The sequence below is a fragment of the Archocentrus centrarchus genome, unplaced genomic scaffold, assembly GCF_007364275.1.
Source record: "Archocentrus centrarchus isolate MPI-CPG fArcCen1 unplaced genomic scaffold, fArcCen1 scaffold_68_ctg1, whole genome shotgun sequence".
Classification (NCBI taxonomy): Eukaryota; Metazoa; Chordata; class Actinopteri; order Cichliformes; family Cichlidae; genus Archocentrus; species Archocentrus centrarchus.
Window position 1 is genome coordinate 205,348 of NW_022060284.1, and position 125,459 is coordinate 330,806.

The 125,459-nt window shown below is 41.3% G+C and overlaps 6 protein-coding genes across 7 annotated transcripts; 4 read left to right on the top strand and 2 right to left on the bottom strand.

The window, feature by feature from the left end:
* The first annotated feature begins 10,885 nt into the window (after nt 1–10,885).
* mymk (myomaker, myoblast fusion factor) lies at nt 10,886–16,162 on the top strand. The gene is made up of 6 exons (XM_030725710.1): nt 10,886–11,193; nt 12,412–12,526; nt 13,576–13,724; nt 14,019–14,135; nt 14,344–14,484; nt 15,251–16,162. Exons 1-6 carry the CDS (start codon nt 11,059–11,061, stop codon nt 15,449–15,451), a joined length of 858 nt encoding a protein of 285 aa, XP_030581570.1. The 5' UTR covers nt 10,886–11,058; the 3' UTR covers nt 15,452–16,162.
* A 26,763-nt stretch (nt 16,163–42,925) lies between these two features.
* LOC115777727 (tetratricopeptide repeat protein 16) lies at nt 42,926–52,629 on the bottom strand. The gene is given in 8 exon segments (XM_030725690.1): nt 42,926–42,969; nt 45,518–45,601; nt 45,604–45,744; nt 45,747–45,799; nt 45,912–45,953; nt 45,955–46,125; nt 51,951–52,123; nt 52,450–52,629. Coding segments are annotated over 8 exon segments (741 nt in total). The 5' UTR covers nt 52,483–52,629.
* A 454-nt stretch (nt 52,630–53,083) lies between these two features.
* On the top strand, nt 53,084–64,145 carry slc2a8 (solute carrier family 2 member 8). The gene is made up of 10 exons (XM_030725684.1): nt 53,084–53,450; nt 55,036–55,198; nt 56,609–56,815; nt 57,117–57,216; nt 58,665–58,876; nt 58,988–59,137; nt 59,947–60,055; nt 60,139–60,261; nt 60,714–60,859; nt 62,823–64,145. Exons 1-10 carry the CDS (start codon nt 53,362–53,364, stop codon nt 62,967–62,969), a joined length of 1,446 nt encoding a protein of 481 aa, XP_030581544.1. The 5' UTR covers nt 53,084–53,361; the 3' UTR covers nt 62,970–64,145.
* Nucleotides 64,146–66,452: 2,307 nt separating this feature from the next.
* On the top strand, nt 66,453–84,725 carry hira (histone cell cycle regulator a). Its single transcript, XM_030725683.1, has 25 exons — nt 66,453–66,748; nt 69,403–69,465; nt 70,781–70,891; nt 72,024–72,114; nt 73,676–73,770; nt 74,228–74,323; nt 74,513–74,673; nt 74,770–74,937; nt 75,033–75,146; nt 75,362–75,432; nt 75,621–75,726; nt 76,917–77,138; nt 77,492–77,577; nt 77,975–78,175; nt 78,345–78,488; nt 78,568–78,787; nt 78,915–79,022; nt 80,075–80,223; nt 80,643–80,804; nt 81,028–81,086; nt 81,849–81,954; nt 82,054–82,176; nt 82,270–82,433; nt 82,732–82,820; nt 83,398–84,725. The coding sequence occupies exons 1-25, from the start codon at nt 66,712–66,714 to the stop codon at nt 83,512–83,514; spliced, it is 3,063 nt and encodes a 1,020-aa protein (XP_030581543.1). The 5' UTR covers nt 66,453–66,711; the 3' UTR covers nt 83,515–84,725.
* Nucleotides 84,726–85,485: 760 nt separating this feature from the next.
* On the top strand, nt 85,486–106,698 carry LOC115777739 (interleukin-6 receptor subunit beta). Its single transcript, XM_030725707.1, has 16 exons — nt 85,486–85,561; nt 85,820–85,988; nt 86,881–86,985; nt 88,491–88,608; nt 88,710–88,837; nt 88,957–89,087; nt 90,222–90,381; nt 90,476–90,555; nt 90,765–90,981; nt 92,138–92,338; nt 94,824–94,922; nt 95,150–95,290; nt 95,470–95,595; nt 104,218–104,302; nt 105,060–105,141; nt 105,398–106,698. Exons 2-16 carry the CDS (start codon nt 85,907–85,909, stop codon nt 105,929–105,931), a joined length of 2,289 nt encoding a protein of 762 aa, XP_030581567.1. The 5' UTR covers nt 85,486–85,561; nt 85,820–85,906; the 3' UTR covers nt 105,932–106,698.
* A 4,251-nt stretch (nt 106,699–110,949) lies between these two features.
* nudt12 (nudix (nucleoside diphosphate linked moiety X)-type motif 12) lies at nt 110,950–117,571 on the bottom strand. Of its 2 annotated transcripts, none has more exons than XM_030725704.1 (8): nt 117,465–117,571; nt 114,097–114,311; nt 113,051–113,354; nt 112,703–112,970; nt 112,455–112,622; nt 111,789–111,902; nt 111,447–111,646; nt 110,950–111,237 (listed from the first exon to the last, which is right to left on the bottom strand). In XM_030725704.1, the coding sequence occupies exons 2-8, from the start codon at nt 114,300–114,302 to the stop codon at nt 111,127–111,129; spliced, it is 1,371 nt and encodes a 456-aa protein (XP_030581564.1). In that variant the 5' UTR covers nt 114,303–114,311; nt 117,465–117,571; the 3' UTR covers nt 110,950–111,126. The 2 variants fall into 2 exon arrangements, with proteins under 2 accessions (XP_030581564.1, XP_030581565.1); XM_030725705.1 differs by having other exon boundaries at nt 117,428–117,498.
* Nucleotides 117,572–125,459: the final 7,888 nt, after the last annotated feature.

The window sequence follows — 125,459 nt, forward strand, 5'->3', positions numbered from 1 at the left end:
TTCAAAGGCCACGTCTTCTTCAAAATTGCCCATTTGGACTTTGCAAAGGTGCACCAAACAAGGGACATTGAAAGGTGGAAGAAAGTTGTCTTCTCTGATGAGAAAATTTTTAACCTTGATGGTCCTGATGGCTTCCAACGTTACTGGCATGACAAGGAGATCCCACCTGAGATGTTTTCTACACGGCACAGTGGGGTGGGGGGTGGGGGGGTATCATGATTTGGGGTGCGTTTTCCTTCAATGGAACAATGGAGCTTCAGGTTGTGCAGGGGCATCAAACAGCAGGTGGCTATGTGGAGATGTTGCAGCGGGCATCCCTCATGACTGAGGGCCCTCGCCTGTGTGGTAATGACTGGGTTTTTCAACAGGACAATGCTGCAGTTCACAATGCCCGCCTGACAAAGGACTTCTTCCAGGAGAATAACATCACTTTTTTGGACCATCCTGCATGTCCCGATGATCTAAATCCGATTGAGAACATTTGGGGATGGATGGCAAGGGAAGTTTACAAAAATGGACATCAGTTCCAGACAGTGGATGCCCTTCATGAAGCCATCTTCAACACTTTGAAGATGGTGTGTGATAGTGTCAACAGCAAGTTTGCTGACGACACCACCGTCATTGGGCCGATTACTGGGGGGGAGGAAGCAGCTTACAGGGAAGAGGTGGCCCAGCTGGTGTCCTGGTGCCAGGAAAATAATCTCTCCTTAAATACAGAGAAGACTAAGGAAATGATTATTGACCCGAGGAAGAGAAGAGACCAGCATGATCCATTATCCATCAATGGGACACAGGTGGAGACAGTGAACACCTTCAAATTCCTCGGCACCCGCATCAGTCAAGATCTCACCTGGACCTACAACACAACACAAACTGTCAAGAAAGCTCAACAGAGACTCTTCTTCTTAAGGAAGCTGAGGAAATTTGGATTATCCCCCAAGCTCCTCAGCAACTTTTACAGATGCACTGTGGAGAGCATCCTGACAAACTCCATCACGGTGTGGTGTGGAAACTGCACCACTCAGGACAGGAAGGCTCTCCAGCGTGTCATCAAAGTGGCACAGTTCATCTGAGGAGCTGCCTTCCCATCACTACAGGACACTTATAATACCCGGTTAATAAAGACAGCACACAACATCATCAAGGACCACACCCACCCACAGCACACACTGTTCACACTCCTGCCATCTGGCAGATGTTACAGGAGACTAAAAAACAGTTTCTATCCATCAGGCTACTGAACCACTGACTGATTATCAAACTGTGATTACCTGCCTTTTTTTTCCCCATCTGTATATATTATATATCTGTACATCTGTATATATTGCACTTGCTTTATTATTTATTTATTTTTACTTTTTAAATTTTTCTATATACTTGTTCTTTCATTTTATTTTAACTTATTTATTTCAATTGTGTGTAAGGCAGTCGCAAGTAAGAATTTCATTACTCGGCATAACCAGTGTTTTGCGGTGTACATAAACGTCTTGAATCTTGGAGCAACATTCCACTAGCCTCCTGGAAACACTGGCATCAAGCACGCCAAACAATTGTTTGAAGTGATCAACAAGAATGGTGGAGCTACTCATTACTGTGTCCTTTTTTTGACACTTTGATTTCTGTTTTTAGGCGGGTTTTGGTTTTTTTTGAGTTATGTCTTAAATTTTTGATCAGCTGAAAAATATGATGTTTCAGTGTAAATGCAGTTTTCAGTAAATTCCCTGCTCAAAAGTTTTTGTCTCTTGTGCCAATTTCTTCTTTTAGCAGTGTGAAGCTCTACTTAGAAAGTTCTTAAGATCCAATAGTGCAAAATGCAAATTCAAATGCAATTTTTTAACTGGTCTTAAGATTTTGATCAGGAGTGTATGTATATATATATATATATATATATATATATATATATATATATATATATATATATATATATATATATATATATATATATATATATATATTTATATATATATATATATATATATGGAGCACTTTAGTATAGTAACCACTGACCAAAGTGCTGTACATAAAACAAATAAGAACAAGAGAAGATAAGATACAATTTAAAAGGTAATTTAAAAAAAATGACATAGATAAGATAAAAATAAATTACAATAAAATACACAGTCTATCCTAAAAAATAAATAAATAAAATCAAAACAAAACAGCAGTTCATACTAGTCAAAGGCCAATTGAAAAAGATAGGTCTTAAGAGGAGATTTAAAATTAGCCAATGAGGAGGCCTGTTTAATGCCTCCTGCTCCAAAGACCGTAATGTTAACCACTATATATATATATATATATATATATATATATATATATATATATATATATATATATATATATATATATATATATATATATAAATAATTTCAACAATATCACCTTTTCACATGTTTGTGATGTCAGCTCTTGACTTCCTTTGACCTCCTGACCTTGAAGGTGAGAGAGAGCTAAGGTCATCAGACTCATTCAGACATGCTTTGCTGCCTCAATCTCAGCCACAAAACTTGCAGAAACGTTTCAAAAACAGTGTGGCGTTCCCGGCAGAGGGCGTGGCGTGGCAGCTCAGGTTACTAAAACACTGCGAGAATCTGAGGCGTGTGGTGAAAGGCCTCGGCAATACTGCACCCTTTGTGTAGCTGCCTCAAGCCCTTCAGCAGGTGTAACAGCTGAGAGGAGAGCACCAACTGCTGCCTTGTCACTATCGTGGTATCATTCAGACAGAAATTCTTTCTGGGAACAACAGTGCAGAGAGAAGTCAAATATGGCTTTGCTTTGAGGAGGCAAGCAGAAATCTGCCTTATTTGGTGCACAAGTTTATACACACACAGTTTTAACTCAGCTGAAACTACATTAATCTGCTTATATTGTGTGCTATAAAAAGGATATGATTGATTGTTGTGATCATTCTGGGGGTCTAATTGTTCCCAGTCAAATTGCAACGTCCTTAGGTCACTTTCAAATGAAATTTCCTGTATTTTGTTTAGGAAGACGAGCATTCAGGCAGGTTTTCTACTGTTTATTTTAAGTCTTAGTGTATAAAACCATCAGGTTTTGTTTTTTATTGTTATGTCTTTGATACTTTACATTATGTTCAGTGTTGTGGTTGGTACTCAAAAAAGTAAGGTATTACACATTACATATTACTAATTACTCATTACTTTTCTTAAAAGTAATGCAGTACAGTACTTAATTACTCATTGGACAAAGTAACTTGTTGCACTATTTGTTACATTACTTTCATATGACCTAAAATTATTATTATGTAATTACCACTTAACAATATAAATCAGAGGCTACAGTCCCACACACTGACACAAATCCCTGTGAGGACACATATGATCTTTCTGTTAGTGTTACGTATGAACACAAAGTTCAAAACCAGTCCAAAGTGACCTAGAAGCAATTGGCACAGTGACTCCACTTTAGAAACATGCACAGGTAGAAATGGAGGCTACAATGCTACAAGCCTGACTGCTCATCACTGCCTTTGTTACCCACTGAAGCTCAGGCTCTGGCTGCTGGGCTGGGGTCGGCATACACTCAGCATATCACCACTCTGGGTTCTTTGCTGGGTTTGTGTTAGCATGCTGTCTATGCAGATGCTTGCAAAGACCCAATGTTTTTTTCTGTCCTGCAGTTTGCACTCTTGTCCTTTAATGCAATGAAAATAACTATAATGTTCATATCTCCACTTCTCAAAAGTTGTAGACTGCTCTGCTATTTTCTTCATCAGCACAAGAACTTCAATCAGTTGATTTTAGTGCAAGTGTGCAGGAAGAAAATGGTGTTTGGTTTTTGTTGGTTCTATCCACCCAGCGTGCAGATACTGAAGAACCTTTGCAACGCAAGTAACTGACCTGTAACTGTAATGTGATTATTGAATTTAGTACAATAACATACTACATTACTGCATTACTGAAAAATGTAATGTGAATACAGTAACAGGTTACCTTGAAACACATTACACTCAGCAGTGATTATGATATACAGACATGCTAACGTCCATTGAGGCTGGCTCATTTTTAAATGCCCCAAGTAGTGATTTGGTCTCTTATTTTGAGCCATTATGAAACTTAATTTTAATTTCAAAGGCTAGTAGGATATAAAAGCTGCATGCATAGGTTTTGTTTAAAAACTGAAAAAAAATTACAAATGTTTTCAGATTTTTGTCCCAAAAAGATTTTAAAGGCTTTTATTTTTCCCCCTCCTGGAAGTTATATGTTACTTTTCAGTACATCTTTCATACACAGTCTGTGGACTAACTCCAATAGGTTTCTCAGAGGCATGTGACACCCACAGTCCACACACATGCTTCATAGGCTGATTGGTAATCCTAAATTGGCTGAAGGTTTGAATCTGAGTGTTGGCTCTCTGTTGGTCCTGTGGTGGACTGGCAACCAGTTCAGGGTGTACTCTGTCTTTCACCCAGTGATAGCTGGGATAGGCTCAACCATCCTATTCAGCCCCTCATGACCCTGAACTGGGTAAGTGGTAAAGATAATGGATGGATGGGTAGAAATTCTTTGCCCTCCTGCTCTCTGACGGGGACGGTCGCATTCTATCTCTCTCCCTGCCCTCCCCATCTCTCCTGCTTGCTGCTTGCTGTAAGAGCGTCTCTTACACACTGTCCGAATAAGAATAAGATTAAGAGCATCATGGATCTGGCAAACTGGGCCCTGAACACCACTGATAGAATTTTCTCCACTATGAGATCGGGGAAAGGGGAGCCTGCATGTCCAAGTGGAACAGACCCCGTTGGATACGTCATCGATTCTTGGAGCCCGTGGAGACCTGTGCTTCTCAGCTTTGGAGGTCGAGGACGTGGAAGACGTCTACATATTCAGCTATTTGGTAGTGGTATCTCTTCTGTTTGGGCTCGGAGGATACCTGATTTACCATTCAATTCAATTCAATTTTATTTATATAGCGCCAAATCACAACAAACTGTCGCCTCAAGGCGCTTTGTATTGTGGGTAAAGACCCTACAATAATACAGAGAAAACCCAACAGTCAAAAACGACCCCGTATGAGCAGCACTTGGTGACAGTGGAAAGGAAAAACTCCCTTTAACAGGAAGAAACCTCCAGCAGAACCAGGCTCAGGGAGGGGGGGGTCATCTGCCACGACCGGATGGGCAGAGGGGAGAGAAAAGACATGCTGTAGAAGAGAGCCAGAGATTAATAACGATTAATGATTAAATGCAGAGTGGAGTATAAACAAAGTAAATAAGGTGAATAAAAAGAAACAGTCTATTGTGGGAACCCCCCCAGCAGCCTAGGCCTATAGCAGCATAACTAAGGGATGGCTCAGGGTCACCTGATCCAGCCCTAACTATAAGCTTGATCAAACAGGAAAGTTTTAAGCCTAATCTTAAAAATAGAGAGGGTGTCTGTCTCCTGAATCCAAGCTGGAAGCTGGTTCCACAGAAGAGGCGCCTGAAAGCTGAAGGCTCTGCCTCCCATTCTACTCTTAAGTATCCTAGGAACCACAAGTAAGCCAGCAGTCTGAGAGCGAAGTGCTCTGTTGGGGTGATATGGGACTATGAGGTCTTTGAGATAAGATGGTGCCTGATTATTCAAGATCTTGTATGTGAGGAGAAGAATTTTAAATTCTATTCTAGATTTAACAGGGAGCCAATGAAGAGAAGCCAACATGGGAGAAATCTGCTCTCTCTTTCTAGTCCCTGTCAGTACTCTAGCTGCAGCATTTTGGATCAGCTGAAGGCTTTTCAAGGAGCTTTTAGGACAGCCTGATAATAATGAATTACAATAGTCCACCCTAGAAGTAATAAATGCATGGATTAACTTTTCAGCATCACTCTGAGAAAGGATGTTTCTAATTTTAGAAATATTGCGCAAATGCAAAAAAGCGGTCCTACATATTTGTTTAATATGTGCATTGAAGGACATATCCTGGTCAAAAATGACTCCAAGATTTCTCACAGTGTTACTGGAGGCCAAAGTAAGGCCATCCAGAGTAAGTAAAAAAACAAAAAACACCAGACCAGGTGGGAGAGGAAGGAAAGGGACTTTCAGAGGAAGGAGACTTTCATACCAAAGCTGAGTCATTTCAGTATCCAGCTTTGCTCTCAAGAAGCACCTTCTCAGAAATGCTCTGAGGTCAGTCTGGTACTTTATATCAGCTGGATGATAGGAAAAAATGTACAGTTACTGAGTCCAGGTCTGTTCAAACAGTGTGTTTGCAGACAGTTTATAGTTTTTATTTGTGCCTTCCTGCAAGGGAGTAGATTTTATGGTCATGTCTTCTCTGTGGTTGCAATTCTTGTGAATCAGTCTCTTCAGATGGCTATATTTCTTCAGTGAAATATTGCATCTGATGGCAATAGTTGGCATATAACCTCATTAACACATAAAAAACTAAATATATATATATATATATATATATATATATATATATATATATATATATATATATATATGTATCTGTGTGTGTGTGTGTGTGTGTGTGTGTGTGTGTGTGTTGCTCAGTTAAGTTCAAACAAACCAACCATTTTTTCTGAATTAGATTTGAACCAAGACTGGAGTCCCACTCTAAGCCAACACATGAAAACTGGTAGAGAAATACCTGTTGTATTTTTTCAACGTGTTGTGGCTGTTTGATGTGGCATTGAGCCGACCCTGCCGAGTTTCTCCCAAAAAGTAAAGACATTCACCCGGCACTGGGTATGGTGGTAAATACTTCTGCTGCTCTGGCCCTGTGAGAGCTGGAGAAATGTCTGCTTTTTTGGAGAATTGTCATTATCTCACCATGACTTAAATACCAAAAGATAAACTTCAGTTTTAGTTTTTCTTTCAACTGACTGTGCTGCTCTCCTGCCAACAGATCTTTTTGTGTGTGGACTAATAAAATAATATAAAATGCCACTTTTAATCATTCATAATATAAAACAAGTAGTTCTAGCTCAAACCTCTGCCTTTCATTCAAATGTTTCACAGCCTGCAGTAGCAGTAAAGTCAGCAGGGGTAGTCTACATCATTAGAAAACCAAGCAAATACAAAAAATCTGCTCCATTTAGAATAGAATAGAATAGAACTTTATTGTCATTATACATACAACAACATTAATCATTATACAACAAATTATATAACGACATTCCATCATAATATAACGAAATTGCGTTCGGAACAACCATCCAGAGAAGAACAGACAAGACTAACATAGGGAAGATGGGTGTCCACAGCCGCTGCCGTTTTTCACTGGTGCCGCCGCTACACTCAGTCCCCAGAAAAAGGAAACAAACACACATCATGGGGTAGTTAGGTTAAAAAAAGTCATCTGGGTCCAAAAAAACCACCTTAGCAAAGTATATTTGCATATTTAAAGCCAGGATAGCAATATGGTGGGTAAGGGCGGGGGCAGGAGGGGATGCAGACAGAGACGAGAGGGTCAGGGCATTGTGGAGCCAGATGCCAGCTCCTAGCCAAAACATTTCGCTGATAGTGATGGATGTTCATCAGTGGCCGTGGTACACCAGATCCAGCTTCACAAATCACAGAGGGGGCTGAGGGGGAGAGCGACCGTCACACATTGTTCTGGAGAGATATGATTACCAGCCCAAGGCTGGCTAGGGGCTAGGGAGCCGAATTCCTGATAATGCAGATGTTGTTTTGGAACAGGCTGCTTGTTTTTTTTTCCAACAGCCTTCAGTTTCACTGGGGAACCCATTCAGTAAATCCAATATTCCAAATTCATTTGTTACCGTCCTCACCGTGCAGAACCGAACCTTATCTCCAGATCTAACCCCTCTCGCCTGCGAGCACGTTCTTACAGCTCAGGTCCACCAGGCTTTGAGTCTGAGTCTGTACGGCTCTGCACAGCCCATCCATCTGGGCCTGCAGCCTCGGCAGATGTTGAACTGCTGCCCAGGTTTTCTTAATTTCCTGGTAAAAAGCCATCATTGACCCAGCTGTCTTAGCTAATTATAGGCCAATCTCCAACCTTCCTTTTCTCTCAAAGATTCTTGAAAGAGTAGTTGTAAAACAGCTAACTGATCATCTGCAGAGGAACGGTTTATTTGAAGAGTTTCAGTCAGGTTTCAGAATTAAAGGTACTGCACTGCAGTGGTTTGAATCATATTTATCTAATAGACTCCAATTTGTTCATGTAAATGGGGAGTCTTCTTCACACACTAAGGTTAATTATGGAGTTCCACAGGGTTCTGTGCTAGGACCAATTCCATTTACATTATACATGCTTCCCTTAGGCAGTATTATTAGAAAGCATTGCATCAATTTTCATTGTTATGCAGATGATACTCAGCTTTACCTATCAATGAAGCCAGATGACACACATCAATTAATTAAACTGCAGGAATGTCTTAAAGACATTAAGGCCTGGATGACCTCTAATTTCCTGCTTCTAAATTCAGATCAAACTGAAATTCTTGTACTCGGCCCCACAAATCTTAGAAACATGGTGTCTAACCAGATACTTACTCTGGATGGCATTACTTTGGCCTCCAGTAACACTGTGAGAAATCTTGGAGTCATTTTTGACCAGGATATGTCCTTCAATGCACATATTAAACAAATATGTAGGACCGCTTTTTTGCATTTGCGCAATATTTCTAAAATTAGAAACATCCTTTCTCAGAGTGATGCTGAAAAGCTAATTCATGCATTTATTACTTCTAGGGTGGACTATTGTAATTCATTATTATCAGGCTGTCCTCAAAGCTCCTTGAAAAGCCTTCAGCTGATCCAAAACGCTGCAGCTAGAGTACTGACAGGGACTAGAAAGAGAGAGCAGATTTCTCCCATATTGGCTTCTCTTCATTGGCTCCCTGTTAAATCTAGAATAGAATTTAAAATCCTTCTCCTCACATACAAGGTCTTCAATAATCAGGCACCATCTTATCTCAAAGACCTCATAGTCCCATATCACCCCAACAGAGCACTTCGCTCTCAGACTGCTGGCTTACTTGTGGTTCCTAGGATACTTAAGAGTAGAATGGGAGGCAGAGCCTTCAGCTTTCAGGCGCCTCTTCTGTGGAACCAGCTCCCAGCTTGGATTCGGGAGACAGACACCCTCTCTATTTTTAAGATTAGGCTTAAAACTTTCCTTTATGATAAAGCTTATAGTTAGGGCTGGATCAGGTGACCCTGAACCATCCCTTAGTTATGCTGCTATAGGCCTAGGCTGCTGGGGGGTTCACATAATGCACTGTTTCTCATTCACCTTATTTACTTTGTTTATACTCCACTCTGCATTTAATCATTAATTGATATTAATCTCTGGCTCTCTTCCACAGCATGTCTTTTCTCTCCCCTCAGCCCAACCGGCTGATGACCCCCCCTCCCTGAGCCTGGTTCTGCTGGAGGTTTCTTCCTGTTAAAGGGAGTTTTTCCTTCCCACTGTCACCAAGTGCTGCTCATAGTGGGTCGTTTTGACTGTTGGGTTTTCTCTGTATTATTGTAGGGTCTTTACCCACAATACAAAGCGCCTTGACGTGACTGTTTGTTGTGATTTGGCGCTATATAAATAAAATTGAATTGAATTGAATTGAATTGAATTGAATCATCGCTGATATGGTTATCCACGCCTCCACCGCTCTCTACCATGTTTGTGTGTTCAGCTTCCAGTTTAACCGCAGTTTAGTAGCGAGTGCTGCCATTAGCACTAGCGATCGTTCGGTACCCAAAGGACCCCGTCCCCCATCATACTTAAATCCCTCATCAGTGACTAAATATAGACCTGCAGTAGAAACGTGTTTAGGATAATGCTTGTGAATATAAAGCATTACAACATTGCGCTCTTGCAGCCCCCAGTTTTTCAGCATAAACACTGGGGGCTTCAGCATTAACACACTGTTAATACGAAAAAAGTATTTCTCATCCGATTATTCGAGTAATTGATGGTATAATCAATAGAATACTCGATTACTAAAATAATTGATAGCTGCAGCCCTAATATATATATATAAAAGCATAATTATTATGAAAAATGGTTATCATACTATCACAGAACTTATTTTTCTAACAGGGGTGTAGCCATAACATCATTTCAGCCATCCATGCAGAAGTTTGATTCTGTTTGAGCATCACAAGTAATGAACAAAATTTCACACATTCTTTATTTTAAGCTTGCAAAGTAAAGGAGTCAGGGATGGCAGGCAGCAGACCAAACCACTGTGAGGATTATGGGGGAAGTCAGTTTTCTGAAATTTGTGTTATTCTGCAACTACGATATACAATGTGTCAAGGTGACTGGACTTTTTAAACCCTAGTGAGGGTTACCCATAGGGTTTAAATACCTTGGACTCTACACCTTTTTGGGACTGTGAGTGGTACCTTTTTTCAAGCTCTTGAGACTATCATGACCTGGATGACTGACACAATGTACAATGTTAAGAAATGAAAAATGAGATTTGGACCCTGCTGTCCTCCTGTAATATCCGGCCAATCTTGTGTGAATATGACTGTCAAGGGACACCGGGAAAGGTCAGTTACCTTTTGGGGGATGGTTGTGTTATCTTATCTATCCTTATCACACATTAAAAATTAGTATTGAGCCCTCTTACGCCATAGGCTACACAACAGGAAAGGCACAAACAGGCATCAGACCCTGAGCCTTTGAGTCTGAACAATAAAACCACAATAAAAATTTTGGCACTGATCTTTCAGCTGGGCGTCTGCTCATTCCAGCTAAAACTCCAAGTTGACTCACAACCAGTTAGTGTCCAATATTGGATGTAATTTGTCCTTAGATAGGCCACATTATAACATTCTAGTCCTTGCCCTGCCCAGAGCCCCTCCCATGTTGCACTGCTGTGCAAACAGCTGAGTGGCGATGACACTGCACATACAGGCTTCCATCCTCAGGGACATTTAAACTTTAAAGGGCCAAAGTGGACAGCTGGGTGTGTTCATGCTGCGTGGGAGTGTGAGTGCTGTATAAGCATCCTCATTCACTCTAAACTATAAGACACTCGTGGACTGTACCAGTTGATATTCCACTTTAATGAACCAGAGGAACCTTTGAAGCCTAAAGGATAAATTGTCATCTACAAGTTTTGAGTCAACCATCTCTTCAGCAGCCATGGGTGCATTTGTTGCCAAGATGCTGCTTCCTACAGTTAGCAGCCTGGTGTTCCTCCCTACAGCCAGTGTGGCTGCCAAGAGGGGCTTCCACATGGAGGCCATGGTCTACTTCTTCACCATGTTCTTTACTGCGGTGAGAGTGCTCTGAAACTTCCACATGCCTGTTCTTTAATCTCAATGACTTGACAATTAGCTGACAACACTGTTTGCCTTTTTGATATGCCAGGATGGGACTTGATACCTAGTTTCTGCATCTAGATGCCTCCCCTAGAATATAATAGAAACTGGTGGCACTTGTCTTGTGGTCTTCAAAGAACTCATTTGTACTTTACCAAACTCAGTGTATTAGTAAATTAGTAAATTGATATTGACACTTCCTTACTATATTATTGCTTCCTTGCTATGTAGCACTTTCTTGATTGCAGTAATCCCAGATCAACCTGGCAAAATAGCCACTTGATGTTTACCTTGTAAAAATTTCCTTGTACGATATCAGTCAAACAAAAAAAAAAATACAAGAACATCTAATAATGTATTAAATTCTTAAATATGTAAACAGAAAAGCTCAAATATCTCCTGCATGAAAAGGATGTGGGAAAAGCTAAATTATACCAATAAAAACTTTTTAGCAAATTCATTTTTGAGCTGATGGAAACTTTATTGATTTATAGGTGCAAGCAGTTTTAGATAATCAGAAAAATGGTAGTGGGCGTACCAACCATAAACTACAGCCAGCAACTCTTTTTTCTAGAGATCTGCCCCAAGTGGCAACCTCAGGGGAGTTCCTCTAATGGCCACTGAGGCTGGCTCCAAAAGTGAGTCAATCCCATCGACTCCAATGTTAAAATACAAAGATTTACAGCAATAAAAAGCATGTTTACAGCCTGGTATATATAAAAAAAAAAAAAAAAATGGCACTGCATCCTCTCATCTAAATATGGATTCTGGCATTAAAAACTAATTTTCCAGCTCCAAAATGTGGACCCCAGAACTAATGAGTGACATCACTGTAGCTACATTCACCTTTTATATTCTATACCGTCTATGATCTAACTATAACAAGAGGCTTGTGTTTGTGACAAGCTGTGGACACAGATGACGCCCCGTTGATTGGTGAGTGTAATCAGGTACAAAATAATTCCACATAAAAAAGTAAGAAGTAACAAGGTAGCATTTTCTTGCTACCCTGTTACAATAATAAGAAATTTCATGTTGTAGAGTTAAAAAACACATTTTGCCACATAACCTGCCTGTAGGTAAAATAGAATTCAGCTTCATTAACAGTGATGAACTGTATGGTGTATGATGTAGGATGGTGTGGGAGTGTTAAATGGATGCTGTTTTCCTGCAGATCTACCATGCATGTGATGGACCAGGTCTCTCTATCTTGTGTTTCATGAGATATGACATCCTGGAGTACTTTAGTGTTTACGGCACAGCACTCTCAATGTGGGTCACACTTATAGGTGAGTCCTAGTACGCAGAATGTGTTGTGACTTAGTGGCTGCAGTACTTTGTTTTGTTTTTTTAAATGATCTTTTGCTACTGTCTTTTTTGGTACCAGAGATGAGCACGAGATGAAAAACAGCCAGCTTAGTCTGCAGCAGTTGTTAATAACATATGTTCAGGCATACTCACACTCAGACATTAATACATTTGCTGCTACTCCCATTTAATCCCAGAGAGGTTTTGCAACAAAAACTTTAAATCACATGCAGCAAAGTGCCAAATGCTCTGACAGCTGATTACACTGTTGGGATCCTCCTGTGTTTGTGGGAAGGTTACTAGTAAAATATCAAGTAATTCTTGTTTGTAACCTTCATTTAAACAATAAGTGAAATTCTTAAAATTTAGATCCTCTTTTTCAAGATTGTCCTGAGTTATGATAAGAATCTGGCCTGTAGCTTTCCTTAGTCACTTTTGTACTTAATGGCATATGCTGATGATTTCATCAGCTAATTTCAGACATTTTTAAGGAGTCAGCTCTCATAACACCTTTTTCTTTCTTAGGTCGAGTAAGTTTGGTTTTTTGTTAAATTCAAATCCAGTCTTTAAAAAGTCACCAAGCTTCTAGAACTTGTACAGATTCAATGATTTCAAATGGCCTGTTATTACCATAGAATGTATATAAGAGATGGATCCTGGGTCCAGGTTTGAAAAGTGAAGCCAACATGGAAATGCCATAAACCTGAATTCTTTCTAGTCACCAGTAGGGGGCGACTCCTCCTTAACCTTCTTTCTTTATACATTTCAAAATTAAAGATTTCTGTGACATTAATATTTATACCTCACACCAGTCCTGCTTACAGTGGATTTATGTGGTCCTTAGCTATGTATTAATAAAATTTGGTCCTGACTTGATCCAATTCAGTCGAACAAGAGAACAAAGCTTATCTGTAATCTTTACTTGGCAAACAGTGCACCACCTCTGCAGAGTAGTGGTTTTTTTTTTGTGTTTTTTTTCCCCAATATCCATGGGTGAAAGAATTAGAAACCCTTCATCTCCTTGTCCCAGCTCTGGGTGACTTTGATGAACCTCAGCGCTCCACTATGACTATGTTTGGAGTGTTGACCATCGCTGTGAGGATCTACCAGGATCGCTGGGGCTATGGGATCTACTCCGGACCAATCGGATCAGCTGTCTTCATCATTACTGTCAAATGGGTTAGTGGCAGATGGCAAAGTGTATTTCAAATATTTTTCTCTGTTTCAGTCTGTCTTCTACTCTCATCTCTTCCTTAGTCTCCTCCACCTCTTTCTTCATGATCTCCACTTTAAATAACTTTACTCTTGTATTATTCTAATGTACTCTAATGTATTTCTTTTTAACTCTTGCATTCATTCTTTGTACTCTTTTTGTACCCTTTATTCCTCTCCCATCGCACTTTATCTTATTTTCTTTTGTGTGAGTCTGAGCTGTGGATGTCACTGTGACTCACTGAACTCCTACTGTTGCAGCTGCAGAAGATGAAGCAGCTGAGGGCAGTTTATCCAGAGAAGACAGTGTACACACAGCAGGTCGGTCCAGGCTGCTGCTTCGGTGCTCTCGCTCTAATGCTGCGCTTCTACTTTGAGGTGACCACCATCAAATCACAAACAGATATTTAAGTAAGATATACAGAATGTTATAACATTCTGTATATGTTATATTCAGAATGTTATAACTCACACATATATTCTGTATATGTGTGAGTTAATGAGGCTGAGGTTTGAACTTCTGTCATTTTGGGGTTTTTCATCAATATGTGGTTGAATATTGAAAGAGTGTGTTTTCTCACCGCAGGAGTGGGACTACGCCTATGTCCACAGCTTCTACCATCTGTCTCTGGCTGTTTCCTTTGTGCTGCTGCTGCCAAAGAAGAATCGCTATGCAGGGACAGGACAAAATGCTGCTAAGCTCAGCTGCTTCACTCTCTGTTGCTGTGTATGTTCCATTTATTTAGCAATGTCCAAAACACAGAAATTAAAGCTTTTGCACTTCCAGTTATCTTGTCTTATGTAAAATGGGCTTGTTCCAATGCATTCTCAAACTGGGGTGTAATGTAAAGACATTTTGTGAGATACCTCCTCTGTGACTCTATTATAGAAACTGAGTCCTTTGGCACTGGTGGCTGACCAGTGTTTGCAATAAAGGCCACTGAAGGTTATCTGGTTGTCTTTGACAGACTTTATTGATTAATGTTATAAACAGTCCCTCACAGCACAGATGCCATTCAGTGTAAATGGGCAGCTGAGAACAGGCTGATTCTTTCAGTGGCTTTTTGAAATAACATCTGTGGTTAACAGGACATTTTCACAGGTTGTTCTACAGTATAGAAATGCAGCAGTAAATATCCCACTGCTCAATCCTGAAGCTTTTACATGTCCCTAAGAAGGTGTTTGTTGAGTGCCTAAATGAAGTCAGTTTATGGCCTAACCTTTGTGTTTTACCTCTTGGGACGTGTTTACACTTTTAAAAAATCAAATAAAAGAAACTGGTGACAAAATGGGGAGAAAAACCTGAAGTATCATTTTTATTTTCCACAGAGCTTATTTTCTGGGATAATCCAAAAACCCATAGAAAATGTTAACTTAAATGTTAACTTAGCTGGACGTGTTTGGCAGATTTACAGGTGGTGAATTCAGCATTTTTCAAGGTTGTGCCCTTAAATTTGACCTAATCCTCTTTCCTAATTACTTTTTCTCTCCAGACCATGTCCCCTGGTACTTCTAAAGACAAGAAAGACAAGCCAAAAAAGAAGTCACGTCGGACAGTGTGGACCATCCCCACGGAAAAGCCATGGGCACAAGGCTGCAGCACCCCCACGCTGCCACTTTACAGCCCTCCACCATCCACACCTGTCAAAGGGACCAGTATCAGTAAGCTCAAAGAGATGAACGGCTGGAAGTGAACCCAAAAACACACCCACATATCAGTGTGAGTAACAAAGGAGGACTTCATCTAGAAGGACAGGTGCAGATAAAGGTCTGAAACTGAAAAAATCACCAAATAACTGTCAGCCAAATGCTGATAACCTTGTATATGGCTGGTAAGTTCATCTACTTCAGCAGGAAAGCAACAATCATGTGAATGTTCCTTTCTGCTCCAAGAAATCATTTTTGACTGGTAGATTATTTAAGATCAGCACTGACTTTAGGAATCCACCAGCAGATAAAGAAATAAAAGCACAGAATTAGGGCTGTGGTGCCCTAAAACACCGATTTAAAAAAAAAAAAAAAAAGGCCGTCTGAAGCTGAGGACAGGCATCACACTACTAAAGAACACACGCAGCACGAACAGGGAGACGGTGGCTGAGACAAGCCAGTAAAACTGACTAGAAAATTTATGAGAAGAACAAACAGGCAGATGGTTTATCTCTCCAAAATATATAAATTGTCTTTAGAAATGTTCCTCATGGGAGACCCTTCGTCTGCTCGCCTCTGTCTGCCCTATTCCCCTCCTCTTTTCTCTTTCCAGTCTCTCTCAAGGAAAGGAACCACGTGGCCTGTGAGAATTATAAGATTGTAAAGCAACTTTTGCATTTTATGCATCATTGAGGTGCCAAATATGTCATGTGGAGCATCAGTGATGGAAAGTAGTGGCCCAGACATCAGTCTGACTGAAATGTAATGTGTTTCTGGAGGAACAGGTGGACTCTGACTGGACAGCTTTGGCTCTATTTGAGCATGTGTAATATACTGTTATTTATTACAATATGAAAGATTCAATACCCTGTATTGTGTGTTTTTGTTTTTTAAGTTTTGTAATGTTTCAAAATTAAAATAAAAAGTCATGATCTTGTGTTTAACTTGTTTATAAAGGCTGGATGGAACTTAAAGACCCTCACCTCTCTAGACCATTCCCATAACACAGTAAGAAGTATTTTGCAAAAACCCTGACTGCCACATACTTCAAGGACCTCTCCAGTCTAGCAGCACTAATCCAATTCCAAACCCACATATCCCATTCTGCTTGTACTTCAGGAGTACACGGAGTCATGCGTCCACGCACGTCACCTGCCCCGAACACTACCCAAAGACTACAAACGTGCTCTGCATATCTTAGACAAAACAGAGAATGTACCTCCCCTCCACCAGGAAATGTTTTGAGCTGGGGCCAAGCCGCCAGCTCCTGTGCCCAGAGAAAGGTGTTTTTGTCTGGACTCAAAAACCTGGTTGGCTGGGCCACAAGCACCTCCTAGCTGGCTGCACGTCCCGGCCCTGACAGGAGAGTAACTTGAGCCTTTTATTGCACAAGCGTGAAGCACTTCTCGGCTCCTTTACAACCACTGTCTGTGCCACAGTACTCTGCAGAGAGCCCACACACATTCAGGACAGTACAACTACCCAAATGTATGCATTAAGTTCCCACCTGAATCCTAATCAAGTCTTAACCAGTAAATTTAATTTTTTTACTGACCCTCGGGGTGATGCGGTCCTCACAAAAAGAGGATCACAGAATCACACACACACCATCTGAGGGTCTGAACCTCGGCCTGCCAGCTGAAGCTTATCCTAGGCTTCTGCACTGCTCAGTGGGCATCCACAGTGTCAGCACAATAAGCTTTGATTGAAATAAGCACGAGCATGGTCATCTGCACCCTACATTCCACAGCAGCGTGGAATTTCAGTGGCCACCAAAAGATAGTGAAGAAAAACATCTGAACAAATAAAAACTTTTCCCCAGAATTAAAAATGCTAAAGATGAACAGTATTCGTTTTCATTAGAGCCATTTAAGAGTACATGGTGTGAAGAGACTGCGACAGACTCTAGTATATGACATGTTTGTGATTTTATCTATGTGGTGTTGGTGAGACAGCAGCCTTTGTGCCACAGCTCCTTTCTCTGTGTGTCAGCTGTTGCCACAGCTGCTGTTCATGCTGCAAGCTCAGCTGCCTCACAGAGACAGCCACAGAACTGCAGCCACAACACATCTTCAGTGCTGAAACCTGTGATACCATCTGATTCAATCCATCTGTGGAAGAATGTCAGGCTCAAAATTACCATCAAGGTGTGATACATGGAACTGTAAATTAAAACGTGTCCTGAGACATGTAAATGTGTGTCTATGTGGAGTTTTTATCAGGTAATTTTTTAGCCAGTGCATCCAAAAGCGTGTCAGCTACTTACTGTTGACTGAGCTGCTTTCTTGATCTTTGGGACAGGAGTTTGCTGTAATAAAAAAGTTACATTCATCTTCTTTACTCTTAGCTTTCAACTTAATCTCTGTGTTTACCATTTCCAAAATACAAAGACCTTAAGTTCAGATTATTTTATCAAAGCCAAGCACCAACTTCCCCGAATGAAAAAGGAAGCCCATGTTAAGTGCCAAAAACTGACGTTTGTCTAACAGCAACTTGATGCTCCAAAAGTGAGCCAGTCCTCTAGAATCCAACTTTACAGAAACATGTTTACAATAACAGTTTTCAGTCCTTATGGACAGCATCCCTTATTGTAACAGCTGTATGCAGGGTTTTATAACTGGTAAGGCTTAAAGATCGTGGCAAAGCTGTTTTAAAACTGTAGATGTGCCAAAAGGCAGCTGCTAATTCAAGTCAGTGAACTGGACTGGTTTGTGGTGTTGGTGCCTTCTGATGCACTTTAATGGAATTACCTGACAAATAATATAACTTAGTGTGCCGTTAATTGTACTAACAGCCTGTCCAAGAAGTCTGTCTGTGAAGTCTGTGAATTCTACATCCTCCTAAAAACCAGGGGAAAAAAATGGCACATTTCAGTGGAACTTTTTTTATGCTCCTTCCAACTAATTTGCAGGTATCTCTAAATTAGTTTCATTAGTTTCATATGTACAATATGCAAGGCTTTTTGGACAGTTTATACTTGAAAAGTACGTAGTTCCCACGACTCAACATTCAGCATTTGCTGGCAGGCCTTCTCTCCTAGGCCATCACGATTCATGTGCAAAACCGCATGTCACATAAGACAAACAATTATCACTGTCATCCCCATTCTGACAATTTATGGTGTCTAAGACAGAGGGCTTTTTGCTCTGCTTTTTAGAATAGCTTTTTGAAACACTTATGACTGCAGACATGCTTGGACAAGCCAGCACAGACCAGTCCAGATCCTCAGACAGGTGTCAGTCGACACAGTTCATTTATAGGATTTTTGTGAGGAAATAATATTAGACTGATGCTGACACAGGTTTGGTCTTTGGATTAGAAAGGATCAACTTTCAGACAGCTTGACTTCAAAGAGGTGCTTTGACTGTAAATGGGCAATAAATCAATTTATTAACATTCAATCAGAAACATTAAGACTAAAAAAGGAGAAACAAGTGGAAGTGAAACTGGTTTACTATTCATGTTACGTCATGTTAAGATCCTGTAGTTTAGCAGTGACGTGAATATAAAGTCCTGACTGTGAACAGTGACACATAGTTTTTTTAACCTTTAACCCTGTTCAGGGTGGGTTCACTCTTCACCAGAGGAGAAGTCATCAGTCATCTAAGATGATGGTGAATTAAGCCAATAATTAAATAAATTACATTTGTAGATGCAGAACTGCTGCCGAAGTGACAGCAACTGCATCTATTTAAATCGTGGGTAATGCCAAATATAAAACGCCAAACTAGGAAAATTTTGCCTCTGCTGCCCCCTACTGTACCCACCTACCACAGTACAGTCCCTGACAGAAGTTCTGTCGCTTATCCATGTTGTGGAAACAAAAGCTCATACCCTGACTTTAAATTCATCCATTGGTTTTAGAAATGACTCATATGAAAGCTGAAACCCTCCCAAATGCGGTTTCATTTACGAAAATAAATTTGCTTCACTGCAGAAATATTGATCATTTAATGAACACAGAAAGGTCAGATTTTGGCAAGACAAAAGTTTTGTCGCCCACAGAAAGTAATGTGAAAATCAAACAAATAATTTACTTCAAATACAAAGATATGTTTCATAACATTGGTGAATGAAGTTGTGGTGCTATTAGAGCGATATTTAATATGTTGTGTGACTTCCATGAGCTTGAAGGACTACATCCATGCGGTTCGACAATGATTCATACAATTTATTGATGAAGTCATCAGGAATAGCAAAGAATGCAGTCTTACATGCCTCCCAGAGTTCATCAAGATTCTTTGGTTTTGTCTTCCAACCTTCCTCTTTCATCCTACCCCAAACATGCTCAGTGATGTTCATGTCTGGTGACTGGGCTGGCCAGTCCTGGAGCACCTTGATCTTCTTCCCCTTGAGGAACTTTGATGTAGAGATGGATGTATGAGATGGAGCGCCATCCTGCTGCAAAATTTTACTCCTTTTATGATTGGGAATGTAAGAGGTAGCTAATACTTCTTGATATTTTAGATTATTGATATTGCCTTCCACCCTGCAAATGTTTCGCACACCCCCATACTGAATGTAACCCCAGACCATGATCTTTCCACCACCAATCTTAACTGTTTTCTGGGTGAATCTTGGATCCATACGGGCTCCAGTAGGTCTCCTGCAGTATTTGAGGCGGCTGTGGTGTAATTCAACTGAAGATTCATCTGAGAAATCCACCTTCTGCCACTTTTCCAGCGTCCATCCGTTTAGCAGGCTGCGGGCCTTGGCAAATGCCACACGGTTTTTTAATTGCCTTTTGTTTAGTGCTGGCTTCTGGGCACTGATTCAACCACGGAGGCCATTTCGAGACAGAATCCTACAAACTGTTCTAGTTGACACAGGGACTTAAGGTGACCAGGCCTGGTGAAGCTCTGCTGCAGTGGAAAAGGGGCTGGCTTTGGATTTTCTAACCAACAAACGTTCCTCCTGAGCAGTTGTCTTGCGGGGTCTGCCAGACCTTGGCTTGTCAAAAACATCTCCAGTCGCTTCAAATCTTTTTTTAATTCTTTGTACTTGACGCTGAGACACATTAAAGGTGCCAGCCACCTCTGCAGTGGATCTGGTCTTCAGCCTCTTGATAATCAAGGCTTTGGTCGCAGGGTGCATTTTTGGCATATTGTCAGAAGTCAAGTTGCAGTTCAAGTGAAGGTCTGGGGTGCTGGGGTTCTTTTTATACACACCCACTAATTAACCGATCAATTAGTGAGCACAGGTGAGGCTGTAAACTAGGATTGGGTGCATTATGTGACAAGGCGACAAAACTTTTGTCTTGCCAAAATCTGACCTTTCTGTGTTCATTAAATGATCAATATTTCTGCAGTGAAGCAAATTTATTTTCGTAAATGAAACCTCATTTGGGAGGGTTTTAGCTTTCATATGAGTCATTTCTAAAACCAATGGATGAATTTAAAGTCAGGTTATGAGCTTTTGTTTCCACAACATGGATAAGCGACAGAACTTCTGTCAGGGACTGTACGTCATCCTCATTATAGGACAATGCCACAGCGCTTTGGAAAAGTGCTGTTACTGTTGATTTTGAGTCTAACTGCTGTTTTTCTATTTAAGAGTCATTTATCTTTGTAATTGTTATTTTGATATACTTACTCATACACAATAAGTTCTCTTGTTGTCCATCTTGTGAACATAATATCCAAGAAACACCTTAAATTAATTTCTTCACTTTGACATAAACGTCCTCCTGGACTTCCCTGATTTGATTTTAGTAGTCAAAAATGAAAGGTCAAAGGCCACTGTGACCTTCAAAACACAGTTCACTCAGGAGCACTAAAAAAATTATGATTTTTCTCTGCAGTAATTTATTTTTGGTCATTAAACACAGACTCTGGAACCACATTAGTGACAACAGACATGACAATTATTAACTCTCTGGGGTCCACGGACGCACTGGTGCGTCAAAATGACATCGAGAGGATGTAGCATCGGGACTCTGCTGCACTGAGTCTCCATTTCAACATGAATCAAAAATGCAGACTTCAAACTACGTAGCAGTTTTTAAATTGTGTTGATAGGTCAAGTAAAACTAGAGTTATGCCTAATAATTTACAACATACTTTTCCCTGTATATTGTCCTCCCGTTCAATGCGTGTTTTCTGCAGGAAGAAATGGCAAAAACGGGAGTTTCATTAACAGGAAGTGCTTCCTAATAAAACAAAACAAACTAAATCCCGACAACCCTTTCCTAATGGTGGAAAAATGCACCATATCAATCAATCAGAAAATTATATGGTAACATGATGCATTAGGTTGCATTTGGCTGCTCAGGAACACGTGAAAAAGTAGTAAAAGAGACAATTTTAATGGCAAGTTTTGTCTGTGATGGGCCCCTCAGTCTTGTGGATGACAGAAACTGTTTTCTGAGGTGGCATAAATAATTTGTGTTGCATCTTAATGCGAGTCCTGATTGCTCTGCAAATAGTTGTACTGAAAAACGTCTTTCCTGCATTTTAATGTGAATAGTTGTATAACACTTTATTATTTACTATATTTTTACATAAGTTTCGAAATTTTAAAACTTATATTTGCATTTTAAGTTGTAAAAATAATTCGTTAAGCATGTTTGTGGTTTTTACAGTAAGAAAAAAATCTTTTTTCTACTCTGATTTTACGTTTTTATGTGATTTTAAGCCTAACGTGTTAATGCAGTATGTTAAAATGAAATACACAGTCACATACATGAGTTGGTACTGAAAAAAATTATACCAACCAAGGCAAGGTAAACAGTTTCTAAGGTCAACTATAACGGTAAAAACAAAAGTAATCAAAAAAGGCCAAATATACCCAGGACCCCACAGGGTTAAGTGAAAAACGGCTCACTCGGCTGCGGTGGAGTTGGGTTTGTGTAGCAACTGCAGGCAGGCTAAAGCAGTTCAAACAGGACACCCTCTATCTGACTGTGTGAGATTTAGACCTGCAGAAGAGTATAAGCAGAGCAATCAGCTGATGTAGGCTCAAATTCAGTTCAGCTGATCTTGCAGTTTGGACTGTTTTGACTGAACTAACCCTATACTCAATTTTTGGCCATAGCTCAAGAATCTGTACACGAACTATGAGAAAATTTTATACAACTGTCTAAACTTGTGCCATTTAATCAACAAATGGTCAAAGACTAGTTTCACTGCAACATCATGTTTTGCAAAATTACTTTTGCCATTTCCAGGGTGGCTGTGGTTCAGGAGATAGAACAGATCATCTACTAATCATTTTAGGAAGATCCTCAGCTTTTCCAGTACATATGTCTATGTACTGAATCCTAATCAGCCAAATGGATGTATCCATGGGAGTGTGAATGGGTGCTTGATAGTTAGAAAGTGCTTAAAGGCAGAGAATAAGGTGCTGTATGTATGAGTGTGAATAGGTGAGTGTGACTTGTTGAAAAACTGCTTTGAATGTACAGTTAGTGTTAAAAACACAAAAAAAAAGGTCTTAAAAGTACTAGGCCACTAATTAATGCCATAAATCTGTCACCATTTACATATCTGGTCATATACTGAGCTTGTCACATTAATCTTTGGAGCCCACCTCCAAAAAGTAATTGCTGTATAGATCATCTGTGTGGAAACTGTGTGACTGTGAAGCAGTTTTAAAGTTCTATTCAGGTTCTTCAAAGTTTTGTCCTGATGCAACCTGGAAATGGATGGATGCAGCGTTTTCAGTAGGAGAAACACTGACTCCTGCTGGCCAGGAAAACAAATGTCATTTCTGAGATTGGGTAACGAAAGTAACAAATGAGTAACGAAAACACTGCATCCAGATGATTTAAAGGAACACAATCATACACGATTGTTTTTCAGGGATGCACAGAATTCATCACAGTACAGAAACAGCATTAGTGAAGGTTACCAATGATCTTCTTACAGCCTCTGACAGTGGACTCATCTCTGTTCTTGTCCTGTTGGACCTCAGTGCAGCTTTTGATACTGTTGACCATAACATTTTATTACAGAGATTAGAGCATACTATAGGTATTAAAGGTACTGCACTGCAGTGGTTTGAATCATATTTATCTCATAGACTCCAATTTGTTCATGTAAATGGGGAGTCTTCTTCACACACTAAGGTTAATTATGGAGTTCCACAGGGTTCTGTGCTAGGACCAATTTTATTTACATTATACATGCTTCCCTTAGGCAGTATTATTAGAAAGCACTGCATCAATTTTCATTGTTATGCAGATGATACTCAGCTTTACCTATCAATGAAGACAGATGACACACATCAATGAGTTAAACTGCAGGAATGTCTTAAAGACATTAAGGCCTGGATGACCTCTAATTTCCTGATTCTAAATTCAGATAAAACTGAAATTCTTGTTCTCGGCCCCACAATTTAATTTACTGTTGTGCACTGTATTTTAGTAATCATTTTTATCACTCATATTTTTATTATTTTATTATTTATTGTCTGAGGCACCTAGAAAGGAATGCATTTTAAATTTCGTTGTGCAACTTCTGTGTACAATGACAATAAAGATTCTGATTCTGATTCAAATCTTAGAGACATGGTGTCTAACCAGATACTTACTCTGGATGGCATTACTTTGGCCTCCAGTAACACTGTGAGAAATCTTGGAGTCATTTTTGACCAGGATATGTCCTTCAATGCACATATTAAACAAATATGTAGGACCGCTTTTTTGCATTTGCGCAATATTTCTAAAATTAGAAACATCCTTTCTCAGAGTGATGCTGAAAAGCTAATTCATGCATTTACTACTTCTAGGGTGGACTATTGTAATTCATTATTATCAGGCTGTCCTAAAAGCTCCCTGAAAAGCCTTCAGCTGATCCAAAATGCTGCAGCTAGAGTACTGACAGGGACTAGAAAGAGAGAGCAGATTTCTCCCATGTTGGCTTCTCTTCATTGGCTCCCTGTTAAATCTAGAATAGAATTTAAAATCCTTCTCCTCACATACAAGGTCTTGAATAATCAGGCACCATCTTATCTCAAAGACCTCATAGTCCCATATCACCCCAACAGAGCACTTCGCTCTCAGACTGCTGGCTTACTTGTGGTTCCTAGGATACTTAAGAGTAGAATGGGAGGCAGAGCCTTCAGCTTTCAGGCGCCTCTTCTGTGGAACCAGCTTCCAGCTTGGATTCGGGAGACAGACACCCTCTCTATTTTTAAGATTAGGCTTAAAACTTTCCTGTTTGATCAAGCTTATAGTTAGGGCTGGATCAGGTGACCCTGAACCATCCCTTAGTTATGCTGCTATAGGCCTAGGCTGCTGGGGGGTTCACATAATGCACTGTTTCTTTTCATTCACCTTATTTACTTTGTTTATACTCCACTCTGCATTTAATCATTAATTGATATTAATCTCTGGCTCTCTTCCACAGCATGTCTTTTCTCTCCCCTCAGCCCAACCGGTCGCGGCAGATGACCCCCCCTCCCTGAGCCTGGTTCTGATGGAGGTTTCTTCCTGTTTAAAGGGAGTTTTTCCTTTCCACTGTCACCAAGTGCTGCTCATAGGGGGTCGTTTTGACTGTTGGGTTTTCTCTGTATTATTGTAGGGTCTTTACCCACAATACAAAGCGCCTTGAGGCGACTGTTTGTTGTGATTTGGCGCTATATAAATAAAATTGAATTGAATTGAATTGAATTTATTGTTGTCTGATACTGGTGTAGAAAAAATAAAGCAAACAAACACGTGAAATCATCACCATGTAGACCTTTTTCTTTTTCAAGTGGCAGATCTGGATTAATGGTGGAAAAAGTCAAAATTTTGTTAAAGAAAAAATAAAGGCATACAAAACTCACAACACGTGCAATTTTCATATCTGCAGCCATGCATTCAGTTCTTTTTGGTTGATCTTTGTTTAACAGACCGATGTACTAGCTTTTGCTACAGGCAAGGACATAAAATGCAGCAGAAGGCGTGGTCTGTGATAAACAAAACAAAATATGAACTGCTGGAGCTTCTACACATTGATTCTGCCATGAATAAGTGAACCAGTGTTAATTTCGTTGACGAAATATTTTTGTCATAGTTTTTGTCAACAACCCTTTTTTTCATGACGAAAACGAGACGATATCTTTTTTTTTCTTTTTTTTTTTCACAAATATTTTTATTGGAATTTTCTTCTATTATAATGACAAACAAAACAAAACAAGGATTAAAAACAAAATTAAAAACAAAAGGAGCTCACATCGTTAACAAAATTATATAATTAAGATTGCATGTCACTTTGTTTAACAAAATTTAGAAAGGGCAACCAGATATCTTTGAAGTCTTCAAGTGTCCCTTTGGCTATGTAAGTCAGTTTTTCCAGTGCCAGGTTATTACACATTAGTTTAATCCATTGATTTAACTTAGGTCTTTCTGAGTCCTTCCAGTTTAGAGCAATCACATGTTTAGCCTGTAAAAGGCAAAAACTAACAATGTGTAATAAAAAATAAAATAAAAATGTGTAATAAACAAAGTTTACAGTCCATTGGCACAACCTGTTCAAACAAGAAATAAACATAGTGACTTCCTTCCAAAAGGTTTGAAGAACTGTGCATTGCCACATACAATGAAAAAGAGTGCTTGTAGATATGAGAGGCTATTGTCTTTTAAGGCTAACAGTAAGATATTGTAAAATTTGGAAAGTAGGCCTCTACTGTGGTGATGGTGAACAGCTAAGTACTCTATGGCAGAAAGTGGAGGTTCAGCTGTAGATTTCAGTGAGGTAGTGATAAAGCTTCTGATCTGTAAAAAAATGATTTTTAGGCAGATTGTATTTGCTAACCAGTTGTTCAAAGGACATTAAAACTCCTTCACTATAAAGGTATCCTATTGTATTCAAGCCTTTATTCAGCCACATTTTGAACCCCCTGTCTGCTCTTCCTGGTTTACAACTGTTATTTCCCCAAATGGGTGACAGACAGGAGATCTTGGATACTTCGCTTAAGACTGTATGTGAATGGTGCCAAACTGATATTGTGTTTTTGAGCAGAGGATTTTTTTGTGCTTTTTAATAGCTGTTTAAGTTCAGCTGAGAAAAGCTGAGTAAGATGACAGCAGTAACATTAATGAATTACTCTCAATCTGCATCCAAAATGGTGTGATACTGGTGGAGAGATAGCATGTAGCAGCACACAGTTGAGCCGCCCAGTAGTACAACTTGACGTTCGGAACTCTGAGCCCTCCTCGATCGTAAGGCAGATAAAGAAAAGAAAGGCGTAACCTGGGGCGTTTGTTGTTCCATATAAATTTGGTGAAAGCTTTATCAAAGGAAGAGAATAAGAAAGCTGGAATGTACAGAGGAAGGGACTGGAAAAAGTATAGCAGCTTTGGGAGAATGGACATTTTAATAATATTAATACGGCCTATCATGGAAATTGGCATCTCATCCCATTTGTCTAAGGATTCTAATATCTTTTGCATTAGCGGATTGTAATTGGTAGAAACTATTTTATTTATATCTGGAATGATCCTAATTCCTAGGTAAGTAAAGCCCTCACAGGTACATGTGAACTGTGTTTGCATTGGAGGGTTATTTCTGTTCAGTAATAATAAGGAACTTTTTTTTTGATTAACTTTATATCCTGAGAATTCTCCAAATATTTCCAGGATTTTATCAACAGCCTCCACAGACTTCCCTAGATTAGTTAAAAACAAAACAATATCATCTGCAAAAAGAGACAATCGGTGCTCTGTATTTCCTATTTGGATACCAGTGATTTCAGGGGATTTGCGTATTGCCATAGCAAGCGGCTCGATGACAAACAAGAAAAGAAGAGGGGAAAATGGACAACCCCGTCGTGTTGATCTACAGAGGTTTATAGGTCTTGATAGCTGATTATTTGTTATAACTTTAGCTACTGGCTCAGTATATAATAATTGTATCCATTTTTAAATATTTTTCTCCCAGGCCAAATCTCTTAAGGACATCAAAAAGGTAACTCCATTCGATGATGTCAAAAGCTTTTTCCGCCTCTAATGACAAAAAAGCATGGTCCATAGCAAATTGCTTTTCATATAATAAAAACTACCTAAAAGGATAAAAACAATGACAAAATTAATTGACACTTTCGTCAACGAATGAAAACGAGACGAAAATGCTTGGCGGGGACGACATCCAATCAGAATTTATTTAATTTTGTGAAATGCAGGGACAAGTTGGGAAAACATCCAATCAAATGCACAGTTGCACAAATTTGCTCTAAAACCAGGAAGACCAAACTAGCCTGTGATTTGTCTTTACTTTTGATAGAACTATACCACAGATTTCCTTTCCGATTCAGTAAAATTCAAGCTGGTATCGGCGATACCGATCCAATACCGATACTTTGTGCAAAAATCTTAAATGAAATAAAATCACAGGGCAAAACAAATGATAGGGCTATTCAACACTGATTGCTTAGCCTTATTTAGATAGAACTATATGCAGTCTCTCCAAATACCCTACAATACCAGAATACAAACACTTGATGTTATAACACTGGGTGACTCAAATTAAAATTGTCAGTAAAACATTTTAATTAATAAATGCCACAATAATTGCATATTTGTTGATATACGTATATTTTAAAATGATGATTTAACAAATAACACAAAGCAGACTGATAATAAATGAGCTATATTTTATTGGTAAAATGTTATTTTTTAAAAATATATTTTTTATATTTCACCATAGCCGTTTTTATCACAATTGCTCTGTATTATTTAATGACACCTATTAAACCATTTTCAGTTATCTTACATTTTAGGAAAGCTTACTTGAATAAATCTCAGCTTTTTTTTTTTTTTTTTAACCTATGTGAGCTGAAATCGTGGAGCTATGTGTTGAAGCATGTGTTTATTTCATTACTTATACCATCTTAATTAATCTGTCCAACTCAAACAGCGACTGTGCTTTTTGCCCCTTATAGCTCCACATTTCCTTTCTCTGTACCTGGATAGCACCTGGCTGCAACACCAAAGGACTCCACCAGAGACGTCCGTCTTGCCCTAACAGCAGCACCTGACATTTGGCTTTCCTCTTCGATCATCATGTATGCCTCGTATTCAGTACTGTGGTGTATTCTGAGGTGTTTAATGAGGTTTGTTGTGTTACCACAACTTCTCACTGTTTTCCCACAAACTGTTTGCATCTTGGCTATTTGTGGAACTGAAATAGCTCCACACGTGACCATTTGCCATTGTGTCTATGTTTGAGTGAGCCCTTGGGCATTACGTCCTTATGCATTACACACTTATCAGGCGGAAAAAAAGTAGTTCCCATCAACCCTGTCTCATTTAGGCAAGATCTCAATAATTTAGTTACTTTCTAATGTGTTTTTGATAAGATGCATTATCTCAAATACTTGGATTTGAGAATCCATTTTAAAGCGTAAAGTTCTGGTATCGGAAGTATCGATATTTCCGTATCGATCCGCACATCACTAGAACTAAGCAGGAAGAAAGAGAAGAGCTGATGTATGGACACATTTGTACTTTGACGTTGTGACAAACAAAACGATGTGTAAACCATGTGGGGCGACTATCTCGGGTAAAAACACGACAAATCTTAAACGACATCTGCAAACCAGTCACCCAGATCTCCATGCAATGGTCAGCATTTTAATGTCATGCAGGGTAAAGTGTTTTTTTCCCAGTTTAGCGTTTGTGTTTAGAGAAAATCTCCACACCGCGGTGGATTAGCCTTTATAATCTTAGTCCTGAGCACTGCCCTGTACCTTTCAGAGCGTCCTGCTGTAAAACGCTCATATTATCTCAGTAAGGTGGTGTTAATGATCAGGTGTGTGGGAAGCAGGTGAAACACTAATGTTAATATTATTAATAATATTCCATAACTTTTAATAAATGTTTAATTTGTGTAAGTGTGTATAATGACTAATTCAAGGGAACTGAAGAAAAAGCATTTACATTTTACACCCTTTATATTTTAGTCGACTGAATCGACTGTAGATTTAGTCGACTATATTCTTATGATAATTTGTCAACTAAAACTATACTAAAACTAAAACTATTCAGATAAATAAATTATAACTAGGGGTGGGACTCGATTAAAAAAATTAATTGAATTAATTACAAGCTTTGTAATTAATTAATCGAAATTAATCGCATTTTAATCACATTTCAATATTTGACATGAGAAATATTAATTTAAGTTTAGTTGATGAATAAATCAATATACATAAGCTTAAACTTCAAAATTTTGTTTATTTTCCCACCAGTCTACTACACAGACCAATGAAGGGTGGAAGTGCTCCTGTGATAAGCAAACTCCTGAAATTAAAGTTAAGCATCATAACTGGATAGTTTTATTCAACATTAATGTCTCACTTGTTATAGTTGGAAATTAATCATTCTCTCAGCTGTATTCCTTGATGTTGAAATGTGTTATGCTTGTTTTAACAGCTTATTTTGAATTAAAGACTTAAAATTAAACCACAAAAAGGAGAAAAAGTTCGTTCTCCGTTTAACAGCTGTTTTTACACAGCTGTGCTTCGCACTCACGGTTGCTAGGCGACATGACCTACGCAGAGGTGACGGCAGCTGATATGAAGGCTAGCCGCTCACTTCCGGCCTTTGTGGTGTTCGTGGGCTGCGAAAGACGTGGGCCGGGTCCTTCGCAGGATGCGGCCCCTAATTTGGACATTGTGCGTCGATATAATCTGTACGCCGGGAACTCGCGCACTGAGAAACGTTCCACGGTGCAAAGTGCGATTAAAATGCGTTAAAATTTTTAACGCGTTAATTTCCCCGTAATTAATTAATCGAAATTAACGCGTTAAAGTCCCAGCCCTAATTATAACTAAAACTGAATCAAAATTTGCTGTCAAAATTAACACCGAAGTGAACAATGAGGGAAAAGGGTGTGGATGTGGGTGAACAATTAAGATGCAGTCACAGACATTTACGTGTTCTACCATACCATACCACTTTATTTATAAAGCACTTTTAAAAACAACAGGGCTGACCAAAGTGCTGTACAATAACATCACACATAAAAAACCAAAACAGGTCAAAAGGCAATGAGATACAGAAATAAAACAAAGGTGTAAGAGATTAAATAAATAAATAAATGAAGAACTGTAAGTGTCTCAAGATTTAAGTCAGAGTCTCACACTGGGTCAAAGGCCAAGCAATAAAAATGTGTTTTTAAATGAGATTTAAAAACAGCAAGTGAAGCAGCCTGTCTGACATACAGCGGTAAACCATTCCATAATTCTGGAGCCGCAACTGCAAAAGCTCGATCACCCCTGAGTTTTCGTTGCGCCTTTGGTACAAGTAAAAGCATCTTCTTTGCTGACCTAAGGGAATGAGATGGAACATATGGGTGCAGCAGTTCAGATAGATAAAATGGGGCACAACCATTAAGAGACTTAAAAACAAATAAAAGAATTTTAAAATGGATTCGTAAACTATCCGGAAGCCAGTGAAGAGAAGCTAAAATTGGGGTGATGTGCAGCAGCATTTTGCACCAGCTGTAGACGAGCTATGGATGCCTGGCTAATTCCAGTCAGAAGTGCATTACAGTAATCAAGATGAGATTTTATAAAAGCATGTATTTCTGTTTCTAGATTACATTTTGAAAGAAGAGGCTTGATTTTTGACAGTCTTCCCCGCTGAAAGAAGCAGGATTTCACCACTGCATTCACCTGAGCATCAAGCCTTAAAGTTGGGTCCATTTTCACACCTAAATTAGCGATGATGACTTTCTCATATGGGGCCAGAGAGGAAAGGTCAACACAGAGGGTACTGCTGGTGCCACTGGGTCTAAACAACATGATTTCTGTCTTTTTCTCATTCAAACTCAGAAAATTTAGTGACATCCATGCCCTGATGTCCCTAAGGCATTCAAGGAGAGGCTGGACAGAGCATGAACCAGTGTGTTTCAGTGGAAAATTCACTTGACAGTCGCCTGCGTAACAGTGAAAAGAAATATCGTGCTTCCAAAAAATAGTTCCAAGTGGCAGCAGGTATAAGGAGAACAGGAGAGGTCCCAGAATGGAGCCCTGAGGAACCCCCCAAGGGAGGGCAGCAGAGGCAGACTCAAAATCATCAATGCTGACACAGAAACTTCTGAGAGGTACAACTTAAACCACTGAAGCGCTGCACCTGTGATGCCCACACACCGCTCCAGCCTGAAAATGAGGATCTCATGGTCCACAGTGTCAAACGCACACTAGAGGTCAAACTACTATTAATAATAGTAAGAATGAATGGACCAATGGTAGGAAAAACTTGTTTAACAAGCCGAGAGGGAACAACATCAAATAGGGAACCTGATGGCTTCAAACTGGAAACCAGCTGTTCTAAAAAGGACAGCGAGACTGGCTCAAAGTGGTCAAACTCAGCTGAACAGGGTATTAGAGTAGATGGATCATGAGAAGGTGGTAAAATTAGGGCCCTAGTGTTTATCACCTTCTCTAAAAAGAAGTGAAGGAATATATCACAAATTTCACTGAAAGCTTCCAGATGGACGGGTTCATGGACATTTAGGACAGAGTTCAGTGTGGTAAAAAGCACACGAGGGTTGTGAGAGTTAGAGACAATGATATCTGACAATGATAGCGCAGAGCAGAGCAGGAGAATGGCCCAACTCAAAAAGACTCAGTTCAAAGCTGGAGTACGAGACTGAAGGAGACCACTGCTTACATTCAAAGTTCGATTTGAAAACAATCGCTAAACCTCCACCACAACCCGAGGACTGTGGAGAATTGAAGTACAAGCAGTCAGGCGGAAATAGTTCAGAAAAGGCGCTGGACTCACCAGGAGACATCCAGGTTTCAGTCACACATAGGAACTCCAGTCCATGGGAAGTAAAGAAATTTTTTATAATGAAAGTTTTGTTCGTTACAGACCCATCCTGATGGGAGTCGGATCCAGAACAGCAGTAGTGGGGGGAGCATGCGCCAGAGGTCGTAAGTTCTGGAGGTTCACTCCTCGCTGGTGCAGGTGTAGTGGGTAGGAGCGTGAGGGTGGGATAACCTGATCCGGGCCAACAACAGATACCAGCCAGGAGTTGACATGATCCAAAGAGTGCCACGAAGCAAAAAAATTAGGAGCAGGTTCATTTTGGGCTAGGAAAGCTCTGGAAGAGTGGGCCAAATATACCTTTAGGTTCATCAGCCGCCCGCTGCCTGTGACGCTTCCTCCAGTGAGGTGGGCCTGTTGGTCGGTAGAGAAAAGCCGGTATTCCTGACAAGAACGGGGGCAAAGAATCTTGTCCTTCGTCGTGCTACTGACCGAGTTTTCCAGCAAACCGACGAAGCTCCAATAGTGTTTGATGATCATACACCAGTAGCGACTTGACATTTTGTATGACACAGAGGAATAACAAAAACACAAAGTAAAGAGTGATAGACGGCGTGCCGTACACACTGGCGCCATCTTGGATTCACCATTCCATGCTAACATGCTAAGTGAGGCCTGTGAAGTAAAGCCAGTGTGTGTTCTGTCACAAAGAAGAGGGAAACAAAAATCTGCACTAACCATCGGCCAAACAGTCATTTGAAACACGATATCTATCCAGAAATCTACAATCGATGTATGATAGGAAAACAGAGCAGTTATAGCTAATGATGGTCCTGATGGTCGTGTAAACCAGAGGTCCCCAACCCCCGGGCTGCGGACCGGTACCGGGCCATGGGTCATTTGGTACCAGGCCGGACTTAAAGAATAAATAACTTATATAATTTATGTTTTACTTATTATCTGAGTGAGAACAATATTTTATTTTTGAAAAATGGGTGGATTATCTCCGTTACTTCCCTCTATGACTTCCTCTTAACGCCTTCAGATGTTTCTGGTCATGTGATACCATTAAAATTAAACCCAGAAGCTTTGTGCCTGTCTAACGAAATCGCTTGGTTGACCTAAATTACGCTCGTTTAAATATTTGAGTGCTCAACAAGAGTAGAAAAGCACCATATAAGAACTAGTCCATTTACCATTTTTATTTAGCAACACTGGGGATAGCAGTGAGGCGGACCCAGCCATCAAGCTGACACTTTCCGACGCTCGACAAAGCTGCTCTGTAGCCACTCTCCAATGTGAAATCAAAGCTTGTATTGGTGTGTGCCGGCCGAACACAGATAACCCGCAAGCTAGCTGTTGTGTTATGTAGCGTCATGCCACTCCACGCCACTAGGTGGCGCTGCTGATAAAATGAAAATGGTAGGCAGAGTGAGAATGAGAATGTTTACATATACCTTACGGGACTGTGCTCCTTCGTTTTAGTTTTGTGCCTGATGTGCTACGTTGAATAAATGCACTGAGATATACAAGAACGTGCTTTACTTGTCACACTACTACAAATTGGCGACGAGGGATCCTGCGTGTTTTTTTCTGCCGATGTTTTTTTTCTTCCTGCTGAATTAGCATGGCTGCTAACGTTCATCCACCACCGTTGTTTTTACCTTGCCCAGGAGAACCTGCTTTACCATTCAACATGTGGATGCGTATGTTCAGCAATTACTTGCTGGTAATTAATGCAACAGGGAATGCTTGGCCTGATGCCCGGAAGAGAGCGACATTATTACACTGCTTAGGAGCCGAAGGTCAACGAACTTTCTACTGCCTAACAAACACAGGTGACACTTTTTCTTCCGCTGTTGCTGCTTTGGAAAAACACTTCTCGCCTAAAGTCAACATTGTTGTAGAACGGCATGCTTTCAGAAAGCGAACACAAGCACCACATGAGACAGTTGAGCAGTATGTGACTGCCTTACGTGACCTTGGTTCTAAATGTGACTTTGATGATAAGACAGAGGAAATGATCCGTGATCAGTTAGTCGAACACATTTCCAACTCCAGCATAAGAGAGAGACTTCTGCTCGAACCTGACCTGACATTAGATAAAGCTGTTACTCTCGCAGCACAAATGGAATCCGCAGCTTACCAAGCTAAAGCACTAACAGTTAACAGCAACAGACATGTCCAAGCCATACAATCTCGTTCATACTCAGCTACACAGCGTAATAAATCTGGTGTTCGACCTGTTAAGTCACCTTCTGCTACATCAACGCCTGCTAAAAGTTGCTTTAGGTGTGGTTCAAACAAACACCTTGCTAATGCTCGCCAGTGTCCAGCTGCTAAAGCTACATGTAACCTCTGCCAAAAAGTTGGTCACTTTGCTCGTGTCTGCTGCTCATCTAAGACAAGACAAGTTCGTGAAGTTCAGCTACCAGATCTAACTGTGCTATATTTGGGAGACACTTTGCATGCATCAAAAACCCTACAGTGTGACATTGAATTAAGCACGCCTGTGCGTGTGTGTGTGAGTATATCAACCCCTTTTATTTTTTTTTATTTTTTTTTTTTTTTTTTTTCTATCTCCTTTCTTCCTTTTCTCCCCCCCACCTCTTGTTCTTGCCCCTTCCTTGTTGCCTGTCAGACTTGGCATGAATAACTAAATAAAAAGATAAATAAATAAAAATAAAATTGCAAACATTAACAAGAAGAGCCTATAGGAAACATATAGAGCTGTTCTTGTCAAAGCAAATATGTTTGGTACATCAGTGCATTCGGATCATCATTCCGATTGTGAAAGATGCCAGACATGACAGGCTAAAAAAAAAATAAATAAATAAAATAAAATAAAAAAAAAAAAAAAAAAAAAAAAAAAGAATTAAGCACGCCTACTTCACCTACCAAGACCCTTCGTCTCACTGTCGATACAGGCTCTGCAGTTTCCATACTGCCTCATCAAACCTACAAAGAACACTTCAGTGGAACACCACTGTGCCCCCCTGACCTCCGCCTAGTTACTTATACAAAGAAAACAATCCCTGTACTAGGCTGCTTACAAGTTGAAGCAAGTAGAGGAATTACTACTACGCCAGCTACATTTTTTGTTGTAAAACAGGGAACTCCTCTTCTTGGCCGTGACTTGATGGAGACACTGCACATCTGCATCGCTGGAGGTGCTGTTCTTCCTCCATGCACTGCCCCTGCTGCTCCCGTGATTACAACAGATGGATCACCTACATCGCCCATCCCTGCTGCTCCTGATATAGGCTGTGTGAAATCCTTTGTTCATAAAGTAAAACTAGATCCTTCAGTTAAACCTGTACGGCAGAAGCTTAGACGCCTTCCTTTCGCAGTGAGAGCTCCAGTTGCAGCCGAACTGGACCGCCTCCTGAAAGCTGGAGTCATTGAACAAATCGATGCATCACCATGGGTTTCACCAATTGTGGTAACAGGACGTAAAACAGGAGGAATACGACTGTGTGCAGACCTCCGTGAACCAAACAAAGCTGTGATCACAGACTGCTATCCTCTGCCACATGTGGATGAGTTGTTTGCCACACTATTTTCTACGATTGACCTGGCCAATGCGTACTACCAGCTGCCTCTGCATGAAGATAGCAAAGATTTAACTGCATTCATTACACATGAAGGTCTCTTCAGATTCCGCAGAGTTCCTTATGGACTTGCCTCCGCCCCCTCAGCTTTTCAAAAAATGATGTCTGAGATTCTCCAAGGTCTTCCTGGTGTCCAGAATTACCTGGATGACCTCATCATCTACGGTAAAACTCCTGCTGAGCATGACAGCAACCTGAATGCAGTGCTTCACAAGCTCAAAACTGCTGGCCTGGTGCTAAATGAAAACAAATGCCACTACAGAAAGACATCTTTACGCTTTTTGGGTCATGTCATAACAGCAGATGGCATTCTCCCAGACAAAGAACACATTGATGCTGTTTTGAATGCTCCTCCACCCACTGATGCTGCTGCATTGAGGTCCTTCCTTGGGTTGGTGTCTTGGTATTCCAAGTTCTTGCCCAACTTTGCAACTATTGTGGCTCCAATGCGTTCTTGTGGAAGTGGAACAAGCAACTATGTATGGACCACTGAAGCACAGAAAAGCTTTGAAGAAATTAAGCAGCTTCTGGTGAACAGCCCTGCTCTTGCACTGTTTAATCCTAACCTACGCATTGTGATATCCACTGATGCCAGTGATTATGGACTGGGTGCTGTTTTTGCCCAAGTTCAGCCTGATGGAACAGAGAAGCCTGTGGCCTTTGCTTCCCGCACACTTTCTGCACCTGAACAAAAGTACTCTACTGTCGAGAAGGAAGCACTAGCATGCGTGTGGGCTACAGAGAAATGGAGAACATACTTATGGGGTCGACGCTTCACCCTTCGAACGGACCATCAAGCTCTGACCACACTTCTGAGCACAAAAGGAATGAACAGAGCTGGAATGCGCATTGCACGATGGTCTGCCCGCCTGTTGTGTTTTGACTATGATGTCGTTTACCGACCGGGTTCTCAGAACTACACAGCAGATTGCCTATCACGCCTGCCTCTGCCGGTGATTTCGGATCTGGTACCAGACGCTGATCCAGAAATGGTAGCTCAGATTTCTGCTACTCTGTCTGCTCTTTCTGTTACTGACTTTGATTCAGCTTGCTCCTCATGTCCTGAACTGACAGGTCTGCGTGTGCAAATGGAAAAAGGCTGGCCCGCCTCCATTAAATCAGTCAGTGATTCACTTGCTCCTTACTACAAGATCAGAGATGAACTCTCCACCTACAATGACTACATTCTCAGAGGTACAAGACTCATCGCACCACTTTCTGTCAGACATGCACTGATTACACTTGCACATGAAAGTCACCAAAGAATTGTGCGCACAAAACAGCGCTTGAGAGACCTCTACTGGTGGCCAAAAATGGACTCACAGGTTCAGGCTGCCATAACATCATGTGTCATGTGCCAGTCCAATGACAAAACTGCTCAGACACGCCCTGCCCCCCTTCAGCCTGTACAGCTGCCAGACGGGCCATGGAAAAAACTTGGACTTGACATTGTAGGACCGTTTGACACGGCTATTCCTTCCTGCAGATTTGCCATTACACTGACTGATTATTATTCTAAATGGCCTGAGCTTGCTTTCTCACACACTGTAACTACGAATGACGTTGTTTAATTCTTATCATCGGTTTTCAGTCGTCATGGCAACCCTGAGAACATTGTGACAGACAATGGCACTCAATTTACATCTGAAGCCTTTGCATCATTCCTCCAGAATAGAGGAATATCTCATACCAGAACATCTGTCTACTATCCAGCTGCCAACGGGGCCGTCGAAAGGTTTCATCGCGCCCTCCGCACCTGCATTCAAACTGCAATCCAACAATCTACACCGTGGAAAGCCACTGTGTTAGAATGGCTACAAGTATATCGTGCAACGCCTCATGCCACCACCGCCACCTCTCCATATGAACTTCTCTTTGGTAGGAAAATGCGTACTAAACTGAACATACTCCCCTTGTCTCCTGCCACATCTCCACTACATGACAGGGCACAACGTGAAGTCCTGAAACATCAAACCAAAATGAAACGCTACACTGATGCCAAACGCAGTGCAAAGGTGCCTTCATTCCAGATAGGTGAGAGGGTGAGGATACGGAATCCACTGCACGTTCCAAAAGGTCACCCTAGGTTTACCCCTCCTGCAACTGTCAAAAAGATTAAAGGTAAACACACCTATATGCTGAGTGATGGAAGGAATTGGAATGCATCCCACCTTGCACGCTGTGCTCCAGTTGCTGAACAGGATCCTACTGCTACAGGACTGGAAAATGCCCAGCACGATTCACATCCTCTTCGGAAGCTTCCACGTGCAAAATATAAACCTAGTTGGCACAGAGATTTTGTCATGTCATAAACATTGTGTAGAAACATGTTGATAATTGTTACCTAAGATTATAGAATGGTTGAGAAAATGCTATTACCGCCGTTGGTTACAAAAGTCTTCGTTAAGTATTGACATGGGTTAATTTGTTCACTACAGGAGTAAAGTTGAGAGGACATTTCATTAAAATTACAGGATTACTTTTTGTTACTAGTACCTTTGATGTACAATGCTGTTGCTACAATGTGCAGATAATTTTCAAATGTATTTTCTTAATGGGTTAGCCTCTTTAGTAAATTCTGTTAAAGTATTCCTTGGGAGGAAATTCAAACCTTAAGAAGGGAGGAAATGTTGTGTTATGTAGCGTCATGCCACTCCACGCCACTAGGTGGCGCTGCTGATAAAATGAAAATGGTAGGCAGAGTGAGAATGAGAATGTTTACATATACCTTACGGGACTGTGCTCCTTCGTTTTAGTTTTGTGCCTGATGTGCTACGTTGAATAAATGCACTGAGATATACAAGAACGTGCTTTACTTGTCACACTACTACACTAGCCAAAAATGAGAAGCAGAGAAACAAGCTCAGGGCTCACACTGATTCAGCATTATGGTGATATGTCTGTGTAGATTCTCAGTCATCCAGGTCATAGTAGTCTCTGGAGCTTGAAAAAGGCGACTGGACTTCTTTTTGTTTCTTGAAGACGTTTCACCTCTCATCCGAAAGGCTTCTTCAGTTCTCAACCAAATGGTGGAGAGACCCAGGTATTTAAACCCCTGTGGGCGTAGTCCCCTGGAGGTGGTTATGACCCTCTATTGATCATGTGTGTGAACACATGTGCCCAGGTGTGGAGGGGGCGTGGGTCATATTTAATCAGTGGTTTCAGTTGAAACCGCTTACAGTGCTGTCCTGAGCTCCCTTCCCAGACGTCTCAACCCCCATTCACACCTTTGTTCCAGTGACCTCAATAGGCCACAGGAAACAATGGAGCGGAGTCCTAAATTGGTTTCAACTGAAACCACTGATTAAATATGACCCACGCCCCCTTCACACCTGGGCACATGTGTTCACGCACATGATCAATAGAGGGTCATAACCACCTCCAGGGGACTACGCCCACAGGGGTTTAAATACCTGGGTCTCTCCACCATTTGGTTGAGAACTGAAGAAGCCTTTCGGATGAGAGGTGAAACGTCTTCAAGAAACAAAAAGAAGTCCAGTCGCCTTTTTCAAGCTCCAGAGACAGCATTATGGTGAGTACTCACCATAACGCCGAAATACAACATTGTATTTTTCATGCATTTTATGCAGTAAAAGTCACCTAAGTCGAAGTCGCACAAATTGGATTTTTGCTCTAGTCGGATGGCTTCTGCAGGTCCTGATTTTTCCTAACATTAATTCCAATTTAATCATCTCCTAAATCAGTGGGATATTTACCTACCTCGGATGAAAAATCTGGTCCCATTGTAATAAATTTCCAATTAAATGTGATCGCATAAGCCAAATGAGTTTAGCACTAAAGCCCTCCTCATCTCCTGTCTGCATCGTTTATGCCCAACTACACATACTAACAACGCGTGGAGACGCTTTAGTGTCGCTTTAGTTCATTTCACCTGAGACAATCATGGCAAGCGCAGGAGGCAAGAGTAAGCTACAAACTCGCACTTACGGGCAAAATATGAGATTATAAAATTTGCAGAAGCAAATGCAGCGAAATTCGTTATTAAACTAGGCCATTTGAATCAGACTGAGGCAATTTCTACAGTATTTGTTTTTTGCGGTGTATCTTATTTTGAAAGTATGTTTAAATATTACCGTGGCGACCAGAGAGCGCTGTGGGCAGAGAGGGTTATTCATGTTGTGGTGCGATGTTACGAGGATGCTGCTGATAGAGTTGCATATGAATACACAGTGGATTCATGTTTATTATTATACTTAGAAAATATCACACTTTTAATTACGGTCATAACATTTATTTTGACGTATTTATCTGGCACACCTTAAAGGCCGGTCCATGGAAAGATTTTCTAACACTAAACCGCTCCGCGGCACAGAAAAGGTTGAGGACCACTGCTGTAAACAAAAATGTAACTGGATCCTATCATCCCACTCTGTTCAGGATTTATTGTCATTATTTCAAATATCCATTAACTCATTTAAATTTTGAGACTAGCTGCTTTAAAGATGGAAATACACGTGACAAATTACAGGAGGTGACCCTAACATCATGAATACCACTCCTCCTAAAGATAGTCCTACATTTGGTGTTTTGATGATGTTGGTGGAGCTCTGTCTAACGTGCCACAGTAGCCACAGTAAATGAATCACTTTCAAACCATTCAGTCTCCTATGGATGGAGGTATCCTTACCCTGGAAGAGTCTACTCCCACTAAAAAATAAAGGTTTCATCACAGGATGAAAGAGAACTGTTTCTGTGCTGTTTTTCAGTGAGGATTCCCTCTTAGGGAACATGTGTGCTGAAAGCATACTAACAAAATGCTCCACTGCAGTATCTGGCTGTTCTAAGTTGGTTTCATTTTCCAGTGCTGTTGACCTCAACCTCATTCTTGTTCCCTTCTGAGACACCCCATTTAAAAAAAAATCCTGTATATGCCCCTGGATATAACAACGACAGGGGCAGAGGAAGACAGGGCAGAGCAATGACGTGCAGCAAAGGGCTTGGGACCAAAGCCAGGAATCTACAGTAAGGACTCATGCTTAATTTATACTGCTGCGATTGTGGGTCAGAACAGGGACTGGGCTAACAACAGAGTTCACCAGGAACAGGAGAAGTGAGAAAAAACATCAAAGATCATTCAATACATTATGAAATGCACTGACATGCAGTGGATACTTTCACTGTTTTTAACAGTTTCACTTCACTGTTCTCTGTGGCTGGCTGATAGACTAACAACAGCACAAACAACATTAGCCCACAGACCGGCTGAACCGCATATTTTTCACACTACCCCCATTTGACAGCAGACGCTCTGCAGGTAGATGAAAGCTGCCCACAGACTGCCACAGCCACAGTGTCACAGCCTAACCTCCTTGGTTCAGGTACAGGCCTGAAACATAATTTCCCCATTATCCTGGTATTACATGGTAACGTGTGAGCTACTGGGGCTATCCAAATACATGGCTATTAAATGTATAGTTTTACATAAAGTTTAAATATAAAGTTTTATTCTCTAGAGTGGTGAAACTCTATAAACAGTGCATGCTGTGTGATAGGATCAGCTCTCCAGTCAGGTGCTCAAAAATCGAGTTTATCAAGTTTCACCTGTTGCACAGTTTTAGTGCTGCATAACTTCCTCCCTGTTTTTAACATGAGGAGGTTACATGTTTCAGCTCAAACACTTCCGAGAACACATAATGTATGATGAGATCCTTTGTGAGTAAATACCCTAATTTACAGTTCTGATGATCCATGACAGTCATTCAAGAAGTATTAGAAGAAGAAGAAGAAGAAACAGCCTTTATTGCCCCACAAAGGGGAAATTAAGGTGTAACAGCAGCCACAGATATAAAATTTCACATTGTTAAAAGCAATATATATAAAAACAAGATTAACAGTAAGAATAAGAATATACTGTACAAGAATATAACAGAAAATACAGTGCAGTGAAAAATAGGCATAAATATTAGGATATTATAATATCAGGAGTACTTTTGGCTTTAGTGTCATATTATGGCTGTAAGAAATCATTATTCAAACTTCCAATGCACTCGAAAAGAAAAGGCATTTTTACATATGAATTCTGGAAAATGTTGAATCAGGTTTGGAGCCCATGAGAAGTTGTATTTTTACAGAGCTGTAAACTCAGCATAACACATCTTTCAAACTGAACTTCCTGACCTGCAGAACATCTTCTACAGGCGGTGCCAGACCAAAGCCAGAAAGATCATGGAAGACCCCAGCCAAGCCAAGCCAATTTATTTATAGAGCACTTTAAAACAGCAAGCACTGACCAAAGTGCTGAACAAGGAAGAATAAAACAACAAAAGACAAACATAAAAGTCAACACCCAAAAATAAGAGCATCAATAAAATATAACAATAAATAAGAGCATCAGTAACAGATAAAAATAAAAGAGCAACAATAAAATAAAAATAAAATACACAATCAAAAGTCAGGATAAAATTAGACTAAAAAATAAATAAATATATAAGAAATAAATACACTGCGATACAAACATCTCAAGCGTGTTTGAACGCCTGGTGAAAAAGGTGGGTCTTAAGAGAAGATTTAAAAATGGCTAGTGAAGAGGCCTGTTTGATGCGCATAGGCAGAGCGTTCCACAACCTGGGAGCTGCCACGGCGAATGCTCTGTCCCCCCTGAGCCTCCGCTTAGTCCTCGGTACGACCAAAAGCAGTTGGTCAGCAGATCTGAGCGGTCGGGAAGGGGAGTGTAGATGCAGCAACACTGCGAGATAGGGTGGTGCAAGGCCATTTAGGGACTTAAAAACAAATAAAAGAATTTTAAAATGAACTCTAAAATAAACAGGAAGCCAGTGCAGAGAAGATAAAACCAGAGTCAAGTCAAGTCAAGTTTATTTATAAAGCACATTTAAAACAACGACGTTGACCAAAGTGCTGTACAAGATCTGTAACCCCAAGGACTATACTAAATAAAAATAAAAATATATAAATAAATAAATAAAATAATAAAATAAAAATAAATAAATAAAAACATTAAGAACAATAAATAACATAAGAAAATTAAAAATTAAAACGTTTAAAACAAGTACCATAAAATACCATAAAACAATCATCTAAAAGGAGGTAGCACTGCAGCCAAATGCCAAGGAAAAGAAATGTGTTTTTAATAGAGATTTAAATGTGTGTATCGTCTGAGCTGTGCGGATATGGAGAGGTAGATCGTTCCATAGCTTTGGTGCTGCTGCTGCAAAAGAGTGATGTGTTCCTTCTTACGTGTTCCAGTCAATAGCCGTGCAGCAGCATTTTGTACAAGCTGAAGACGAGACAGTGAGGATTGATTAACACCAAAATACAAAGAATTACAGTAATCCAACCTGGTTGTAACAAAGGCATGGATCACTGTATTAAAGTGATCTTTCGAGAAGATATTTTTTATCTTGGCAAGCTGTCTCAGATGAAAGAAACTAGATTTAACTACAGCATTAATCTGACCCTCCAACTTAAGGTTGCCGTCCCAACTATGGACTCTCCTCTCTGTTGAGGTGAGGAAACACTCCCTGAAGGCTAACACTGAGAGGCTGAGGAGGAGCTTCTTTCTGCAGGCTATTAGGGCCCTGAATCAGGACAGCTGATTCAGGCACACCCCACACACACACCATTCATCATTCATACACCCCCAGCTCGCCCCTACGGACGGTCTTTTTGCCCTCCAAGCTCAGGTCCTCTACCAGAGGCCTGGGAGCTTGAGGGTCCTGCGCGGTATCCCAGTATTGCACTGTTCTTAACAGACATCTTGGATGTTGTTCCAGGAATCTGCTGTAGCCACTCTCCCAGTTTGGGGGTCACTGCCCCAAGTGTTCTGATTACCATGGGGACCACTGTTACCTTCATCTTTCAAATCCTTTACAGCTCCTCTCTGAGCCCTTGGTATTTGTCGAGCTTCTTGTCTTCCTTCTTCTTGATGCGGTCATTTGATATTGCAATGTCTATCACCACAACCTTCTTCCTTTGTTTGTCCACCACTACAATGTCCATGACCACTATGATAGCCATCACAAGTTTGTCTGTCTGTATCTGGAAGTCCCACAGGATCTTAGCTCTGTTGTTCTCAACCACCCTTGGGGGCGTATCCTATTTGGACCTCGGGAATTCCAGGTCGTACTCGGCACAGATGTTCCAGTAGACTATGCTGGCCACTTGGTTATGGTGTTCCATGTATGCCCTGCCTGCTAGCATCTTGCACCCTGCTGTTAGGTGCTGGATTGTCTCAGGGGCATCTCTGCACAGCCTGCACCTGGGGTCTTGCCTGTTGTGGTACACTCCAGCCTCTATCAATCTTGTGCTCAGAGCTTGTTCCTGTGCTGCCATGATTAGTGCCTCTGTGCTGTCTGTCAGTCCAGCCTTGTCCAGCCATTGGTAGGATTTCTCTATGTCAGCCACTTCTTCTATCTGCCAGTGGTACATGCCGTGCAGAGGCCTGTCCTTCCATGATGGTTCCTGTTCTTCTTCCTCCTCTTCTTTCTTGGGTTTCTGCTGCCTGAGGTACTCACTAAGCACATGATCCTTCATGGCCATCTTCCTGATGTATTCATGGATCTTCGTTGTTTCATCTAGGACAGTGGTTCTAACACTCACTAGTCCTCGGCCTCCTTCCTTCCGCATAGCGTACAGTCTCAGGGTGCTGGATTTGGGGTGAAACCCTCCATGCATTTATTGCTTGGCAGTCTCTAAGGCCTCAGGTATGGACAGCCTGTTGTACTTCTTAGGCACTGCTTTCTTCTTCATTACACCTTTCTGCAACTCTGAGAGCTGGCTAACTTCCCTCTGTGCTGCCTTGATCTCTAGTAGTTGTTTCCATGGCGGGTACTGCTCCTTATTGCTGTTCATCTTATATCCAAGCATCTCAAGGATCACTGCTGCCGTGTTATACATCAACTGATTGGTTTCAGTGATAGTAGTGGTAGGGATTGTCCGTAGTGCTGCATTCCCATCTTCTAGTAGGTCTTCAGAGAGTACTTCACATAGTCTTGGTAGTCGGCGTCGAGGGGTCCAGGTTTCCTTCTTAGCCATGATCTTATCTTTCAGGTCAGCTGCTCTGGTATTCAGTGTACTTGTTGTTATTATTGGGGCTTGGAAATCTCCCCCCTGAAATGTCGTCCTGGCTCCCCCTTGCTGTAGCATTTGTGTTGTACCTCATCAGTCTCTAGTTGTGATAGCAGCTGCTTCCTTCGTATGTTGGAACACTGAGCCACAAGTTGTTTTGCCATCAGTTTGGACGTTGGGTTTCGAAGAATCCATAGGTCCCACATCCTCTCCATGTAACCCCTCTCGCTGGGATTATATGTGTAGTAGCATTTCAACAGTTCCCGGTTCTCATCTCGTGTCCACTTATGCCGTAACCTTCTGGTTCCAGTAGCTCACTTATTGTCAGAATGCCCTGGTTCCTCAACACCTGACACGGACCTTGTTAATCCAGGCGACATCTGAGCCGGTATGGCTTCAATCATGTATCTCTCGCTCATATTCCGAGGTAGGCTTGGTTAGCATGGGGGGTGTCATTCTTATGTTAAAAACTGGCAGCTATCAGAGAGTCAAAGGAAAGCTCATCATGCAAATCAACAAAAGAAGAAAACAAAAAGTGGGAAATTCTTCATCTAAGTCTTATTTTTCAGATTAAATATTGAGGTGGGCCAAAGACGATTTTCAGTATTTTTGGAAGTGGCTGATCGTTTGGGGTGCATGAGTGAAAAGACACACACACACACACACACACACACACACACACACACACACACACACACACACACACACACACACACACACACACACACACACACAGAGGTCAGGTGTCATAGCCTCACCTCCTCGGTTCAGGTATAGGCCTGCCTGGTCCTTCTCCTCCTCGATGGCCTTATTGAGAAGCAGGGTTGCCTGAGCATAGAGGCAAAATCATTGTAGATGAGAGCCAGCTGAAACTGTGCCTTCTTCTGCACAGAGCAACTCTCAGCATTATCTTCTCCAACCTCCACCTGACTTCTGACTTCCTCCTGCCCCTCCTTCTCCTCCTCTTCACCCAGCTCCACAGCCGGACCATATCCTCGATGGCTACTATAAAGTTCTTTGTGCGTCTATACATAGTCCCTCTGAGAATGCAAAATAATAGAGTTCAGTTGCAGTTAAATAAATGTTGTCTTTTTACAGTCCAAAAACCGATTTTGTGTCACATTCTGAAGGATACACACTGGCCGGACACACCTGAACACGTAGAGACGTCCGTCCTCTGGGCTGTGGGCTATAATTAATCATGGAGAGGGCTTCGGGCATCTCTCCACAGAGAGCTATGTCCACAGCCCATTGCCTCGCCCATTCACTCACTTCCCACAGCCGCTGCAGCAGCGCTTTAGCCACTGGACAGGTCAGGTTCAACGCCAACGCTGACTTCACATCACGATAACAAACTGATGTCTGGCTAGAAGAAAACAGTACCTGCTAATTCAATCACAGATGGTGAAGTATACTTAGAACACTACATTTATTTATTGATTTTATAGGCTCATTTGGCATGGATGTCACTCAATTCAATTCAATTCAATTCAATTCAATTTTATTTACTCTAAAACAACCCCTTTCGGGGTATGAGAGCACCATTAAAAAAATTTTTAAGCAACCGTAACAGCATGCCTCGTGTTTATAGCAAAGTTTTAAAAGTAGTTAAACAAAAAAAAAAACACAAGCATAAACATATGAACAATTAAACAGAACAAACTGTAAACTCTGTGAACAATAAATCTAAAGTCAGAATGTGTAAAAAGAAAACATTTCTGATTTAACACAGAGAATTTACAGGAAATTATTTAAAATAATATAGAATTATTTTAATAAAATTAATTAAATTAGACAATGTTGTTTTGTTCTTAGTTTGGAACAGAACAGAAAACTTACGTATATTTTGACAAAGGAAAAATTTTTGTCTCAGGTACTTTTCACGTTGGGTTTTAAAAAATGGGCAAACCAGTGTATAATAATATTCATCACCGATAGCCTTCATATTACAAAGATTACATTCAGCCTGCGTTATATCATTTAAAAAACAACCTTCTGTAATCGAGAGCCGATGGTTTCCACAACGAAATTTAGCAAGAAGTATACGATCATGATGATTCAGGTTAGAGACAAGATAATTTTCCAAAGAGTTTTCAAATTTAAAGTGACAATAGTTTGAACATAACCTATTACTCTGGATTTCACCATACCAATTTTGCTTATAAATATCATCAATTCTCCGACTAATGGTATTCCTAAGCCAATCAGCATCAATTAACCAAATATTTGGCCACACATAAGAAAATCCACAATTATTTATAATCTCTTTAACTTTTGAAACCCATCTTGATTTAAAGACATCCTTATCAAACATATCTTTAAGTAGTCTGAACATGGCATTGGAGAACTTTTTTTCTTTACCATTAGTAAGATAGCCCAAAAATTTATCATTCTTTTGTATACTAGTGCTTCAATGCTAAGTTGACCCAATTCTCTAAATGCCATACAATTTGCTGTTCTTTTATTAACTCCAAGTAAAGTTTTTAAAAATTTCTTTTGGAACATAATAACTTGATCTAATTTGTTAAAACCCCATACTTCAGATCCATATAACAAGATGGGTACGATCGTTCTGTTAAAGAGTTCACACTGGCTATCGATAGGGAGATTTAACTTAAGCGCCTTAATTTTCAAACTATACAGTGCATGTCTGGCTTGATTAATTTATTTATCAATAGCTTTAGTAAAATTACCATTATAATTAAATGTGGTACCTAGATATATATAATCACTACAAGCTTCAATCTTATCAGGGCCGAAATGGAAAGTAGGAAGATTCCAGATTTTGCCCCTGGAGAATGCAATAATTTTGGTTTTTGATGTATTTACAGTGAGTTTCCATTCATTGCAATACTTATAAACACAGTTAAGAGCAAGCTGTAACTCATCCTCAGATTCTGCCATGACAATAGTATCATCCGCGTAAAGAAGTACATATAACCTAATATACACTTTTACCTCCTCACTATTAAGAAACTCAGAAAACTTAGATGCAAGGCTATTTAAACCTTTATAAGACTGACTCAAATAATTCTCAAAGTCGTTTAAATAAATGGCAAAAAGCAATGGTGAGAGATTTTCACCTTGCCTTACCCCCACATTACATCTAAAGAAATCTGACAGTTTAAACCCAACTTTAATACAAGATTTGGCATTGCTGTACAAATTATATATAACGTTAAAGTTTTTGCCATTAATCCCATGCCCAATCAATTTCTTCCACAGTGAACATCTGTCCACTAAATCAAAGGCTTTTTTATAATCAATAAAAGCACAAAATAAGCATTTCCTGTTAAACAGATATAGTTCAATAATAGAATTTAGGAGGAAGATGTGATCCAGTGTTGAATAATTCTCTCTGAATCCAGCTTGCTCTTCACCTAAGATGCCAGAACTTTCTATAAACCAAGATAGTCTAGTATTTATGGCTGCAGTAAACAGTTTACCAATGCAGCTAAGAAATGTAATTCCCCTATAATTGTTCTTATAGATGGGTTTAATAATACCGGTGCACCAATCCTCAGGTACAAGACCTGTCTCAAGCACTAAATTGAAGAGGTGAACTATTAATGATATCATCATCTCCAGGCAGTTCTTCAGAAATTCATTAATAACGTTATCAGTGCCACAGGCCTTGTTCTTCAGTTTCTTAATTATCACCTTGATTTCATCCATACTAAATGGGTAATTTATAGATTCATTTTCGGGAGCCAAAGTGATAATATTCTCCAAAAATCACAACACAAATTTCTGAAATGGTCATAAAAGTCACCAACAGAAACATTTCCATATTTTGGAGTGCTTCTATTTGCGTTATTCAGAATTTCCCAATATTGTTTTGGATTGGATGATTTCATATTTCTCAGATCCATGTGAAGCTGCATGAAATACTCTTTACGTTTGGATTTCATGGACTTTTAATAGGATTTAGAAAGGTTTTTCAATTCACATCTGGATTCTACTGTTCTGATTTTTCTAAGCCTATTTTTTTCCTTTACATATTTATCCCTAATTGATTTACACTCATTATCAAACCGATCCTTATCTGGTTTACACTTAAGCCTATTACAGTTCCTAATCCTGACTTCTTTACTGATGCCCAATTGCTTTGCAGTACCAATAAAAATAGAACACATTTCCTGGGTTAAAAGAGTTATATCATTCCGTGTAACCGAATTAAGATCTAAACTTGATATTCTATCATTTAGTTTACTAATCACTTCAGATGAACTTTCAAGTGCAGTCCTAAATTCATTGGCTAGATTAGGGTCCCAGTTAGTCTTTAATTGAACTTCTGGGGTATGATCTCTTTCCACTGGTAAATGAGAAACATCCAACTCATTCAATATGTACCTGGTTTTGATACTTAAATTAATTGGGCAGTGGACATCAGAGAGATTTACGTCGTACATATCAACTTCAAAAGAATATATTTTGGACATCAATTTAGGATTCACAATGGCATAATCAACAGTACTTTTACCATTGGGTTTATAGCAAGTAAATTCACCCACTCCCAAATCAGATCCCATCCTACCATTCACTATCTTTAAATTAAGGGCTTTAAACAGTTCAATCAATTTATACCCATTATTATTATTATTATTATTATTATCTTGATTATATCTTGTAGTTGATATGCCTAGTAAATCCATCTCACTACCATCAAACAAAAAATCTTCCCCATACAAGTCCCAAGGAAAGGAGGAAGCTTCATCCATATCACCACAATCAGATAAGCAACTAGTATGGGCATTAAAATCACCTAACAGTAAAACTAAACAATTCTTGTAAATATTATTGATCATAATTAAATCATCAGCTATGATATCAAATGAGTCAACATTGTGATAAATAGACTCTTCATGTGGAACATAAACGGCACCCAAAATAAGATTTCCCCTATCTATGCCCAAGTGAATTTTAACCCATAATACATTCTCAGAAGCAGTACCTTCAACTACTGATGTGTGGCTGAAAAATTTTTCACGGACAAGAATACCTAGCCCATGTACACCACCATGTTTGTAAGCTCACTGCAGCTGTGTGTGCCTTCTGGTGGCAGAAAAACAGGAAACAAAGAAAACTGGTGAGATAGTAAAAAAATATTTTTAAAAAGTAATTTTGTAATGTTGGACATCAGAATAGATATGTACTGTTACAGAATACCACTGCTGAAGATGCCCTTTCAAGAGAAACTCCAAAGTTTGTGGTTGCAGACAGACTGAATGAAAGCTTCAGAATTAGAGAGCATTTGATTTCAACAAGGTTTTACAGGTTTTATCGGATATGAAATCTTTAACACACATAAAGACAGAAAAACTGGAAACAACAGCAACTGCAAACATGGCTGACTGTTTCAATATAGTGGACATTATGATAGCACTATTATTGTGTAATGCTTGTAGACAGTTTAGTTCAACATTATACAAGCATTTCATATGACTTTATTTTCAGCTATGACTGAACATGAAGCTAAGGCTTTTAAGGCTATTACAGAATCCACAACATTAGCACTCTGAGGTTCAAGTGTGACTTGTTTATCACAGCCTACAGCAGTTAGACTGTATAATGCATCATAATGTCTTGAGTTACTTGGACACTTTACCTCCTCTGCCATCACTTTATCCATACAATCCAGATATATTTTATTTATTACACTCACCCATATAATGCATACCGTGTATGCTGTGTACCTTACCGGCTACAAATGTAAAATGTTTTGATATCTTTATATAGTGTTTTTATGTGTGTGTATATGTACATGTGTGTATTGACATTGATATATATATTTTATGTATATAGTGCTTATGTATATGTGTATAGTTTTTCTATTTTATTTTATTCTATTCTATTTTAGTTCATTTGTTTTTACTCATCCTTTTCATTTTTCTCTATACTGAGCTGCTGTAATGTGCAAATTTCCCCATTGTGGGATCATTAAAGTTTTATCTTATCTTATCTTATCTTGGAAAGATTATTATGTCCTTGTCTCAAGCTATAGGTAGTCCACTGGTCCATGACACAATGATCAATCAACAAATGTCCATATTAAATATCCTAAACATGAATGCAAAGTGCAAAATTGTGAGATTTTTATACAACTTTTACAGAGATACTGCAGAACTGTCAGTGGTTTGGCTCTGCCAAAAAACACATCATCGGCATTTACAAACATTAAAAGGTCTATACATTAAAGAGTGTTCTCAGTTTGTGCCAACTCTTTTTTTTTTTTTTTTTTTTTTTATGTGTAACAAATTCAAGGTTGCCCTGCAGGATATTATTTTCTACTGCCATACCATTAGATATTTACAAATGAGAAATAGATATGAGGAAATTCAAAAAACAAGTTCAGGAAAAAATTATGGGAAATTTTTTTAAGCGTATTTCGAATGGCCTATAATGTGGGGGCACCAAAAAAAGTCATGACAAGATTGTATGAAGGACTTCAGGAAAATAAATGTGACACTAGATATGTTAAAAAGAAATGGGAAAAAGAAGCAGACATAAGCATAGAAAAAACTGATTGGGAAATAGTGTGTAAAACACAATGGAACACAACTTATTCAACAAACTGGAAGGAATTTGGATGGAAAAATATTATGAGGTTTTTCATCACTCCAGCACAGAAATCCCACCAAAATACAGGAACAGGCTGTTGGAGATTATGCGGCAATACAGAGTTAACAGAGATAACAGATTTTACTACAACAGCCGAGAGATATCTACTTAGAATTCTTCTGTTATCAGCTAAGAAAACCTTGACAAGAAAATGGCTCCAAGTGGATACCAGGGATAGATGACTGGCACAATACTGTATACCAAACATGAATGCAAAGTGCAAAATTGTGAGATGTGGTACCATCTTGTGCCTGCACTGCCAGTCATTAACTATGGAAGCATAGGTTTGTATGTCAAAAAAAAAAAAACAACTGAACAATGACTACATAACACATCAAACTCAATCAACCCTTCTGTTTATGAGGGGCAGGCAATCAGATAAAAGTTGGCTTTAAAGAAAGGGGAAGGGAGCTAAAACAGGTTGTTCCACACAGAAGATTAACTTAGATGAAGCAACAAGGCCATACATACCATAAATAATTATTATAATAAGGAGTCTAACACCATTTTAAATACACTACAATACGTATTCAAGACCCATAGATGTCAGTCTGTGGTCATTCTCATTGCTCGATGGCCTTGCTCTGAACGATGAAGCTCCCCTGCAGGTTTGGTCTTTCAGGGCATTTTTCTGTGTATGCTTGAAAGATTTTACTGGAGCCAAAAAGCCGTTTGAATGTGCTTTTTCTCTTGGCCTCAACCAGCTCCTCTTCTGATACAGCAAAAAACCCCTGCTCTGCAGCCTGGAGGTGGACAATCAACGTCATAAAATTATAAAACAGTTCATTAGTCAGCTTGTTATTAAGGTACGTTCACTGTTAGAAAACATTTATCTTATTTTGTACTGTTATGAATTTGTATTTTACAGCATCAGCATCAAACTAAAAGCCTTAATCCAACCCTAAAACCAGTTTGAATTACTTTAAGTTTTTACTCTATAGCAGTAAGTTAAAATTACTTAACCTGGATTTGTGGCAGTTAAGCAGCTTATGCATCATAAATGAAGTTAATATCTTTTATACACTGCCGTCAGATTGGGCATGCCTGCTGCTTTTCAGTCACTTCTTACCGTTTGGTTATTTGTCTCCTCAGAGGTGTCCATGTGTTGCTGAAGTCGCTGTTTTACACTGACTTAGTCACGTTTTTACCCTTTATTATTTTATTTTATTTTTTGCTTGGCTAATATTTTAAAGTTGTTGCTCAATGTTAAAAATCTGACGGTGGCCGTGAAAACCAACGTCAACGCTCTCAGAGGCTTTTATTTTGTAATCAAAGGTCGTTAATTTTGAACAACAGGTCGTTTCCTCCCACTTCCGGTGTTTTAAAAATGTAAAAAAATTCATGTTAACATCTTTTAATAAGCTGTAGCTATGAGGCAAATTTAAACGGACGCAAAAAAAAAAAAAAATTAACTTAAGTAACGCTAACGGCTAATAGCTAGGTACGTATCTGCTACATTAGAGATGACAATTAGTTTTAGCTAATACTAAAGGAATGACCGTAATTAACCAGAATATCTGTTTGTCTTCGTGAGAGATTTAGGATTAAAGTGAGATTAATTGTTAGTGTAATTAAAGTCCCTATCTTTTGTTTAATGAAGGTACAAGACTATAGTCTTTGGCCGCCAGACTTCTCCAACTTAAGCAAACACTTTTACTCTGAAAACACAAAAAACAGGAAATAAGAAGGGCACACGTCGATCAGCTGACTTGCATGTTGACAAAGCAAGTTAGCCGCCGGTGGAGAAGCAGATGTTCTCGGTAGTGGTCACATTTTTTTTCCATCTGAAGTGTCAGACATTTTCTTCACGGATATTTCAGAACTTGTAGCTTCTTTCTCCTGATTCCGTCCTGGTGTTTTATCGCTTTCTCCGGCGGCTTTTGCAACCTTTCTTCGTGGATGTTTAATTAGTTTCTGACATGTGACCATTGTAAGAGGTGAACAGAGGTGAATCCCAGGAAACAGCACTGCTTCCGTCGGTATGGCTATCCAGGATGAGAGGAGAAGGCTGTTGGAAGCCGAGGGTGGAGATCCAACAGGACTCATGTCCGAGCAGGATGCTTATCAAAGGTCGGTGTAGCTCCAATACAAAGCACCGTTTCGAGGATTTAAGTGTTCCATAGCTCAAGTAGGCTAAATATACCGTGCAGATAATATTCCCCATTTGGCCACAAGGCCAGTAGATCAGTCTTTTACCGTCCCCTCGTTGTCCTACAAAAGCTACTGTGTGCACTGCTCGGGCCACTCAGCATGCCCATAATACTTTTTTACTGGCCCCGGGGAATCTGGCCACTGCTTATGTGGAACCACAGAGGAGAATTTGGAGTTTCTTTGGTAACACATTACAGCTGTTGTCTGTCGACTTAGATGGAAGCCAGTGGCTACAAGAGGAACTACACAGATGTGTGACAAATTAAAGGAAAACACTGACCCCTTCACCTCTACATTGAGGGGATCTGTTATGCTAGAAAAGAAGAAGCTTCACTGCAGGTCAACACAAAGTATTTCTGAGTGATCACCTTTATCTGTCTTGTTTGGAGAGGTCTCTTCCAGGACGACAGTGTCCCCAGCCATATGGCACGAGGGTTCATTGAATGGTTTGGTGAGGATGAAAATGAGGTGAATCATTAGCTTTGGAAGAATGGAGTTCATCCCTCTGTTAAAGTGCACATGAAACACTACATGTATAAAGGTTAATTTACACCATGAAGCACATCATTGCTGCAGCCAGGGGCAGCACAAAGTGACCCCCTGAGAGCTCCATGCTGTAAATTAGTCTTTAAACATGTAGCGTTTCATTTCCACTTTAAACGTACAGAGAATCAGAGCGAGAACTGAAGCACTGAAACTGCTCTTATGACCTGTGGCTGAATACCTCAATAATAACACTTCCTGTTGAGAAAGTTTGCATATTTAAAGAGCTGAAACTCAGGAACACATCTGATTCACACTTTTTGAACACTGCACACACTTTAAACACATTTCTGATGTTCCATTCACTCATCAGAGCGAGGTAAATTACATGAAAAATTACTATAAAATTTAATAATTAAAGATAAACTGCAGTATGATGAATTTCAGTCAGCGTGGGACTTATTTACTGTAAGTTATTAACTTGAGCAAAGTGTTACTTCAGTCAGGCCACACGGTCAAGCTACAATCAAAAATCAACTCATCTCAGTAATAAGTTATATAAAATTATAATAATGATGATAAACTTTATTTCTACGGCACCTTTCTGATTGCTCAGCTGAACCCTTTCTCAGATCCAGTTGGACTCTTGTGCTATTTAAGCCATTTTCTGTGCATCTGCAAACCATTTAACAACCCAACACAACCCCAGCTCTGCCTCTTCACGTGCAGTCTGACTTCATCGGTGTCATGTCTGCTTTTAGTGATGCTTGCTCTGTTCTGTGCTGGATTCTTGCTGCTGCTGCTCTCCCAGTATTACTAAAAATCAGTATTCTTTTGACTACAGTCCTTCTGACTGAACAGCTGTTAGAAAAAATGCTCGTGTGGGTTGTAATATGCAATGCTAAAAATATAGAGATTGTTTTCTGTTCTGTAACTGAGGCACATTAATGAGGCTGCTGAACGTCCTCTTATCATACGTGACACTTGACCTTTACCTCTGTGTTCCTCTTTCTCTCCACAGCAAGGTGAAGAATCAGAAGTTGTACCTTGCGACATTTGCCTCTGTTCTGGGTCCCATGAGCTTTGGGTTCGTGCTGGGATACAGCTCTCCCGCCATCCCTGAACTCACCAAGATCGCTGACTCTCGGCTGAGACTGGACGATAACCAGGCTTCCTGGTTCGGGGTACAATGGCAGCCATGCTGATTCAATATTGCACCAGGCTGTGTATTTTAAACTTTTAACATCTCAGTTCATCCAAAACATCCTGTTATTAAAGCTGTAGTATGAAGACAAAGGGTGTAAAGAGAAAGATCTGGATGAAAATGTGTTGTCTGTATCTGTAAAATTAATTGTCACACTGATGGCAGTCGGCTGCAGCTGGTCACCCCTATCTTTAAGCTTTAAGACAGTCCAGCAGGTGATATTAAAAAACTAATTTCCTGTACAGTTATTATAAAGGGAGAAACTATCCATAGACACCAGAAACATTTATTTTACCAGGCTGAACACATGTTTATTTCTGCTGTGAAATTGGCCATTTGGACTCTGTGGGAATGGACTCACTTTTTCAGTAAGCCCCAAGTGGCCATAATAGGAAGTACAGTTTTTGGCACTACTTGGTTGTATTTTCATTTTCCGGTGGCTTCTGCTTGGGAAAGATGTGTTAAAGTAGAATCCGCATGAATGGCAGGATCTAAGGTTTCCCACCAGTCTATAATAATAATCTTCTTCTTATAGGGGGCGCCACAGCAGATCATCTGCCTCCATCTCACCCTATCCCAGCATCCTCTTCTGTCATACCAACCCTCTGCATGTCCTCCTTCACTACATCCATTAATCTTCTCTGTGGTCTTTCTCTTTTCCTCCTGCCTGGCAGCTCCATCTGCAGAATAATTTGCCCAGTACATGAACTGTTCCTCCTCTGTACACGTCCAAACCATCTGAGCCTCACCTCTCTAACTCTCTCTCCAAACCAAAGTGGCAGTAGCGCAGTGGGTAGGTGCTTGCCTTGCAGCTGGAGGGTTGCTGGTTTGAGCCCCTGTCTCTGTGCTGCGTTGTGTCCTTGGGCAAGACACTTGCCTAATGGTAGCGCCGTTCTCTGGCTGAATGACCGCAGGTGCTCATCTCTGGATGAGTGATCTGGACGATCATCTCGTTGTGTGCCTTGTGTGCACAATGGCAATGAGTTGAATCTAACATCTAAACCACTCACCCTGAGCTGTGTACTCTTTAAAACAACTTTATTGGAGCCATCATAAAACACACTGCAGATAGCATTTTACATAAAATGATTATAGAAAACACCCAATCATATTCATTCATGTACATTGGTCCAACTCCAAGGATGACTTGGTCATGTGGTACATGGCATGCTGATCTAGCAGTAAAGGTTTTCTATATAGTGTAAGTGCTACTGGAGTTTTGGTCTCTTTGAAAATAAGGTCACCATTAAAAAAATAGATTTTAAGCACATAGAAACAACTCAAAGAATAAATTATTTCTACCCAAATTTACGATTAGGCTGCATTTGATCAGTTTAAAGTCCCAATAATTTCTCAGTGTTTATTGCTGAAAATCTGTTGTCTGTTTCAGTCCATAGTGACGCTGGGAGCGGCGGTGGGTGGGCTGCTGGGTGGTTGGATGGTGGAGAAGATCGGCAGGAAGCTCAGTCTGATGTTGTGTACGCTACCGTTCATCTTTGGCTTCACCATCATCATCGCGGCGCAGAACGTGTGGATGTTTTACGTCGGCAGAGCGCTCACAGGCCTCGCCAGCGGCATCGCCTCGCTGGTCGTCCCGGTATGTCGTTTACTAAACTCCTCTTTGATCGTTTCTTTGGCCTAAAAATGTGAGACTAGTAATGTTCATTTTCCAAACAATGCACCAGGTTAGCAGAGAAGTAGGCAGTAATAGCAGCAGTATTAGATGAATTCGTTTGAACACTTTCCTTTTCTCCTGTTTTGTTTTGGATTTTGGTTTTGATTTTTGTTTTTGTTTTGGATCAAAACCTTTTTGAAAAAGTTGGTTGAACGCTGTTTGTAACCCTGATGTTCTGTTACGTTCCTCCTGTTTCATGTTCTCCTTTTCTCTCCTCACACAGGTGTATATCTCTGAGATGGCACATGAACGGGTCCGTGGGACTTTAGGCTCCTGTGTGCAGCTCATGGTGGTGATGGGCATCATGGGAGCTTATCTTGGAGGTACGAAGCTGCTGTTTTAAGTGTTTATGGCATCATCAGTTTGCAAAGTCTGCATGACAGCAGGATCATTAAACTTGAGGAAGAATGTAAAAGCATCAGGTAACGACAGTGGTTTACAAGCTGTAAATGACTGAAAGGCTCCCCATGATGTAGCACATGTGGCGTTCACATGATCATCTTCATATACAACCTGATTCCTCTGCTGCCACTTCGATGGCAGGAACGCTACTCGACCTTTGTAAAAATAGCTGCTTCTGGCTAATCTTGTTAGCTGGATGCTGTTTGTGATTTTCTAATAAAAGCTGGAATGTTTTCTAAGTTGTTTGTCTCGTGGTGCAGGCAGTTTGGTTGTGGGTAAACGTGGTGTTTGAATTGTGTCAAAGGTTTCTGAGTTTGCAGTGATAAATTGGAGAATAATGCCATTAATGGTATAATAATAATAATTGGTTTATAAATCAGTTGGATAGGAACTATTCTGATAATCAGTAAACTGGTTTAGAGCTCAATGAGTTGCCCGTTTTCTCTGTCTGAGCTTTGTGGTTGAATTACTATTGAATCCTGTATTAAAGGTGCTCTGTTTTATTTCTGCAAACTCATTCATGGTACTCTGGCAGGAGGAATTGGGAACTGAAGTCACTGCAGTACTGGAAAACTGGACACACACACACACAGAAGCTGAACTGGATTGTATAGATTGCTAGGTTTGCATGACAGATGGTTTGAAAGTGTATACAGTGTGTGGATATAGTATGTGGACTGCATTTAAAATAAAATTTGGCAACTTGAGTTACATAAGTCAAAGCATAGTTTATGGATAAAGTTTGAGGGTCATGCAAATTATCCATGAGAAAGAGGAAAATGCTAGGGTGCAGGGTGGTGGTCTTAAAATGCACAAAAAAACCTGAGAAGAAAAACATGTTGGCCATATTGGTCCTTAGTCTCTGAAAGTTTAACCTCAACATGCCTTCTTATTAATGGCCAGCAGGGGGTGACTACTCAAGTAGCAACATTACCCACACTCACACACTTCCTGATTAGCTTATGGTTTCAGTCACTAGTCTATTCAAGTCTTCCTGAATACAACATGATGTCCCTTTTATAAATGATGGTGCCGTTAGCATACAGAAGGATGATAAGAGCATGCTTTAGGACAGGCCTACCTTACTGACAAGTCGCTAACATGCAGTGTCCCTCTCATTTAAATCCACCGCTCATTTGTGATGGTTGGTTTTAAAACACCTCGATGTGGCAGCGCAAACATAAAGCTTGAGGATTCATAAATGACTTTGCTAATTAATGAAGGAAAAACTGAAACTGTTGGTACAAGTGGTTCTTGTATGACTTAATTACTCAATAAGTATCCTTATAATGTAAATAAACCACTCCTAAATGATTGTTTCCACCAAAGTAGAAATGGCTCATCCTGAGTGTGTGAACCCATCCTGCAGGTCTCTTCATGGACTGGCGCTGGCTCGCGGTTTGCTGTTCCATCCCACCGACGCTGCTGATGGTCTTTATGTGTTTCATGCCTGAGACACCCCGCTTCCTGCTGTCACAGGGCAGGAGAAGGGAGGCTGAGGAGGCACTGCGCTTCCTACGAGGACCAGACGCGCCTGTTGAATGGGAGTGCAGCCGAATTGAGGAAGCATGTGATGAGCAGGTGATCTAAGACAAATGATTTTCTGGCTATAACGCCTTTGCCCTCCCCACTGCTGTTGGAAGCGTGTTGGTACTTTGGCCTGGTGATCAGGGTTATTCTGTCTTCTCTTAGGGTTCTAATTTCCAGCTGTCTGACCTGAAGGACCCCGGTGTCTACAAGCCTCTGCTGATTGGCATCATGCTGATGGTCTTCCAGCAAATGAGCGGGATCAATGCCATCATGTTCTATGCTGAGAACATATTTGAACAGGCACATTTTCAGGTAGCTTATTCACAGGTGCTGCTGCTCTTTCACAAGGAAGTGCTGGCAGCTGCTTATAAAAAAAGATTTGTTGCTTTACACTTTTTGAAAGAAAAGTTGCTAAGTCAAGCAAATAAACCTCAAATACCAGTCGTTTCTGTGAACGAGACAGCCAGCTTCAAAACCTATTTCCTCAAATAAATAACAAAAAACAAATACAATACCAGTATTTTTTTCCAAAACATAAATGTATTGTGTCCAAACATTAAGGACACATTTGTATTTACAACAGAGACCTGCAAAAAAGCAAAGCCTCTTTGGGAAATGGGGTAGGGCTACACCCACTGATTAAAATTCAATTCAATTCAATTTTATTTATATAGCACCAAATCACAGCAAACTGTCGCCTCAAGGCGCTTTGTATTGTGGGTAAAGACCCTACAATAATACAGAGAAAACCCAACAGTCAAAACGACCCCCTATGAGCAGCACTTGGTGACAGTGGGAAGGAAAAACTCCTTTTAACAGGAAGAAACCTCCAGCAGAACCAGGCTCAGGGAGGGGGGGTCATCTGCTGAGGGGGGGCTGAGGGGAGAAAAAAAAAAGACATCCTGTGGAAGAGAGCCAGAGATTAATAACAATTAATGATTAAAATGCTTCCCCTTCATGGTGAAAGTTTTAATTAAACTGCAGAGAGTAGTTCAAAAAGTGCCTTTCTACAACATTTATTTTTTGTTTTACATATTTCATTTTAATTTTTTAATTTCCAATATAAAAGTGCTTTTCAGTGAAAACATAATTTTGTGATAGAAATGTCTTTGTTGCTACAGCAAAGTGACCTGGCGTCAGTGATCGTGGGTCTGATTCAAGTCGTGTTTACTGCAGTAGCAGCACTGATCATGGACAAGGCTGGAAGGAAAGTCCTTCTCATTATCTCAGGTAGCCAGAGTCTTTAAATATATTTATCCATAATTCCTGACATCTCTTTGTAGCACGGCCTTGATTTTAATTTCATGACCCAGGTGTTGCTATGGCCATCAGCACCACAGCATTTGGAGTGTACTTCAACCTGATGTCCAGACTTCCAGAACCCCATGGTGACCTGGCCTGGATGGCTCTGGCCAGCATAGCGGTTTTCATCACAGGTCAGTTTTGCACCATATTAAGACAGGTCAGTCAGCCCCAGTACAAAATGCTAAAATCACTTAGGCCTTTCATCATCCCATACCGCACACATTCTACAAATCGCTTCAGGTTTCAGTTATACAACTCGTTTACAGCTATGCATCCTAAATTCTTCCCTTCATTTTTGTCTAGTTAATGTTCTCTGTAGCACCTATAGGTTTGTGCGAAATGTTTTGTGTAAAAGGGGACAAAGAAAGGGTATTTTAAGAGTTTGCTTCAATTATAGGTTCATAAGCAGAAAACTGGATATTTAATTTTTTGGATAAACACAAACTAAGAGATAAATTTATAGGTCATCTGCAAAATGATTACTGTACCAAAAGAACTAATTGGCACTGATGGTGGTTCTTCAAAAACCTGTGGGTGTTTTCCCCCCACAGACCGCTTTAATAACTGTTAATGTCTTGTTCAGGTTTTGCTCTCGGTTGGGGTCCGATCCCATGGCTGGTCATGTCGGAGATTTTCCCAGTCAAAGTGAGGGGGTTTGCCAGCGCTGTCTGTGTCCTCACCAACTGGAGCATGGCATTCGTCGTCACCAAAAACTTCCAGGATATGATGGTGAGCACTGAACAGGATACAAAATCTGTTAAAGATGCATAAACCACATTTCAGCCAGGAATCGCAAACAAAAGTGAAATTTAATCAAATATTTTTTATCCTTTTTTTTAGTGAACACAATTTTATCTTGTTGAATGAATAGATCAAGGGTTCTCCCCACAAACAAATGAGGCTCTGTAAATTAGGCTGCATGAGCACAGAGCATGTTTAATTACGATGGTGGAACAGCTCAAAATTTCATGTAGTTGAAACCAAAGATATCAACTCATTTGAGTTCATGGGTCACATACAGTCCTGTCTGGTCTCAGGTGGGCTTGAGCAATAAAAGTATTCATTAAGAAAAAAAAATGTTTGCCTTTCTTCAGAAATACATCCTGAAAAGGTTTTTCTGGACCAGAGGTGAGATTTAAAGGAAAAAAGCCCAAACTATTCCCACTCCCTTACAAATTTGCCAGATAATGACAGGTGGTGTTTTTTTTTTTAAAATCATTTTAAGAGCGGATGAACAGCCTGGCACGCCTTAAGAATAAGTGCAATGTAAAATAAATGCCTTTTTCCTCATTCATTGAGAGTTGCCCGTGCCTTACAATTTACAGATCACAGTGGAAAGCAAAAGTTTTTAAAGTACTCGAAACATCATATTTTACATATTTATAATAAAAACCATTATATCTAGAAATTCTTTTGACTTTCCATTTTCATTCCTGTGTGGTAATCTTGGCATGACCACAGTTTATTGAAAAAAATTTATTATTTATGGGCTTCACTGCAAATTTCACACTTTGCAACACCATCCCGGGGGCCAAATGGGAGCCTTTGGTGGGCCAGTTCTGTTCCATTGGCCACAGGTTTGACTCCACTGGTTCATTGAATATGGTGTAAAGTCCTGTTGGAACAGTTAGCACAGCGTAACTCACCATAAAGTCAAAAATGACTCACACAGTAAACGTTATTGTTGGTTATTATGAGAAAGCAGAACATGGACAGCATTACAAACACATCATCACTGACTTATGACACTCAAAATTCTGATGACTTAGGGCCAAATTAAGGAACCAGCATGTGACTGAAGGAGATGTATTAAAAAACACACACATACACACACAAAGCAAAAAAAATGCAAAACACTTGCAAAACCAATCATTTATTTATTAAATATGACATTCCCATGTTGGAGAAATGTATGAATAAGTTGGGGTTTATTGCTATTTCAATGTTATATCAATACAGGAACACTGAGGTAAGCAGAAGGCAGACAGGGAGATGCTGCAACAGCTGGAATAAAAAATTAGCTTTTCTTGAGAAAAATACCAAAATCTCTTTGTTTTCTCTTTTGACCTCTTCTTATTTTTATTTTTTTTATTTTTTATTTTTGGAGTTGCAAAACATGATTATGCGAAGACTTCAGCAAGTCCAGTATTCCTCAAGCACGAATGGTTATAGGGCTGTGTTGACATCACATTATGAGTGAGCAATGACCAACACGCAAACCATAACTGCAGCTTAAGCAGTCTGTAATCGGTCTATAGCCTGCTTAGGTTAGCTGCTGTCACCTTTAGATTTGAAAGTTCTCAGTTCAGAGGATAGTGATTGTAGTTTCCTTCCACAGGTCAAAGACATGCGTTACATTAACTGGTTATTCTAAATTGGCTGTAGGTGTGGATGTGGGATTGTGTGGTTGTCTGTGTTGACCCTGTGATGGGTTGGTGAGCCTTTCCAGGGTGTACCCCACCTCTCACCCTGTGACAGCTGGGATGGGCTCCAGCCTCCACTCCATTCTCTCTCCTTAAGAGAATAAGAAAATGTATGGATTCATGAATGAAATACCAAAAAATTACACTTAAGTTCATGAAAAAAATTGTGTCATAATTTAAACAGCCCTGCAGTCTTATGAATTTGTGTTTTTTGGGATATTTCTCTGTGGCCTTTTCTTTCTCTATCTCTGAATCTCTTTGTTTTGCAGAATCTTCTAACCAGTGCAGGAACCTTCTGGCTCTTTGCCTCTATGTGCACCCTTAACATCATCTTTACCATGGCCTTCATCCCAGAAACCAAGGGCAAAACACTGGAGCAGATTGAAGCAACTTTCAGAGGGATGTCAGGCCCATGAAGATGTAAAAAAAAAAAAAAATACAACTGAAAAATCTCTTCTTCTTTTAAAAACTGACTCATCCACCCAGACACAGTGTGGGCATTTTCATTTAGATTTTTATCATCTTTATTTATTATAGAAACAGCTGAAAATAATCATTGCTGCCTTAATGAAGGTTTAATGTTCAGCATTTGTGTAGGAGGTGTTGATTCACCTGTAGTTCATGATGCCATTGAACTGTATTGTGTCAGTGAGCTTCTACTGAACTTTCAGCTGTTTCCATGTGAAATCCACCCTGAATCATTTAGTGTAGGTGAGGTAGTGAAGCTGGTCACATCCTTTGTTTTATACTGAGTCTACAGAGGGGACCAGCTCTGTGAGAGTTGCACTCAGGGGGATGACTCTATACTGCCTCCTGCTGGTGTCACTCCTGCAATTCCAATCAGTAAAGACAATATTTTTCCTCAGGTGTTGGGCAGGTGAACAAAGGTTTAGCATGAAGTTGGTATTTATACAGTACAGGCACATTGAACACACTGAGGGCAGTGCTAATGGATTCCAGTGATGCTTTCTCTTACTTATATACATATAAGCTGCTTGTTCTCTGTGTGTTTAACACCTGCTTCTAAACGAAGCAGGAGGAGAAGGGCAACGACTTCTTTCAGGTCAGGTTTGTTTTCTTCTGCTGCTGGATAAGAAGAATTCCTGTTCTGTCTCTTTTTAAGGACTCCAGCAGAAGAGCGAGCAAAAATATAACGTTTTGGCAGGAAATGAATCCTGAAGTGAGTCAGCTGTTCACAGTAATTTAACTGTGTATTTTACACTATCGGGGAAGATCATCTGATGGCATGTGTTATGGGTATCTTTTTTTTTTTTTTTTTTTTTTTTTAACTTTTCTCCTGGTGTACTCTTGTAAAATAAATGTTTTAAAGGCACGTTATGTGACTTGTACACACTTGAGGTCAATATTCACATAAGTCACTGAAGTAGTCATTTATGATAAGTGAATATCACCTTTTCCTCAGCATATTTTTTTATTTGTTCATCTCTCTAGTGGAAAAGATTACCTCTGTTTGTGGTGGTGGGTTTTTAGGGGGTTCCTGTGATCAGTGAAAATGTTTGTATATTTCCCAAATTCATTGTGAATTTAATCTGAACACAATAAAGGTATGACACTGCATTATTCCATAAACTCTGCAAAAAATTCCTGGATTTCTGTTTTTTCTCTTTAATGCACAAATCTTTGCTATTATTTCAAAGTATGGTTTGCACATTTATTATTTTTTAAATTATTTATAAAAAACAAACACGTTATATCAAATAAGGTGGGATTTGATAAACCATTTTAAATGCACACACAACACACAAAAATATTTTGATGAAACATCAAGTTCCAGGTGTTAAATGCTTCAATCTTTGCATAAAATTCCATTAATAGATTTTGGCAAAAAATGTGTTTCTCACTGTATGTATTACTGCTTTCTTTTAGCATAAATAATATTTACAAACAAGTTGTGTAACATACATGCACCAGACACTGGATTCTGGTGCATTTCCAAATGCAAATGTATTTGCATTTGTACACCTGTGCAAATGCAAATACAGTACCAGTGTCCAAACCTTTGACAGTCACATGGCAGCAACTCAGTGCATGGAGACATGGTCAGAGTGACCTGCTGAAGTTCAAAGCGAATTAATGGGGAAGAAAGGTGATTTAAGTGACTTTGGTAGCATGTTTGTTGGTGTCAGGCTGGTCTGCTGGGGTTTTCATGCACAGGCAATAGTCTTAAAAAAAAAAAATCCAGTGAGCAGCAGCTCTCTGGTCTTATTAATGTCAGAGGTAAGAGGAGAATGGCCAGATTGCTTTGCAGAGTAACTCAAATAACTGGTTATAAGAAAAGTTTGCAGAAGAGCATCTCTGAATACACAGAAGACCACACCCATCACGCCTGTCAGCTAATAACCAGAAACCGAGGCCACAGTTCACAGAGACTCACCAAAATTGGACAATAGAAGACTGAAAAAACATTCCCTGGTTTGATGGGTATTGATTTCTGCTAAAAAAATTGGATTGTAGGTTCAGCATTTGGCATAAACAACATGAAAGCATGGCTCCATCCTGCTTTGCATCAATGATTCAGACAGTTGCTGCTGCTGGTGTAATGGTGTCGGTGATACCTGCTCTGCACATTTTAAGTATTGCTGTTGGACCACCTTTATGACCACATGTATCCATCTTCTGATGGTTGTTTCCAGCAGTTCAAATCCTCTCAAACCGGTTTCTTGAACATGACAGTGAGTTCACTGGACATAAATGGCCTCCAAAGTTACCAGACCTCAATCCAATAGAGCACCTGTGGGATGTGGTGGAATGGGAGATTCACATTATGGATGTGCAGCTCGTAGATCTGCAGCAACGGTGTGATACACAGTCTAGCACCTTGTTGAATTTATGCCATGAAGAATTGAGGCAGTTCAGAAGACAAAAAGGGTCCAACCCGGTACTAGCGAGATGTACTGAATAAAATGGCAGTTGAGTGTATATTAACAGAGTTTCCTTTTCAGTTGTGGAAATCACACTGCAGAATAATCTCTTGCAGACAACTAACAAATGAAAAGGTTATTCACAGTTATAAAAACAAAGGAGATGTTTCTATAAAAGCAACGACTGTGATTAGGATGTGTGCAGTTTTTATCCTTTCTATTAATTTATTCCACAAATTTCAGTGACTTGAAATAAAGGTCAAAACTTTGTATAAACAAGCTTAAGAGCGAGTAGCGCCCCACAGCTTAGTATGAACGTGATATTTACCCAAAACAATATCTTAATTTCTTGCATCCATATTTGCTATAGTTCAAGAACATCAGACACCAAAAAGTGAAGTATTAGGACTGAGAGGTCAGATGTTTCAGCCTGTGAAGAACTGCACAATCTTTTGTTTATAAAATTTTAAAACTAGTTTCTTCAACTTTAGGAGCCTGGCACATGTTTTTGGTTGATATTCAGCCTAATAATTCAGTTATCACATTTTTGTCCATCAAATTAACAACACGTTTATTTATTAATTAATTTATTTATTTGCCAGCTCCAAGGAGTGAAAGGGGGTGAAACAGAACAGTAATGTTTCAGCCTTAGTGTGAAACGATATTTTGATTGGGCTTAGTTTATGTTTAATCCTGTTTATCTGTTATCAAAATCGACACATTCCAAACAGTACTAAATCCTAGAAAATAAATTCCGAGTTTGCGCACTAAAAGCTAAGTGGCCTTTCAAAATAAAAGGCGCGTCAGGCGCACTCTACATCAACACGATGAATTTGATTTGATCGTTGGGTCTGATGTTTCAATAATTGCACTTAAAAATGAACGGATTAATAAAAATCTTAAAAAACAATTTATTTATTTTGGCTTTTGGCTTTTCTGTTCTAACTCCCCCTGTGGAACTATTATGATAAGTTGCCTGCAAGCTTTTCCTGTCCGCGGTCAAAACTAACGGAAACACTTCCTGAGCTACCTGGTGCCTGCTTGTTTGCCGTCCGGGGTCGCCTGCCTGCCTGCCTGCTGTTGCTGCTGTCTGTCCGCTGCTCGGCTCGGAGACTCGGGGATGCTCCGGAGATGGGATTGAAGCGCGCAAGCAGCAAAGTGTCGGACGGAGTTTGAGACAATAGGAGGGTGCTTTTCGTTACTTCTGAAAACTGAAAGTGATCGCTGGATGGATTTTTGTTTCGGAGGAATTTGAAATAAAATACTCGGGGTGAAAATGAAGCTGCTGAAGCCAAGCTGGGTGAGCCACAATGGTAAGCTTGTGCAGGAATCTGTTGAACCAAGTTGGGCTTTTGTTGTCGCAGGGGGGCGACTTGATTAGGAGGCATGATGATGATGATGATGACGGTGGTGGTGGTGTTGTTGGCGGTGGAGCACACTTGTTTGACTTGTTAGTCACTTACATGCCTAACTTAAGTCAACATTTGGACACTTGCGTTTGGTGTTTGTGCCATCATCATAGTCTGTGTGCTCCATGAATGTTTGTTTGCTAACCCTAGCTAGCTAGTTAGCCCCCCGGCTAGCTCGGGTGTCCTGACGTTAGCTAACTTACCTGCCAGATGACCCGTGTCGAAGTTGCTACCTTGGAGGGACTTTTTTGGCCAGATTTACTCGCCCCCCAATGCGATATTTTATTTTTGTGACTGCTTCAGAGGAAGCTTAAAAAAACAAGTGTCTGTTGGGATAATCTTCAAGCTGTCAGTTTGGAAAGTTAACCACCAGGGAAATGGCCTGAATTTAGGGTGCAGCTAACGATTGTTGTTAGTAGAGCACATTTTGCCTCTGAGATCATTTATTTTCTTGAAGACAACAACAACATGCCATATTAACTGACAGATTATAATTGCTGTTAATTACAAAGCAAACAAGGTAAATGTTTATTTAGTGCTGCATCAGCAAGAACTATTTCTTAGTTTTTACACATAAATACATTTTTGTACTGTTGGTCTCAAAGTAAGCCCGTACTCAGAGGTATACAAAGTGCACGGTTAGGTGTTAACCCCAGCTTTAAAATTCATTTTTGAAATGAAAGTAATGGGGAGTTTATAGTAAGACACAATTACTGTGCAGGTGCAGTTTTCTTTAAAAACATTTGTATATATTTTTTAACCGTTACTTTAAATTGGGACACTGACTTCTGTTAAGTAAGGGTGTATTATATAGACTCTACATAAAAGATGTACAGTCAAAAAGTCTCAGAAATTCCTATAAAATGTTTAATAAAAGAAATAAAAACCTCTGTTTTTTCTGAGTTAATGCTTACCTACTGTTTGCCATGTAGTGACCGGATTCAGACAAGAAACTGGAGTTCTAAATTATTGGAAACTGTACAGTTATGATTCCCAGACACATTTGCCTGCTAATTTGTGGTAACAGTAGAAAACTAATAAAATAATAGAATTAATTCACCAAAACTGGAGCACAAACTTTTTGGGTGGTCTGTACATCACAGCAGGTCACATTATTTTCAGCTTAAAGTAAATTAGTGTGACTTTTTTTAATTGTCGTCCCTTGGGGTTTAACAATCAGTTTTTGGGCCACTGTTTCTATTTATTATGCCATTGTTTTCTTTAGAGGGGGTCAGTAACAAAAAACTGATTTCTTCATGGTTTAGAAAAGCTTTAAGAGGCACAAACAATTTAATCATAGCATTATTCATTAAACCAAAAGTGTTCCATGGTTGGTGTTATGATGTTTAATAGGTGCATATTTTTCCCTCTTATTTTGGACATTTTTAGCTCTTTTTAAGAAAAAGCTGAAGCATTGTCAGAGCCGCGTCTTCTGTTCCAAAGAAACTTTAATGTTGGCCATAGCTCGAGATTGATGTGACCTAGGATGTTCAAATTCACACCATAGATGCATCTACTAAAATTCTCAGATGACTTTGAATCTTGATGACCTTGACCTGAAGGTAAAGGTCAAGTGTTCTGAAAATCTAGTGAACACCATAACTCAACAAGCTCACCTAAGATCTTCAGATTCACACCATTGATGCAGACGGTTCAAGCTAGGCCCATCAAATTTCGCACACTTGTTCACTTACGTTACTATAGCCGCACTTTGACACACACCCCTTATGAATCCTAAACAGCTGAGCGTGTTTTAATGTTGTTTCGGTAGGTTCAGTATAAGTTACATAAAGACCAACAGATGATGATGTGTTTGAAAAATTGTGTAATTTATCTGTATGGCTTAAAAGAAGAGTTAGAGTATTAGTTTATACTACCAGAGAGATTTTGGAGGATTTAACAGAAAGGTTTCCTTTCAGGAAAATCCTCGAGTGCGTGTGAAGCGTAAACCTGACAAGACGGTGAAAGAGGCAGTTTCAGTTTACGGGCATGTTCTGACTTACCTGTGGAAGATCACAGATCAGTCGAGTAAATTTCCATAAGACAGACTAAACAAAGCCTTGTGAGGTCACTGTCATGTTGTTATGCTGAAATGGTCAGAAAGTTTTCATTCACCTACTTTGCTGCATTTCAGACTGATCTGTGCACAATATCTCACATTGACAAAGTAAAATAAGACTGAATTATCCAAGTTACAGGCTTTAGGATAAAGAGAAACAATGTTAACTTTCAAACCTCAACCCAAAGCATATGTCTGAGAAAATATTACAAGGAACTCATTTCTACCAGAGGTGGTTTATCCAGGTGTGAGTGAATGCTCTGAATACACCTCAGTGGAAAAACTGAGTGTTTTCATTTAACACTAACCTGTTTTAGTGCCGTGACCGTGGGACGTGTGTGGATGGATGTAAAAATGATGAATCAAAGATGAGTCTGATACAACAAATGTAGAACAGTTTCCAGATGTACACTGGTGTTTGCTTTTTTAACTGCTGCTCTCGTGTTCTGTTAAAACTGATATTTGACTGATATTAAATGCTGATTTTTCTGTTGTACAGGTAAACCCATATTTTCAGTTGACATCCACCCTGATGGGACAAAATTTGCAACTGGTGGCCAAGGTAAGAGTGATACTACTGAAATGGAAGTTTTTCCCTTTAGGATCCTTTTTTAAACGGTTTCCAGAGTTCGGTATTCTTCTTTTTTTTTTTTTTCTTTTTAGCCTGTTATGTCTGGCAGTTTTCGCAATCAGAATATGATCCGAATACGCTGGTGTACCAAACATATTTGCTTTTCCAAGAATAGCTCCGTAAGTTTTACAATAGGCTACTCTTGTTAGTATGTATTTAGTTTGTATTTTATTTTATTTATTTATACCAGCGTGACAGGCAGAAAGGAAAGGGTAGGAAAAGGAGTGAGAAAAGGAGAAAAAACAACAAAACAAAAACAAAACAAAGGTGAGAAAAGAATAATCAAAGAATGATATCCACACATATACATACACATACACATATCTACACATGCACATACATACACACACACACACACACACACACACACACACACACACACACACACACACAATCCTGCTGTTGCTTGCAAGTAATGTGTGTATGTGCCTCTGTCATGGAACGTACTCACCAATGGAGGCAAGAAACTGCAATCCTGCCCCTCGTGATCCAGAGGCGAACAGGAAAGGACCCAGGGGACGCGGCCTATCCACGGCCCACCAGGACATCAGAAGACGAGAGGCCACACATCCCGATGGCAACTGCGCACACACCCCAGAGGAGGAAGGAGGGAGACCCCAGACGGACCCCCCCACGGCCAAACAGCAAGAGTCCAGATAGCCAGAGGCAATGAGCAGCCAACCCCCGCCGCAGGCTGGCATCCCCCGCACGAGCCGCGAATGCGGCCCCAAGGCCCCAGGCGCCCGAGAACCGCCCGACACCCAGCAGAGCCCCCCCCACACCAAAGAGGCCCGAGCCACCCCCAGGCCACAACCGCCAAGGGAGCGGGCCAAGAGCCACGCCAAGACATCCGGCCATGAACCCCGGCCATGAACCCCGGGACCCACGGGCACCCGACACTCCAGGGGCGGCAGTGGCAACCAGCAGGAAGCAGCAGGAAGCGATAGGGAGTGATAGGGAGGGGGGACTCCCACCCTCTGCAACCATGTCCCACAGGTGCCAAGGCTCAGCAAGCCACAGGCCCAAGCCCTGCTGTCCACACACTCACACTCACACTCTCACACACACACACACGCACACACACGCACACACACACACACACAGAGTTCGGTATTCTAATGGATGAAAAGTCACAGCGCCCATTTATTAAATAATGGGAGCATCTTGTACTGTTCAGGGTTTTTTCTTGCTTAAAAATGCTCCCTTACCTGCTGTTTCATGTTAGAATACATGGATTTGTTTCCAGGGGAGGATTCAGGGAAGGTGATGATCTGGAACATGGCACCGGTCCTCAGAGAGGAGGATGAGAAAAATGAGAATATTCCCAAAATGCTTTGCCAGATGGACAATCACTTAGGTAACCAAAATTTCTGTATATGTTTGGTTAATCCAGCTGCTCCTTTTTTCTTTATTTAGGTTTATATGTAAAGGTGCCTTCACAGTGCATGATTTTAGCTGACCTATACTGTCATTGCAAGTTGTGCTGATAAACTTGGTTATGAAGTTTGATGCATATAGACTGTGTGATCATACAGCACAGCTGTTGGCGTTTCTGCAAGTTCTGCTGCAACAACTCCTTCGCATTTTCTCCTTCGCTAAAATCCCAAAACAGGGTTTTCCACCAGTGTGGTGTAAAACTAAACAGCAGAAGCTGTTATCCAGTGTGTAGTGTTGGCTTACTGTTGTTGGTGCACACACAAAAGCAGCTTGAAATAAGAATAGCAGGATTTAAAACAGGAATAAAGAACCAGGCAAATGTTATGACTTTGTACAGCTTTATTCATTTATCCACTTTCATCCACTAATGCAGGTCAAAAAACATCCTAAGTTTAAAGTAAAGTAGTTCAAGTAGAACAATCCAATAAATGTATATATGGCTAACAAAATAGCTCAATAAGGTGAAAAATTACACAAAAAAGAGGCCAGTTACATAAGTAAAAATCTAAATAGAATACAATAAAACACACTATAAAAAGCTAAATATAAAACAGTAAGAGGTTCAATAAGTAAGAATGTAAATAAAACACTATCAAAGGGGCTGAGTAAGTGAAAGTCTAAAACAGTTTAAGATAGATTCAAAATGTGATTTGAATTGGAAAAAAATAAAAGCAAAAATGACTATTATGAGCAAAAAATTCAGTTACATTTTATTTATATAGCACCACATCACAACGTTCAGGTCAGGTTAATTATTATAGTCCTTTTACACTAGAAAGAAAGAATAAGAAAAGTCTAAAATGGCCGTTGGGAAACGTTGACCTTGACACAAACCATGGATGGAGAGAACAGCAGCAGGAAATTAAAATCACTTCATCTTCCATGAACTGTTGCTGTGTTCAGTGACCTAATAACAAGCAGTCAGATTTAATAATGGGAGCATTTTGTACTGCAGGTGTTGTTATTGTCCATCACAGTAGCCTCCTCAGCACAGACCCATACAAACTGTATTTATAGGCTCATTGAGCTGAAGTGTTTGTGTGTCTCTGCAGCCTGCGTGAACTGTGTGCGCTGGTCCAATAACGGGTTGTACCTGGCCTCTGGAGGAGACGACAAGCTGGTCATGGTGTGGAAGAGAGCTGCGTATGTATACTGAAAATAATAAACAGCGTTCACTATCTGTGGAGAAACGTCTGGAAAGACAGCCAAACAAGGATGTTTCCATAGTCACTGAGTTAAAAGCAGAATGGGAAATTTCTTGGGAAGAAATTTATGGAAAAATCATAAACGCTATTATTTTTGTAACCCTGATAAATCAGCAGCACCGAGATCAAAATGCTGCCTGGGGTTGGGGCCTGCCGATTCTATACCCGTCAGCTGCACCTGTTGGATGATATTCCACAGCTGATGGAGGGTCGACAGCTATAACTGGCATATGTCATAGCTGTGGGGGAGGCATAACACTGGCCATTTTTAGATGTCGGCACCTCTCAGATTATTTAACACGATATTTTGTTGATTTAACAGTGTTTCCTACGCATAGGCCACCAAGGTACCAGCAGGCACCTAAATCTATTTTGGGCCTCATTTTAGCTTATTTGTTGCTGCATTAGTGGACGTGACATTGAGCAGGTCTCCAGATGGTAACTTAGAGTGCAGCTGGCAGTTCTCTGGAAATCGGCTGCAAGCTAGACAAGCAGGCCAACCAGAACTTGCAGGTGGATATCTTGTTCAGGTGCCAGTATGCCTTAACTCATACCGAGTTGCTACCAGCAGTTCAAGATTGTGATTATTACTCAAGTGTTTATTGTAACAAAGTATGCATATTAGTATTTATTTCCATCCATCCATCCATCTTCTGGTTATCCAAAATGCACCCCACTTTTTCTCGTGCAAGAACTTATATATGTCTGGATGCACGCTACCCATTGACACGTGCAAATAATCATAGTCTTTGCTGTTAGTCAGTAATGCATTTTTAGATACATTTATTCACCTTGCTGATCATAAAGAATGAGATGGGAGCAGGTGGGAGAGAGCCTGGAGAGGTGGAGGTATGAAAGTCAGTAGATGCCAGACAGAATACATGTGTGTGAATGAGAGGGAGACAGGTTTAACAGTTAAGTTGCAAGGAGATGAGTGTAAATACCTGAGGTCAACCATCCAAAGCAACAGCGTGCACGAGAGAGGTGAAGAACAAAGTTCAGGCAGGGTGCAGTGGGTGAAGATGAGTGTCAGGGGTGATTTATGATAGAATGGTAGCAGAAACAGTGAAAGAGAAGGTTTGCAAGATGAGCCCTGCTATGATTCATAGTTTGGAGATGGTTCCACTAACAAAAAACAGGAAGTAGAGCTGGAGGTGGCAGAGCTGAAGATATTAAGGTTTTCATTGGAAGTGAGCAGGATATACCGGAGGGGCAGCTCAGGCTGAGTGTTAGTGTTGGAGAGGAGGGCTGAGATGGTTTGGACATGAGGAGGGACAGTGAGTGTTGGAGCTGCCAGGCAGGAGGAAAAGAGAAAAACCACAAAGATTGATGGGTGTATTGAAGGTGAGATGGAGGCAGAGGATCCTCTGTGGCAACCCCTAAAGGGAGCAACTGAAAGAAGAAGATGAGGAGATTTATGTTTACTTTATTCTCCCACAGAAAATATTTTAAAGTCTGCACTCACATGTGCTGCTGTTTAATCAGTGTTTTCCCTGCAGGTTCATTGGTCCGAGCACAGTGTTTGGGTCAAGCAGCAAACTGGCCAATGTGGAGCAGTGGAGGTGTGTCACCATCCTGAGGAACCACACTGGAGGTACAAGATTCTCAGGAAATGGACAGAGAAGTTGCAGATGTTCATGGCAAACATATTACACACATCCATCAGTAAAAGTGCCCCATATTCACTGTTTGTATTCTCAAGGTCTAACAACTGTGTGGCTAAATGTTCAAAGATAGGCTGGGCTGGAAGACTTACACTGAAGTTCTCCGAGGGACAAAGGGACAAATAACAAAAACATCAATTAAAAAGGAGGAAAACGATTTCAGACGATTACCAGATTGTTTTTACTTTAAAAACACCTGCAGGGTCCATTCACAAGTATTTTTAGGATTGAATACTTTTGTGTTTACTGGCAGGCGTTTTCTTTTTTCCCCCCTGCACTTTGCAGGATGTTTTAACATATTACTGTCACTTGTGGATTATTGGAAAAGTGTCATACCATTGAAAGAAAACCCTTTCATCTGCTGAGATCATTGTGCTTTGTTTGCAGATGTGATGGATGTGGCCTGGTCTCCTCACGATGTGTGGCTGGCCTCCTGCAGTGTGGATAACACCATTGTGATCTGGAATGCTCGCAAATTCCCAGGTACAGTACACAGGGTTTCCGCGGGGTAGTAAAAGGTAGTAAATTGAACTCTAGGATTCCTGTATAAACCCTGGTACAGTTTAACTCTGTAGCATCAACACTGGAAAAGAGAAAATGCCTATATTTATAAAAGGGTTTTGTTTTGACCTGAAAAACCTTTCTGCAACTGTCTTATATTTGTGTATTCAGAGATGGTCACTACTCTGCGAGGACACACTGGCCTAGTTAAAGGCCTCACATGGGATCCAGTAGGGAAATACATCGCCTCCCAGGCTGACGACCACAGCCTCAAAGTGTGGAGGACCGTGGACTGGCAGATGGAGGCCAACATCACCAAACCCTTCAATGAGGTAGAGAAACTCTCGCACTCAGCTCTGATTGGAACCTGTTGCATATATTATGTGTTCCCAACAGTTTATTTAATGATCTTTCTCTCGCTCTCCCAGTGCGGTGGGACGACCCATGTCCTGCGTCTGTCCTGGTCTCCAGATGGTCAGTATCTGGTGTCGGCTCATGCCATGAACAACTCTGGCCCCACCGCTCAGATCGTAGAGAGAGATGGCTGGAAGACTAATATGGATTTTGTGGGCCACCGTAAAGCTGTCACTGTGGTGGTGAGGATGTGTTGGCCACATGGTTTATCCCTTAAAATTTGTATTTCAACAAAAGAAAAGCTTCTTATTGATGGATCTGGTTTCTGTCTCTACAGAAATTCAACCCAAAAATCTTTAAGAAGAAGCAGAAGAACGGCAGCTCTCCAAAACCCAGCTGTCCATACTGCTGCTGCGCTGTCGGCAGCAAAGACCGATCGCTCTCCGTCTGGGTCAGTAAAATGTAGTGTATTATAATAGTAATACTTACAAGTTAGTACCCTTATTCCTTTGTCATCTGCAGTTTTTATGGCTTATTGATGTGATGACAAATATATTAAATGCCCATGTGACGGCAGTTTTCACAGTCTCTTAGCAGGAATTTCCTAACCCATTTTTAATAGCTGTTTAGTGAGGATTAAAAAAAATGTCTCTGTTTCTGCTCCAGCTCACCTCACTGAAGCGCCCTCTTGTGGTCATCCATGATCTTTTTGATAAATCAATTATGGACATTTCCTGGTGAGTTACGATGTTGTGTAGTTTACCAGCCTGACATCCCTACAGACATTGTTTTTAATATGTCAGTGTGTGGGGAGGCTTTTTCCTGCACCTTTTATCTGTATAAAAGTGGTTTGAACAGGCACATTAAACATTACTGGTAATGGTAGACCCTCTACATGTCTGATTTTGATATGTGCATTTATCAGGACATTGACAGGTCTGGGAATGTTGGTTTGCTCAATGGATGGCACGGTGGCCTATTTGGATTTCTCCCTGGATGAACTGGGAGACCCACTGAGTGAAGAGGAAAAGGTAAGAAGCACCTCATGCAGAGAACTTCTGACTGTATGTTTGCAGCTCAGTAAGTCTAAATGAGTCCTTTTTGGGCTTAAGTCACCCTTTTTAGATTTTTCTTATTCCCTGTCACCTATATTCTATTACAGTGCTAGGTGCTTATATTAAACAGGGTCAAGTTTTAGACAGGTTGAACTGAGGGGCTGCACCAAGCCCCTGTATCAGATTAGTAAGGATTATTTTTAACTGCAAACTATGCAAAGCTATTTTAGCAGAGTTTAAGAATAAATATATGGAGCTAGAACTAATGAGGTTCAATTGAAAGCTTATTTTGGAGCAAACCTTTGAACCTTTTTTTTTTTTATTAAATGAAAGTTTCCATACATTTATACATACATACATGTATAGTGTGAATTACTTATTTTTATTCTTCTTATTTATATGTGTGTATATATGGTTGCAGGTACAAAATACATTTCACTGTGCATTGTACTGTGTATAACTGTGCATGTGACAAATAAACACTATCTTAATCTTATCTTATCATTTACAGTTTTAATGCTCCAGATATCGTTGAAAGCCTGAATAATGGCTCAGGAGTGTTACCTACTCGGCTGCTAAGCAGCAAAGTTTGCATTCAGGGACTTTACTGTATTTACTTGTGGGAGGTAATTTAGGAGCCCAGCAGAAGATAAATGGAGATTATTTTTAACTTATCTATTCTAGCAGAGTCCAGGAATAAAGATATGTAGCTTACAGATGTTGTGCTTTGTGTACGTGTGTGTATATATATGGGTGGGTGTTTCTTTTTTTTTTTTTTTTTTTTGAGATTCTTTTGTTGAGATTCTTTGTATGTAACCTGCCAAGGGACTGCAGATGCAAATTTGCTTTAAGCTAACTCTGCTACAATGCATCAAATGGTAACATTTGTGTTAATATTGTACATGGTCCCTTTTTAAATAAAGTAAAGTAAAACAAGTATAATAGATGTACTTTAACTCCAAGTCTTCCACTTGTCTCTTATTTATTTATTTGTTAATAAACTCTAAACCAGCTAGCAGATACAAAGTTTCACTTAAATCAGAAGGCAAATGTTGCCAATTTTTCCATTTAGTTTTCTTAATAGTAGGAAACAGTTTTATTTTGGGTTGTTCTTGCTTGAATGAGATTCTTCACTCCCATCAAACTTCTCTTCTTGTGACAAATAGAACAGCATCCATCAGAACATCTATGGAAAGAGTCTGGCCATAACCAGCACTGAGGCTCAGCTCTCCACCACCATCATCGAGAACCCCGAGATGCTCAAATACCAACAGGAGCGACAGAACTCGGCCCAGGCCAGTTCAGGACCAGGTGGCACTGGGCCTGAATCTTCAGCACCCAAACTCAACAGTGTGATGAACGGAGAGTCTCTGGAAGACATCAGGAAGGTAGATGGGGCATCCAATTCTATTAAGTGCTGTGGACTTCTTGCAGAACAAAATCTTGAGTTCTCACGCTGTGCAGTTTGCTTATTAGTGATTAATGTCTTTAAATATATTCTGCATTAATTAATGAAAGGATTTTCTTCCCAGAAAAATATTTACAGACCTTTGGCAGCTCATTCCTGGAAGCATAGCTGAAATCTAATAATTACATTTTCTTTGGATGTTTAGAAAACTCTTACAGGGAATAGACAATAGATAAAACAGGGGATATTTGGATATCAGTGACGTTTTAGATATATATATATTCATATTGTAAACTTTTACATTTCTTGGATGCTTCATCTTTTTCTCTGCAGAATCTTTTGAAGAAGCAGGTGGAAACCAGAACAGCAGATGGCAGAAGAAGAATCACACCGCTCTGCATCGCTCAGCTGGACACGGGGTAAGAAAGCCTGAAACACACACCCGTGAACGAGAAATCCTCATTAATTTCCAAAGATAGTGGCTGGAGTAATTAGAGAGTTCTGCTGTGCAGAAACAAAATCTGTGAGGATAAATGATGCATGTGACATCTAGAATATTTCCTTCCTGGGTTTGAATCCACACGAGTTAAAGGAGAAGAAGGCAGCTCTCCTTTCAGTGTGAACAGCATCTAGGTTTAATAAAGAGTCGAAACAAACATTTAAACAGCATAGAAGCCACATTTGGCAAAGTTGTGATGATTCTGGTGCTTCGTCAGAGACTGTGAATGATGGTCAAAGTCAGTTATTACTGTATAAAAGCATTAATATTGCTGATCAGATAAACAGTAGTCGATCACTGTCCCTTTTCTCTCTCAGGGATTTCTCCCCAGCTCTGTTCAACAGTGTTCCCATCCTGCCCTCGGGCTCATCCATGTCCAGCCAGCTCACCCCCCAGCTCAGCTCCGACTCCAGTCCAGGACAGGCCTCTTCTATGGGGCTTAAGCCCACACATGACCCCATGCTTACCTCACCTCCTCCCAACAACACCGCAAAGGCACTGGAGGACAACAATGATGGGTATGGAGACCAAAGGAGAGGGAATTCTTGCTCTAGTTTGATCTTTTTCCATACTTTAACTTCCCTAACCTTCCACTTTCTCGTCCCCCTCATTCACATAGTGCTTGATCTTCTCATTCCCTCTTTTGCTTGTCTTCCCCTCTCTCTCTTTTTTTTAAATTGGTTTCAGTGTCAAGTCCAGTCTGCTGCTCACCTCTGCCTCCAAGATTGAACCAATGAAAGCTCTGGACTCCAGGTTCACGGAGAGGTCAAAGACTACGCCAGGCGTGACAGCCACCATCTCCTCCACCGCTGGGCTCACACCATTAGACAGGTGAGTTACTTTGTACAAGTGAAAAATGTTAAACACAAAAAGAGAACATGGAGACATTTTATCTGTTCTGTTCAAGCAGCAGGCTGAAAGATGGGGTCTCTGCCCAGAAGGAGGCAAAAACCAAAGAGGAGACCAGCAGCGACAGCGAGGACAAGATGGCCGCTATCAACAAGAACCTGACATTTGGCAAGAGGAAACCAGAGCTGCTGCTGGATGGAGGAGAGGTGGTGGAGAAGAAGAAGAAGGGGCGGCCCAGGAAAGACAAGATGGCTGCTTCTATGGCCCAACCATTCACTCAGGTAGAGGGATACATTGATGCAGCAGTTTAGCATTGAAGCATTTTAAACCTGAAAATCTGTTATTTACAGCTGCTTAGGTGCAGATGGAATAGATTAACCAAGTGGGTGTACTTTCTCTCCGTATCAGATAACTCCTCCGTCAGAGCGGGAGCCCAGTAGGGCCGCAGCTCCTCCAGCTCCTGTCGCTGTTCTCAAACTACCAACACCAAGTACACAGAAGTCCTTCAGTGTGCAGGTAGCACACTCTTTGGGTTTTATCCAGCAGGAAGATGTTTTGGTTTTCCATCTCAAATTATACCTGTTCCTATTCTCCATCGGATCTCCCAGTAGAAAAAGGATTGTGATGGTGGTTTTGCCTGAAAGAGCTTTAAAGTGGATCTGTTCAGCTTCTCTTCTGTCATATATACACTCTTACAGTGGTGGATGTGCAGATTAAACATGGCCATGGTTTAATAAATTGAGGTTGGTGTATGTATGTGTAATCCCTGTGAGCTGAACACTCAGACCTCTCTAAAAGCTCACTCTGACACCTTCTCTGTATGCTGTCGGTGAGAGTGGACATTCCTGTGATGTGGTTAGCACTGCTGCCTCACAGAACACCATCTGGAAGGCCTGGGTTCGATTCCACCTCCCTCTCTCTGTGTGGAGTTTGCATGTTCTCCCCATGTCTATGTGGGTTTCCTCCCACAGTCCAAAGACAAGCACTTACTGGGGTTAGGTTAATTGGACACTCTAAATTGCCCATAGGTGTAAATGTGAGTGTGGATGTTGTCTGTCTCTCTGTGCTGGCCCTGCGACAGGCTGCCGACCTGTACAGGTGTACCCTTCCCCTTTTGCCCTATGTCAGGCTCCAGCCCCTCTGCAACCCTGAACAGGATAAGCGGAAGTGAATGGATGGATGGATTCAGTTACACCCTAGCTAGATTTTATCCAGCTCATTTCTTGGCAGTGTCTCTCATTCATTATTTTTTCCAAATAATTGCAGCAAGTTTCTCATGTTGTTCTGTTCGGTCGTGCTTGTGACCTGTTCAAGTCTGTTCTTCTCATCACTGTTCAGACATTTGGACCCTTGTTGGTTTCTTCAGTTACAAATGTTCCCAGTCTTTGTTGTAGCAGTGCAAGTTTCTCTCTTGGAACAGCATCAACCTTTTCTCCACGATGTGTGAACAGAAAAGTCCAGTAAAACTTCAACAAAAATAAATTCCACTGTGAAGTTTCTAACTGATAAAAGTGATGCTGTATACATCATTAAGAGTGCTTGTTGAATAAATGTGCCTGTATGTGAAGGTGAGCATGGAGCCCTCAGTGTTCCTGGAAGTGGAGAACGAGGTGTCCGTGGTTGCAGGCTCGAAGCTCAGCCAGCTACGATGCTCCAGAGACGGACGAGACTGGAACACCCTCCTTCCCAGCTCCGTGGTTGCTGCAGCAGGGAGCAGGTAGGAGGCGCCGCTGAGATGGTTTAAGTTTTCATACATACATAGAACCTGTATTTATACTTGGAATTGATTCACTTGCACTTTTGGAGCGAGTAAAAATGTCCAAATTAACAACTAGCAGCTTCAGAGGGACTAAAGATTAAAAAGTCAGTAAAATTTACACATTCCTTTTTCCTTAATTTCCTTGAACTTGATATAAAACTACAGTTAATTGTTTATTTACTCCATACACATCAATTCAGTAACTTAATTTACATGTGCAGTCATCCTCTGAAAAACCTCGGAGACTGGAAAGGGCAGGAAATCGTCTGCACTGTGCTGCTGGTTTTATTTCAGGCTGCATGGTTTTGAAATAAATCAGGAACAGAATGAACCGCAGTGAAGGTGTAAGTCTTCTTGATTGTCCTCCTCTCCCTCAGTGACATCCTTGCAGTCGCCTGTGAAGACAGGATGTTGTCAGTGTTCTCTTCCTGTGGGCGGCGGCTCCTTCCTGCCATCCAGCTAGGCACCCCTGTGTCAGCCGTACACTGCTCCGCCCACTACGTCATGGTTCTGACTGCTGGAGCAACATTGTCCGTGTGGTCAGTGTGCAAATGGGGTTGGCTTGAATTTCTGGGAATGTTAAAATAGTAATTCTGAGGTACCTGCATGTTAAACAAAGGCACTAATTTATGTTCACATTATTTAGACTGCTAAAGGATATTTTTCTTCTGTACTGGTGGGTAGAGAAGCCAGGTCAGTTGGGTGGTTTAAGTGAAAATGTTGCTGCTGCTCTTTGGAATAATGTATTTGTTGTTTGTGCAGGGACGTTCAGAAACAGAAGGCTCTGGTCAAGAATGAGTCTCTGCTGACTGTTTTATCTGGTGAGACATTTTTACAGCTGATATCAACTCACATCAAAACAGGATGGATAAAAGTTAGGTTCAGCTCATTGACATTGTGCGCACAAGGCACACAACGAAATGATCGTTCAAGATCACTCATCCAGAAACAAGCATCTGCGGTCATTCAGCCAGAGACCAGCGCTAGTGCTGTGGTCTAAGTGTGTTGCCCAAGGACACAACGCAGGGACAGGGGCTTGAACTGGCAACCCTCCGGCTGCAAGGCGAATGCCTACCCACTGTGCCACTGCCACATATCATGTCCTGTTGAGATCCCACATAACCTGGTCCAGAGCAAGACGTGTTCAGTTCAGTTCAGTCTGAAATAGGCAGCGAGCACGTTTTATAGAGCGAGAAGCTCTGCAGGCGTTTACATGCACCCAGTTGGTTATGAGACAAATAAATTTTGTTATGCTTGTTCCTAATCTGCTGCCAGTTCTGTTTGACACTGCTGGACCTGCACAGAGTCAGACCTGCCTGTTATCCAGGCTTTGTAGAGCCAGCTAACACAAAGAAAGTCCGGCTGTGTCGAACTTGCTTCACACGACACTCGTCAGGCCAGAGTTCCAATATGGAAATTTGATTTGATTGTATTTCAGAGAATTTACTGTGTTGTTTGTTCTGATTGGAAGTGAAGTTCCACATTAACAGATTATATACTGACTCGGGTGACCCATTTATGAGTGAATTGAGTGAATCGAGCCGTGTTATTCTCCATGAAAAAAATTTTGTTTGTATCTTCAGGAGCTGACACCACAGTGTCTCAGTCTCTGCTGACTCAGCAGGGAGTTCCAGTCATCGGACTGTCCAATGGGAAGTCTTACTGCTTCAGCTCCTCACTGGAGACGTGGTGAGAAATGCACAATGGAAGCAGCCACTGCCCTCACCTTACAGATGAATAATGAACTGATGAATTCTGCAACAGTTGTGATTAAACCATCTTTCTCAGGACTCTGATAGCAGATAAAGGCGACTCTCTGGTCCAGTGTGCTGACTTCAGGAGCTGCCTGCTGAGCCATGACGCACCCGTGTCCTCAGGGCCTCTGGCTGTCATGCAGGGACGCAACCTCAAGTATGGCTTTAATATTCAATCTCCACTTCTCACCTCCAGTAACACGAAATGCAATAAAGACAGTTGATAAAAAAATCTAGGTGTTCCCCATAGTGCCGGTCGCCTGGCTTCCCGCCTCTCCTCCACCCCTCACCACCTGCAGCAGAGCATGACGCTGGCCTTCCTGGAGAATCAGCTGGCCTCTGCGCTGACTCTGCAGTCAGCGCAGGAGTATCGCTACTGGCTGCTCATCTATGCCCGTTTCCTCGTCAATGAAGGTACTGAACTATTAGCTGAAGCACCTTGAGACGGCTGTTTGTTGTGATTTGGCGCTATGTAACAAAAATAGAATTGAATTGAAGATTTCGCTTTTTCATGAGGGACAAACACGACAAAAACAGCCCCCCCCCCCCTCCGGGACAGACACATGGTGATGGTTATGATGGAAATGCTGTGGACACAATTTTGATCAAACTCAGCGTGACCGCTGCTACAAACAGTGACAGACGGGGGTTTTATAAAAGCCAGCTCACACAGCGTGCTATGTTTCATATATGTGTCTGCTGTTCCCTTCAGGCTCAGAGTATCGCCTCCGAGAACTCTGCAAGGAGCTGCTGGGTCCTGTCCACAAATCAGCGGCTACATCCTGGGAGCCCACCACATTGGTACGCCAGCAAAGATCACCCTCCTCCTCTTCTTCATCCAAGTTTTAACTTGATCCAGATTCAACTGGTATCTGTTGAGCAAACCTGCTAGAATATTAAATCCTGTTTTTATTAATAGTCACTGCAGATATTATTTTTATTCAATAGTAAATGAAGTCATTCAGCTCAGTTCTCTCTAACAGGTTTATTTGGTTGATGCTTAATGAGTTGCTGTGCAGACTGGAGGTGGATTTAATTCTATTTTAAACATAGTTGAGGCTTCACATAAAACCTTGTGGTGACGGCAGCTGTGTCCATCTTTTTTTGACTGACACACTTTTTTAAAATCTTTCCTCAAGTTGTCAGGAGAGAAACTGCATTTTCAGTTCCTCTTTTTTCACTCCCAGAGTTTCTGCTTTGTTTGTTCAGTTACTCATTCCCACAATCTCTGGCATGGACACATCACTGGTAAATATGTTTGGATGAAAAAAAAACCAGAGAAAATTATCAAGTGTTCTTTGACTGAAGTTTCACAGTGAGAGGAAAAGATGAGTCGTCCTGCGCTCACATGTTCACTGTTTGTCGTGTGTGTGTTCAGGGTCTACGTAAGCGTGAGCTGCTGCGGGAGGTCTTACCCGTCATCGGTGAAAACCTTCGATTCCAGAGACTGTTCACCGAATATCAGGACCAGCTGGAGCTGCTGCGCAACAAATAACACACTGCTGCACAGACACACACGGACTTAAAACAGTTTGGTTTTCCTCAGCTCGGGTAAACTGACTGCTTTCTTCAACTTGAAACGCTGCTCTGACTTAGACCTGAAAAACACGACGCGGCGTCTCCGGAGAACTTTAACAGCAACTGGTCCTCAGCTTTTTGAGCGCTGGGATTTTTCAGTGCTGTTGCTCACTGGAGACAAGAAATTTTTTTCTTTTCCACTTTTCAGTTTCAACTGTCCTCTCCTGTCTTTAATGGCACTCTGTCATTCAGACATAGGTCACTTTTACTGTGTGATGCAACACAAAATGGCCATATTTGGAAAATATTTCCAAAAGTCTTGTTGCACATCGATGCTATAAAAGACGAGTGTACCTGCTTTCTGTTAATGACCACCGATGTTTTAATGTAGACGTCTGTGAGAGGACTGCCCTTGGGCTCTGTTAACACTTTCCTAATGATGACATTTATGGTCTCAGTCACTGATTTCAGGACGTACTAAATAAAAGTTTGGGTCCTTCTAAGTGTCAGAAAGGAGGATTATCAGGATAAGATCTCTGCTTTTGAGTTTGAATCCTCCATTTTTTGCTCTTTACACCCAGTTTTGAAAAACATGGCGACGGCGAAAACGTTTATCTCGATTCTTCGGTGTATTATTAAAGTGGGATTTTACGAACTAATCGGTGACATCACAGTAGCTTCGTCCATCTTTAGACTGTCCGCGGTCCCAGCAGTCGGGTTGAAAACAGCACCGATGTTATGATGTAAATGTTAGCGCTGTTAAGTGTTTTTCTTTTGTGTGTTTTAAATTTCTGATCACCAATAATGTTCAGTCAGATAAATATGTCTTCTATTGGACACTCGGTGAAATGTTCTGTTTGTCTGTTTTTCCACTTTGCTTGTAAATAAGCTGAACTCAGAAACACACCAGGGCTGGTAAAGCTCCGATTTCTCCTCACGTTTCTCTGCTGCCAGGCAATAACCACTGCAGGTCTTTCAGGATCAAGGAGGGGAAGTTGTTTTGTTTTTGTCTGATATCCATGAACTTGACATTTGACCCAAAGGTCATGAAACCCATTAATGAAGTTCACTGCAGCAGCATTAATACACTCCTCTGCCAGCTCGGTGTGATTGAAGCTTGTTAACTGCTGTGTTTACTCCAGAGTGTGGACAGCAGCACAGACAAATCCCTTTGACTTAATACCCCCCCCCCCCCCCCCCCCCCCTTTTTATATATATATATATATATATATATATATATATATATCAGTACAGAACTTCCTTATTTGTTTCATTTCTTTTAGTTTTTGGGGTTGCTGTTAGTCATTTTTAAATGTTTCTACATGACTTTTTCTTTGTTTTCAATTTCTATAAGAAAAAGAAAAAATTACCAGAGACAAGCTGAAATTTTTGCTTTGGAAAAAAAAGGAACGAATAAACAAATGAGGAACTCTTTTGTTAATTTCCTGTGTGGTATTATTTTGTGTGTGTGTGTGTGTGTGAGAGAGAGACTGACACACCCTGGAGACTCAGTTTGCTGTATACCCCACCCAACCCCCGGCCTTCTTCATCAGTGCCACCTGTCATGTTCACATTTTAGACATTTACTATTTTAACATGTTTCTGCCGCTTTTAGTAACTAATTATAAACATGTTGAATTTGTTTTGTTACGTTTATTTAACAGTAAGTCTATTTATAGCTTTTGGCTGTTTTTAAACAGAATTCTGAATTATTTCCTGTTACATTTAACATTTAATCTCTGTTATCTTTAGCTAGCAGTTTTGTTTATTACTAACTGTTATTATTGATAACTGTAACAGTCCATCATGTTTATCTGAAACTCTGTACTGTTACCTGGGACATTTTGGAAACTGTCAGTACTTTTTTAACAGCTTAATATTTTATCTGTTAAGTTTACTTTGAACTAAATAATTCAAGTAGTTTAGCTGTCTCTACATTTGATCCATCATGTTTAGGTGGGAAAGTTCATCAATCAAAGCAGATGGCTGACAGTTACATCTGTTCATCACTACTACAGGTTCAGGTGTGTATTTATGTTTTATAACAGTTTTATATGTCAATAATTACTAAAGTCTAAAACAGCAGTACACAGTTTGTCCACCAGAGTGCACTGAAAGTCACCACTAAACTTTATACATTTACTCTTTAAAATATTGAAAGTTTCATATGACCTCTCATACAGTAGATGTAAAACGACCTGCTTTAATAGTTTTTGTTATCAGTGAACCGCGGGTTGCCTGGAGGTTGTGGAACAAGATGTTTGCTGTGATGTTTTTCTTAGTTGCATGAGTGGAGCAACTTCCTGAGCAGAGGTTTCCTCATCGACCCCACACCCTTAAATGACGACTGAGAGGAACATTATTTGTCTATGAAGATGGATGTTGGGACTCTCAAAGTGCACCTCTGTGCCTGGACAGTGATGAGCCTCCTGATTGGTGTGTTTTCTCATGGTGAGTTACCCACAAACTTTTCATAAGAAGTCATATTTTACATTTTAGTGTTTTAGTGGGCCTGAAATTCTGTGATGGATCCAGAGTGAATGAACCCATTTCTTCAGGACTAGTCATGTTTAAGCTTTCAAACTGCAGAGAAAGTTTAGTTGTGTCTCAATAAGAAGTTTGAGTGATGTTTTTACTCCTGTCTGTCCAACGTGTTTTTATCGATCTGATCAAAGTTTTGTGTGTGTGTTGTGCAGCACTTGTGGGCGTTTGTTTACAGAGAACACACTTTCAGTTTGAAGTACAGTTTTGCTTCTTGGTACTTTGAATAAACTTGCTGTATTTTAAAGCATGGGTAGCAGAATCAGTTCACCTCATGGGTCACATTAAGTCCGCTTGGTCCTGAGCGGGCTGGCCTTTTCCCCTCTGATTTTATTTAGTGAACAAACACTGTGTCCACTTCCTTTCCACGGTTTACAAAACCGTCCAGGACACTTCTGGCATCCCTATAATGACTCATGGGGAAAGTGCCAATGAAGTGATTCTCTCCTTCGGTTTGGCTTAAAAGTTGAGACTTGAAGGAGGAACCGTCTTCCAGTGAGATGAAATAATCAGGGCAGCACGGTGCTTTGGTTGGGATGGACTCCAGGCTCTGTAACCCTGAACTGGATAAGCAGAAAACCATAGATGAAATAAAGAGAATATTAATTATGAATCTTAGAGAGTTCCAAATACTTTGTTTGCAATTAAATTCATCTAAGAAATTTTAAAAAATTTAAATTTGACACACAAGAAATAAATATTTCCTGTATTGATAACTGACCCTGCTCAGCCTGCAGAAGCTGATAAGAAGATGATTGAATCATCACACTGACTCATCTCTCTCTGTTGTTTCGTGCATCAGGAGTGACAGTGAAAAACTTTCAGCTGCAGAAGTGCAAAGAAAACGAGCGAGTGTGTGTGACCGCCCCTGCAGACTGTGACCCTCGACCTCTGTCATCTGTGCAGAGTGAGTGCGCTTACGGACAGGAAGCACATGGTGGATCTTTGATGTTTTTGGTTTGTAAAATAAAGTTCAAAATGAAGCATATTTTTGATGAGAAGTATTTCCCTGTACTGGCTATCATGTATCATTTTACCAAAAGTATACATTTATATACATCTTGTATCATTAGGTGTGTGTATTGTTGGGTCATGGTGCGGCTCTCTCCTGCTGCCCCTCTTACCAGGCGGAAGGGAGACCAATGAAAACAAATGCACCTTGATAGTAATTCCACACTTTACAAAAACTCACTGGAGATGAGCAGGTTTCGTTTCCAGGATTTATTGAAGCACAAAGTTAAACAAAGCACAAGAAAGCAAAAAGCCCTCCCGAGAGTGTGTGCCTTGGTGCCGTTGCAAGGGTGGCAGAGGAAAAGCAGAAAAGTAGAAGTCCAGAGTTTAACAGAGTATAAGAAAGCAAAGAAGCCCTCCCGGGAGTAAGTGCCTTGGAGCCGCTGCAAAAGGGGAGAGAGGAAGAGCCAAAAGTGCACTAAAAAAGAGCAAAAAGAGCTCTCTCCCATCTTTGCCACTGCCTTTTATCGCCCAAACTCACACCTCCCCCTGCTGTTATCAGGAACAATGGGCATAGAAGGAAGCTCCCAATCCACTATGTATCATACTCGTCCGATCCTCATGCAATGGCTCCATGACCTGTTCTCTGGGCTGTCACAAACAAACTTTCCCACGTGAAAATACCTCCCACCGGAGCACTTCTCTGCCCTTCTATTCATATTTTCACATTACTAGAAACACTTAGGGCGGTCTTATCTCAATACTCCCTTACATTATTACAGTAGCTCAGGTGGAACTTCAACCCCCCTTTTCAGGACACACACTCCCCGCTACTTGACCTCCACACTGGTAATACTGTGTCAAAAGTGCACTGTGTACAAAGGTGAGCCTCTAAATATGAATGAGTGCAGTTCTACTAGTGGAAAAAACCCAAGGCCCTGGCTTAGGAGGCCTCAGTCCTTTCCACTCACCTAAAGCATGCAGTGTTCCAGTGTGTAAGTGACAATATAGGTGACAAATAATATATAATGTGACCATTAATCCAGATTAATATAGGTACTAATAAATGATATAGTAAAATACCAATATCAGATGATAAAAATATCCAACAGTATATATAAGTTAAAGGTCCAAGGTCTTTACTCATGTTTCGTGATGAGCAAGAGCAATGCGTGCTGTCACAGCTGTTTTATATGTATTTTATTTTCTGTGATTTTTAAGAGTGTATCTGCTCACTCGCTAAAATATTAGTTTTACTCAGTTTCCTGTTTTCATGAGCCAAAAGTAAAGTGAATCATACAAGTGAAGGTGTGCCAGGATTTTAGGAGGTTTATTGTGCCATATTTATAATGGAGATGAGATAAAAGCGCTAAAATCAGACTGCTGCTGCAGCATTTGTCTAATTTTAATAAGATTGCAGCTAATCAGAATGGGGTGTTACTTAAACCTGCTTTCCTGCAGAGACTCTGAACATGTCGTGTTACTACCAAAAGACAGACGCACAAAGATCCATGACGTGTGACTGGAGTCTGGATTCCAACAGCGACGGCGAGTCCACGGCCTCGCTGATCTTCAGCAGGTATAAAGGGAACTCTGGATTATATCATTTTGAGTAATAATTATAAAGTGATGTTGCTGTTTTTGTGTCATCGTCTCAGATGTTTTATCTTTCCTGTTTAGTGAGCGTGAAATTATATCCTGTGAGGGCATCTTCAACCCAGTAGCCATCCTCAATGTGACAGCCAAGATTAAAAACCACACCACAGAGATCTGGTCTCAGCCTCACACTGTGTTTCTTTATGAAGCAGGTTAGTGACCTACACATGTTGGCACTGCCACCTGGATCCCACCTAGCTGGTGTCTTCCTGTGCTGTCTGATCATATGAAATTATGATGAAGTCATTCAGGTGTTGTCTCGTCCTCTTAGTCAAACCCCTCCAGCCTGTATTAACTGTACTCAGCGCTACTGAGGACTCAATGGTTGTGTGTTGGAGAAGCATCGGTGATGGCAGCTGTCGGCTTCGCTACAGAACCAAAGACAAGAGCAAATGGACCCAGGTTAGCATCATACCGGCTGCAAGGCTTTAATTCGTGAGCTGCAGGCTTTTTCTTTACTTCTCTGCACTACAAGGAAAGAAATCCCCCATTTACAGTCATTACCTGCAAAGTCATCAGTAAATAGGTGAAAGCTGTGTGTGACCTGATGTCTCCGACCTAAGATTTGAGCCTCTGTAGCTGCATGTGTTCTTAAAGGGACACACATACATTTACTGCATCCAGCACCTTAATCGTGAGCCATTGTTAAAATCTTGAAACAGGACCGAACAGTATTATACATTATAAACATATCTTTAGTGTTTTCCACCTTCAGGGAAATGATTTAAATTATTTCCTGCGGGCTTCTTCCTGTTAAAGTGAGACACAAAAAACGTACAGCAAAAACAAATGTTTGTTTAATCACATTAGTGAAAATTAAAAAAAGAAAAAAGGCGTGTTGACAAAGTTCAATCAGAATACTGAATACAGTAATAACAGAGTAATTTAATGACTATTATTTAAGTATTGAAGTTTTTGTTAGTCCCTGCGTACCGCGAGGAAATGAAATGAATAAAAATTCTCAGATGTGGACCCTGTGCAGGCCGAGAACTATGGGGAAAATATTAGTGAAAACAAGTTTCAGTTTCTTTTTAGGGAAATTTGCTGAAGCACCAACCTCAAAACTCAACTTGGATTTTTAACATTTGTGTTGTGACTCTTCGAGCATCCCTTTTTTTTTTATGCTTGGCCTTCACGCAGCCCCTCACTTCACCAGGTGTCTGAAACAAGCAGTGTTAGTCCCGTCCCTTTTAAGACTACTCTCTTCTGATTGGCTGCATCATCTTGTAAATAAAATGTTTGAACCCCAGGTGGGTGGGGCTATGATGCTCACAGCCAGAGCTCTGCACCTTACATGATCATATTAGGCCCATCCACTCTTTGTCATCACACAGATCCGAGAGTAGCAAAAAAACCTAACCCGGAGCGTCAGAGCAGGCTGAAGCTGAGCTCTTGGCTCACAGTGATTATTTCTACACTAACCTCATTATTTTAATATGACCATCCACCGCTGTGTATATATATGACAGAAAACACAGAAAAAGCACAGTAAGTACACTTTGTCTCATAGTCTTGGTTGTCTGTTTTTGTTTCCAGGTTCCTGATTCTATCAGTGCATTTGCAGATCAGATAATGACGTACACGATGAAAAACCTCTTGCCGTTTACCATCTACAGAGCTGCTGTGGCCTGCAGGGGAGACACCGGCATCTGGAGTGACTGGAGCTCTGAAATCAGAGGAACAACACTGGACAGAGGTAACAGGCAGTCACATCGAATACCTGGAACTACAGCGTTGACATTCAAAAAGCTGGAAAAATGTCATCAGTTTGAACTGTTTTCTGTTTTTAGTACCCTCCAGGCCACCAGAGGTGTGCTACAGACTGGAGAGATCAGGTGGATTGCTTCAACTTCATCTCATTATGTGGAAGGTAGCGTCTGAAACACTTAAAATGTTCTTTTATGTCGTATTCACTGTTATAACAGAAGCTATGTTTACATTCACTGCATCCTATATGTCCAGTATTTTGAAGACAACCATTTTACAGTTTCAGATTTCAGATTGAAATCTTTGAGTGGCTCTTTGGTAGAAATACGTCACAGATTAAGAAACAAATCTGTTATTAATGTTTCATCTTAGGCTCCTGAGGCTCTTGAAGCTGGAGGTCGAATCCTTGGATACCAGATAAGCTACGAAGTAGGCGGACTGATTCAAAATGTCACAGACATGACGGCGCTCCTTGTGGTGGAGGAGGGGAATTGCAGCATTGCAGTTAAGGCCTTCAACACAGCTGGCTACGGCCCTGTTGCACATCTCAGCTTTGACACGCAAATACAGAAGACGCTGGTTATTACATGTAAGTATTATTGTTGTGTTGATGTCCTGAATGATGTGTTGAGGTATATGAAGAATGTTGTTCAGGTCAGACCACAAAGTTTGAATATCAGCTGGCTCAGAGTTTTCAGAAGAACAGTTTCTGTTCATCAGATTTACTGTAAATGAACTTCCTCCCCTAAAGGTGACATTTGACAGCAACTCTAACAGGCGTCCCAGGGAGAATCTTTACCATGTATCAGTCACACAGGCATAGAGACCAGCCACCCACCCACTGGGGGAAAATGGGTCTCCCACCACCAGTTTTTAAGCGGTTGCTGAAGATGCTGCCTGTCGCTAGGTGAAAGAGAAGGAGGGAAGACAAACGAGTAAAAACATTTCCAAGCTTTCAAAATACAAGTCTGTAATTTGAAGGTGATTGTCTCTGTTTCTGGTTTCCGCTGCACTTTTCAGTTTCACTGACTCCACTACAGGCAGCGCAGCCAAAGTCAGAATTTGACCCGAACGAATCTATTCAGGTACCTCGTTTATCTCACCGAGAGTTCAGAGTCCACAGAGGTTGAGTTTCAGATCACAAAAAACTCAGAAACGGGCAAATCTTTACAGTGGAGAAAGAAGCTTGCAGTATTTTGTTTTTAATTTGACTAGATGATTGATCTGCTGATCATTTCAGCACCTGAGTGCTGGTTCCGTGGGAAAATAACAGGACTGCCACATATAACTGAGGTCAAATCCATCCATGTTCCGAGTGCTATTAGATCTCAAAGCTTTCAATAACATTTCAGGGCAAGTAAAAACTGACAGCACGAGTTATCAGATTTGAAATTTGTGCTCCTCACTTTTGCAACATCCTGTGTGTTGTTTTTTTATCGACTGAAGCGACAGAGCGGGGAGAAGATGTGTTAGCAGAACATTGCAAAATCTTTCTAGGTGATCCGAGAGAGAAAATGTGCAGCGCATGGGACCGTGTGCAGTTTGTGAATCAAATGTTTATTCATTAGTTTGTTTCAGAGGATGCTGAAACTGAATCAGATATATCCAGATGCCATTTAAATAAAATGATCAAATCCTATTTTACAGATTTTAAAATCCAATCAAATATATTTCTAGTGGTATCTATTGCAGTATCTGTTGCAGTATCGGCACATAGAAAAACGGTCTGGTCTCTGTTTCTACAGCTCTCCCCTCCATCAGAGATCTGTGGGTTTCCAGCTCTTATCCAGGTAAAAAGGAGCTTCTGGTCCAGTGGAAGACCCCCATCGCCCCGGGTTACACCCTGCCCGTCAGCCATTTTGCTATTCGGTGGCACTCTGAGACGAGTCCATCCACCAGCCACTGGTCTCGAGTTGATGGCTTCACCACCTCCACCCCCATACAAGGTGAAACAAAACAACAGCAGCTGCTTATTTTATTAATCAACAAAACTTCTCCAGCTCAAAATGAATGTACATTTAATTGATGTGTGTTTGAATAAAAAGAGCAACACATCATGTGAAGATTAATTCTATCGCAAATTCAAAAGACAGTGTTTCTGTAGCAGATCAGCATGGTTCTCTTTGGATTTCTCAGCAGTCTGTTTTGTGCTTTGCCTTAAACTATTTGAACAGGACTATTTTTTAATTGAGGCATCCTGTTCTGGTGCTCAGGGGACATGCAGGTTTTGATGCTTCAAATTTAGCTTCTGGGTTAGCATGTCACATTCATAAACTGTATTGCACACAACTGTACTACACAAAAAGCCATATTATTGTCAGAAAACTCCATTAAACACTAATAATATTACCCAAGAACCTTTTACTTTTAAATTTAGACAAAAATGAAGTTATTTGGACATAAAATCATTACCTGGCAAATACCTTGGCCTGTAGTCCAGTGTTAAAATTAACAGCAAATTTTGATTTAGTTTTAGTCATAGTCTTTTGACAAAAATGTAATTTAGTTTTAGTCATAATTTAGTCATCTGAATAGTTTTAGTTTAGGTTGACGAATTATGGTAAGAATATAGTCGACTAAATCTACAGTCGATTTAGTCGACTAAAATATAAAGGGTGTAAAATGTAAATGCTTTTTGTTCAGTTCCCTTGAATTAGTCGTTATACACACTTACACAAAATTAAACATTTATTCAAAGTTATGGAATATTATTAATAATATTAACATTAGCGTTTCACCTGCTTCCCACACACCTGATCATTAACACCACCTTCCTGAGATAATCCAAGCGTTTTACAGCAGGACGCTCTGAAAGGTACATGGCAGTGTTCAGGACTAAGATTATAAAGGCTAATCCACCGCGGTGTGGAGATTTTCTCTAAACACAAACTGGGAAAAACACTTTACCCTGCATGACATTAAAATGCTGACCTTTGCATGGAGATCTGGGTGACTGGTTTGCAGATGACGTTTAAGATTTGTTGTGTTTTTACACATCGTTTTGTTTGTCACAACGTCAAAGGACAAATGTGTCCATACATCGGCTCTTCTCTTTCTGACATTGGTTACATAACTTAGTTCTATCAGAAGGAATGACCAATCACAGGCTAGTTTGGTCTTCCCGAGTTTAGAGAAAATTTGTGCAACTGTGTGTTTGATTGGATGGTTTCCTAACTTGTCCCGCCCTGTCACAAAATTAGATCAGTTCTGATTGGGTGTCGTCCCCGCCAAGCATTTTCGTATCGTTTTTATTAGTTGATGAAAGTGTCAATTAATTTCGTCATAGTTTCTATCATTTTACATAGTTTTTATTTAGTTATCGTCTCGTTATCGTCATGAAAAAAGGGTCATTGACGAAAGCTCTGACGAAAATATTTCGTCAACGAAATTAACACTGCTGTAGTCACATTCATTTGACAAGAATGATTTTTTTTTTTTTTTTTTTTTTAAGCTCATACATTAAACAAATATCTAAGACTTCCTTTTTTATTGCTGAAATTAGAAACATCCTTTTTCAGAGTGGTGCTAAAAAATGGATTTGTTACTTTTAGGTTGGACTGTTATTCCTAATTTCTCCTTATTAGGAAAATCAGGCTGTTCCAAGACCTCCCTGAACAGCCTTTGGTTCATTTAAAATGCTGCAGCAAGAGCACTGTGAGGACAAGAAAGAATGCTCATCCATCCATCCGTTCATCTATTTGTCCATCTGCCCATCTGTCTGTATGTCTGTCCATCCGCTCATCCATCGATCCATCCTTCCATCCAGCTGTTCATCCATCTGTTTGGCTGTGTGTCCGTCCGTCCGTCTTCTTCCATTTACAATCCTTGTCCTTACATGCAAAGTCCTGAATAATCAGGCCCGTCATATTTAGGAGATCTCATTAGTGTCATATCCCAACAGAGCATTTTGCTGTCAGATTCCAAGCTTGTTGGTGGTTCCTAGGGTTGTGTGGAACCAGCTCTCAGTTTGGGTTTAGGACACAGACACTCTCTCTGCTATTAATGTTAGGCTTCAGTGCTCCATGTCATTAACTTTCATCTCCTGTAGTTCATGCTTTTTTCATCTCTGCAGATATCTCAGGCTTGTTCCTGCTCTGCGGTTACTGGCTCCACCAACCTGCTCAGTGCTTATAGTTCTATTGCTCTTGTTTTTCCTCTTCCCAGTCACTTGTGACAGTTGGCTGCCTTCCCTCAGCCTTCACCAGAGGTTTCTTCCTTTTAAAAGGAAGTTTTTTCCTCCCCACCATCACCAAGTTGTTCTCAAAGGAAATTGTTGGGTTTCACACTTTAATATGTAAGGCCTTGACTTTACTGCATGAAGTACTACTGTGACATGGCGCTATATAAATGCAATTGAATGAAGTATTTATATATTTTAGTCTGTAAGAGACATTGTACTTTATACGGCTGTTCTGTTTACTCTGTTTCCAGATGTTGACCCTGATAACGTGTACTTGATCAGTGTGTTCCCTGTTTACAACCAGCAGTGTGGATCTCCTCTGTCTCTGTTGGCCAGTCTACAGCAGGGAGGTAAACGTGACCTCAGGTAGAAATGTGTTGTGATAATGTCTGCGTCTGCACAGGATGATTCAGATTCAACCAGTAATCTGAGCCCTCAGATAAAATCTGCTTCTTACTATTGTTAGCATTGTTGCTATCAACAGATAATAAGAAAAGGCTCACCTAAGACTCAGTTAAAAGTCGTGTCCATGCAGGACAGCACATTTGACTGTGCGTGTGTCTGTCTGTCCCCTCAGCTTTGATGGAGGCGGTCAATCTGAGGGTCGTCAGTGTGACTAAGACATCAGTGACCATCGTGTGGGTGTGGCAAAGGAAGTCTGAACCAATCAGAGTGAGCAGATATGCAGCGATTCTGAGGAAAGATTCTGACAAACAGAGTATGTTTTCTTACCTTAACATGTCACAGCATTGGTCTCTGGGTTAATGAGCCTTTTTAAGATAAAATGTCCCTCCATGGTAAAAGTATTTAGTAGATTTGTGCACGTTTTCTTGCTTGTCATAAAAATCCATTTTTGCCACCTTTCTGTAAATACAACATGTGCTCCCTCCTTTCCAGCTCTACCTCTGTGGCCAAACAACAGGCAGCACACCTTCACCAACCTGGTGCCCAACACTGAGTATTCTCTTGTTCTGTTGGCCGATAATGTTTCCAGAAGCATCGTTCATGTGACGACACATTTCAGTGAGTCTCACTGGACCCTAAAACGGATTCTCTTCTCATGTTGTTTGTGTTGCAGCATTGGCTCACTTTCTTTGTTGTAGATTTCTTCTCATTATGCTTACAAGCAATAATTAACCCATATCTGTAGCGCCCCCTGGTGTGTGGACGCCAACATCTGTAGTTTGTTTACCTGTGAAACAAGCTGTGTATTCAGTAAAATGAAGGTCTTTATCATACAAATGTAACTCTAAGAACTGTTCACAAATATAATATTGGAGTTTTTAACGTCTGCTTTGCAATTAAGATGTTGTAACTATAAATCGGTGCATTGTGTACATTTGATGGCTTTGATGAACAACTCAAATTATTTATGTAGAGATACATAGATGGACAGATGGATAAAGTGCAGGTGGCTGTTACAGGAAATTGGCCCCACATGATGGATATATGTGGACATGGAAAAACAGGAGACTCATTACTGAAGGAAGAGCTAATGTTATTTGGTCTAAAGATGTCTGATTGCAGTAGCCTGTCTGCAGTCAAAGCAGAGCAACTTTATTTTTTTTTTAATGACTTGAACTTTATTGGTTTTTCATAAAGAAAAGTAAACTGCAGTTCCACACTTAACATAGCACAGGCTCAATTCTTGTGGACGCTCTAGAACAAATGCTAGAAATGGTTACAAAAAAGACTTAATAAAGGAACAAAAAATAAAATAACGCAAACAAAAAATTTGCCCAAATAAAATAACAATGCCCTAAAGCCCGAATACATTTAGGTAATTATTTAGGTAAGTAAATTCAAACAGTCAGATGAAATTTGAGCTGGAGAGGCTATTTAACTTGTATAAGAAAAGTAGTGGGACCACTTTCTATGGTACTCCTCTAAACTATTTAGCAGTCTATAAGATAAGCTCTCTAGGGCAGCACGTTGGCCCTGGGAGCCACCACTGGGTTAGAGAGGGGACAGATGGACCCTTCCACTCCTGTACTAATAACTTCCTCCCCAACATGATAGTTTTCTGCACCCATTGTGAAAGAGAGGATGGTAAATGGCGCAATGATGACGGGTCCCCGAGAATATCGAGCCTGCTGCAAAAGGATATATATTCTGGCTGACAATTTTCTCTAAAATTTCATGAATTGATGACCAATATTCGTGAATTTTTGGGCACTCCCAAAGCACATGCACCAGTGTAACAATAAATGTCGTGATTGTAGATATTTCCAAAAATTCTAAGTAACTTAAATTCCACAACCAGTATTTCAAAGGGTTTTAATGAGCGTTTTAAAGTCCTAAATGTCCATAAATGTTTTAAAGTCCTCCAACACACGTATCCCTTTTTGAAACCAAGACTTCCAAAAAAGGGGGTTCTCTTTCATAGCATTCGTTTAGTGTCTCACTATGGGAATGCCTCCTGCGTGCCCTCATCAGAAGCTCAAATGTCATTACACCACCCCTTACAGGCTGGCTCAGTGACGCTCATGTCAGGGAGGGGCCAGGGCCTCCCTATATAATAAGTTAAGCTAAACTGTCCACAGATTCGAGTGCACAACTCGGTCACCAGGTGCTTTGTTCCAAACATTTCAGTTGTTCGCTAGCTTACGAGCAGTAGCAATACTGTCCTGTAGCTAGTGCCGGTGTTACTTTCACCGTAGGAAGTAGCAATACTTTCCCAAAGCGAAGTAGCAACACTTTGCTAATAGAGTACCACTGGCTTCACCCTTTGGTAGCAATACCCATTGGCGCTAGCAGTTTCTCACATTAGGTAGCAATACCTTTAGAGAAGTAGAACTACTTTTCTCCTCACGCTAGCCAAGGAATAGTAATATTCTCCGCACTTTAATCAGGTGTCAGGCTCGCTAGCATTCATAGCCCTCTAGCTAACCATGGCTACGACTAACAGCCCAAATGAAGTTGGGAAATTTTGTCTTTGTGGCAACAAGATTTCTACCTGGGATACACACCCCGTGTGTGTGGCATGCCTGGGCTTATCCCACGCCCAGGCTGCCCTAACGTCCACTCATGACTGTATCCGGTGTGCGGCCTTTCCACACAAACTGCTCCGCCGCAGATTAGCTTGCCAAGCTAATTGATCGGGCAGTGACCCTCTGCTAGGTGAGGCTGCTGCACCGCAGGCAGAAATGGAAATGCGCAGGGACCTGGTGGCAACGCCTGGCCCCAGCTGGGCAGAGGCAGATCCTCAGCCCATTGCCACTGCTTTCCCGTTGCTCGAAGCTGACAAAGGATGTGAGGGCTTCTCCGCTGCTGGGATCATTTTAGGAGAGGATGCTAACGAGGGTGGAGACGAGGAGGAAGACTCCAACTCCATGGCTAGCATCAGCTGGGCTGCAAAGCCCACAGCTACCGGCGAAGTTGATAAACCTGTGCCGCCATCTCCTCTGGATCTCGATATGCAGGACATGTGCCAGCGTGCACATCCCGTGGCCCACCGTGCAAAATGAGGTTGTAAAATCTCGTTTTGAAGGCAAGAAATTGCCTAAGGCGAAAAAGACGAGTAAGCAGATGTTGCCTATGTTACCGGAGCTACTCAATGAGATAGAGGTGACATGGAAAGCAAAACCATGCAGCGAGAAGTACCCCATCGTGGGAAGCTCTCTGTTGGATTGTGAGGGGATGGAATCCCTTGGTCTCGGCCAGATGCCGCAAGTGGAGCCGTTGGTAGCGAGACATCTTCACCCGAAGACCTCCCTGTCTTCATCGGCCCCGTCCCTTCCCTCGAAGGCAGACCACGTCCAGTCCAGCCTCACGGATAAGTGCTACAAGGCAGCGGCTCTGTCGGCAAGAGCCCTAAATGCCTCTTCCATTTTAACAGCATACCAAGCTGAGCTAGAAGAGGACATGACAGCTAAACCAGATACCACTGTGTGGGAAGAAATCTGTTTTATAACTGACCACGTCCTTCGCCTCCACAAAGTAGCGATACAAGCTACTGGGAGAGCCATGGGTCTCTTGGTTGTCCAGGAGCGGGCATGCTGGCTCAGGCTTACCAACCTGATGACTAAGGAAAAAAAGGAGCTCCTCGACACCCCTGTCGTCCCTCAAGGTCTCTTCGGTGCAGCTGTTACCTCCATGCAGAAGAGATTTGAGGAGAAAAGAGAGATGATGAGGCTTTGAAACTCTGCCTGCTGAGGAGGGCCCAGCAAGCCACCCTAGCGGCGCCACGCCAGTCATACACGCAGGCAGTGTCTCACCCGGCCCCCGGCTTTAGAATCCCTAAGGTGCAGGCAGCCCCCCAAGCTGCTGGGACTCCCAAGAATCCATGGGCTAGAAAGCAGTCTCCCCAGGCCAGACCTCAAGCAGCTCCTCCTCCTCCTCTCCCCACTGCTGTGACCGGGAGGAATAAGAAGCGGCCGGCCTGACAGCCTCTCCTCTAGGGGAGAGCGAGCCCAGCTTGTCCCCTTGGGCCGCTCTGCCCCCACCCAGCTCCGTTCCAGAGCAAGTTCAATGGGACATGTTCCACACAGAGTGCAGTACTCGGGTCGGCGTTCCTCTCACGGAACTCACCGAGCAGAAACAGCGTCGAAGTTTGCAAAGTTGTTTCACAAACACTTCTCTCATGCATTCTGTATTGAAGTCCTGACACACACATCCAGGCAGTTTGCCGAGGGCGCTGTCAGGTGTTGTAAAACAAAAAAAAATAAAGATAAACATGCTGAAAAACAGATCAGTACGGTCTGCCATAATGCAGCCCATGGAGATTCGCACTCCCACGGCTGTGACAAGTCAGGTGGTCCCACCACCTTCACTGAAGGTGAGCGAGGTAACAGGCCACCAGGGCAGCATATGTTACGCCCCCCAGGCACAAGAGGGTGTCAGTATGCCGTCTCTGACAAAGTGGCCCATGATCCCGCTGTCTTTTCACATGGAGAGCTGGGCCACATGCACTCAGTCAGCATGGGTGTTGAGGACAATAGAAAAGGGCTACAGGCTTCAGTTCAGTGTTGCTCCACCGCAATTAGGGATGTGCCGATCTGATATTCAGTATCGGTCCGATCCTGGCCTAAATTACTGGCTCGGATATCAGAAAGAAATAAAATATGCAATCCGATCTGACCCACATTAGCTGCATTACAGTTTTCGGTCATTGTCATCTTCTTGTGGGTCTGTGGTTGAACAAACCAGCTTAGAGCTGCATTACCGCCACCTACTGGAATGGAGTGGGGAATTGGAGTTAGAAAAAAACCCTCCTCAGATTCTATAAAGTTGTCCGTCACTGCAACGGATTCCCTTTGACACTGAGGGATCATCACTGACATGTTTTTCCGCCTCCACCGCTCTCTGCGTGTTTGTGTGTTGTGCTCGCTGTGCTGAGAATTTCAGCTGTTATTTTTTCTCTACTTCAGCTCCCGGACAAACGGCTAGCAAGCGCAGCTATTAGCACTGGTGACTGTCCGGTACCGGAAGGACCCCTTCCCCGTCAAAATATTTTTGATACTTTAATCCCTGATTAGTGACTAAATATAGACCGGCAACAGGATTCAGGTTATAGAGCGATTATTGTAAGTAAGTAAAGTTTATTTATATAGTGCTTTACACAGACAAAAAGTCAAAGTGCTATACAATAATTAAAACACAATATAAACAAAAAAAAAAAAAAACAGATGAAACACCATGTTAAAACATAACATTACCTTATTAAAAGAAAAAGAATAAAAATAAAGTCAACAGAAAGTCTGGTTAAACAGAAAAGTTTTCAACTGTTTTTTAAAAGATGCCACAGAGTCAGCTAAATGGAGATGGAGTGTTTAACACTTCCAGAGCTTTGGTGCTACTGCCTGAAAAGCTCTGCCCCCCTGGTCCTCAGTTTTGCATATGGGACAACTAAAAAATTTCAATTTTGTTGTGTGAGAGACTGTTGACTTATGTAAAATTGATCCAGGCATTTAAAAACAATTTTTAAAAATAATACAAAAAAGTTCGGATTTGTATCAGTATCAGCGATATCCAAATGTAAAATATCAGTATCGGTATCGGACATAAAAAAGTGGTATCGTGCCATCCCTAACCACAATTCAAAGGAATTATTTACTCTCATGCCCAGGGCGAGTCTGCCGGTTTTCTCTTGGAGGAAATTGCCACCTTGATAAACAAAGGGGCTATAAGAGTTGTCCCTCCCGAGGAAACCCACAGCAGTTTCTATTCAAGATACTCCCTTGTCCCAAAGAAGGGGGGGAAGGGGATGAGAGCCATTCTGGATCTCCGTGCCCTAAATCAGCACTTAAGAAAATACAAGTTCAGGATGCTGACCCACGCCTCGCTGCTACGGTTTGTAAGAGCAGGCAACTGGTTCACATCAATCGACCTGAGGGATGCCTATTTCCACATCCCCAAAAACCCCCTACACCAGAAGTATCTAAGATTTGCTTTCCAGGGGATAGCATACGAATTTGTGGTTCTGCCATTCGGCCTGTCACTGAGCCCAAGGGTCTTTGTAAAATGCACCGAGGTGGCAGTGACCCCACTCAGGGAAAGGGGCATTCGAGTAGCCACATACATCGATGACTGGCTGGTGGCAGCCCCCTCCTGTCAGGAGGTGGTTTGTCACACAGATGCTCTTATACACCATCTGGAGAATTTGGGTTTCCAGATAAATGTGGAAAAGAGCATATTGAGACCAACTCAATGCATAACATTTATAGGGCTCAGTCTAGACTCCCTCTGGGTGAGAGTGTTTCTGACCTCAGAGAGAATAGTGACCATACAGTCATCCCTTGCACTGTTTCACAGAGGTAACACAGTTACCCTCAAACAGTGCCAGAGGCTGCTGGGCTTGATGGCTTCCGCTGTAGTGGCGATACCACTGGGACGCCTGCACATGAGAAGTTTTCAGCATTGGGTGGGCTCGCCGGGACTAAAACCCCACTACAATGGCCACCGTCGTGTGAGGGTCTCTACAGATTGTTCACTTGCTCTTCGCCAGTGGAAGAAGCCAGACTTCCTGTCTCAAGGTGTTACCCTGGGGACAGTTTTAGCCAGGAAGGTGGTTTCCACAGATGCCTCCCTTGTAGGCTGGGGTGCCACTCACAAAGGGAGAGCAGTGAATGGGAGGTGGGGCCCTCACATGCGCACTACCCACATAAACTGTCTGGAATTGCTGGCAGTTCATCTGTTGCTAAAACATTTTCTCCCGTGGCTGAGAGGCCATCATGTTTTAGTGAGGTCAGACAACTCCACTGTGGTGGCCTACATCAACAGACAAGGGGGCCTGAGGTCCCCCAGGTTATACACACTGGCACACAGACTGATAGTGTGAAGCAGCATCCACCTGCTGTCACTGAGAGCAACTCATGTGCCAGGAATCCTGAACTTTGGGGTAGATCTTTTATCCAGGGGCAATCCACTCTATGTAGACTGGAAACTTCACCCTGAGGTGGTGAAGCAGATCTGGCTGCGGTTCGGTCAGGTGACCGTGGATGTTTATGCATCAGCGGAGAATGCTCAGTGCCCCCTGTTTTTCTCCCTGCACAATCAGAGAGCACCACTGGGGGTGGATGCACTGGCTCACGAGTGGCCGAGGACCCTCCTTTATGCTTTTCCCCCAGTGACCCTCATTTCCCCAACTCTGGCCAGAGTGAGGGAGAGAGGTCATTCTGTGATCCTGATAGCCCCACGCTGGGCAGGAAAGCACTGGCTAGCGGAGATCTATCAGCTGCTGTGCAGCCCACCATGGCCATTGCCATTACGCAGAGATCTGCTGTCTCAGGCATGGGGGGAACTATTCCACCCCCACCCAGAGAGGCTAGCTCTGTGGGCTTGGCCCGTGAGTAACCTGAACACAGCCGGGCTCCCTCGTAGTGTTAATGACACTATTCAGTATGCTAGAGCATCATCTACTAGGATGCTGTATGAGCATAAGTGGCGTGTGTTTGAAAACTGGTGCTTAGAATCACAGGCCATCCCTTTTCAGTGCTCTGTGGCAGTAAATCTATCATTTCTTCAGGCCCTGATGGACAAGGGTAAAGCCTTCTCCACCATCAAGGTGTATTTGGTAGCCATTTCAGCCTGCCATATTGGTTTTGAGGGGCAGACATCCCCTGTTATGTCGTTTCATGAAGGGTGCACGCCGTAAATTGTCTACATCTAAGCCACTGGCTCCATTGTGGGATCTTCCCACAGTGTTAACTAATAACCCTAATCAATAAAACCTATTGATTGCTTTAGCTTCGGCTAAGCGTGTAGGGGAGATGCATGCTCTTTCAGTGCACCAGTCATGCATTCAGTTCTCCCCAGATGATACAAAGGTCAGTATGTAGCTTAACCCCACTTTTATTCCAAAGGTTATGGGCACGTGTTCCCCTATAGGACTGCTTGCCTTTAATCCACCACCTTTCACCTCTCAGGAGCAAGAGCGGCTGCATACCCTGTGTCCAGTCCGGGCTCTTCGGATTTATATGAACAGAACCCAGGACTTTAGGCAAAGCGACCATCTGTTTGTGTCTTGGGCTAAACCACATAGGGGAAGGCCAGTGTCTAAACAGCGCCTTTCCCATTGGATAATAGGAGCAATCGCCCTGGCCTATGCCAGCAGGGAACTTCAGCCTCCTGCTGGGTTGCGGGCACACTCCACCAGAGGTCTGGCAACCTCATGGGCGCTCTTTAAGGGGGTTTCCATTCAGGAGGTGTGTGCAGCTGCATGCTGGAATTCACCTCACACATTTGCTAGGTTTTACAAGCTAGATGTTACAGCACCTATCCTGGCGCATTCAGTTGTCAGTGCAGGTTCTTCCTAAGTGGGGGCTGTGCCCCTGTGAAGTGCTGTTGGGGACAGTTGTCTTCTTAACAGGCATGTCTGGCAATCCGGGAGTCAGTATTTCTCCCATAGCGAGACACGAAACGAATACTATGAAAGAGAACTTAAGGTTATGTATATAACCCCAGTTCTCTGAGTAGCATGAGTGAGTGTCTCAGCAGAAAGCGAGGAAGAGGTGGGCTTGTTTTGAATGACATTTGACACTATGTCAGCCTATTATATAGGGAGGCCCTGGCCCCTCCGTGACATGAGAGTCACTGAGCCACCCTGTAAGGGCTGGTGTAATGATATTTGAGCTTCTGATGAGGTCACGCAGGAGGCGTTCCCATAGTGAGACACGAAACAAATGCTACTCAGAGAACCGGGGTTATATCCACAGGTTTCTGGAAGAGCATACGTAGGCTGCCATGACAGACTGCTACTTCCGCTGTATGGTTTTATACTTCAGGTTTATACTTTCCAAAGTTAGACCCAGAGTTAATGACAAAACTTGCTTACTTTGTGCTGTAACAGGCAGCTTTATTAGTTGGAACATGAGCTCGGAACTTGTGCTGTTGTCGGTTGTCATCAGTCTGTACATTTTTTCAAATTATTTTATTCTGTAAATTTGTTCTTTTTTTTTTTTTTTATACTACCCAGTTGCACATCCTATTACTGTATTTTTTCCTTATGTTTTAAGTTTTCCTTTAATGTACAGCCTCTTATTTTTTATTATTTTATTTATAGTGTGACACTACAAAGTATTACAGAAGAGCACCTTTATATTTATCCAGGCTTTAATGTCCTCAGCTCTGATTGCAGGAAAGGGATTTATTCTGGTTTTTGAAATAACAACCGTACAAAGAATCTGAAATGCTTCTTCTTTCCAGATGAGGTTCCAGTAGTGGCTACAGCGACTCCTCTGCTGCTGCTGGCTGTCGCTGTGCTGATCCTCTCCATCCTGTCCAGGACTGTGTGAGTGTAAGATGTGGCTAAAACAAACTCCTGACAGCAGGGATAATATTTATTTTTAATGTTACGTATTAATCATTTTTTAAGGTAGCAAAACTAGAACTACTTAAATATGAGTATTCACCAGTATTTTCTAGGATAATAAGACCATTTATGGGATTTAACAACTGTTTGAATATATTACAGCAGTAACAGTGTGGCCTTTGTTCACTGTTTTCTGATATTTTATACACTGAACAGTGAGATCATTATTAAAGTAACTTGCAGACATATTATAAATGATAATAACAGTTGTAAAAGTTAATGTATGATGAAATATGAAAAAATGAGTCCTATAACAAATAACCATTTAAAAAAAAGGAAAAGGTATGGAGACCAGATTTTTTTTAAAAGGAGGACTTTCATAGTCAATAGTGTACTTTAGTGGTTTCTAATATCAATGTAAATTCCATTTAATTTTACAATTAATCAAAAAATTTTCATTGTTACAACAAAGAGTCTTCAGACTTGTTTTTAGGGTCTTTGGCTCATGAGCAAGTCTGCTCTGAAAGATTAAACACCTACAAAAATGTCTTGAAGAGCTTCCTGATTGCTTCTTACAAGAACTGTTTTCTGAAGCCGAAACCACATATTTGGATAGCACATGATTAGTACTAATCATCGATAAGACTGTGACCTCTCAGGGTTTAATCAGCATTGCTTATGTAATCACATCAACAAAAAATTTGTGTTTTCACCCTGTGTCAACATTTCTGCTCAGATACAAGTCCTACTTCTTCCCACCAATCTCCAGCCCTCGACAGAGCAAAACAGGCCAGTGGCTGATGGAGCTGAACCAGCAGGTAGTCTGATTTTTACCACTTTGATATTTGGGTTTCTGACGGGGTGCTTTTTTCTTTTTTTCTTGTTGATATATCAGCTCATGTTTCTGTGCCTGGCGTCAGGCTCAGATTTCTGATATTAGTCTCAACAAAACACAACACAACGACAAAGACAGCGTACAGAAACAGGAAGACTCCAAATAAAAGAGAAACAACAAACACAAATGTATGTAAAAGTACAGCAGGCACAAAGTGACTCATTTATTCCCTTCAACAGAAATTTGCAGAGAAGAACATCCTGAATATCAAAGATTTCCAAGTGACCGATGTCCTCAGAGACAAAAGTCTCATCGTGGTTGACTCGAACTCTCAGATCTCACCAGATGACAAGCAACATGAGGATGCCTCTCTGCTGTTGATCAGTGGCCTCAAACTGGACTCTGAGTATGTTTCTTATAGTGGACACCCCACAGAGAACCAGTTAGTGCCCATCCAGGCCTCCCCTATCAGGGTTTTTATGTCAGAGGAGAGCCGAGAGGGTGACTTCGCTCTGCTGCATGAAGCGAAGAGCTCGCTACATCAGAGGGATGAGGCCAGAAATCAGGCTGGCAAGTCTGAGATTTCACATCAGACCGAGGCTACTGTGAAAAGTCACTTTCCTGGTTTCCTGACTGAAAGCCGACCTGTTTATCAGATGACCTGTGAGATGGAGTATGTGGTGAAACAGGGGAGACAGAGCGAATGCTCTTATCTGATCTGTGAGCCAGGTTATATTACAAACAACCACTCTGAGGAGAAAACGGCAGATTGAGACCGAATCAGCAACTTCAGCATTGATGAGCTCACATACGACACCTTGTGGCTGGAAAGTTTATTACAGCATGTTTATTACACCTTGTGGGGCCAACAGGGAGCAATAATGAAATAAAATGCGCCTCACTGGGTCTGCGTTGGTGGGTCCACAGCAGCATGATGTATGTTATCGGTGCTCCCAGTTTGTCCTGGTCAGGGTGGTAAGTGTAGTACATAACCTGTATATTACATATATTTGATAATGTGAAGGTATGCAGATCTTTTGAAGGTGGTGCCACCAGCCCCTCTGAAATATGATTAACTTACATTTACTCAAGTACTTAACTGAAGTATGGTTTTAATGTACTTTTGTCTCTTTTGCTTCTCTCTACGTCTGCTCCACTATATTGTGCTTGTAAATATTTTACTTTGTCCTTTATAACATTTATTTTAGCTTTGGTTACTTATTATTCTGCAGATTTGAAAATATAAATCTAATACTGCAGTATACTGCAATAATATACATATGGCGATAGGGCTGAAAATAAATATCAATTAATATATCTTAAACAATTTAATTGAATCCACTAGTATAACAGCGCCCCTGGTGGTGAAAGCTAGACTAGACTAGGCAAGAATAGAATAGATTCAATTACATTCCATTCTGGGGGGGGGGTGGCCTAGAGCAGCCATCACCAATAGTTGTGATTAACCAGTTCAGTCCTTGTGCGTTTCTGGCTACTTTTTGCTGCAGTGTTTGAATTTATCAGTGAGAGAATAACAATCAGGAATAATAATCAAAGCATCAATATAAGGACTCACAAATGTCAGCAAATTCCTGGAGGGAGACTGCTGGAACTATCGGAATGGATGTGAAGAAATGAAGAAAGTGGAAAAACCAGGGACAAATATGTTTGCAGCCAAAAAACTGAGCACAAAGACAGAGGTCCAAAAAAGTCCCAGCCTGCACCCCATATAAAACACCAACACGCGACCGCAAGGTAATTAACACACACAATCCAGCTACACAAGCATAAATGATCAGCCACTTAAGTAGGTTGTGTACAGAGGCCGCAAAGCTAGCTCTCCGAGCAGCTCCAAAACAGAAGCAGCTTCATGTGGTGAGAACATCAGGATGCAGCTGGATTTGAGCTTTGACTCCTTCAAAGAGTTCAGTTTGTTTTTGTCCAACATTCGCTGTGTTCTGATGTTTTACACCAGGTGTTCTGCACTGATGATGAAGTTTGTTGTAGAGTTTATTCAGTTTTGGAGTTCATGTTTTTCTTTGTTTCTCCTTGTTGATGTTCATGTGTTTCCTTAATATTACACACATTAAACACGTAATGCTGCTATTTTGTGAACAGTTGATTGTTGAATGCAATTTTTTTAAACGGTATCTTTTGTCGAGTTATTATTACACAATAGTCACTCTTGCACCTGACAAAGTATGAAAAACTAAAACTAACGAAAACTGAACTAAAACTGAACTAAAACTAAGCATGAAACCAAATATAAAAAGTAATGCTCTGAAAACTAACAAAATACACATATATATATATATATATATATATATGTATATATTAGGGCTGGGACTTTAACGCGTTAATTTCGATTAATTAATTATGGGGAAATTAATGAATTAAAAATTTTAACGCATTTTAATCGCACTTTGCACCGTGGAACGTTTCTCAGTGCGCGAGTTCCCGGCATACAGATTATATCGACGCACAATGTCCAAATTCAGGGGCCGCATCCTGCGAAGGACCCGGCCCACGTCCTTCAGAGCCCACGAAGACCGCAAAGGCCGGAAGTGAGCAGCTAGCCTTCATATCAGCTGCCGTCACCTCTGGTAGCTCATGTCGCCTAGCAACCGTGAGTGCGAAGCACAGCTGTGTAAAAGCAGCTGTTAAACGGAGAACGAACTTTTTCTCCTTTTTGTGGTTTAATTTTAAGTCTTTTATTCAAAATAAGCTGTTAAAAAAAGCATGACACATTTCAACATCAAGGAATACAGCTGAGAGAATGATTAATTTCCAACTATATTAAGTGAGACATTAATGTTGAATAAAACTATCCAGTTATGATGCTTAACTTTAATTTCAGGTGTTTGCTTATCACAGGAGCACTGCCACCCTTCATTGGTCTGTGTAGTAGACTGGTGGGAAAATGAACAACATTCAGAAGTTTAAGCTCATGTATATTGATTCATTCATCAACCAAACTTAAATTAATATTTCTCATGTCAAATATTGAAATGCGATTAATTTCGATTAATTAATTACAAAGCTTGTAATTAATTCGATTAATTTTTTTAATCGAGTCCCACCCCTAATATATATATATATATATATATATATATATATATATATATATATATATATATATCACATTAAATAGTTGGACTTCCGGACCTTGGCCTCATGAAATTTTGTCTGACTGGACCTCTTTAAATTTTATTTGAATACCCCTGGCCTAGAGGGTTCATTACTGCGAGGACGCCGGCTCGAATCCCTGGGCTGGCACCACCGTGGGGCCCTGAGCAAGGTCTGCTGCCCCACACCACACTGCATGCACCACACACTCAGCCTCTGCGATGGGTTAAATGCAGAGACTGAATTTCACTGCATGTATGTGACAAAGTTCTTTCTTCTTCTGTTCTAAAACAGCGCCCCTGGTGGTGAAAGTTAAATTCTGCTGAGAGTGTTCACAAAAAGTACCATTTAGATGTTTTTTCTTTTTCTTTCTTTTCTTTACCTCTGCATGTTTGATTTGGCAGTTTGTCACCACTCTTCCTGACGCAGCCCTGAAGGGGAAATGATTATTACTTAATGTTCATGTTCATTTATTACATAATATCATCTGTATTAGACTCACGGCTGAATGTAATATTTTCTACACCCATTCTCTACACTCAACAAAATATTCCTGCTGCCACAACCAACTCTTGTAGGCTGATACTGAGGCATTCCCAAGAGGCCCCCCAAAATTCAGACAAAAGTCAGAGCCAGATGAGGTTTTCTCTTCTGCAATAAAGCCTTCTTCACTCATGCTGCCAAGCACGCTCTTGTCAAGACTCCCAATTCTGGACTACGGCAACATCATCTACAAAATGGCATCAAGCACTGCTCTCAGAAAACTGGACAATCTTCATCACTCAGCCATCTGCTTTGCCACTAATGTGCCTTTCCTCATCACTGTGACCTCTATAAACTGGTGGGCTGGCCCTCCCTTCATACCCGGCGGCTCCATCACTGCTTTCACTTCATCTATAAGACAGTCCTGGGCAAGACACCACCTTATCTGTCATCTCTTCTTCATGTAGTCCATAATAAATATTGCACAAGGTCAAGTGAATACATCAAGCTCACTATTCCCAATACCTCTACTGTTTTTGGCTGCAACTCCTTTTGCTTTGCAGCAGCAAATGACTGGAACTCTTTACAAAGAGCCCTCAAACTTGTAGCTTTAACATCTCTGACTGCTTTCAACCATAAAATTCAACAGATCATAGTTGACTGTTGTTCATGCTGACCACCCCAGGTCACACTAATTTACGTACCGTATTTTTCGGACTATACGTCGCTCCGGAGTATAGGTCGCACCAGCCAAAAAAATGCATAATAAAGAAGAAAAAAACATATATAGGTCGCACTGGACTATAAGTCGCACTTTTTTTGGGGGGGGGGGGGGGTGATATAATCCGAGACCCAGAGCAGAAATTCCATCTTGAACGGCAATTTAAAATAATAATGGATTAAAGAACAGGACGAACACGGTTACGCCTACGTTATGCTAACGTAGCACATTCAGCTACATGACGCACAACGAACACGTGTTCGGTATGTTAACGTAACATTAAGTTATTCAGATAACCATAGCATAAAGAACATACTAACAAGTTAACCAAACCATCAATCCATTGAATTCTTCATCCTCGGTGTCACTTCTAAACAACTCCGTACACTCCGTAGACGAAGCGCCGCTTCCTCTTCTGTGTCGCGTTAGTCAGACTCGTCGTCAGCTGCAGTTCCAATTATTCCAGCCTTTCTGAATCCCAACAGGTGGCCCATGTTTTCTTGATCCATCCAATGACTTCCAGGAAAGTTGGGTGGCGCATTCTCCCAGTTGCCGTTAAGCTGTGCTCTCCATCCATCATCCACTGCGCCCACAGGTTACGCAAGACTGCCTTAAAGCTGCAGTTCACGGAGATGTCAAGTGGCTGGAGTATTTTGGTTCATGTGTTATAAATGTCACATATACGTCGCTCCGGAGTATAGGTCGCACCCCCAGCCAAACTATGAAAAAAAGTGCGACTTATACTCCGGAAAATACGGTACCCACATACACTTTCTCCTCTATATATTCATACATGCGTACAATCACACACGTTACTCTCCCCTCTCTCCCCTTTATGATATCTCATCTATTCTTCTACTTATTCCTGTTTTTATCCAGTTGTCATGATTTACATGCATGCTCCATGTTAATCTCTGATTTATTGTTTGTTTGTTTGATTACTTTTTTGGGTATGTTTATGTTTATGTGTATCTATGTGTAGTAGACCTGATTCTGTTGGGGCCTCTTGGCCAGGTCATGTTTGTAAGTGAGAACTGGTTCTCAAACATTTTACCAGGTAAAATAAAGGTTAAATAAAAAACACAGTGTGTCCTGGGATGAGTTACAACTCATAGAGCAAAACATGCTCTCTTTATGATGTACAGGGACTGGATGGCTCATAACCAGGGGAAGATTGAAGAGAATCATGCAAAGACAGCTTTGCACCTGTTGTTTTTTAGAAGGAACCACTGAGGGAAAATAATGATGGGAGAGGGTGAGATGGAGGCAGAGGATCTGCTGTGGTGCCTCCTAAAAGGAGCAGAAGTTCAGCCTTTCAGGGAGAGATCTGAGACAAAGCCTTGCAGATATGCAAAATATTCTGGTGTAACTCTATTATGAGAAAAGTTGCATAAACAACACTGAGCTGGTATATTTGGAAAGAAAAATGACCACAAACAACCAGAAAGACTTTTTAGCAATTTGTTTAATACGTGAAGTTTATTTTGATTCCTCGAAACATCAATCATCAGCATCAACAGTCTTGTGTTCACAGAGTTGTGTATTATTTTACTGTATCAGCAGTTTGGTCTAGATTAGATTACATGAATTTATCGAGGCAGGTATAGATGCCTGAGACAGGAAGCAACGAAGGTGTTGTTAGAGGTTAGCGTTCATGCCAATCCAGTGTCTGATCAGCTGGTGGGCGATGGTCTGTCTCGGGGGTGCGATAAACGCTGGAGATGCTTCTCTGAACAAGGAGTCAATCACCTGAAGAAGCAGAAAAGTTGGATTTCTGTCTTTAAGAATTATTGCTTAAAATGATGAAATATCCCCAATGACATCCTGGGAAGGGGAGTATGATAACATTTCAGTACCTGGAACTGATGCTAAGAATTTCCAGGGCATATTATAAAATCATCTTCAATAGTAACGGGATTAATTCTTCTTAAAATCACGAGCCTCACGCTGACACTTACCTGTTGCCGTGTGAACCACCGAGCTTCCTCTATCTCATTCTCATCCACTCTGATGTCGGTCGATATGGCGACAGCAAAACAGCCAATCATGAGGTTGGACGGCATCGGCCAGGGCTGGCAGGAGATGTACTGAACTGGTCCGACCTGCACGCCGCTCTCCTCCTCCACCTCCCTCCTCACTGCATCTTCGAATGTCTCCCCTGCACCCGCACGAGGAGAGAAGAGGTCGCTCTAATTTTTATAGCTGAGATTTGGTTTATGGTTAATGTTCCTGTGAGGATTAGCTTCAGACATACATCAGCTATGTTTATTAACAGTAGTGTTTCTGTGTGTGATGTGTACCAGGCTCTACAAATCCTGCTAAACAGGAAAACATCCTGGCTGGGAAGATCTTCTTCCTTCCCAGTAAACACTGGTTTCCATCTGGGTGGATCACCAGCATGATGACCACTGGGTCTGAAATCACACAGACACACAGTTTCTGTCAGTTAAAGCAGACACAACCTATTACATGACATAACTTTAGACTGTAATAAAACAGGTGAGTTATAAACATATTACACTCCTGTTCATTTGTTATAAAGGAGGAAATTAGCTATAAAGATAAAATCTATGTTTAATCCCAGGCTGGAAACACGACTATCTCTGCAGGTCTTTTTAATGCGGGGGTCTGTGGGGCTTGACTCTCTGTTGGAGCCAGCCTCGAGTGGCCACCAGAGGAACTACAGAGGCTGCCTCTCAGTTAAAGACTGACGTTTGTCCCTTTGTGAAGTTAAACTGAGCGATAAATACTTCTGAACACACAGCAGAGCTTTTCAGGTGTTTTGGTGGTTGATTAACTTCATCTTTGCTGAAGTTTTGTGCTGGTGGTTTTCACTTTTGACAGGTGAGGATAATCACTGCTCATCTAATTCTTATTAGCATTCAGGTTTTTGGCTCATGCTGTTTTTCTGTGCACAGCTTCCATCCATGCAGTGCTGATGAGCTGATAGGTGAGGAGATCCATACCGACTCGTGGATAGCAAGTGTTGTGGACCCCCTTTAGACTCCTGCATTCAGAGTTCAGGCAGATTCTCTTGTGTCCTCCCTCCTCCGGTTTGGTGCTGGTCCCACATGTCGGACAGAAGCTGTAGCGGCTGTGCCAGGCCAACACCGATCTAGCCTGAGCTACAATTCCTTGCCGACAAAGAGAGCAGAAAGAAGCATTATAGTTGGATACAAGAGAAGTAAAAGACTCAATATTTTTTGTGTCTCACCGGCCTCTTCCTCGTTGAGTTTCAGCAGGTCTCTGTTGGGCATCTTTGGGAAGGAGCAGTTCCTTTCAGTGCACAGTTTAAGAAGTTCAGCAGCATCTTCATCTGTGCTGAAAGCAAACCAAGCAGGAGTCTCCTGGATGCCCTCCTCAGAGGAGTAAGGGGAGGGATTTTTCCTCTTCTCCACTCCGAGGAAAATGAGCACAGTGGCAGGTTTCTGTAGAAGATCCTTAACCGTCTCATATGTGAACCGGCACAGTTTGCTCTCAACCTGTTGCAGTTAGAATCACAATAACAAGACTTTAATTGTTGTCACTGAAACGGGCTGTAGGCTGTGGGCTAAAAACATACCGCTGCACTGTTGTCTTCCTGGGGTGTGCTGACCATGGGGCTGAGGTTGGAGAACATGAGGTAGACTGTATCTGGCTTTCTCTGCTTGGCCTCCAGCCAGGCCTCATCAGTCCTCTTCCCACTCAGGCGGTCCAGCGTCTCCCTGCTGAAGTAGTTTTCCTGTGGACTGATGTGGGAGCCCAGCAGGACTCGCTGGCAGCCATCATCTGTCTGGCCCAGCAAGTCAGCGATGTGTTTGTGGCCCCAAAACTTGGCAATATCGTAGGCAGTCTGTGATGAACTGTTTACTATGAACTTATCACAACTTAAAGATGGAAGACAGAAAAAAAGAGTTTGGAGAAGTCAGGAATCCATTCATTCATTCAGGGCTCCAGCACACTGAACGTTCTTTACACTCATTATTTCAGCCCATTTTAGCATGTTTTTAAATCCTAAATGGTTTTTTGGCTCTCACCTGTTATATCCATTTCCTTCAATACTATTTTTTCTCATCCCACTGTTGATGCCCTATTATTATTATTTTGAGTTTAATTTGGTCCTTATTGATCCCAATTTAGTCTTATACTCTGACTGAAGGATAATTTTGGCCTTGAGCTCCTAGTTTTACTCTCTAATTATAGTCACATTTACCTGTGTAGTTTTAGTGTCTTTTTAAAGAGAATTTGCTTCTGTCTTTTGATTTAATCAAGTTTGTCTGAGTTTGAGCCTTTTTGCCTTATTTAGCTTCCTGTTTTTCCACTTCTGCTTTTAGCTGAGTTTAAGTCCAGCCTAACTCTGTTTCAGTTTCTTTGAGCTCTTTAGATCCTAACTTCAGTATCTATTCAGTTTGTCCATCTTTTACAGTTTCATTCTCCATTTAAGTTCATAAGCTATGCAAATGTTTGCCTGAACCTAAGATATGTGGAGTTTATGCATCCCCTTATAGCTAAAAAATACTAATGCAGCTTTAAACTAATCCTCTAAAATCCATCTCTTTAGTGTTTGGCACTTAATGAAGGGCACACTAATAACAGATGCAGAGAATGCAGAGAAATGAAGCGACGTACCCGTGGGACAGCAGGTTCTCCACCACATGGTAATGTCCATTACGAGCTGCGAGCATCAGCGCTGTCCAGCCACTGTATCCTGTCTGGTTGGTGAGTGAGGGCACGTGGGACAGCAAGGTGGACACCTGGGACAAATCTCCTCTTGCCGCAGCATCCAGAAACTTCTCCACCATCTCATCCTTCGCGCTCAGTTGATAACTCGTCATCCTGGGTCTCTGGACAAAGACGATGAAACCTGAGTTGTCAGCGGAGATATTATAAACAGATGCAACAGCTAGCTAAAAGGAAATTATAAAAAAGAATCATAGATTAAAAGGCCAAAATTCTGAGTAACTGGTTAATGACTGACGGTCAACAACTGACTAAAATAATTGGTAAATGTTGAAAAATGTTTGAGACATCAGCCTTAAAATTAGCTCAAAGTTTAACTGCTGAAAAAATGAACGACTAAAGCATGAATAAATGTATTAAATTCAGCTCATATTTACAAAAATGATCATTTTCTTTGTCCTTAATCTACTCCTGTGTCCCAGTACTTCGGGTGGTACCCCCCCCCCCCCCCCCCCAACACACACACACAAAAAAAGGAATATGATTGGCCTCGTCAGCGACCCCACCAATGCCATTGAACTGGAGTACTGTGAAACTTAGCCCCACCCCCACTGAAAGACTGCATGAACAGAACCGTGGTGAAATTTAACTTATTCAAGTACTTTACTTACAGTTTTAATGTACTTTTAAGTATTTCTGTGTTTGGCAGATTTCTTGTTCTACTCCACTAATTCTGGATGCCAGTACTGTACTCTGTACTCCATACTACTTTGTTTCATATCTTAATTATGCCTTTTGCAGGTTGCAAACCCAGATATGAGGCAGAGCTGGACGGATTGTGCTCCTTAACTACTAAAATCTAAGGTAAGCCTAATGTCTGAATTTACTCTGACAGAGCTGATAGAAAACTGCTCATTTTCTACCTCAAAGTGCTGCAGAACTCGCACAGCTGTCATCTGTTTCCAGTCTCCCATCACAGAAAGACAGAGAGGGGCAGTGCAGCCTCACCCAGTGGCAAAGTACCCAGCAGTTTACTAGTGTAATACATTAATAAAATAAGAAAAATGTGTTTAACCACTTAGTATTGCTGCTGCTGACTAGAAACGTGAGCAACATATCAACTATATGTGCACAAAGGTACCCAGCAGTATATAAGTAATTATAATACAGTACCGAATGAATAATTATGCTCCAGTAACCCAGTAATAATATATCTGATTCTGTATAACAAGTACTTTTACTTTAGGTAGCCTATTTTAAGTGTATTTTTGTATTGTTACTTAAATGGGATTAGTTAGTTTTTGTAATTTCCTCCTGCAGAACTTAGCTCAAACTTTCACCACCACCGGTGAGCTGAAATTATGGACCGTATAAAACATACAGTAAAGTAAAGCCAGTGCAGAAGTGCATTAAACCTGCACTCTATTTGAGGACCACTAGATGGTGATAGTCTACATGCAAAGGCTATTTGGCTTCACCTCAGAAAATACTTTCCTGATGACTTTACGGTCTCAAGTCAAGTGATTGATGACTTGCCAGTCACAAGTTGTTAGCCAATAAGACTGCCCCTCCCTGGCACAACCGTTTTTTTTTGCCTGGCAAGATGGTAACAGTAAAAACACTCATCTGGCTTCAAAACAAGCTTCATAAATGAACGTCCATGTTTTATACTCTCTACAGCTGAAATGTTTTGGATGTACACTGTTGCTCTTTTGCCTCCTACCCCAGCGAAGGCCAAAGAATATCTTCATAATTTGCCTGGTTAAATAAATGTTACAGTGACACATTGCACCATCTTGTGGTACAAACTGGTATTACTGAAAAGTACAAGCTGGCCCTTGTTTGACTTCAGTTGATATCTCTTCAGCACTTTATATTTTAGACAAAGTCAAAGAGGTTAAAGACTGAGAGTGATTGTAAATCTTTATGCAGTACCACTTTTATTACAATACATCTGCATGGGGGCACGGGGTTGCACAGGAGCCTGAAAAAGGTGTCAAATGTTTTTACACCATTTTTTAATATTAAATTCTATTATCTTTCTGTTAAATTTTAATTTCCTGCAGTCTCACCCTTCACGACACTTCACCACAATAAAAATAGCAAATAAATAAATCCAATTTCAACTAAGTGTGACACACAAAATATGTGGCCACATTATTTTTTTTATGTCATTACATATCATAAGGGTCAATAGTTGCAGGATAATTATCCCAGCTCTTGCCGTTATATGTATATATTAAAAAGCCTTAGGGGACTTTGATTTACTCTTTATGGACTTTTCTGTGGGACAATACCCAAAACCGTCAGTAGGTGGCAGCTGGGCATCAGGCGGCTGTCTGATACGCTGTTTTGCCCTCGCGCTGCTCTTTCTCTGCTACGAGAGAGCGATGCAGCAACAGCCAAACGTTGCTCATTTCTTCCTTTGTATCAGGTTTGTACAATGTTTAAGCATGTAAAACACCGAGGAATGAATCTTGAGAACATATGAATGTAGTTGTAGGGGTCTGTGAGTAAGCTCAAGCGCCTTTCGACTACTGTCTCTGGATTGTAAATGTTAGACCCACTGAGCTTGCTATCAAGGTACCTTAACATGTTGATGTTGTGTGTACCTGTAAATTCAAACACACATTACATATTAAGTTAAATACTTATTCGCACAGGTATAGTTATTTTGCACCATGTCTGCTGATGCTTGAGATGTTCTTAGTTTAGCATTTGTTCTGGCTATTATAGCTGCTAAAGAAAATGACTCCAACAGATGGTTTCATATTGTTGATGTGGTTAAAAGAATAATTGTGTGACTGTCTGAAATATTAAAATATGTACTGAAAAATTCTGCTATGAGAGAGCGATGCAGCAACCGCCAAACGTTGTCCTGTCTGCTCATTTCTTCCTCTGTATCAGATAACTGTGGTCGCATGCCTGGGACCTGCAACATAAGCAAAAATTCTGGACAAGTGAAGCAAACGCCACTCATGCCGGTTTCTGGGGACTCTGTTCCTTTAATTTGTTCTCGCCTTCTCATCGGTGCAGCCGGCTGTCAGTCAGTGAAAGCTTAGAAATCCAACACGTTTCCAAAATGAACTTACAGGAACCAAAATCAGGTGTGCGTTTGCAAACCCCACAGTGACGAAGATTAAGTTTGGATACAGGGTTAGTTTATCCTGTGGTTTAGAAGTCCCCTGAACCGCCTCTCGGGCTGTCCAGGAAATGGAAACACGGAACAGGAGCGACTTTAACCGTTTAAGCTTCATTTAAACGCCACCAAACAACATACGGTTTGAGCTTCAGATGATTAAACTGCCGTCTCTTGCCTTTTGCTCGGTTCGCGCTTCCCCTCCGTCTCCTCTGTTGGAGAAAATGCTACGAGGTGCGTTCACGAGCAACAACCACGCTCATTAGAGCTGGTGCTGCTTTCAGGTACACCCGACGCTGTAGTATTTCCGAGATATTCAGCAATATCGTCGCACCAGTCATACAAGCATGAGGCTAGCATAGTGTTTTTTACGTAGTAAAATCTCTTGTATATACTCCCTCCTGTATGCGCTCACCTGCCACTTTTATATGAAGTTTGGCTGCTATTTAATGCAAATATCCAATTAAGATTAAGATAGTGTTTATTTGTCACATGCACAGTTATACACAATACAATGCACAGTGAAATGTATTTTGTACCTGCAACCATATATACACACACATATAAATAAGAAAAATAAAAATAAGTAATTCACACTATACTCTATATACTATACACTATACACACTTTTACATGGAATTATAGATTATAATATTTACATTGTGCAATAATAGTCCAGTTAGGGCTCAGAGTTGAGCAGACGGATGGCAGCAGCTCAGTGCATGTTCAAGAGGACCTACTGAAGTTCAAACTGAGCATCAGAATGGTAAAGACACGTGATTTAAGTGACTCTGTACATTTTTTTTTTTTTTTTTTTATTCAATTTATTTCGAACAATCAAAATAAAATAAAAAAACAACGAAAAATAAATAAACGTGTAGGAAAATAAAACATACATATATCCATATATGCTTACATACACATATTCACCTATATAACAAATGCAAATCAAACATCAATAAATAAATAAATAAAATGACCAGCAATGTATTTTATAACAATCTCAAGGTGTTCGAAAAGGGAGCAGGAAGAAGCAATAGCTTATCTAGTCCTGTCCCCATTGCCTTTTACAAGTTCATAATTAAACTGAATTATAATATTAACCAAACATTTTACCCAAACATGCATACTTTAACACCAGCATGCATGGCTACACACACCTACCCATGCCAAAGTGCCCTGTGATACAATCTACCCAATCTTCTATAGATCATTTTAATGTACATGAATCTACAATCCAACAATAACAAAAATAACAAAACATCTCATTCGTATTTATACACATTATTTATATGCTCCTTATATTTTTTCTTGAATTGTGCAATAGTTGTACTTAACTTAATTTCATCATCTAAACCATTCCACAAACGCACTCCACAAACTGATACACACATACTTTTAAGATTTGAGCGAACACATGGTTGAACAAAGTTACATTTCCCTCTTAGATCAAACCTTCCTTCTCTATTTTTAAAGAAATTTTGAATATTCTTTGGAAGCATACTGTTTTTTGCTTTAAACATCATCTGAGCAGTTTTAAATTTTACTAAATCCATAAATTTCATAAGTTTTGATTTAAAGAATAGTGGATTTGTGTGTTCCCTATACCCAACATTATATATCATTCTCAGTGCTCTTTTTTGCATAATACATATTTTTTGTAGAGAACTCTTATATGTGTTACCCCAAACTTCAACACAATACTCCAAATATGGTAGTAACATTGTACAGTATAAAGTGTGCAAAGTTTTAATATTCAAGATATGCCTATTTTTCCCTAATATCCCTATAATTTTTGCCATCTTATTACACACGTGTTTGATATGGGGTTTCCAACATAACTTGTGGTCCAATATTACTCCTAGAAACTTATGTTGAAAAACTTGCTCAATCCTTACATTATTAATTTTTAACTTTACCACAGTATTAATTTCTTTATTTCCAAACAACATAAATTTTGTCTTAGTTAAATTTAAAGATAATTTATTTCTGTCAAACCAATATTTAAGTTTATCAATTTCTTTACCAACATCATCCAAAACCTGTTTTAGATCATCCCCAGTATAAAAAATAATTGTATCATCAGCAAATATAATAAAATTCAAAACATTAGTCACTCTACATATATCATTAATATACATAATAAACAATTTGGGACCCAATACTGAGCCTTGAGGAACCCCATATGTAATATTCAAAAATAAAGATTTGGACTGACCAATTTGTACATATTGCTGTCTGTTGTCAAGATAACTTTTCAGCCAGTTATTTGCTACCCCTCTCACTCCATATCTTTCCATTTTATATATTAATATTTTATGATCAATAGTATCAAAGGCCTTTTTTAAGTCAATAAATATCCCCACTGCATATTTTCTGTTTTGTATATATTCCGTTATATGTTCCACTAACTCTATCATTGCTGATGTTGTTGACCTGGCTGCCCTAAAACCATACTGACTTTCCATTAATACATTGCATGACGTGGTGGTTGGTGCCACATGAGCTGGTCTATCATAAAGTATTTCAAAAACTACTGAATTTTCCCACACAACCATCTTCAGGTCCAAAAAAGAGTAAATATGTAGTGAGTGGCAGTTGTCTGGGTAAAAATGCCTTCTTCTTCCAGTAACCCAAATAACCACTAGTTTCAAGGAAAGTATGCAGAAGAGCATCTCTGAATGTGCAGCATGTTGAACCTTGAAGCCGACAGGCGACAGCAGCAGAAGACCACACCAGGTGTCACTCCTGTCAGAACCGGAAGGTGAGGCTTCAGTTCACATGGGCTTATACCTGTCAAGTCTCCCATTTTGGCCGGGAAACTCCTGTATTTTACCCCTCTGTCCCGCCGTCCTCCTGTATTAGTATTTTCCCGTAAATTTTCCGTATTATAATATAATGTAACAGACTGGGTTATAAGTTCTTGATGTGTTAACGTTATAGTGTTCAGAATCAGAATTTCTACTTAGTTAAGGCAGAGGCACTGTTACACTGCAGCAATAGGATTAACTGAGTGTCCTTAAATGTGTAATGACTTAGACTGCAAAGCTTGCCAGTCATTCTAGTTACCTATGACAGAGTCTACAAGAGAACATGCTGGTGGTTGGCTGAGTGCATGGGGGGTGGGAGTATGGGTTGGTGCCCGCGCACACGAGAAAGAGACGGCTGAAGAGTATTGCAGTAGTTTTTAGGAACAGTTGTTTTTGAGTTGGCTACGGCCTATGTAGCGGGTGTATTTAAAATGTTAAGATTTTTTTTATATTCCACCAAGAATCCATCCCCTGTTATTTGGTTTTGTTGTTATTTTTCATATATATATGTATGTATTTGTTTTCTATGTTATGTTTTGGGAGCTTTTATTTTGTTATGTCACTTCGACTTCCTTTCCATGTCACTTCCGGTGGTTTCGGGCCTCTCCCTCCTCAGTCGGCAAGAGGCACTGATGAGAGGAGGTGAGGTTACGTTCGTGCTTCTGGTTATGGAGTGATTTAATGTGTTAGAAGTGTTAAAATACGGCTCAAACCTTGCTTGTTGTGCTCATAAATTAAGTGTTGAGACATTGTTGATTGTTAGTGTGAATCCCTTTTTTTTTTTGTGAGTACAGCACTCGAGTGCAACAAGCTAGTATTAAGCTAGGCTGCAAGAGCATACAGGCAGCTTCTCATGTGTTTGCCGGTTTGTTCTCTAGAGGTCGTGCATGCAGAAGCTCCATGAGGTCGCTGTACTAAATTTGCATTTATTCACACAGATGTGGGAGAATAAACCTGCCTCAGTCGGCAAAGAAACAGACGACTCCTTTAATTCTTTATCACCAACACAACACAGAGGGGTTGCCGCAGCCTAGAGTGCAGAGGCAGTGTGGCGCCGGTTACACCTACAGTAGCCTGTGTTTGGTTCCAAATAAACAGCAAGTAAACTGTCACAAGCTTTTGCTGTGGTCTGTTTGTGGGATGCTACAACTGGTGTCAGAAGTAAACAGGAAAGCTCGCCTTTGGATTTTTTCTTTTCCCGCCTTTTCCTTACTGTGTGGGTTGCAGAGCTTGGCTAGTTACAACAATGCTTCCAGTAGACTGCTCCAATATAAAGCTGGAAACTGACACACACGCCCGTGGACATTCCAGCTCAGCTGGGGACCGGATGTTTGCAGAGTACAGAGAGCAGGTGAGGCGAATGACTGCCAATATGGCTAATGAAGCTGGCTTTTCATGCTCTGATCACACAGGTGTCCAACATGCTGCCTGTGGGACAGCTGTTGGGGGTACTGAGAGTGACATGCATGTGCGTGGGGATCCCTTCTGTGCCTCTATGAAGACCCCTAGGTATGATGGCAAGGCTGACTGGGAAGCCTTTCATGCACAGTTTGAATTGCTAGCCCGTGCTGGGAAGTGGTCCACTGAAGGGAAGGCCCTCCAGTTGGCTATGTGCCTTACCGGTGATGCCCTGTCAAGCCTGTTGCAGTTGAGCCCAGAGGATAGGAGTGATTACGAGGCTCTGGTCGGGGCTTTGAAGAGGCGGTTTGGTTCATGCTCCATTCCAAGCTTGCTCTGCTCTGAACTGTGCAGCCGCCACCGCCAGCCAGGAGAGCAAATTCGGGAACTGGCTAATGATACCAAGGGACTGGTTCACCGGACCTATGCCCATATGCCCTCTGACATTCAGTGCGAACTGGCCCGGAACCACTTTCTCCAAGCTCTGCAGCTGGCCCACCTGCGAATCCAGACACTGTTGGCTCATCCCATGTCTCTCCAAGAGGCCCTGGAACTAGCCATGGAGAGGGAGCTGTTGTGTGCTGGGAGCAATAATTCCCCGACCGAACTGGAAAGATCATCACCTGTGGGAACCATGAGTGGGATGGGGCCAGGCACTGCTAAACCTGCGTGGGCAGAGGAACTGACCCAACTGGTGACGGCTGTCACACTACAGAAATAACAACGGTTGAGGAGGCGGCCTGGGGTCTGCTGGGGATGCAGACAGCCGGGCCACTTAGCCCGAGATTACCCCCGCACCCCCAGGGACCAGGGAAATGGGGAAGGGTTCGCATAACCGGGACAATGCGGGATCCTGGAGCTGTGTCCTGGTCCTCCGTGCATGGAGGAACAGCTCAGTATGTGGACTACGGGCGACAATCCGCTGGGGCTAGTGATGGGCCGTCAGAGCAGCTTGTTTCATTGGACCAGACTTGGGTCAGGAACTGCTGGTATGCTGATGGACTGTGCTGCTCAGCCCTAGTGGACACAGGGTCTTCAGCGACCCTGGTGAGACCTGATGTTGTCAGAAATGGAACAACTGTCCTCCCTACTACAGTGAAGCTCCAGACAGTAACAGGGGAGTGGGCCCTCATGTTGGAGGAGGCATTGTTAACCCTGGGTGTTGGGAGGAAGTCAGTCTGCTGCTCAGTGTGGGTAGCGAACCTAGAGGACTGTATTCTGGGACTGGGCATTCTTGGGGCACTGGACTGTGTTATTGATACCAAGAGGGGGACGCTCTCCTTCCTGGACGGACACGTTATCCAGATGTCACGGCTGCCACCCCAACCAGGTTGCCCAGCAGCCCATACCATTACTCTGCTGACAGCCAAATCATCACCGGACGGGGCTCCCAGCCTTGCCTCCCCCAGTAATCCAGCTGCTCCGACTTCACCTGTAGCTGACATTGATCTGTCCATTTTTTCCCCCTGCTAAACAACTTGATCAGGAAGCGAGAGTTTCAGTTGTGAGGGAGGTGTGGAGGAAGAACTGTGATGGACCGACTGCTAGTGAACAGGGCAGCTTTTACTGGACTTTAAGGACTGCTTCTCCCTGTGGGCCGAAGATGATGTGGGCCGAACTGACCTCATTCAACATGCATCTCCAGTGTTGATGTCATTCAACATGACATCTACACTGGAGATGCACAACCCATTCGGATGAGGCCTAGATGCCTCGCCCTTGGCTAGACAGGCTGCAGCAGACAAAGCCCTGCAAGAGATGCAATGGGCTGGGCTCATTGAACCATACACCAGTTCTTGGGCCTCCCCAGTTGTTATGGTTCCGAAGAAATCAAAGGATGATTGGTGGTTCAGCATAGATTTCCAACCACTGAATAAAGTGACTAAAAAAGACCCATATCCCCTCCTACGTATTGATGAAACCCTGGACACGGTGGCAGGATCTTCATGGTTCTCATCCCTGGACCTGTGCAGTGGATATCGGCAGGTACCCCTCGCCCTTGAGGCCAAACCAAAGACTGCGTTCATCACCAGTGGGGGCTTATGGCAGTTTAAAGTCCTTCCTTTTGGCCTCTGCAATGCCCCCGCCATGTTTGAGAGACTCATGGACAAGGTGCTTGCTGGTATCCCACGCGGAGAGTGTGTGGTGTACCTTGACGACATTCTTGTCCACAGTACCTCCTTCCATGGTGCCCTGGGGGCCCTTAGGCAGGTTTTGGAGAGGGTAGCAGCAGCAGGGTTAAACCTCCACCCACAGAAATGCCGTTTCATGCGACGTGAAGTCACGTTCCTGGGCCACAAACTGGGAGCCAGGGGGGGTTGGCACCATGGAGGATAAGATCCAAGCTGTGAGGGACTGGCCCACCCCCAGATCTGTGCAGGACTTAAATAGCTTCCTGGGCTTGGCATCCTACTATAGAAGGTTTGTGAGGGGCTTCTCCTGCATAGCCGCACCACTGTTCCACCTGCTCCAAAAAGGTGTGGAGACCTTGCGTGATTCCCCTGTTTCAAACCCACATTCTGTGAGCCCTGTGTCTCCTGGGCCAGTGGCCCCCTCTGATACAGCCCTGTTGCCTCCTTGCCTGGGCTCTTCTCCATCTCTGCCTGCTTCTTCCTCTGGATGCTCTCGCCCTAGGAGACTTCACAGGCTGCCTGGTCATCTGAGAGACTTTATCTGCCCCTCGTCGGCGAGGGACTTTGAGGGGCCGGGGTAGTGTAACAGACTGGTTTATAAGTTCTTGATGTGTTAATGTTATAGTGTTCAGAATTTCTACTTAGTTAAGGCAGAGGCACGCTTACACTGCAGCAATAGGATTAACTGAGTGTCCTTAAATGTCAATCATTCTAGTTACCTATGACAGAGAGAACATGCTGGTGGTTGGCTGCGTGCATGGGGGGGTGGGAATGTGGGTTGGTGCCCGCGCACACGAGAGAGAGAGAGAGAGAGACGGCTGAAGAGTATTGTAATTTTTAGGAACAATTCTGTTGTTTTTCGCATTGGCTACGGCCTACAGTAGCCTGTGTTTGGTTTCAAATAAACAGCAAATAAACTGTCACAAGCTTTTTCTGTGGTCTGTTTGAGGGACGCTACAATAATTTAAAAACATTCCTGTCCCTCTCCAAACTGAATTCTGTCACTAGCCTCGTGAGAACTGCCACCTGCCTGGGTGGCAGTTCTCGCACGGTTTGTGCCGACAGTGGGACCAAACCCGGAACATCAGCTGGACCTCGGTTGGGCTGGTGGGATGGCTCGCTGGGAGCGGTGTAAAATTTCCCTTATTTTTAAATATAAAACTTGTCAGGTATGCATAGACTCATGTAAATTGGACAATGGAAGATTAGAAAAAAGCTGCATGATCTGATGAGTCTCACTTTCAGCTGTCACACTCAGAAGTTGGTGTAAACAAAATAAAGGCATGGAGTATTGTTAACCACAGGAAGCCACAACAACCTGGCACTTCCTCCTCATGCTGGTCTCCAGCTCGGTCACACACTGCTGTGGGACGGCATCCCATTCTTCAACCAGCATTCATCTCAGGTCAGCCAGTGTGGTTGTGTTGGTCACTGGCAGAAACAGCACGCCAAGGCTGATCCCACCAGTGTTCAGTGGGATAGAGGTCAGGACTGCAGGCAGGCCATCCATCCTCTCCACTTCTGAATTCTGGAGGTAGTCTCTTATAAATCTGCTCTGTGGGGGCAAGCGTGGTCATCTTGGAGGATAGAGTCCAGTCTCAGACTGCGGCGATATGGGCTTGTTGCTGCTTGCAGCATCTCATCTCGAAATCTCGCTGCATTGAGATTGTATCCAGTGATGATGAGTGTGATTGTCAGCACCTGGGGTACCAGAAGCTCCAAACGAGTCAATAGCAAAATATCAGAAAATGTATTGCCAAGAAGTATTGATACAACAAGGAAATAATCAACCAAACACATATGTTACTTTTTGAGCTAAGTTTATGTCATTGA

Bases quoted from the DNA above. Each gene is read 5' to 3' on its own strand.
- mymk (XM_030725710.1), top strand. From the start codon at position 11,059: ATGGGTGCATTTGTTGCCAAGATGCTGCTTCCTACAGTTAGCAGCCTG. The intron at 12,527-13,575 runs GTGAGTCCTAGT...TCCTTGTCCCAG, and splicing joins AATGTGGGTCACACTTATAG to CTCTGGGTGACTTTGATGAA. The intron at 14,136-14,343 runs GTGACCACCATC...TTCTCACCGCAG, and splicing joins TGCTGCGCTTCTACTTTGAG to GAGTGGGACTACGCCTATGT.
- slc2a8 (XM_030725684.1), top strand. From the start codon at position 53,362: ATGGCTATCCAGGATGAGAGGAGAAGGCTGTTGGAAGCCGAGGGTGGA. The intron at 57,217-58,664 runs GTACGAAGCTGC...CCCATCCTGCAG, and splicing joins CATGGGAGCTTATCTTGGAG to GTCTCTTCATGGACTGGCGC. The intron at 60,860-62,822 runs GTGAGCACTGAA...TTTGTTTTGCAG, and splicing joins AAAACTTCCAGGATATGATG to AATCTTCTAACCAGTGCAGG.
- hira (XM_030725683.1), top strand. From the start codon at position 66,712: ATGAAGCTGCTGAAGCCAAGCTGGGTGAGCCACAATG. The intron at 77,139-77,491 runs GTAGATGGGGCA...TTTTCTCTGCAG, and splicing joins CTCTGGAAGACATCAGGAAG to AATCTTTTGAAGAAGCAGGT. The intron at 78,489-78,567 runs GTGAGTTACTTT...CTGTTCAAGCAG, and splicing joins GGGCTCACACCATTAGACAG to CAGGCTGAAAGATGGGGTCT.
- LOC115777739 (XM_030725707.1), top strand. From the start codon at position 85,907: ATGAAGATGGATGTTGGGACTCTCAAAGTGCACCTCTGTGCCTGGACA. The intron at 94,923-95,149 runs GTAAACGTGACC...CTGTCCCCTCAG, and splicing joins GGCCAGTCTACAGCAGGGAG to CTTTGATGGAGGCGGTCAAT. The intron at 95,291-95,469 runs GTATGTTTTCTT...CCTCCTTTCCAG, and splicing joins GAAAGATTCTGACAAACAGA to CTCTACCTCTGTGGCCAAAC.
- nudt12 (XM_030725704.1), bottom strand. From the start codon at position 114,302: ATGACGAGTTATCAACTGAGCGCGAAGGATGAGATGGTGGAGAAGTTT. The intron at 113,355-114,096 runs GTACGTCGCTTC...TCCATCTTTAAG, and splicing joins GAGAACCTGCTGTCCCACGG to TTGTGATAAGTTCATAGTAA. The intron at 111,647-111,788 runs GTACACATCACA...GTGCGGGTGCAG, and splicing joins AGCAGGATTTGTAGAGCCTG to GGGAGACATTCGAAGATGCA.